At 34.4% G+C, this 144179-nt stretch overlaps 1 protein-coding gene and 1 long non-coding RNA gene across 3 annotated transcripts; one reads left to right on the top strand and one right to left on the bottom strand.

Moving 5' to 3' along the window:
- Nucleotides 1-39426: 39426 nt before the first annotated feature.
- LOC136029404 (uncharacterized) lies at nt 39427-131030 on the bottom strand. Of its 2 annotated transcripts, none has more exons than XM_065707768.1 (20): nt 130668-131030; nt 119146-119340; nt 114207-114488; nt 110535-110612; nt 97317-97586; nt 89491-89721; nt 85294-85430; nt 76738-76840; nt 70602-71303; nt 68258-68581; nt 66932-67317; nt 64990-65170; nt 63680-63866; nt 58961-59166; nt 56595-56818; nt 54756-54924; nt 53204-53423; nt 50286-50398; nt 46812-47017; nt 39427-39614 (listed from the first exon to the last, which is right to left on the bottom strand). In XM_065707768.1, exons 1-20 carry the CDS (start codon nt 130975-130977, stop codon nt 39555-39557), a joined length of 4584 nt encoding a protein of 1527 aa, XP_065563840.1. In that variant the 5' UTR covers nt 130978-131030; the 3' UTR covers nt 39427-39554. The 2 variants fall into 2 exon arrangements, with proteins under 2 accessions (XP_065563840.1, XP_065563841.1); XM_065707769.1 differs by having other exon boundaries at nt 70602-71267.
- Nucleotides 46917-56406, top strand: LOC136029407 (uncharacterized). The gene is made up of 2 exons (XR_010618025.1): nt 46917-47054; nt 55025-56406. It is a non-coding gene; the product is annotated as an uncharacterized LOC136029407 (long non-coding RNA).
- Nucleotides 131031-144179: the final 13149 nt, after the last annotated feature.

Genomic DNA, 144179 nt, shown 5'->3' with positions numbered 1-144179 from the left:
AATGGAATTATCACGGCTGATGAAGAACAAAAACAGTTCTTGCTGCGCTGTGTGCAGAAACATAGAAAACTCTATACAAACTGTAAAAAAAAACTACTCCAAAAAGAAGTTACCTTGACTGATTCTTATTTATTTATGTTTTTAATTAAAAATTTATGTTTATCTAATTGATTTTTTACTTTTATTCACTTATTTTATAGCATTTACAGTAATTTTAATGCAGACTGAAATATCAGGACAAAATAACGTTTCTTACTAAACTTTGAAGCTCGGTCAGCACTGGTTGCAATAATGCTAGGAAGACGAAATTTTTCAATGAATATCTTTTAGCATTAGTAGAAAATAAAGAGGGCATGCATTTTTAAATTGCAATAAAAAAATGCCATAAGGGATACCCGAATATATAAATATATATATATTTATATGTATGTATATATATATATATATATATATATATATATATATATATATATATATATATATATATATATATATATATATATATATATATACATATGTATATATATATATATATATATATATATATATATATATATATATATATATATATATATATATATATATATATATATATATATATATATATATATATATATATATATATATATATATATGTATATATATATATATATATATATATCTATATATATATATATATATATATATGTATATATGTATATATATATATATATATATATATATATACATACATATATATATATATATATATATATATATATATATATATATATATATATATATATATATATGTATGTATATATATATATACATATATATATATATATATATACATATATATATATATATATATATATATATATATATATATATATATATATATATATATATATTTAACAGTCATCTTGAGTGTAGCCGCATCCCAGTCCCCTTCTCCTAATTGCCTTTTCCGAACCGATTTTTAACGGAGTTTTTTAACGTTTTTAACGTTTAAGTTTTTTAACGGAGAGTAAGGAGCGACATTAAAACTTAAAACGAACAGAAATTACTTCGTATATGAAAGGGGCTTCTTCCTCCTCAACGCCCCGCTCTTTACGCTAGAGTTTGACTCTTTCTCTTCACTCTTCTCTTTAAAACAGTAAAAAAATTTAGTGTAAAGTGCGGGGCGTTGAGGAGGAAGCAGCCCCTTTCATATACGAAGTAATTTCTGTTCGTTTTAAATTTTAATGTCGCTCCTTACTTTCCGTTAAAAAATATTGTATGTTTTTGAATCAATGCATGTTTTGAATTTGGCTCTCCGCAGACGAATAATTGAAACGAAATTTGTATATTTATATTTTTTGGCTAAATGGCTTTCTTACAGTTTTGATTGAATGATTTTGATAAAAAAGGAGCGGAGGAGGAGGCCTAGTTGCCTTCCGATTTTTTTTTACTTAGACAAGCAACTAGAACTTTTAATTTTTTACGAATGTTTTTACTAGTAAAAGATATACGTAAATTACAAATTAGCTTACATAACGAACTTCTGTACTCTTATGTTTTTATTACGTATATGAAGGGGTTCACCCCCTCGTCAGTACCTCGCTCTTTACACTAAAGCTTAAATTTTGTCCCAATTTCTTAAGAATGACCCCTGCATCACAAAAGCCGTAGAATAAATAGTTGAAAACACTAAAAATACTTTAGCGTAAAGAGCGAGGTATTACAAGGAGATGAGCCCATCATATGCGTAATAAATTTTGTTCGTTTTAAGTTTTAATGCTACTGCTTACTTTCAGTTGAAAAAGCTTTTTCGTATTTATTTTTTCATTGTTTTTATTTTAAATTAACTAGAAAATCCTGCGCTCCCTTCATGGAAATTTTTTTCCCCATGACAAATTCCTCCAAGGAAGGTTCCCCCAACATATCCCCCTCTTCTAAATTCCTCCCCCCATCCAAAATATCCCCCTAAAAACGTATGTACACTTCCAAATAACCATTACTACAAGTAAGCGCTGGTCAAAGTTTGTAACTTGTAGCCCCTCCCACGGGGACTGTGGGGGAGTAATTCATCCCCAAAGACATAGTTATAAGGTTTTTGTACTACGCTGAATAAAATGGTCATCTCAGAATTTTGATCCGGTGACTTTGGAAAAATAATTAGCGTGGGAGGGGGCCTAGGTGCCCTCCAATTTTTGGTCACTTAAAAAGGGCACTATAACTTTTCATTTCCGTTAAAATGAGCCCTGTCTCAAGATTATAGGATCACTGGGTCGATCTTAGTTTCTTATTAGGTATATGGGGGGGGGGTGTTCACCCCCTCGTCAGTACCTCGCTCTTTACACTAAAGTTTAAAATTTGTCCCAATTTCTTAAGAATGGCCCCTGAATCACAAAAGCCGTAGAATAAATAGTTGAAATTACTAAAAATACTTTAGCGTATAGAGCGGGGTATTAGGAGGAGGTGAACCCATCATATGCGTAATAATTTCTATTCGTTTTAATGCCTTAGTGTTTTAATGCTTCTCCTTACTTTCACTTGAAAAAATTTTTCATATTTATTTTTTCATTGTTTTTTTAATAATGCTAGAAAATCCTGCACTTCCTTCATGAAAATTTTCTTCCCCCACGACAAATTCCTCCAAGGAAAGTTCCCCCAACATATATCCCTCTTTTCAACCCTCCCCCCCCCAACCTAAAAATCCCCTGAAATCGTCTGTACACTTCCAAATAACCATTACTATATGTAAGTACTGGTCAAAGTTTGTAACTTGTAGCCCCTCCCACGGGGACTGTGGAGGAGTAAGTCGTCCCCAAAGACATAGTTATAAGGTTTTTCGACTACGGTGAATAAAATGGTTATCTCAGAATTTTGAAATGGTGACTTTGAGAAAATAATTGGCGTGGGAGGGGGCCTAGGTGCCCTCCAATGTTTTTGGTCACTTAAAAAGGGCATTAGAGCTTTTCATTTCCGTTGGGGTGTTTCCCCCTATTTTCAAAAATGAGGCAAATTTTCTCAGGCTCGTAACTTTTGATGGGTAAAACTAATCTTGATGAAACTTATATATTTAAAATCAGCATTAGAATGCAATTCATTTGATGTAACTATTGGTATCAAAATTCTATTTTTTAGAGTTTCGGTTACTATTGAGCCGGGTCGCTACTTACTACAGTTTGTTACCACGAACTGTTTGATAGCCTAAGACAATATACATACCTTTTTTAGGGGGGGGGGTCACAGTCAAACTGGAAGTGACCTAAAATCTAATAAATGAAAATTTGGTGAATATAAGGATTTTGTTACTGTAATGGGTTCAAAAGAGGTGAGAAACTGCAGTGTTACCGAATAAAATATTCAAATTAACTAGGTCATGCATTGAATTCTATATCAGTTACTTATATGGTAATTGACACGGGATAAGTTTTCTCTATGAATGTCTTCAAAAATTAGTTTCGGGGCAAGTGCGTTTGAAAAAATTGTATGAGCTTTAAAAAAAAATGTAGGAAATTACTTGTAAGGGTTTTGCAAGGGGGCCAGAACCCCTGGATATGGAGCTGCATGCTTGCTTGAGAAAGTAGTCCTGCGCTAGCTCGGAAATACTTTTATAGTACTTGATTATGTATAATTTTACTGGACGAAAAAATGAAAATATTGATGAATACATAAATATCAAAATCCGGAGGCTCCTTAGTCTCGAATTGAGGAAAAAAAATTCGTTCTTAAAAAATTGGATCAAACAGTCAGACTCTACCGTAAAGAGCAAGGTATTGCGGAGGAGGACAGCCCCTTCATATACGCAATTCTTTTTGTTCGTTTTGAGTTTTAATATTACTCCTTACTTTCATTTGAAACTTTTCTTTAATTTCCAGTCGTTTTTCAAATAATACCGAAAAGTCTGGCTCACTCTCCATGAAAACACTCCCTCCCTTCCTGGGAAACTCCTCCATGGAAAGTTCATCCTACATAAAATGCGCCTGCCTCCATTAAATTTTTGACGGATAATTCCATTCTCGCTGAAAATCCCCCCCCCCCCACTGTGAATTTCAAGCGGACTGTTTTGCCTGAAAAATTCCCCTTTCAAATTGATTTGAAAAAGACTTTAAATTCTAATCGTTTTTCCGATCACTCCAGAAACCCCACCTTCCAATGAAATTTTTCCTGGAAATCCTAACCCGCTGAAAATTTTGTCAAATCTCTCAAACATGAAATTTCCTCTGGAAATTTCACTGCCGGAAATTTTCCCCTGCTCGAAAAATTCTTCCTGTGGAAATTGATCCTAAGCATAAAATCTCTCCCCCCCCCACCGAAAAATATCTGTATACTTCCCAATAATAAATACTATACGCAAACAATGGGCAAATTTCCTAACTTGCAGCTCTTTCCCCACGGGCTATGAAAGGTCATGTTACCCCTAAAGACATAGTTACTCAAAATTTTGATCGGACAACTTTGAGAAAGAAGGGGCAAGGAAGGGGGGCTAGCTTTCCTCCAACCTTTTTGATCACTTAAAAAGAGAACTAGAACTAAAAACGCATTCGGGTTCTTTCCTCTGGCAAAAAATGCGAAATTCCATATTTTTGTATATAGGATCTTAAAACTTCTACAGTAGGATTCTCTGATACGCTGAATCCGAAGGTAGGATTTTCATTAAGATTCCTTGACTCTTAGGGGGTGTTTTCCCTTTTTTCTCATATATTATTATGTATATGAGGAGGACTGCCCCTTCCTCAGCCCACTCTCTTTACGCTGAAGTTTTACTTTTGTCACAGTTCTTTAAGAAAGACTCTTCAAGTAAAAGGACCGTCAAATTTGAGTGAGAGGGTTTTTAAAGAAGTTTAAGACTTTACTGTAAAGAATGAGAGTCGAGGAGGGGGTAATCTCCCTCATATATGGAATAATTTCTGTTCTTTTTAAGATTTGATGTTGCTCCTTATTTTCAGTCGAAAATCTAGTTTTTTTATTTACCTCACAAATACATGGGGTAATCACGGTATTAGTTGCTTTCAGTGTTTAAATTATTAATTGGAAATGGTAAATTCTGATCACTAGCATCAGGTAATACCGGGTTTTGGGACAAACTCCATTTCGTTAAATCTCGTTGTAAATGTGCCTTAATGGTGAATTATGATGAATTATTGTGAACTATTTAAGAATGACTTAATGATACACAAGGGCCATTTAATTAGAATAATAAGCTTTTTACAAATTCAAAAAAACGCTTTAGCGTCAAGAGCGAGGTACTAGGGAGGGGGCAATCCCCTTCTTATACATGATAATTTCTGTTCGTTTTAAGTTTCAATTTTGCTCCTTACTTTCAGTTGAAAAAACTTGTTTTTAAATAATTTCTAATAGTTTTTATTGATTAATGCTGGGAAACCCAGCTCCGCTCCCATGGAAAATTCCCATCCTCCACGTAAACTCATCCATTGGAACCCTGCCCCCCCGAAAACATCTTTATAATTTCCGATACCCAATAATATATGTAAGCAATGGACAAAGCTCATAATTTGCAGCCATTTCCCGAGGCTGTTGGGGGTCAAGTTATCGTTAAAGACATACTTATATTTTTTAACCATGCTGAAGAAAATGGCTATCTCAAAATTTTGATCAGACAATTTTGGGTAAATAAGGGGTTGGGAGCTTCCCTCTAACATTTTTGGTCACTTCAAAAGAGAATAAGAACTTTTGATTTTCGACCATATGAGCCCTCTCCCGATCTTCTAAGATCACTGGTTCGATACTATAACCCATGGGAAAAAAAACACGAACCGTGATCTTGCTTCTGGCAAAAAATTCAAATTTCCACATTTTTGTATATAGGAGCTTGTAACCTTTAAAATAGGCTTCTATGATATTCCGAATCCCACGATGTGATTTTCATAAGATCACTTGATTTCTCAGGGATGTTCCCCCCCCCCCTTTTTTTCAAAAATTAGGCAAATTTCCTCTGGCTCGTAACTTTTACTGGATCGCATTAAATTTCATAAATTTTATACATTTTGAATGAACATCAAAATTAGATTCTTTTGGATATTAAATAAAAAAAACTAATTTTTTTAGCTGAAAGTAAGGAGCGACATTAAAACTTAAAACGAACAGAAATTACTCCGTATATGAAATGGGTTGTCCCCTCCGTAATCCCTCGCTCTTTACGCTAAAGCTTTTAATTGTTTTAAAAAGTAGAATTGTGGCAAAGAGTCAAACTTTAGCGTAAAGAGCGAGGGATTACGGAGGGGACAACCAATTTCATATACGGAGTAATTTCTGTCCGTTTTAAGTTTTAATGTCACTCCTTACTTTCAGCTAAAAAAATTAGTTTTTTTATTTAATTTCTGAACGTTTTTGAATTAACGCATGTTTGGTTTTTGGACTCTCCGCACATAAATTATTAAAATGAAATTTGTATATTAATTCTTTTTTTGGCTAAATGGCTTTCTCTTAGTTTTGATCAGACGATTTTGAGAAATAAGGGGTGGAGAAGGAGGCCTAGTTGCCCTCCAGTTTTTCGGTTACTTAAAAAGGCAACTAGAACTTTTAATTTTTAACGAACGTTTTTATTAGTAAGAAATATACGTAACTTAAGAATAAACTTACGTAACAAACTTTCATAACCTTATATTTTTATTATGTATACGAGGGGTTTTGTACCCTCGTTAATACCTCGCTCTTTACACTAAATCGTAAGTTTTATCCCAATTCTTTAAGAATGACCCCTGAATCAGAAAGGCCGTAGAATAAATAGTTGAAATTACTAAAAATATTTTAGCATAAAGAGCAAGGTATTTATCTCCTCCTAAATACCTCGCTCTTTATGCTAAAGTATTTTTAGAACCCCTCATACGCGTAATAATCTCTGTTCGTTTTAAGTTTCAATGCTACTTCTTCCTTTCATTTGAAAAAACGTTTTCATGTTTATTTTTCATTGTTTTCTTATAGTAATGCTAGAGAATCCTGCGCAATTTTCATTGAATTTTTCTTCCCCCATGACAGATTCATCCAAGGAAAGATCCTCCAACATAGCCCCCTTTCCTCAGCCCCACCCCCAAACAAAATAAAATCCCCCTGAAAACGTCTGTACACTTCCCAATAACGATTACTATATGTAAACACTGGTCAAAGTTTGTAACTTGCAGCCCCTCCCCCAGGGATTGTGGGGGAGTAAGTCACCCCCAAAGACATACTACTACTACTACTACTAATAATAACTCACTGCAGCACCAAGCCGCCTGAGGCCAACACAGCTACGCACGCTCCTCCTCCAACCTAATCTATTTAAAGCCTCCCTCTTTACACCCTCCCAGGAAGTTCCCATTTCCTTTAAATCCTTATTTATGACATCCTCCCAACCCAGACAAGGACGACCTGCTTTCCGTGTAGCCCCAGACGGTTGGCCAAAAAGGACAATCTTCGGTAATCTGTCATCCTTCATCCGTAGAACGTGGCCTAGCCATCTCAACCTTTCTTTCATTATAGCCCCAGAAAGCGGGATTGAACCACACTTTTCGTACAACCTACTGTTTGAAATACGGTCAGTCAGCCGGGTACCCAGAACAATCCGTAGGCAATTTCTCTGGAAAACATCTAGTAAATTTTCATCTGCTTTTCGGAGTGTCCATGCTTCAGAGCCATATTTGACCACTGTCATCACTGTAGCTTCCAATATTCTAATCTTGGTTTGTAGGCTTATCTTTCTATTCTTCCAAACTTTTTTTAACTGTGAAAAAACACCCTGAGCTTTAGCTATTCTACTTTTAACATCTTCACTGCTCCCACCATCTTTACTAATAATACTACCAAGGTAACTGAAGCTCCCAACCTGATCAATCTTTTCGTTACCTAAGGTCACCTGTTCATCTTCACTTATTCCTAACCTTAGTGACTTAGTCTTCTTAACATTAATTTTCAAGCCTATTTTAGCACCCTGAACTCGTAAAACCTCTAAAAATTCATTCATTTTGCTCACACTTTCATCTAATATGCTTAAATCATCAGCATAATCTAAGTCCAGGAGCGTTCTTCCTCCCCATTTGATTCCATGGTCTCCAATTGCCTTTCCTGTGCTCCTTAAGACGAAGTCCATCAAAATGATCCATATAAAGGGGGATAGAACACAACCCTGCTTAACTCCTGATTTAATACAAAACCAGTTGCTAACCTCATTTCCTACCTTAACCGCAGCAGTATTATTCTCGTACATAGCGCAAATCACTTTAATGTATTTTTCTGGTATACCATATAACGATAAGACCTTTGTTAACGCTGTTCTATCAACAGAATCGAAAGCTTGCTCATAATCGATAAAACTAAGGACCAAAGGTGTTTGACAACGAAGGGACTTCTCAATTATTAACCTAAGAGTGAAAACATGGTCGACACATCCTCTACCTTTCCTAAAACCGCATTGTTCTTCCCTTAAAACTTTGTCTACAGCATGTCTCAGTCTAAAAAGTATCATATTACTCAGTAATTTGCTACCTACAGAGACCAGACTAATGCCTCGATAATTCCGACATTCACTCTTGTCACCTTTCTTATACAGTGGTTTAATTAAGGTTTTCCTAAAATCATTGGGTACTTCCCCTTTTTCAAAAATCATGTTCATAATCTTCAGTAGCTTATTCCTAACCTCAGAGCCACCATATTTAAGGAACTCATTAATCATACTATCAGCACCTGGGGCCTTATTATTTTTTAATCCTTCTAGTACTGTCGCTAATTCTTCCTCACTAAACAAATCTTCCTTCACATCCAAGGTATCACAAACTTTTTCATTTTCATCTATATCTTTTCCTGCAACTGTATCTCGGTTTAGCACATTCTCAAAATGTTCCACCCATCTTTCTTTAACTTTTTCCTTATCACTAATTGTGACCCCATTTCTATCTTTAACTGGGACTAGTCCGGATCGGCTACTCCCTTTCAATTTATTAACATGCCAGTATAATATTTTACTATTATGCCGTCTAGCCGCATCTTCCAGATCCTCAGCAATTCTATCCATCGCCTCCATTTCACATCTCCTTAGTTCATATTTTAATGCTTTCTCCACTTTCTTTACATTCCTTTTGTTTTCATACGACCTATCGCTCAGATAATTCTTATACAAACCCCTTCTACTCTCTATTAAACCTAAAGCTTTTTCACTAATATTCCTAGTTGCTGTCTTAGCACTCTTCCCTAGGACACCATCAGCAACTTCACAAATTGTTTTTCCGAAATTATTCCATCCATCTTCCACATTGTCAAATTTTAAACCCTCAAGTTTAGTACTCAACTGTTCCTGGAATTTTTTTCTCAAATTTTCATCCTGAAGTCTACCAACATCATAACTTCCCGGGAGGGAGTTACTCTTCCGAAATTTCAGCTTTAAATTAACCTTAGACACTACTAGATGGTGATCTTTACTTTTAACATCAATAACGGCACTCCTATACACCCTAGTATCTTGTATTGATCCTGCTAGTCTTCTGTTTACAATAACATAATCAATAAGGTTTGCTGTCTTACCATCACGTGAATACCATGTCAACTTATGGGCCATTTTGTGACCAAACACCGTATTGGTTATAACTAGGTTGTTATACCTACAAAATTGCAAAAGCCTATAGCCATTACTGTTTTCTTTTCCTACACCAAAATTACCTAGGCTAGGATACCATCTATCCCTATTTCTACCAACCTGGGCATTAAAATCTCCTAGCAAAAACACCATATTTCTACCTGGTACCCTGTCTATTTGCTCCTGTAACTGTAAGTAAAATTCATCTGAGTCACTAGTATCTCCATCAGTTGGTTCAATGGGGGCATATACTACTATAGCTGATACCCTAAACTTTTTAGTCATAAAATGATCAATTAGTATTCTATTATTAATACCTTCCCAGCCTAAACAAGACTTAGCAGCTTCCTTATTCATCATGAGCCCTACTCCCTGTCTATGTACCCCATTCTTCCTTCCTGAGTAAACAAATTCTATGTCACCTAATTTCATGCTTCCTACCCCTGGGATATGAGTTTCTGAAACTCCTAATAAATCCAGTTCAAACCGTCTGAATTCGTCAGTCAAAATGTCGATGCGATAGTCATTTTTTAACGTCGTAACATTCCAAGTTCCAATTTTCATGTTCTTTAAATCTTTGAAATTATTTTGGCCTCAAGAAAAGCAGTGATCCCGGATACCAGTGCAGGATGGGGACCAACATATTTTCTCAAGTCTACACCGAAGCGCTTAAGCCGGCTTAGAACCGGACAGCAAGAAGTCCCTGGGACCTCCAGTAAGTTGGAGGCTTTGTGCAATCCTGGGCCCATCTTAGTCACAACATGGTTTTCAGCACTTGGCGATGCTCTTCTATCAACAAGAGTCGAAATCCTGCACAGACAGTCCCAAGCCTATTACCTCCGACCTCCCACGATGACCCCTGGGAAAAAAAACAAAAAAACAAACAAATAAACACGCACCCGTGATTTGTCTTCTGGCAAAAAATACAAAATTCCACATTTTTGTAGGTAGGAGCTTGAAACTTCTACAGTAAGGTTCTCTAATACTCTGAATCTGATGGTGTCATTTTCGTTAAGATCCTACGACTTTTAGGGGGTGTTTCCTTCTATTTTCCTAAATAAGGCAAATTTTCTCAGGCTCGTAACTTTTGATGGGTAAGAATAAACTTAGTGAAACTTATATATTTAAAATCAGCATTAAAATGCGATTCTTTTGATGTAGCTATTGATATCAAAATTCAATTTTTTAGAGTTTTGGTTACTATTGAGTCGGGTCGCTCCTTGCTACAGTTCGTTACCACGAACTGTTTGATATCTATTATCATCAATACTCTGTTTCTTCAGTTTTGATTACTATCTAGCTGCATCGCTCCTTATTTAGAATTAACAAAAAAAAACAATTTTTTTAAATGAAAGTAAGGAGCGACATTAAAACTTAAAACGAACAAAAATTACTCCGTATATGTTTGATTTGTTACCATGAACCGTTTGACTAGATATTTTGCAGGAGTACACGGGAAGAAAGGAATTTAAAGAAAACCAAATTGAGTTTGTAGCAATTATTTTGTAAGTCCTCAAGTCTTACAAGAGCAATTTGTTTATTTATGGTTCATATGGTTTTAAACGATAAGCTCCAACGAGAAGTAAAAAATACAACAGAAAAAGGACAGAAAAGTAGTAATATAATTATGGATATTTTATGAAGTAGAATTGAGAAATTTAAACTGAATAAACATGTATTTAAAACAAAAGTCGTGCATTGAATTCATTGTTAGCGTGAGGTGTGGAGTTACCAGAAAGAGTAGGATATTGAAAAAATAGTTACTATATGAATTTTAAGTAGTTATTTGTATCTGATACCCAGAGGGATACCCATAACATAGTTCCTATAGCTTAGAATGCAAGCCAGCTGAATATGGTCAAGCTTATGGAAACAGTTACTTATGGAAGGGATAGTCTGGTGCACAAAACGTGTTGGTATTCATCGGAATCATTTGGTACTAGTAGGGCTAGTGAAGTAAACTAATATTAAAAAATGTAGGTTGTTTAAATGATTTGAGTAGAAATTAAGGGCATAAACATGGGAATTCTAAATTTAATAACTAAAGAAAGACTCTTCAATTTTGTTTTAAAGTGGGACTGCTCCACCACAATGACCGTCGTATTTTTTTTGTTTTTTTTTTTCTACGAGTGTCTTAAAATACTAAGTCTTCTGTTTTTTTTTGTTTTTTTTGTTTTTTTTTTTTTTTTTTTTTTTTTCTTGTGTTTGGTTTTGCTAATATCATCAGCGAATTCGCTATATTAAAGGTAAAACTCTGGTGAAATATGTACTTTTTTCGGACTTATTGGGTGAGAGGATGGTTAAAATCTACCATCTCCTCCTCCACCGGGTAAAACTAGCTTTCATGACAACCACCCAGATATTTCTTTTTCTACTCCTGTCCGTAAGCCGCATTAATATGCCTTGTATTCTAAATGATTATTATACTTAAGAACATAAGAGTGAGGGAATGGTCCCCCTTTAGATTTTAGTCCATTTGCTTGAATTATGTTGCTTTACAATTATAGTTTGTTTTTTTCTCAACTCCCTTTCATATATTATTATTCTATGCCATCTGGTTATACCGAAGATATTTCCAAGCATAACTGTCGTCTTTTTTTATATAAAAGCTTCCCTTTGTTCTTTTTTTCTCTTTCTTTCAAAGAATGCAGTCACATGGGATAAAATGTGTTTGCCTTGAAATGATTAAGTGGTAAGTATGCAACAGCTAAAGAAAGCCATTGCATGGACATCAGCGAAGCCAAGCACGTATGCAATACTTTTTTTGAAGACGGAATAGGTTACAAGAAGGGGTGGAGATGAAGTTTTAAAATGCAAGAACACCTGACTTTTTGGCAAATTGTAGCCAGTCATTACAGGGAAAGCATCACTTGCGTAAATTCGTGGAAGCTAGATGGGAAATTTTTCAATATCTAGACGGGTCAGTTTTTTTTAGTTTACTGAGTGAAAGTGCTCAAAGAAGTCATTTTTCAATGAAAACACTGCAAAAGGCATTTTTTCAGAATCTAGGCGGGAATCTTAGAAGGAAGCCACTGTCTTCCTTCTGCCAACTTCCTAATTTATGTTACTGGAGGGTGGTAATTCTTTACAGGGGATCCGGCACCCGCCCATGGAAAATTCACCCTGCGGTAAATACCCCAAAAAAGTTTCTACCGGATCATTCCTCAATAGGCAAAATTAAGCAGCTAAGGAGAAAGTACCAAATAGGTACTTCAACATGTCGATTGAACATTATTAATGTTCAACATTAAAACTTAAAACATTAAAACTTAAAACGAACAGAAATTAATACGTGTATGAAGGGGATTGCCCCCTTCTCAACAACTCGCTCTTTGCGCTAAAGTTTTAATTGTTTTGAAAAGTAGAGTTGTGATAGATAAAGACTCAAACTTTAGCGTAAAGAGCGAGGTGTTCAGGAGGGGGCAATCTCCTCCTCTCCAATTTGATTGGACGATTTTGGGAAAACAGGGGAGAAGGAGGGAGCCACGTTGCCCTCAAGTCATTTTGGTCACTTTAAAAGGGCACTAGGACTTTGAATTTCCGTCTGAATGACCCATCTCAGGATATTCTAGGACCACTGAGTTGATATGATTACTGCTGAAAAAAGAAACCAACAAAAAACACCGATAAACACGCATCCGTGATCTTTCTTCTGGAAAAAAACAACAACAAAATTCTAAATTTAGATCGACTTTTAAAACTCAGAAAAAATGGCTTTCAAAATTCATTTAGATTGATTCAAAATTGACATTTCCCTTTTTCCGGAAATCAGGCAAATTTTCTAAGGTTCGTAGTGTTTAATGGATAAGACTAAACTTAATTACACTTATATATTTGAAATTAGCAGAATAAGCCACTTCCATTGATATATCTATTAGTATAAAAAATTCCAGTTTTTAGAGTTTCGGTTAGTAGTAAGCCGGGTTGCTCCTTACTTACAGTACGTTACCAGGAACTGTTTGATCAGATGTCCCAAGGGGTAATAAAAGGACCAAATATAAAAATCAGTTTTAGGACAAGGAATGGATGGTCTTCAATCATTTTTGGCTTAGAAAAAAGGACTGCAATATTGGCAACCACACATGATTGAAGTTAAAAAAAAACATGTATTTTGGGTATAGTATAAAATAAGGATTATATTGGTACTACTGTTTTTTTTTTTTTTTTTTTTTTTTTTTACATGCTTCCTTCAGAAGAGGCCAACTACTAAATATTTACCTAATTTTCTACCGACCATGATTAGCAGTGTATCATGTAATTGATTAAGATATGATTTTTTAAAACAATATATTACCTATCGTCACCTCTGCAGCTCTCCAAAATTAGTATTCTTCAGTTATTAGTATGCAATCTTTTTTCTTTCTCTTTTTAAAATTTGTATCCAGTATTCATGAATCCAGCATCCTTTACTTCGGTTGCCCGAACTCTACTGAACTGGTTCCAGCGGATAACTGAAAAATATTCCTTGATGAACTTTGACATTACTTCCTGTAGGAGGATGAGAGCCATAGAGTACGGGAAACTCATAAGAAAGAAAATTTTCTGCTTTAGCATGGGTTTATTAGGAATTACAATTTAATTGTACCACCGGCAGTGTAGTGTTTTCCACCACAATAAAAAAAAATATGCTTAATTTTAATTTATTGTTAAAGTCGGGACAAATAAACATCTTAAAGAATTTGGTTCAAGCTGAAGATTTTTTCAGTTTTCGTACTAGTTTTATTCAGATTAATATCATGAATAGTTCAGGCTAGGTTAGTGTGCAGAGCATAGGCTAATTAAAAAGCCTATACTAATTAAAAAATATATACAAAAGTGGATTTTATTTTCCATAATGTAAATTCAAAAAAAGAGAGAAAAGAATATCACTGTCGAATGTCAGTTTCCAATCGGCGATTTTATATTGATCAAAAAGTTTGCGGTAACGAACTGTAAGTAAGGCGCGACGCGGATCAATTGTAACCAAAACTCTAGAAAACGGAGTTTTGATAACAATAGACATATCAAAAGAATTCGCTTATTATGTTGATTCCAAATATATAAGCTTCATTAAGTTTAGTAGTACCTATCAAAAGCTACGAGCCTTAGACTCACCACAAACCCCTGGGGAAAGGTCTATAAGTTATAAAATTTGCCCATTGTTTGCGTATAGTATTTTTTATTAGGAAGTATGCATACAGTTTTCGGGTGGAAGCGGGGGTGAATTTTCTGCGGGAGAGATTTTTGATGAGGAAAAAGTTTCCAGGGAGAAATTTTAGGGGAAATTTTACACCGGAGGAATTTGCCAGAATTCCCATATAATTTTTTTTCAAGTGTCGAGAATTCTTTTTAATTCTTTTATATTATCTTCTTCTTTGCCGAATCAATTTCAAGTGCGGAGATAATAATGATAATTGTCCAGGGTAAATTTTAACCGGGATTGAATTATCTAGAGGAAATTTTCGCGGGGAGGGGGATTTATTTGTGAATGTGGAGCCAGATTTCCTGGCATTATTTAAAAACAACCAGATATTAAATAAAAAACCAATTTTTCAATTGAATGTAAGGAGCAACATTAAAATTTATGATATACCCACTACCTAATATTCTTCTAATATGTTTCTCTAGCGCTCAATCCTAATGAAAAGCACCAAAATAAGATACAAATATAATACTTTAGAAACAAATTTCGGCTATATATTTGCAAATTAGTGGTAGGATGGGGGTAAAATATAGCGGGTCTGCATGCCTGATTTGCTAGACACAATTATTCTGCATATCAAACAGTTCGTGGAAACGAACTGCAGTAAGGAGCGAGCCGGCTCAATAGTAACAAAAACTCTAAAAACGGAAATTTTGATACCAATATATACATAAAATGAATCAAATTTTTACGCTGATTTAAATATATAGGTTTCAGCAAATTTAGTATTACCCATCAAAAGTTATGAGCCTGAGAAAATTTGCCTTATTTTCGAAAAAAGGGGGAACATCCCCTAAAAGTCATAGAGTCTTAATAAAAATCACATCATCAGATTCAGCGTATCAGAGAACTTAACTGTAGAAGTTTCAAGCTCCTATCTGCAATTAAATTTTAAAAAAAAGTTTTTCAACTGCAAGTAAGGAGCGACATTAAAACTTAAAACGGACAGAAATTATTCCGTATATGAAAGTGTTTGTCCCATTCTCAATCCCATCCTCACTTTTTACGCTAAAGTTTGACTGTTTTTAAAAACTCTATTTAAAAAAAAAACTTTAGCGTAAAGAGCGAGGCGTTGAGGAGGGGACAACCCCTTTCGTATACGGAATAATTTCTGTTCGTTTTAAGTTTTAATGTCACTTCTTACTTGCAGTTGAAAAACTTGTTTTTTTAATTTAATATCTGAACGATTTTTAATTAATGCATGTTTCAATTTTGACTCACCGCACATGAATAATAAAATTAAATTTGCATATTAATTTTTTTTGGCTAAGTGGCTTTCTCATAGTTTTTTTATTAGTAATAAATATACGTAACTTACAAATTAACTTACGTAACGAAATTTTATTACGTACAAGAGGGGGTTCTCCCTCTCGTCAATACCTCATCAGACAACTCCCTTATATACGCAATAATTTTTGTTCATTTTAGGTTCTAATGCTGCTCTTCCACCTAAAAAAAAAACTTTTTTATTTATTTTCTCATTGTTTTTTTTTTAATAATGAAATTCATGGAAATTGTATTCCTTTATGATAAATTCCTCCATGGAAAGATCCTCCCATGTAACCCCTTCCCCCTACCCCCATTTAACGTGAAAAAGTCCTCCTGAAATCGTCTGTACACGTCCCAATGACCATTACTACATGTAAACAATGGTCAAAATTTGTAACTTGCAGCCCCTCCCCCGAGGATTGTGGGGGATTAAATCGTCTCGAAGAATATAATTATTAGGTTTTTCAACTATGCTGAACAAAATAGCTATCTCAAAATTTTGATCCAGTGACTTTGGGAAAAAATGAATGTGGGAGGGGGCCTAGGAGCCCTCCAATTCTTTGGTCACTTAAAAAGGGCACTAGAACTTTAAATTTCCGTTAGAATGAGAACTCTCGCAATATTTTAGGACCACTGAGTCGATACAATCACCCCTGGAGAAAAGAAGAAAAAAAATAATAATAAAATAAACACGCATCCGTGATCTGTCTTCTGGCAAAAAATATAAAATTCCACATTTTTGTAGATAGGAGCTTGAAGCTTCTATAGTAGTTATACTGTAGGGTTCTCTGATGAGCTGAATCTGATGACGCCCCCATCTTTGCGCTAAAGTTTCATTCTTTGTCACAAATCTACTTTTTAAAACAATAAAACTTTAACATAAAGAGGGTGGTGTTGAAAAGGGGAGCCCCTTACATATACAGAATAATATCTGTTCGTTTTGAGTTTAATTGCACTCCTTACTTTCAGTAATCTTTTTTTTATTTAACATGTTTAAAACTCATATAAAACCACTTCAAAGACAGCATAATAAAGCACTGCGTATCCTAAAAACTTTCATCCCCTCCCCAAAAGCTCTACCATCAAAATCATCAATTAAAAGTATATATTCTTTCCTTAATATATTACTATTATATATTTATCACGGTCTCTCTGTTGGTACACTACGGGGGAAATAAAAACGTTTTTACTAACCCTTTGCTTTTTTATTTACTTTAATAGCAACGAAGATCACACTGCCTTTCCATAACAAACAAATACAAAGTAGAAACAATAAGGAAAATCTTTTCAAGACAGTGGAAATCAGTTTTGTGAATATTTCGGCCCTATGTCCAAGGGCCGTCTTCAGTACAAAACGAGAACAAGACAGAAAATATGTATATATAATAAACTTACATTAAATTGTGAGAATTAACTAAATAATGTTTTCTAAAAACTTTTTTAAAAACATCCCTAGCATCCAAATCATCAATTAAAAGTATATATTCTTTCCTTAATATATTACTTGAGGAATTATTATTATCAAACAGTTCATGGTACCCAACTGTGAGTAAGGAGCGACCCGGCTCAATAGCAACCGAAACTCTAGAAAACGGAATTTTGATACCAATAGATACGACAAAGGAATCGGATTTTTTTTTTTTTCCTGGTTTTAAATATATAAGTTTAATCAAGCTTAGTCCTACTCATCAAAAGTTACAAGCCTGAGGGAATTTGCCTTATTTTTGAAAAAAGGGAGAAACACCCCTAAAAGTCATAGAATCTTAATGAGAATCAGACCATCAGACTAAGGAAATTTGCGTTATTTGCAAAAAATTAAGAAGAGATAACTCCTCAGATTCATAGAATCGTAATGAAAATCAGGATATCGGATTCAGCGTATCAGTGAACCCCACTGGAGATGTTTCTAGCTCCTACCTGTAAAAATGTGGAATTTTGTATTTTTTGCCAGGGGTGATCGTACCAACCAAGTGGTCCTAGAATCGTGCAAGAGGGCTCATTTGAATGGAAATTTAACGTCTGTTGGCTTTTTGAAGTGATCAAAAAATTGGAGGGCAACTAGGCCCTTCCAAAGGTCATTTTTTCCCAAAGTCAACAGATCAAAATTTTGAGACAGCCATTTTGCTCAGCATAGTCGAAAAATCTAATAATTATGTCTTTAATGACGGCTTAATCACCCCAAGTCCCCTGGGGGAAGGGCTGCAAGTTATAAATTTTGATCACTGTTTTCATATAATATTAGTTATTGGGAAGTATACAGACATTTTCAGGGGGATTTTTTCTGGTGAGGGGTAGGGGCCAGGGGGATATTTTTGTGTGGGAGGATCTTTCGATGGAGGAATTTTTCATATGGAAAGAGAATTTTCCATGAAGGGGGCGCTTCAAGTTGAAGTTTTTTCAACTGAAAGTAAGGACCAGCATTAAAACTTAAACTGAACAGGAATTATTACGTATATGAGGGGGTCTGCTCCCTCGTCAATACCTCCCTCTTTGCACTAAAGTTTTTTTTTAGTACTTTCAAAAGAGCTATTTATTCTAATTAAACAGCCTTTGTGATTCAGGGGTTCATTCTTAAAGAATTGAAACAAAATTCGAACTTTAGCGTAAGAAGCGAGGTACTGATGAGGGGGCGAACCCCTTCATATATGTAATAATTTCTGTTCGGTTTAAGTTTTAATGTTGCTCCTTACTCTCAGTTACAGAAACTTGTCTTTTTATTATGTTATATTTCCATTGAATGATGTTTTGTGTTAAAATTCCACCGAACAGTTTTGGAACTATTTAACCACTGTGAGTATGATTATGGAACGAGGGGATCTTCTAAGTTTGTTGAATCCCGAAAGTGGACTGGAAGATCGAGGTTTTCACTCAAGCACAGCATAACCATACTTTGGAATGTGCATGGTTTGGGTCTTAATCTCGGTCTCTCTGTTGGTACACTACGGGGGAATTTAAAAACTTTTTTACTAACCCTTTGCTTTTTTATTTATTTTAATAGCGACGAAGACCACACTGCCTTTCCATAACAAACAAATACACAGTAAAAACAATAAGGAAAATCTTTTCAAGACAGTGGAAATTAGTTCTGTGAATATTTCGGCCCTATGTCCAAGGGCCGTCTAAAGCACAATACGAGAACAAGAGAGAAAATATGTATACATAAATAAACTTACATTAAATTGTGAGAATTATAACTAAATAATGTTTTCTAAAAACTTTTTAAAAACATCCCTAGCATCCTTACTTCAATGAAGTTCAACCAGGACTGAGAAAAGGAATGAAGTGAGAATATTATTCATTCAAACTAAAGATATCAGAGTGATTAAGTGCAATTTCTCAGAGCCAACCATGCTTTTTAGCAGCCTGTATCAAAGGCCTTTTCGTAGCTGGTTCAATACTATTATAAATAAGTTTAGTAAAATATTTCGTTAGATCATTTTTAATTAAATTTGAGTATAAAGAATTTAGTGAGTATTCCCCTAAGTCCCTGTTCAAAGAAATATTATTATTTATTTTGAGATAAATTTCGATTGATTCTCGAACCACCTGTTTTATCCCCAAATCATTACTGATGAGTGAAGATTTTTCAAAAAGTATCATGTGGGACGGATTATTAAATATATGCCAACCTAAAGCAGAATGAAAGGAGCTGTTGGAACTATTTGAAATTAATGCCTTGTCTATGTGTTTTTTATGCTATTGTAACCGTTTTTCTAGATCCTGATGGGTCCTGCCGACATAGTAATTTTGACAAACACAGGGTATTTGATAGACCCCTCTTTGGCGAGTAACTGGGGTCTTATCTTTACCAGAATTTAAGAGATGAATGATTTTAAAATTATAAGTAAAAACTACGTACAGATTATTTTCTGTGCAAATATGGTTTAATTTTGTTGTGATTTTAGGGATAGACGGAAGATAGACAATATTTAAGGGCTTATCAGTAGCCTCACATTGTGAAGTATCATCTTCGATTTCACAAGAATGTCTTTTTATTCTACGGTTAATTATTTTATTGACAAAAGGAATGGGGCATCCATTACCAAAAAGAATATCTCTGATAAAGTTCATTTCTGCATTTATATACGAATCGGAGCAACACTTATGACCGAAATTTGCAGTTCACCCTAGAAGTTGAAATTGAAAATAAACTACCGTTTTTAGATGTGCTAATTATTCGTAATGCTGATCAACTGGATTTTACTATCCATCGAAAGCCAACACAAAACAATAGATATCTTCACTTTAATTCAAATCACCCCCCACAAAAGAGCAGTTGTAACTTCCCTCATTGATCGTGCCCTGAATATTTGCTCCGATTCGTATATAAATGCAAAAATAAACTTTATCAGAGATATTCTTTTTGGTAATGGATAGCTTTTTGGTAATTTCTGATGAATTAATAAAAAACAGAATAGAAGAAAATTACCACTTAATAATCGAGGTTTCAGCGATTGGAATTGATTGTGAAGTTTTAATGACTCTTGTTAAAATTTGTAATAATTTGTCTATGTATTTTCAATGTCGCGATTCTTTTTATCAGCAAAAAATGGGTTACCTATGGGGGCACCTTTATCCGGGCTACTGGCAAATATTTTTGTCGAAAACCTTGAAAATTGGGCAAGAAATTCCTATTTTCTAAAACACGTCTATTGGAGAAATTGAAATTGAAAATAAACTACCGTTTTTAGATATGTTAATTATTCGTAATTCTGATAGACTGAATTTTACTATCTATTGAAAACCAACACAAAACAATAGATATCTTCACTTTAATTCAAATCACCCCCCACAAGTTAAAAGAGCAGTTGTAACTTCTCTCATTGATCGTGCCCTGAACATTTTCTCCGATTCGTATATAAATACAGAAATAAACTTTACCAGAGATATTCTTTATGGTCAAATATTCTGAGGGTACTGATAAGCCCTCAAATATTGTCTATCTTCCGTGTATCCCAGAAATCACAACAAAAATAAAAAAGATATTTGCACAACAATAATCTGTACATAGTTTTTACTAATAATTTCAAAATCGTTAATTTCTTAAATTCCGGTAAAAATAAGACCCCAGTTACTCGCCAAAGAGGGGTCTATCAAATACATTGTGACTGTGTAAATTACTATGTTGGCAGGACCCATCAGAATCTAGAAAAACGGTCACAACAGCATAAAAAAAGACATAGACAGGGCATTAATTTCGAATAGTTCTAACAAATCCTTTGATTCTGCTTTAGGTTGGCATATATTTAATAATCCGTCCCACACGATACTTTTGAAAAATCTTCACTCATCAGTAATGATTTGGGGATAAAACAGGTGGTTCGAGAATCAATCGAAATTTATCTCAAAATAAATAATAATATTTCTTTGAACAGGGACTTAGGGGAATACTCAATAAATTCTTTATACTTAAATTTGATTAAAAATGATCTAACAAAATATTTTACTAAACCGATTTATAATAGTATTGAACCAGCTACGAAAAGGCCTTTGAGACTGGCTGCTAAAAAAGCAAGGTTGGCTCTGAGAAATTGCACTTAATCACTTTGTTATCTTTAGTTTGAATGAATTTATATTCTCACTTCATTCCTTTTGTCAGTCCTGGTTGAACTTCGTTGAAGTAAGGATGCTTGGGCAGTTTTTAGAAAATATTATTTAGTTTTAATTCACACAATTTAATGTAAGTTTATTTATATATACATTTTTTCTCTCTTGTTCTCGTATTGTGCTGAAGACGGCCCTTGGACATAGGGCCGAAAAATTCACACAACTGATTTCCAGTGTCTTGAAAAGATTTTCCCTATTGTTTCTACTTTGTATTTGTTTGTTTATTTACTTTATAATATAATTTACTATGTAAATTATTATTTTCTTAGTTATGGGTGTCTCGCTTACTCATTCTCTTGGTCGAGTTTCTCCGCGGCTTCACTTCACTATTTTTATTTATTTATTAGTTATTTTTTGGATTATTTGTTATGGTAAGTTCTCTATTTGGCTGCTGGCTTGAGGTGATGCTTGGTAAGCCATGCATTTTTTCTTTTTATTTACTTACTAGCTGTTGGGGTGGCGCTTCGCGCCACCCCAACACCTAGTTGGTGGGGGCACTTCGCGCCCCCCCCCCAAGCCCCCCCGCGCGCGTAAGTCGTTACGCGCCATATTAGTTACGCGCCATTGTAGTTGTGTCCCTATGTCCCACCTGTGAATATAGATAGATATATATATATATATATATATATATATATATATATATATATATATATATATATATATATATATATATATATATATATATATATATATATGTTTTTAACTACGTAAAACTTGCGAATATACAACATTCTTTGCTGTCCCATTGTCTGTGCATATAAATAGATTGTCAGGTTTACCGACTCTTGAACATGCAACATATAATGGTCCATGGGAAAACAATCCGTATTCAGATCTATACCTCATGATTCTAATGATTGCCCTTGAGCTTTGTTGATGGTGATTGCTAATCGACCATTCCCTGAGTCGCCATCGTCATTTATATATCCCCCTGTGCACCCCGGCGTCCCCTTTGTAGTTATGTCCCTGTGTCCCGGTCGTCATTTATATTCCTTGTGTCCCGGTGTCCCGGTCGTCATTTATATCCCCCTGTGCCCCCCGGCGTCCCCATTGTAGTTGTGTCCCTGTGTCCCGGTCGTCATTTATATTCCCTGTGTCCCGGTCGTCATTTGTATCCCGGTGTCCCGGTCTGTATATACATTCGTTTTTTAGTTTTGTTTTTCTCCTTTATTTTTTTCCTTTTTTCTTTTTTTTCTTTTTTAGTTTATTTAGATTTTTAGATTTTTTAGTTTTTTTTATTAGTTTTTAGTTTTTTTGTAGTTTTTACCATTTTTTTAGTTTTTTTAGTTTTTTTTTTACTTATGTCCTGGTCGTCATTTATACTCCCTGTGTCCCGGTCGTCATTTGTGTCTCGGTGCTTTGTTGATTGCTAATTTATATTATATTTATATTTATATTTTTTATATTTATTAATATTTTTTTAGTTTTCTTTTTCTCTTATTTTTCAGTTTTTTCCTTTTTTTTAGTTTTTTCTTTTTTAGTTTTTAGTTTTTTTTTTGTTTTTTACCTTTTTTTAGTTTTTTTAGTTTTTTTAGTTTTTTAGCTTTTTTAGTTTTTTTATTAGTTTTTAGTTTTTTTTTTAGTTTTTGCCTTTTTTAGTTTTTTCAGTTTTTTTTAGTTTTTAGTTTTTCACCTTTTTTTAGTTTTTTTTAGTTTTTTAGCTTTTTTAGTTTTTTTTTCTTTTTAGTTTTTTTTGCAGTTTTTACCTTTTTTAGTTTTTTTTCTTCTTTTGTATTAGTGTGAAATAATTCAGACGTCATATGCGGACAAACACGACGTCACTCGGCAGACAGACAGACAGACATAACCCACAAACAACTTATTTTTATATATATTTATTCATATTTTTTTAGTTTTCTTTTTCTCTTTTATTTTTCAGTTTTTTCCTTTTTTTTAGTTTTTTTCTTTTTTAGTTTTTAGTTTTTTTTAGTTTTTTACCTTTTTTTAGTTTTTTTTAGTTTTTTTAGTTTTTTAGCTTTTTTAGTTTTTTTATTAGTTTTTATTTTTTTTGTAGTTTTTGCCTTTTTTTATTTTTTTCAGTTTTTTTTTAGTTATTAGATTTTTACCTTTTTTTAGTTTTTTTTAGTTTTTTAGCTTTTTTAGTTTTTTTTCTTTTTAGTTTTTTTTGTAGTTTTTACCTTTTTTAGTTTTTTTGTTCTTTTGTATTAGTGTGAAATAATTCAGACGTCATATGCGAACAAACATGACGTCACCTGATCCATCCACAGATCCACACACAGACAACTTATTTTTATATATATAGATAAAAGAGTGTGATTGTGTGCAATTACAGTAATATATTTTACTCGGCTAACTTTCTGAGTGACTTTTTACTATTAAGGCTCTAAAAAAATATAATTACTATTCCAGAATCAGCTGCAAATGGCATTTTTTTTTTTTCTCACGGGACATTTTTCTCACGAGTATTTTTTTTTTAGAAATATGTTTTTGCACATTTGGTTACTATGAACTGTTTTACCTCCTCCCTTCCTTGAATTTCTTTTGGACTCGTAAATACATAAAATAGTTTATTTAAATTATCTTTATTTTTTATTTTTGTAAACACCCCTCCTCCTAAAAAAAGAAATCATGAATACAGTATTGGTTTATAGGGCCGCATTTTTATGATATTAAACTTAAAATTGTTTTGGTTCCAGTCTAGTGGCTGGCCCCTTCAGAATGAAACAATTCTGAAACCTAAAAAAATCTAAAAAAGCTTACTCAGGCTATATCATTCATAAAACAGTTCAATCTACTTCTAATCCCACCAACTCATCTCCCCAACCATTACATATTTATATGGGCAAATTTTTATACTCTTCATGAATTTTCTGAAACACGCTACCCAAATAAAGGTAACATCATTAGAATCCTTAATTTAAGCTATTTCTAAATTTTATAGTTGCTGTTCTTACGGTGTAGCCCCCACCTAATGATTTATTTCGACTTTAGCTGATTTTGTGATACCTCATCAATTCTTTGATGAAATAGTTTTCGCGGTCTAAACTGCAGACAGTATAGCTTTGCCAAAGTATGAACAGAGCAATTGAATTGAAGATATAGATATTATTTAGATGGTACTAAAAGTAATTGTCCTTCAATCACTTTCGATTATTAAAGGGGAGCACAAGCCCTTCCAATTTCCAATCAGATGAGCCCTTTTCGAAATTTCTACGACAGCTCCTTTGATACGAAGTGCCCTGGTCTAAAAAACAAAAACAAAAAATAAATAATACATTGTGCCCACCTCGCTCTTTACTTAGTCATCGCTATTGCGCAGCCTATGAAAAACCGAAAAGACGTAAAACATTTTTTTCATGAAAAAGAGTATGTCAGTAAAACAAGAGAAATTAATTTAATTTTCTTTTGCATAAAACAAATTTTTCAAAGAAAAGTAAAGAGCTAAATTAAGCCAAAAATGAGCAGAAATCAATTCAAATAATCTCCCAAGCGCAAAACTACCCCAACTTACAATCAGTAATTAAATGAAACGCAAAACAAACAGAAATTACAACAAATAGACAAGTCAAACTAAAAAAAAGCAAAATGTAACACGAGTAGGGCTGAGAACCCCCATGTGTTCTCAAGACCAGAACACAATTTGCATTTTACTGAAAACAAAATACATTCTAAATGTTTTCACTTGAAAATTTAAACAAATAAAAATTATTAATATTCTAAGGAATAAATATCAGTATATGTAAATTAAACTGACAATCCATGTTTTTTTTTTTAGTATAGTACAAATTATGTTCTGGCTTTGATAAGCATGGGGTTATCAGCCCTACTCATGTGAATTTTTCTCATTTTTGATTTGAATTTCTATTTATTGTAATTTTCGTTCGTTTTGAGTTTCATTTATTTATTGATAGTGATTTGTGATAGTCTTTTACGTGGAAGATTATTTGACTATATTTCTGTTTATTTTTGGTTTACTGGAGCTCTTTACTTTTCATTGAAAACTTCTTTTGTGGAAAACACTTTTAAAATTAATCAAAAGAACAGCTGGTGGTATGAGCTGTCACGTTTTTCGAGAAGGGTTTAAGGGGCACCTACAAATAAATCAAAAGATGCTATGTGCATCCAGTTTTACAAGGATTTATATCGGCAATATGTTTAGAACAGTAGAGGGTATTAAGTTTAAATTTAAAGGTTATTAAGTTTAAAGAGGGTATTAAGTTTAAAGGGTATTAAGTTACTTAAAGGCCAGAGTACAACTAGTCTCCCTCCCAATTGTCTTCTTAGCTGCAATATCATCAAGGAAATCTGACTAAAATTAATTATCTAAATTTGGAAATTTCAAAAATTTTCAGCAGAGATATTTATTGCTCAACATTCAGGAAAGGTCTGATTCACCTGAAAAAAGGAGAAATAAATCTGCTTTAAGGGCTTGTGACATCGGATTTTTGTTTCTTTTTTTCTTTTTTTTTTTTTTAACAATAGAACGGAGTTTTTTTTTTGTAAAGATTCTAACTTATGGTTTGCCCCATTATATTGCCTCATATTTGTAGAATACTGAAAAACTAATTCTGGGGATTCAGTTAGATGATGGTTCAGTTGCAGAGGGGTTCAGTTGAATGGATTAAGTTTCATGAGGGCTCAGTTACATGAGGTTTCAGCTATATGGGGGTTCAGTTACACGTACACCCATTTGTTTGTATTAGAGCTGGTGACTTTGTTTGGCTATAAAAATGACCAATGAAGTTCATCTGATTTTTGAAAAGAAGAGACACACCCCTTAAAAGTAATAAAACCTGAAATAAAATCACACCATCAGATTTAGCATATCAGAGAACCTTTAGAGGTTTCAAGCTCCTAACTTGTAAAATGTGAAATTTGTATATTTTATCAGAAGAAAGATCATGAATGCACGTCTCTCTGAGAAAAAGGGGAGAAACACTCTTCAAAAGTCATAAAATTTTAATAGAAATCACACCATCAGATTCAGCATATCTGAGAGCCATGCTGTAGAGGTTTCAAGCTCCTGTCTGTAAAAATGTTGAATTTTCAGAAAGAAAGATCACAGCAACATGTTTCACAGATCACAGAAATTTCTGTATATTTATCTGAAAATAGAAATAAATTACCGCCTTTCCAGGTGAACATCAACCGTTACATCTCATATGCCTTCACGAAGCGTTTTGGATATATCATCGTGATTCTATGAGAAGATTATGAATAATAATGTTAATTTTATTTAAATAGAGAGCAATCTTTTCATGTTTTGTTAAGGAATTATTCTTTTCCTGTCCAACCAAGTTAAAGGATGGTACGAAATTGATACTGTAACAAGTTCTTATCATTCCCGAACTTGGTAGGATAGGGAAAAGAATTATTCCTTATTAAAACAAGGAAAAATTGTCAATTCCTTTTTATGTAACTAAAATTAATACTATTCCCTCATAAAACATAGAAAGTAAAGAACAAACAGGAATGAGGCTTTCTTAATTAAAACAGGACTACACTAAATTGCATCATAGGGCAGAATAGGCTAATTCTGAAAGACCCAAAAAAAAGGCTTAATAACTAGAATATACCCTTTAGGTCTTTCAAATTAATCAAAGGTATTCTATGATAGCTTAAACTAACTAGAATAAATCACATAAGGTGTAAGACATATCCTTTGGTATTGTCGACTAGCAGATGGGTATCAAGAAGTGTTTAGGAGCACAATGGCGTCTCGAAAGGAAGTAAGTAATCTTGTGGCAGGTCCTAGCAATAATTCAGTCTTTGGAGGAAGTCTAGAGACTCATAATGGAATCAATGCTACCGTATAATGCGACAAATTTTTTAAAATGCTCCCTCGCTTCCTTGTAGAATCATTAATTTCAAATATAGTATTCCGCCATGCTTTCATGTCAAGAGGGGCATGAGGAATAAGGAAATATTTTTCAAAGATAGCACGCTAATGAGAGTAAACCTTAAAATTTGTGAGTAATTTTCGCTGATTAATAGATAATTGAATAAGCGTAACATGTTTTTGGATGGTCCATGCTACCCTCTCGTCTTCTGACTGACTCCCTGCTCCCCTCTGTTCTTCTGTATTATTTTTGTCATAATATCCTGCAGACAATTTATCATCTTAATCGGTTTCACCAGTAGACTTATCTTTACTTCTGAGGTTTCCAGATCCAGAATCAGAAAGACCGTCTGAATTATTTTCATCAGTCGGCTTGACATCTTCAGCTTCATCAGATGACTCCAAACAATCTTCGTAATCATTATCATTGACTAAGTTTGAAGTGGACAAAAGACAAAGACAGTTTGCGAAATAAAATGCCTAGTTCAAAACAGCAGTGGACTCACACTCATTTCTGATTTCCAAAAAGATGGCGTGTAGAACATGAACTTCGGGCATTGCTCCTAGCTACAAGCTTTGATGAACTTAAGGCTAATGGTCTTTTTTGTTCCCGCCCAATTTCTGAAACAGATTCTAAGAATCTTAATAACGCCACTGCTAGTATCTATTCGATAGCAAACTCGTTTATGAGACTTGACAAAAACATAAACAAGTGGGAGAAAAAAACAAAAGATGTTTGTTTAGCAAAAGCACGTTAGATTCTACGGAGATTAATTTAAATGAACAGGTTATGTAAAAGAAAATATACCCACTGCTGAGCTAAAAATAGTGTTTTCTTTTGCACATCAATTTAAAGGGTAATCCTATATTTTTTCGCTCAGAGATTTTGATTCGATGTGCATTGAATGCAAATGGTAGAACTTGTACGAAAAGTAGACAAATCTTTTATTTTCGAGATGGGTGTCTGTTTTGAAATGTAAAGCGTGAACTCTCCCAAACCTCAACCGAGACCGAGTCCGTTTGGAAATGAAAATTGTTTGGCTATTGGGAGAACCCTTGGGTATTGAGAATTGCAAGCAGTTAGCCAGGTGGGTGAAACACCCACCTGGCTATTTTCTTTTAATCTTCAGTTCTCGAAGTCCACCAGTCCCCAAACTTAAACCTCGTCATGTTACTTCTGAATTCCTTTTTACAAATTGTGATGAAAGACTCATCTGATTAATTTATCACTTGAAGAGGGAACTTTTCCAGAAAGACTTAAATTAGCCTGAGTGCTACCCCTTCACAAAGGGAAGTCAAAAAATGAACCGAGTAATTACCGATCCATTTCTATTTTACCTTTTTTTCGAAGATTTATGAGAAAGTAGTCCATGAAAGAATGTATGATTACCTCCAGGAGTAGAATCTTCTGTGCGATACCCAACTTGGCTTTCGCAAAGGACTTTCTACGGATATGCACCAGCTATCTGGAATTCAATCCCCTTGGAAATCCGGAACTCAAATAACCTTACTACCTTCAAGCGAGCAGTGAAGGGTCGTTCCAGAAATACTGTTTAGATTTGAATATCATGCGGTCCTCCTCTTTTCGATCTTTTCTTTTATTTTCTTTTTTTTCTTTTCTTTCTCTTCGTCACTCCCCTTTTTTCTCTTTTTTTCTTTTTTGATAAATCCAGTTGATCAGTTGTTTCTGTTTGTTGACTGTTTAATTATTCTTTAGTTAAGTTTCTGCCCTAGTCAAGCACTTTTGTGCTTTCCTGGCCGATTATGTACATGGAATTATGGGTTTTTATTTAAATATATATGATTGAATTGAATTGAAGAATTCCTGCGAACAAAACTCTAGCACAGCTTGCATCAAACAATAAGTGCGTAATTGGTAATTTGATGTGTGTGTGTAGACTTGTTCCTGTGTTTGCGTACGTTTGTGTTTTTGTGCTCCTCAATCTCATCCTGCTAAATAACTAAGAAGACTAATCCGCCATTCCATCATAAATTTACTACGAAAAAGTAGCACATAAACAGAATTGATGGAAATAAAACTAATTTATTGGGAAGATAACAAGAGGAAAAGTTTGTGTAAAACGAAAAACTCAATGCATACCCGTACTAATGAACTTATTTTGGAAGAAATATAGCCTCTCAGGCGCATACGGGTTAAAGCACATAAAAAAGAATTTTTATTGAAATAGAAGAAAAGCGATAACAGTAAAAAGTTTGGGATTTCCCAAAAGGAATTTAAAAACCCTTGTCCATCGTATCTGCCCCCATTAAAATACAACAACGAAAACAAACAGTCCGCACATGCAAAAGTAAACTACCCAAAGAACAAGAGCTAAGAGCTCATATGGCACTTGTGACGAGGTCGGAAGAGCCGAGAGCTCATATGGTACGAGGTCGGAAGAGCCAAGAGCTCATTTGGACGAGGTCGGATGAGCCGAGAGCTCATATGGTACGAGGTTGGAAGAGCCAAGAGCCAAGAGCTCATTTGGCACTTGTGAGAAGGTCAGAACCTAAAGTTAAACTTTATAGCACAAGATCCTTCTAAATATCAAATTTCATTAAGATCTGGTCACCCTTTCGTAAGTTACAAATACCTCAATTTTCAAAATTACCTCCCCCCTCCCAATTCCACCAAAGAGAGCAGATCCGGTCCAGTTATGTCAGTCACGTATCTTAGACAGGTTTCTATTCTTCCCATCCAGTTTCATCCTGATCTCACCGCTTTAAGTATTTTCTAAGATTTCCGGTCCCCCCAACTGCCCCCCCCCCAATTACGTTTGATCCGGTTGAGATTTAAAATAAGATATCAGAGTTACGAGGTCCTTCTAAATATGAAGTTTCATGAAGATCCGATCACTCCTTCGTAAGTTAAAAATACGTTATTTTTCTTATTTTTCAGAATTACCCCCCCCCCCCCGCAATTGAGCGGATCCGTTCCAATTATGTAAATTACGTATGCAAGACTTTTGCTTATTTTTCCAACCAAGTTTCATCCCAATCCCTCCAATCTAAGCGTTTCCCATCATTTTAGGTCTCCCCACCCCAAACTTCCCCCAATGTCACCAGATCCGGTCAGGATTTAAAATAAGAGCTTTGAGCCACGATATCCTTCTAAAAATCAAATTTCATGGAGATCCAATCACCCGTTCGTAAGTTAAAAATACCTCATTTTTTCTAATTTTTCAGAATTAACCCCCCCCCCCCCCCAACTACCCAAAAGAGAGCGGATCCGTTCCGTTTATGTCAATCATCTATCTAGGACTTGTGTTTATTTTTCCCACCATGTTTCATCCCGATCCCTCCACTCTAAGTGTTTTCCAAGTTTTAGGTTCCCCCTCCCAACTCCCCACCCCCATCACAAGATCTGGTCGGGATTTAAAATAAGAGCTCTAAGACACGATATCCTTCTAAACATCAAATTTCATTGAGATCCGATCACCCGTTCGCAAGTTGAAAATACCTCATTTTTCTAATTTTTAAGACTTACTCCCCCCCAACTACCCCAAAGAGAACAAATAAGTTCCGATTATGTCAATCATGTATCTAGGACTTGCGCTTATTTTTCCCATCAAGTTTCATCCCGATCCCTCTACTCTAAGTGTTTTCCAAGATTTTAGGTTTCCCCCCTCCAACTCCCCCCAATGTCATCAGACCCAGTCGGGATTTAAAATAAGAGCTCTGGGACACAATATCATTCCAAACATCAAATTTCATTAAGATCCAATCACCCGCTCATAAGTTAAAAATACTTCATTTTTTCTATTTTTCCGAATTAACCGGCCCCTACTCCCCCCCCCAGATGGTCAAATCGGGGTAAACGACTATTTCTAATTTAATCTGGTCCGGTCCCTGATACGCTTGCCAAATTTCATCGTCCTAGCTTACCTGGAAGTGCCTAAAGTAGCAAAACCGGGACTTTAGGTTTTCCCCCTCCGACTCCCCCCAATGTCATCAGACCCAGTCGGGATTTAAAATAAGAGCTCTGGGACACAATATCATTCCAAACATCAAATTTCATTAAGATCCAATCACCCGCTCATAAGTTAAAAATACTTCATTTTTTCTATTTTTCCGAATTAACCGGCCCCTACTCCCCCCCCAGATGGTCAAATCGGGTAAACGACTATTTCTAATTTAATCTGGTCCGGTCCCTGATACGCTTGCCAAATTTCATCGTCCTAGCTTACCTGGAAGTGCCTAAAGTAGCAAAACCGGGACTTTAGGTTTTCCCCCTCCGACTCCCCCCAATGTCATCAGATCCGGTCGGGATTTAAAATAAGAGCTCTAAGACACAATATCATTCCAAACATGAAATTTCATTAAGATCCAAATACCCGCTGATAAGTTAAAAATACTTCATTTTTTCTATTTTTTGCGAATTAACCGGGCCCCCACTCCCCCCCAGATGGTCAAATCGGGAAAACGACTATTTCTAATTTAATCTGGTGCGGTCCCTGATACGCTTGCCAAATTTCATCGTCCTAGCTTACCTGGAAGTGCCTAAAGTAGCAAAACCGGGACAGACCGACAGACAGACAGACCGACAGAATTGGCGACTGCTATATGTCACTTGGTTAATACCAAGTGCCATAAAAAGGATGAATGTTTGAGAGGTTTTTCACTCTCAGAAATCATATACCTCAGGTGGCTAGTACCAAGCATGGCAGAAGTGTGCCAAGCATAGCGGAACTGTGAGAACAGTACTAAGAGTGAATGATCTGTGCCAAGCATGACATAAGTATCCCAAGCATGGCAGATGTCTGCTAAGTCTGATACAAGATCGTGATTTCATAGCAATCTGGGAATGTACATTATACAATTAGGCTAGTGAGTTAAGTAATTGAAAATTAAAGAGCCATTTGAAACAGACGGACAGAAAATAAAATCCTTCAATGATCTAAATGTGAAACGGTCAAACATTACTGTCTATGCATAATTGACTGAAAATGAAGAGAAATAAAAATAAATAATTATACCAAACATAAAAAAAATGGGTACTGCTATATACAAATAATTAAATCCTAAACGATTAAAAATTAAAATGAGTGCTAAAGTTAAACCAAAAAGGACACAAATTACTGCCCATAGGAGTTCGACTAGAGTTCCGTTCTAACCGTAAACCAAAATAAAAAATTGTCGCTAAATAGAATCTGTAAACCTTAATTGTTGATGTTTCCTGTAATTAGTATATTAAACACTAAATAATTATACATTACACATTCAGTTCATTTTCAATATCTTTCCAGTCACCTTGATTTTTATAGTGTTTTTTTTTGTCAGTATTTTGGAATTAATAAGATGAAAGCTATTTTCCTTGTAATAAGATTAGGGCATTAACGTTATTTTGTGTTAGGGCGAGATGCACAAGATTTCGGAAAGAAACTTAAAGACGCTTTAATTAAATACCAAAAATGAACGAATTGTACAGAAAACGTAATAATTGTAGGAAAAACTATAAAAATCACAAATACTAAGCCCAAGTAACATACAAGAAATTTATAAGAAAAAAACTAAAATTGTTTGTATTAAATGTATTTAATATACTTCAGACCAGATAAGAAACTTCATTATTTTTGGACATTGACGAAGAATGAGACAGAAATTTATGGAGGAAAAAATAATTTTCCTTGCCAATATTTTTTAACACATTTTTTTTATCAAACACGAAGATTTATCTATTCCAAATCAGACCAAATTATTTCTTCAAAATCACTGTTTTCATGCATTGAGTTCCTGGTAAATTCACTGTTCTCCCCCGATCCCTTCTGTGCGTTTTTTTTCTTGCTGTTCACTTCAACTCGACTCAACCTTCTTTTTTTTCCTCTTTTTATTTCTTGAGACAAGCTTGAGTCCTTCGGTTGGTGGGCTGTTGTACATTTTACAGACACAGGTTCTCTGATTTCCATATTCCTTGCAACCCTTGAGTCTAAAATTTCAGGAAGTAAGGATTCATTCCAGAAGGCTTCAAGCTTCGGAAATATTTTTTCCCAGTAGTCTTTCGATCGGTGAACTGTAATTATTTCCCAATCCTCAATAGAGTTATAAACTATTAAGTGGCATACCATTTTATCCAGTATCTCGAGTTGGCCTTGTATCTGGGCGAAATACCTGTGATTTTTTTTTTAGCTGAAGACCTTCACTGGATAATTCAAGAAAAAATGCTTTAACTAAATTTTTTGACTAGGCCACATCATAAATGGTTTTGAACTCTGGTATATTATGCACCGTTTTTATCTCTATAGGTGTGCCATTAGGGAGCAGCCCATCTACAGATGCAGCAAGATACTGATACTGTGGATGCAAACTGAGTCCTATTTGATCTCCCTTTACGACTTTTAAGTTGAATTTGTTTTCATATGCTTCTAGTGCCACTACTTCTAAATCTAAGCCCTTTTTCATTAGGGCAGAGCAGAATCTAGGTCCCAAGTTTCGAATTTGCTTAACAATTGGGGCAACTCTGGTGCTGTTTTTTCTGGTTGCAATTCTGTGGAAGTAACTACTAGTTATTCTCTTAGATCTTTCTTCAACCCAAGTGTCATTTTTGGATTGACCCTTGGTACTGTTGAACAAACAGCTTATACTGGCAAAATCCAATTTTAAATTCTCGTCAGTATATTTTTGTATGGCCAAATTCATTTCATCAGAAGTCATGTCTGGCTTATTGCAATTTGGTCCATAGTCACGATTACCAAAGTTATAGTTTCTATTTTTTAACTTAGCAACGTGTTTTCCTCCAAGAGCACTATAATAACTGGTCAAATTACGTTTAGATATTACACGGAGTTTAGCCGTTTTATTACAATATTTTTTTGTTACGCTAGAAGGACTAAGCCCAAAAATATTTTTCCAAGCTAATTGATGCCATTTTGGACCTGAATTATAAGCAAGACTTGCTCCATGAACTCTTGCATGATATGAACCTCGTTTAGACCGGCTTATTTGCTTTCCTCCGATGAATTTAGCAACAACTGACATGTAGCTTTCAGCTAAGTTTGTAGTTGCGTCATTTCGAAGCTGCTCTGCTTTTCGACACACAATATCGACCTCTGTCATAACATCTTCAAACACGTGCAGGGGAAAATTATTCCACCGATCTTCTATTTTACTATTCACGGTCAATTCAGCAATCTTAGGACATCCAGAATCACATTTTGTGTGGTTTCCGAAAACATGGTACGGACCTCTTTTTAACAAGATTTTCAATTCTTCTGCTGTTCCATTATTTTCAGAATTTATTTTTATCGCACCCCTTAAATTTTTTGTCAGTTGCTGGATAATTCCTCGGGGAAGACATTTTGTGTACAAACCTTTTTTATTTTTGCACAAATTATATAGATGGGCTGTATAGTTTTTTGTGACGTGATTTGCACATTCATGTTTCCGTATGTTGGAACCGTAGGAAACACTTTGTTTTAGCTTATAAAAAACACTGGAATCACCGTCACCGATAAACTCTAAAAACTGTAATCCGTGCATCTCCTCACTGGAACGAAAGCCTTCAACTAGAATATCTGTTTCCATGCTCCTTGAATTTCCGTTATAATTCAGAAAGCAGAAATGATCTTTGGGAATTACTTTGGCGTTTGCAGAAGAAAAACATATATAACAGTATTTATTTTTTATGCCAACATATAACAGTTTTTTCGTAAATGCATCTATGATAACTGCAACACATCCTTTGGCCGAATAATCGTGTCCTTTGCTACGCTTATTCCAGCCTCCATCACATATCACTTTTGTCCAGTATGAGTCCTCCTTATACCTATCATCATGAATGGCTGATTTTAAGGCCTCTCGTCCATTTTCTAGCAAAATTTCCGATAAACTATTCATCCAAGCATTACCAAGCTGCCTTTCAATACGGGAATAAACTATTCGTGACATTGGTTTCACTCCAAGCACCCCGAAGAATTCACACAGTGTAGAATACCCTCCTCCACTACCCATGGCTCCCAAACAGCCTTCGAATTCAAGCAGCCTTTAAGACTTGATTTTTTTTCGGAAAAAGCAACCTGTGTCTGGTCCGTAAAACTTGAAAGATATTCTTTTACGCTTGTTGCTGGACATTCTGGTTCACCTTTAATCCTCTTTTCCCAGTTACACTTATTACACTTAACTTTCAGTTCAGTTTTCAGGCCTTTCTTTTCTAATTGCTTTATAATCAATTTTCCGTGATCGCAACTGATTTTGTGTCTGAATGCTGAAATTACTTCAGCAAGGAAATACCTTAGATTCACAATGCAGTTTCCATCTGGAATTCCAGATAAGTCTATCTCAGTATTCGTATCGGGGCAATCAACACCGTAAGAACCACTACCGTTTCCCAATTTATTTGAATCGTCTATGAGAGGATTTGCTGAAAATTCTTCTGAAATTTTCGATCCATTTGACAAATTATCTTTATCTTGTTCTCCAAGCAGCACCTTTCTAAAAAAAAATGAAAAGAACCATAGAAAAACAAAACAGCGACCCGGCTCAATAGTAAACGAAAGTCTAAAAAACGAAATTTTGATACTAATAAATACGTCAAAAGAATCGGATTTTAATTAAATTTAGTCCTACCCATCAAAAGATAAGAGCCTGAGAAAATTTGTCTTATTTTGGAAAAAAGGGGGAAACACGCCCTAAAAGTCATAGAATTGTTTTGCCAGAAGACTGATCAAGGGTGCGTGTTTATTTGTTTTTTGTTTTCTTTTTCCCAGGGGTGATTGTATCGACCCATTGGTCCTAGGGTGTCGCAAGAGGGCTCATTTTAATGAAAATGAAAAGTTCCAGTGCCCTTTTTAAGCGACCAAAAATTGGAGGGCACCTAGGCCCCCTCCCACTTTCATTTTTTTCTCAAAGTCAACAGATCAAAATTTTGAGATAGCCATTTTCTTAAGCATAGTCAAAAAACATAATAAGATGTCTTTGGGGACGACTTACTCCCCCATAGTTCCCGGGGGAATACGTTGAAGGATCTTTACTTAGAGGAATTTGTCACGGGGGAAAAGAAATTCAATGAAGGGGCATAGGATTTTCTAGCATTATTAAAAAAAACACTGAAAAAATAATAATGAAGAAGTTTTTCAACTGAAAGTAAGGAGCAGCATTAAAACATAAAACGAACAGAAATTATTACGCATATGAGGGGTTCATCTCCTCCTAAATACCTCGCTCTTTCCGTTAAAGTAATTTCAACTATATATTCTACGGACTTGGTGATTCTAGGGTCATTCTTAAAGAACCGGGAGAAAATTTAAGCTTTAGTGTAAAGAGCGAGGTATTGACGAAAGGGCAAACCCCCTCATATATGTAATACAAATATACAAAGTTCTAGGTGCTTTTATAAGTTACCGAAAATTGGAGGGCAACTAGACCTCCTCCCCCACCCCATTTTCTTCAAAATCGTCAGAACGAAAATATGAGAAAGCCATTTAGACAAAAAAAGATATGCAAATTTCGTTGTGCGGTTAGCCAAATCAAAACATGCATTAATTTAAAAACGTTCAGAAATTACATAAAAAAAACAGTTTTTTTTAACTTCAAGTAAGGAGCGTCATTAAAACTTAAAACGAACAGAAATTATTCCGTATATGAAAGGGGTAGTCCCCTCCTCAACGCCTCGCTCTTTACGCTAAAGTTTCTTATTGTTTTAAAAAGTATAGTTGTGAGAAAGAGTCAAACTTTAGCGTAGAGAGCGGGACATTGAGGGACTACCCCCTTTCATAAACGGAATAATTTTTGTTCGTTTTAATGTCGCTCCTTACATGCAGTTAAAAAAAACTTGTTTTTTTTTATTTAATGGACAAGAGGGAATGAAACTTGTATATGTAATTTTTACTTACCGGTATTTTAAATTCAGCCACATTTTGTTGATAATTTTCTTCCTCATATCTCAAATGTCTTATTGACTTCAGTTGACAAGTCAACTAATCAGAGACACAATGCCTTGGAGGTGTAATGCCTAAAATTGGATAAGAATCCCGCCTTTTTTTCTATTGGCTGATGAACAACGCTATTAAGCCGGAAACAGGGGTAAAATAAGTAAAAAGTAAGCACATTTTGAAATTGTATTTTTCTGATTTTGCTTTCACACTATTTATGATAGACATCAGAAATTTTCTGTAATGGTTGTAGATTATAAAATCTACACATGATCCAAAATTCTACCCTCTGGAGCCAACTTCATACCTTCTAGCAAGAAAAATGTTGAAAATTAAAAATAATTTTTTGCACCGTTAAAAATAAAAATATAACAATTCTGCAACCAACATTTTTTTTTAAATACTGGCAGGATGAACTAAAAAAAAAAATCTACTGTCATTTCCCATCCACTAAATTTTTATTCACCAAACTAAAATAACTTGATTTCTTTTTTTTGCACAATAGGTAAAGCATATACAGAAAAAGTGAAACCAACATTTTTTTCCTTTTTAACTCGAGAGTCATCAAAAAAAAAATCAGTTCAAAATCACCAAAATCGCAGAAGTTATTCATGATTTTCTATCATAGGAGAAATAGCATTGGACACAAATTAAGACCATTAGCCTTAATCCCTGAATCATTCACACCGAGAAATCTTGTCTGTCAGTGATAGTTTCATTAGTGTAACTTGGATTGACGAAAGACTATTAATAGCAGTATGAGAACGTTTAAGTCTCTTGGAATGGGAAATAAGCAGTACGACTGGTACTAAAAATTAAGTCTTGTTGGTATAATTCATTGGCAAATTTTTCTTCGACCTGAAAATCTAATATTATACTTCCAACAATCGGTAGCTTGGAGCATGCTTGGTTAAAAATGTCACCGTTAAATTGAAACTTTTTCTTCTGTGCCTTCAAACAAGCAATGACTCCGCAAATGCAAACTTTTTTATGAACCCGATGGGTCATTCCATACAACATCAAACAGGCCGAAAACCCCATTGTCATTCGTTGTTTTTCGGAACACATTTTTGGCTTCATAGAAGAAAAAAAAGCTAAAGTTGTTTTTTTTTTAAAATAATTTTATATTTTTTTATTTACAGATTAATTTCAAACTACTATCTGAGGAATAAAAAATAGTCACTAGATAGTTCCAGAGAGCTACACAAAATTATGATAATTACGTCTTAAGTTACACTAAAATGTATTTTTTCCCAAAAATAGTTTTATGCTAATGGCATTTTTGCCAAACATAACATACAAAATATTGTTGAATTTACATGTTTCAAAAATAGTTTCATTGGGTAAGCGATAAGCATAAACTGATGCACAATTTAACACTGAATAGGTAGATAAACATGTTTTTTTTTTATATTGAAAGTGAAGAACAGCATTAAAAATTTTTAAATAAAGCTTATTCCTTAAACCGTGGGATCTCCCCCTCAACATCCTTTGCACTAATGCTTTTAATAGCTTTACTGACAGCAATAAACGTGCAATCAACTTCTTTTTAAAGCATTCGAAATGAAAGTGGTGTTGTAGAAGGCAAACGCAAATCAATAAGATCTTCCGTTCTTGAGATATTGCGAAAGCTACTTTCTATCCCAATCCATGATCCTTGTTCTAGAACATTCGTTCTTTAAACAATGGGAACAAAAGGTCAAAAATCAGCGTAAAAAGCTGAGGCTTCAGGAGGAGACAGCCACCTTCACATACGGAATGATTTTTGCTCACTTTAATGTTAAGCTTCATATTATTTGAAAAAATATCCATTTTTTTCTGAAAATCAAGTTTTAAGAGAATGTAACATCTGTGACTTTGCAGCTGTTTCTATAAAAAAAAATCTATTTTTGTATTTTTTTATTTTTTTGTATTTTTTTTAAGTATTTTGCTGTTTTGCGAAAGCAAAAAGTGCTTCATCATTTTTTTTCATTCTTATTTCTAGGAATCTCCTTTTCAAGGAAAAAGTTCAATAAACTCCTTTGAAGTTTCCTAAACACAAATTTTAATGTGGTTTTGGCCGACTTTACTTCTGAAAATATCAAAATGATATTCTGATCAAAATGATTTTTAATGATCAAAATGATTTTTTTCTGAAAATATCAAAAAAGCTCAAATATCAAAGTGATTGTCATAAAATTATATTTCTGTCTAATTTATTTACACAACATAACTAACAGAACATATAAGCTAAAAAATTATATAATTGAGCGTCAATAAGGCACTAATGTAAAAATATTACAAATAAATAAATTATAACACATCGTTCAGGTTTTTGTTCCTATGGCCATTTGCTTCTCCACTTTCATAGTTCTGAAATTAAAGCAAAGTTAATATAACAAGAAAAATAGCACATTCCTGGGTAATTCTGAGAAATATAGTAAAAAGTTATTTCGAAATCCAGCCAGTGTAAAATAGTAATGAAAAAATCTCGTAATTTAGATGAAAATATTTAAAATCTAGAATATTCTCGTAAATATGACGAAATCTTTTTTTTTTAATTTGAGTAAAAGTAATTTGAGTTTAAAGAGCCCAAAACAAAGATTATAGAAGCTGATAAGAGATGAGACTTACATTTATCTCCAAGAAAAATAAAGTAACCCGATTAAGGGCTACCTAACAAAATAGGAAATTCACCCCCAGGAAAATTTATCCCATGAAAACTTGTTCAAAGGAATGCCTGAACGAGAAAATCTACTATTTAGAAAAATCTATCCCTGAAAAAAATCCTAAGGAAAACCTGGCCACTGAAAACTTTTTTCTAAATTGAACTGGGCTATAAAAACGTGAAGGCCATTTACTTTTATATAGCCATTTTACTTATTTTCGCAATATGAGTCTGTCAAGTAGGTTTTTACAGTAAAGTACATGTTAAATGATGTGGGTTTTTCCATAGACTTTACTTAAAAGATTCAATTAGAAACTTAAATTTCGCAGAAAAAATCTCGAAACCATCAGAAACAAAAAAAGCTGCAAAAACCTTAAACAATTATCAGCGGAAACGGAAAACTAAAGCTTTAAGCTATTTCTCTGTTTCAATTTTAAGCCTTGATTATTTTTTTTAGGAGGGAGGCTGTTAAATAAAAAAAAATCTGGTAGTAAATACGTCTCTACTTTACTGTTGAACAATGTCAAGCATTAACCTATCATTGAAGGCAGATGGCTACTTTTATTGACGAATAGACGCTTCTGTTATTCTAGTGCTAAAATAAAAAATAAAAAACAAACAAAACTGGAAATTTTTTACCCTATTAGTTAATATTAGTCAAACATTCATTTTCTAAAATTTCCCAATTATCTACAAGTCGAAGCATAGGTCAACACAAAATCTAAATATTTCTCAAGAAAATACCATTTTTCTGGGAAAAGTTCATAGTTAACATGCAAATTTTTATCTTGTCTAGCAAAAGATCGCTCCTTAGTGAAGTCAATATTTTTTTTTTACAAGATCTCAATTCTAACAGAAGGAAAATTTGAGCAACATGTAGTGTTTCTTTATAAACGCGCTATTTCCTGAGCCCTTTCTTTTTAAATGAACGTTTTAGAAGCCTTATTTCCTGCAGTAAAATTGAAGAAACGACTCGTCAGCAAACCAAAAGGGCCTTCTGCAGGTAAAAAACTGAATCTTTAGGTAGTAGTGAAAGAAATTATATACTTTTCATGTTTGTTTAAAATCAACCTGAAAATAACCACATTCCCTCCAATTGCCACGGCATGACGGTACTAAAATCAAGTACTAAAAAGTACTTGATTTTTTTCTGATTAAATAGAAAAATAATCTTTTTCAACTGAAAGTAAGGAGCAATATTAAAACTTGAAACGGACAGAAATTATTATGTATATGAGGAGGTTTACTCCCCCCACAACACCTTGCTCTTTACGCTAAAGTTTTCTAGCACTTTAAAAAGACTTCTTATTGTTCTAATTAAATGAAAATAGTGTTTCAGGAGTAGTACTTAAAGGATTGGGACAGAATTAAAGAGCTTAAAGAGCGAGGTGTTGCGGAGGATTGACCCTCCTCATATACGTAATAATTTCAGTTCGTTTTAAGTTTTAATGTCACTCCTTGCTTTCGGTTGAAAAAAAACTTGTATTTTTTATTTTATTTCTAATCGTTGTTTTAAATAGTGCCAGGAAATCGAGCTACTCCTCTACGGAAAAATCCCTCCTTCTCAAGGATTTATTCTCTAGACAGTTCAATCCTGGTGAAAATTTACCCCGGACAACCCTTAACAAATCACATGTAAAAGTAAGTCGGCAAAGAGAAAGCAAGACATAAGAAGAATCTCCTATAGGAATTCTGAAAAATTCCCTTAGTGTAAAATTTCCCCTGAAAACTTCCCTCCCCAAGGAAAATTATCCCCATGGAAAATCCCACCGGCAAAAAATCACTCCTCCCAAAAACGTTTGCATACTTCCCAATAACTAATACTACACGTAAACAAAAGGCAAATTTTATAAATTAAAGACCTTTCCCCATGGGCTGGGGGAGGGTCTTGACGTCTCGAAAGGCATAGTTATTCGGCCTTTCAGCTATTCTGAACAAAATGGCTATCTCAAAATTTGATCAGATGATTTTGAAGAAGGGATGTTGAGGGGGGGGGGGGGCTAGTTGCACTCCAGTGTTTTTGGTCACTTCAAAAGGGCATTAAAATTTTTAATTTTCGTTCGAATTAGCCCTCTCACGATGTTCTAAGACCACTGAGTCGATATGATCACCCCTGGGAAAATAACAAACAATCAAATAAACAGGTATCCGTGATCTTTCTTCTGGCAGAAAATACGAAATTTCACAATATTTTTTTTTAACCGCTTGAAACTTCTACAGTAGAGTTATCTGATACGCTGACTGATTATGTAATTTTCATTAAGATTTTGACTTCTAGGGGGTGTTTCCCCCTTTTTTCAAAAATCAGGCAAATTTTTATCAGATTCGTAACCTTTCATGGGTAAGATTTAACTTGTATATTTGAAATCAGTATAAAACTTCGATTCTATTGAGCCGGGTTGCTCCTTACTTACAGTACGTTACCACTAACAGTTTAATGACGGTGGGTCCTTATCTTTTACGAAGTACATAATCATCCATTGACGCGCCCACTAGAGGACTCTTTAAAGTGCAGCAGATATTTAAAAGAAGCTCTAGATCCGTCTTTTGGTTTTAACACCGACGATACTCCAGAATGTAATTCAGCCCGTAGGGATAATGTAATAATAAAAATAGAGAATTTTTTAAACTCTTAAGGTGGCTCCTCTGCTATTGTGTTCCAGAGCAACACTACTGCTTTTGCAGTTGTTTTTTTTTTCTCGTGATCAGTGACCTGTAACTCCAAAGGGCTGAAAGATACAAACTTAAAGTTTTTAATAGTTTTTCAGAAAAAACTTATTTTCCTCATTATATAAATGGTGTCAAAACATAACTATTCTAGCTAGGGAAGTAAACTTTCAAAAATATTCTATGCCGTAATCCTGCAGAACATTAAATTATCTCTCTGAGAGATAGGAAACAAAATTGCCTATCTCTTCTAGATTTCTCGGAAATAATCCTGAAAAAGTCGATATTGAATGCTTTATTCCGATTTTTTGGGTTATTTTCTTAAATTTTGATTTGATGCCTCTTGTATCAAGTTGTATTATGAATGAAAAGTACGCAAGATGACATGAACTACTCTATATTTTATTTGTTATATACAAAATAGCTAAGTTTGCTTAGAAACAATTTCCAAAGTTGTCATGAGGCGAAAAATTTTTATACCTTAGAGATACCTTTTTCTAGACAGGGTAGAACATTTTTCTATCAAGGATAGAAAGATTTTGAGCTTCTATGACCTGGATCTGACATTGGTTTCCAAGAATAAAATTCCTGCTGTGAAAAATATAAAATTCTATTTTGAAGTCTCGATTTTGCAAATTCTCAACATCTTGTCTAAGTAAAATGCCCTAGCTTCAAAAGTAAACTTTTTGGAAACCAAATAAATTCGAAAACTGATAGAGCTTCACATTATGTCTTCTAAAACCTAAGCTAAATTTCCGTATCTCACATAAGTTTCTAGGAAATATTACTGTAAATCCTGATTTTGAAACAAAAAGTTCCCATTTTTTTTTATTTTTTATTTTGATGTTTGTTGTATTTTAGATGCTTAATGCCGGGATAAGCAGGCAAGAAGATACGTACTCTTCTGTATCCAAAAATTAACTGTACACTGAGAAACGTTGTTGTTTTTTTTTCTACACAAGGTAGAATTTTTTCCCCAGCGCGGATAGACAGATCTTGATCTTCTAAGAACTGAGACATACATGGGTTTTCCCCCAATAAAATCCCTTCTGTGATTTTTCCTAATTTGAAGCTTTGATTCTTCTAGATCCCCTACATATTCAACTACTACAACTAACAACTCACTGCAGCTCCAAGCCGCCTGAGACCAACACAACTATGCACGCTCCTCCTCCGTCTCAATCTATTCAATGCTCTTCATACCCTCCCACGAAGTTCCGATTTCTCTTAAATCTTCCCTTACGATCTACCCCAGCCCTATTTGAAACGAACTGCTTTTCTTTTTGCCCTACATGGCTGGCTGACAACGACGATCTTTGGCAATCTGTCATACTTCATCTACAGAACGTTTCCCAGCCATCTTAACCTTTCTCTCATTATAGTCCTAGAAAGTATGATTGAACCATATTTTAGGACAAATTACTGTTTGAAATGCAGTTAGTCAGCTGAGTATCCAAAACAATCTGCAGGCAATTTCTCTGGAAAACATCTGACAAACCCACCTCCGTCTTTCGGAGTGCCCGCGCTTCAGAACCATACTTGATCACTGTCAACACTGTAGCTTCCAATATTTTAGTCCTGGTTCGCATTTTTTCAACAATGAAAAAACAATCTGGGCCTTATCTATCTTGCTTTTAACATCTTTAATGCACCCATAGTTAGTACTAATAATACTACCTAGATAAGTGAGCCTGTCCATTTGATCAATCTTCTCGTTACCCAAAATTACCTTTTCACCTTCACTGATTCCCGGTCTCTGCAAATTAGTCTTCTTAACATTAATTTTCAAACCTATGCTTGCACGCTGAACTCCAAAATCTCCATAAATTAATTCATTTGCTAACATTTTCACCTGTGATGCTCAAACCATCAGCATAACCTAACTCTAGGAGAGTTTTGCTTCCCTTTTTGATTCCGTATTCTCCCATTGCCTTTGCTGTGCTCCTTAAGACGAAGTCCATCAAAATGATCCTTGTAAATGGGGGTAGAACACAACCCAGTTTGACTCATGATTTGATACGATACCAGCTACTAACCTTATTGCCTACCTTAACTACAGCAATGTTATTCTCGTAAATAGCACTAACCCTTTAATAAATCAATCTGGTATACCATACTAGGATAGAACCTTCGATAGAGCTTCTCTACCGGCTGAATCAAACACTGGCTCATAATCGATAAAGCTAAGGACTGAAGAGGTCTGATGAGTCATTCGCTTCCCAATTATTATTTTAAGGGTGAAAATTTGGTCGACGCATCCTCTCCCCTTCCTAAAACCACACTACTCCTCTCTTAAAATTTAATCCATAGCACCTCTTAGCCTAAAAAGTTATATCATACTAAATAATTTGCTTCCGACAGTAACCCAGTTAATACCTCTATAATTACCTTACTCACTCTCATCACCTTTCTTGTAGAGGGGTTTAATTAAAGTTTTTTTACGATCGCTAGGTACTTCCCCTTTTCCAAAGCCACATTCATAATCATCAATAATTTATCTCTAACTGCGCAGCCACCATGTTTAAAAAACTTGCTTACTACACAATAAGTACCTGGAATCATATTATTTTTGAATCCTTTTGGTATTGCCGCTAATTCATCTTCATAAAATAAATCTTCCTTCAATTCCAAAGTGTCACAAATTTTTCATTCTTTTCTATATCTTTTCCTGTAACATTATCACGATTTTGCACATTTTCAAAATTTTCTCCTCATTTCTCTTTAATTCTTTCCTTATCACCCATTGTGGTCGCGTTCTTATCTTTGATTGGGACAAGTCCAGACTGACTGTTCCCCTTTCAATTTTTTAACATGCAAGTACAATATTGTACTATTAGGTTTTCTGGCCGCATCTTACAAGATCTTCAGTATTTTTATCCATGGCCTCCACTTCGTATCGCCTTAGTCCATATTTTAATGCTTTCTCCACTTTTCTTACATTCCTCTTATTTTCGTATGATATGTTACTCAAAAATTTCTAGTACAAGCCCCTCCTCCTCTCTATTAAACTTAAAGCATTTCATTAATATTCGTAGCTGTGTTTCTAACTTTCCTCCCTAAGATACCATCTACAACTTTAAAAAAAACTTTTTTCTAAAATTACCCCATCTATCTTCTTTATTATCATATTTTAAATTCTACATGTTAGTATTCAACTATTCCTATGAAGTTTTTCTCATATTCTCATCGCGTGACTTTTTGTAGTAAATTGCGCAACTAGTATATTGTTATTGATACCTTCCCAACCTAAACAAGATTTACCAGCCTCTTTATTCGTCATGAGCCGTACTCCCTGCTTCTGAAACTCCTAATAAGTCCAGTTCAAAGTTTCTAGATTCGTCTGTCAAAATGTCGATACGATAGTTATTTTTAACGTTTTAACTTTCCAAGTTACAATTTTCGAATTATTTAAACTATTGAAATAACTACGACCTCAGCAAAAGTAGCAGTCATAATTAGCAGACAGGGACCATCACATATTCTCAAGTCTATATCAAACACTTAACCTGGCTTAGAACCAGTACTGGAAGTTTGTTTTTTGGCATTTCTATAGACTCTAGAAAAGTAGTGTAATGATAAAAAATATATAAACAAAAAAAATATAAAAAAGGCACTATAATGTTTTACATCAACTGAAGATATAATGTCTGGTATTTTTGCACACTTGGTGCTACTTGAACTAACATATAGAAAGTACTGGATTAAGATCCAGCTATATAGATGGATAGGTTGTATATGCATTTTTAGAAATAGCGAAAACCTTGTTTTTTGTGTAATTCAGATCCTACCAGAAAGGCCGCAATAAATGTTCAAATTAAGACTTATATAGGAATTTCGATGCACAGGATGTTCTAGTAGCCAATGCAAATTGGCAAAAGAATCCATTACAACATATTTGGCAAGCAAAATAAGTCCACAATATACGGACAAACATCTAGTATTAGAAAGTGTCAGATGCGTATTTTAGTTTCGGACCAGACGATGCTTGAATGCATTAACTCACTTAACTATTAACGGCGTTTATCCCGTCAAAACAATCTATTCTTTCCCGCTGAAAAATACCTTTACTTATTTGAACATATAAAAACACAAGGATGCACTCATGCGGAGTTCTTTATTGAGTAGTCCCATGTTACGCTTGAATAATTTTCCTTTTTTCAATGCTTAGTCCTGCAAATTTAAGCGAGACAGTGTTGAATTCAGTTCAAAAATATCAACATTTGAAATAATCTTACTTTGTATGATGGATTGTCGTAAGCAGACTGAGATTTTCTTGCAGTTATTGTGGCAGTTGCCTTTGTACCTCGGCGCAACAAGATTATAGATAAGGTAATAACCAACAAAATGGCACAGCCAGCGACGACAGCCATTATTGTCATGGCTATGAAGTACTTCTGATCTGATCTATCACCACCTCTATCTTGAGACGACTGTATCAAACCTAAAACAGGATCCGAAGTTTAAGCCATGATTAAAAGGTGAGAAAAAAAAATATCATCGCCCGAAGGCTTCATCTCGCGCTGAAAACTAGGAATAAGGTCATGAAACTTTAATTTATGCATTTATTTGTTTTAAGTTGACAACTCAGAAAAACCAAAAACAGTGTGGTGACAATTCTACCCCTCCAGGTCTTGAGATTAGCAAAATTGGGTAAGGTTCTTCCAATTTTCTAAACAAATAAACAGATTTTTTCTTTTTCCCGTTTCTTTAGCAGAAAGATATTGCTTTTTCAAAAAGAAAAGCAGTTGAGAAGCTTTCCGAAAGTAATAATTAAATAAAGCAAATACAATCTTGTACACTACCTGATTTTTAACTTCAACAAAGGTCTTTAAACTATAAAAAGCTTTTATATTTTTCTAATTGTCATGTAAGGTTTAATTATTTATTTTATTTGGTAATTATACAGTGACTTCTCCTAATTACTACCCACGAGGTTTCACGGTGAATACACACCACTCTTGCAAACCACAAACGATAAATTTTATTTTTTATTTTATAATCATTAAATTCTAAGGACTTAACCAGTTTTAATTGTGGATAAAAAGAGACAATTTCTTTATTAAAGAGCCTATAGTTTGGGAAAAGCCTTCAACTTTCTAGATTTTTGCTAATATAGCCTATAATAATGAGGCTAGAGCTCACTTATGGACAGCATCAACATTCTCGTATCTAAACAACGCAAAAATACAGTACATCTCGTACCACCAAATGGCTAAAGCAATAAAATCAAAACTGGCAATGAATATTTTTTTTAAAACTATATATTCAAGTTCAAGCTTCCATTTATTAAAAGTAAGAAATGTTTCTTTCCGCAAGAAAAATCGGAAATTTTTTAAGATTAGAAACAAAAGTTTTAAAAGACCGTGACATAAAATTTGCACTTGAATAACTACGAAACGTGATGAAGGATGTTTCGTCACAAAGACAAAGGATTAAAAACTTCAATAATTTGCTCATTTTAATCGTGGATAAAGAGTAGATTATCTATTAGTCTTGTGGATTATGATTTGTTGACAAATCGGCATCAAATGAAATATTCTATTATTTGAACTGTTAATCTATAGGAATCAAATAGCCAAATAGAAGGGCGAGTGCCAAACTCTAGCTCTAACAGAACGTGACGCTCTCATTTTTCCGCCTGTAGAAAATATAATAGTCCTGCTAGCAAGAAAAAGGAAACCAATTTCAGCGCATATGGAGATAAGGATTTTCTTCTTGTTTATATTTTTACTAACATTACTATGCTCTTTGTTTTATAGATTTTATCAAACCGCCCTATGAGCATTTTGAATTATCCATTTCGTTTGGAAATTCTTTAAAATTACCCGCAAATAAGGTAAGTTTTAATAAAGGGAGTAGATAGGGTCATTAAAAGGAGAACCATGCTTTTTTTCCGGACAACTCTCATATGATATCAAACGCAGTTCTGAAGGAAAAAATCATCCATAAGATATCTGACCCCAAAAAATCCAGCCAAGGTCTTCATAAACTTATTGCAAGAGTTAATCTACAAATAAGTAAGAAGGCATTCTGAAAAACATTATATGAAAATTAAACATATTAATATAAAATATATTACAGACACTATTTTTTTCTTTTTTTGCGAACTAGTTGTACTTTTTTAACACCACCCGCAAAGTTTCCTAAGGTGTTTGTAGTAGGCAAAACCGGTTTTTTTTTCAAATTTGCTTGTTTAAATTCTTAGATTTATTTAGGTTAACACCTTTCTTGCTGGGTGTGTAGCGGCTATTTACCTGCTCGTATATTGCAATATATGGTGGCTTGAGAAACACAGATATGTGTACTTTATTTCACCGGTAGAGGCACAATTTTTGCTATATTTTCCTTACAATCTAGTAAATTAGAAATAAAATTAAATGTTTTTCCTTTTACCCTAATGATGTTGCCGCTAACCCCAGAAAATTTATTACCATTTTCAATTATTATTTAAAAAGATCTGATGTGACTATTTTCAATTTCTAATATCTAAGCTATGCTGCTTTCTTGGCAATGTTTTATGCAGTGCCTTCATACCTACCCATCGGTCATAAAATCTCAAAAGTATTTTGAAATTCCCACGATTTAGGATTAGATTTCAGGATCTACCGATAAATATTGATAAGGCCCATTATTGTTTATTCAAAATAGACTTCAGTTACTGAAATCAAGGAGACTTTACCCGGTTTTGATTTTGTGTTTGCAAAACATAGCTGTGGCCCGTATAGCTCAAATTGCAGAGATGGAATTACGTTATATCAGAAGTTTTTCAAATAGAAGTCAAGAGCAACATTATAAATCAAAACGGAGACAACTTATCCTGTATATGATGGGAGCCACCACCCCCCTAGCCCCTCCCTAACTCTGTAAGCTAATATTTTCATATTGTTTAACCGAAAGATTTTCTGAGCACAATAAATATAGCTTTTTGGCTATTGAATATAACTGAATGCAACATGATTTAAACCTAATGCAGGTTCAATAAGATTTTATATAAATAAAACAACAGATGTTAGTCGCTGCGATGGCATTGCTCGTGATGACCAAATATACAGAGACTAGGAAGCGTGCTCGCTTAGGTTTAGCATTTTATGGGCCGAAAGACCCCAAACCAGACCCTTCTGAGTCTTCTCCATTTCTCATCTTATGAACCAATGCCAAAAAATTATTGTCTATATTTTAAGAAAACCAAAGATTTAGCTGGGTAATCATTCAATTGCCAAGATTAGCAGCACATCATCAATTCCTTGATGGTGCCGTGATTCTTAATGACAAGAAGATTTATGTAACTAAAAAAAAAAACAGTGGCGGGTTTTCATTTTGTCATACGTAGATTATACCGTATTCCAAAAATGAACCTTTGTTTGAGAAAAATTTGCCAAACATAGATAAAAATATTGTTCTCTTGTGGGTTTTATCTCAGCTTGGTGATACGGGATCCAGAGTTCGAATCAGAGGTAGCAATGCAAGCCAACTGCAGGCTAGTGCAGGCAAACTGCAGGGTCAACGCAAGGACCTTAGAAGTCAAAAAGCGTTGTCTATCTAATGCATAAATATATAGATAAAAATGGTTTTGCAGCTATAGTAAGGATAATAAACTGTAATGTTGCCATATTATTGATTACTATATTTGATATTTGTGGCATTTTTATGCATAACACCATTATTAAACAACTGAATGTTATAAATTGAAAAAAAGGTGAAAAGGTTACCTGATCCTGCAAGTGAAATCTTTGGAATTTGTCCAGGTTTGGTTATGACATCTATCACGTTGGAATTCTTTACTTTTCCGTTCGTTAAATATGCCTCAATCCAAAATCGGTATCTGAAAATAAGAAATACATAATTTTAAAACTTGACTCCTGTCCACAACAAGAATGGACTTTCTCCAATATACTAATACTAATTAGCACATTTAAAAAGGAATTGGAAGATTTTCCAAACTCGCAACGAAATCATTCCATATTGGAATAGAGGTGCCGAAAAAAATCAGGGTACCGTTAAAAGTTATAATTATTATTTCATGTTCTTTCGAACAACTGCAGAACTACATGTTTAAAAATGTGTTTGTATAGGCATTAGTATTTAATTTTGGCTTCTGAATTTCATAATAAGAAAAATATTTTTGCATAAGACAATTTCAATCCTAACTGTTATTAAATAAAAAAAACTAATTTTTTTAGCTGAAAGTAAGGAGCGACATTAAAACTTAAAACGAACAGAAATTACTCCGTGTATGAAATGAGTTGTCCCCTCCGCAATCCCTCGCTCTTTACGCTAAAGTTTGACTCTTTGCCACAATTCTACTTTTTAAAAAAATTAAAAGCTTTAGCGTAAAGAGCGAGGGATTGTGGAGGGGACAACTCATTTCATACACGGAGTAATTTCTGTTCGTTTTAAGTTTTAATGTCGCTCCTTACTTTCAGCTAAAAAAATTAGTTTTTTTTTATTTAATTTCTGAACGTTTTTGAATTAATGCATGTTTGGTTTTAGCTCTCCGCACATAAATTATTAAAATGAAATTTTTATATTAATTCTTTTTTTGGCTAAATGGCTTTCTCTTAGTTTTGATCAGACGATTTTGAGAAATAAGGGGTGGAGAAGGAGGCCTAGTTGCCCTCCAATTTTTTGGTTACTTAAAAAGGCAACTAGAACTTTTAATTTTTAACGAACGTTTTTATTATTAAAAAATATACGTAACTTAAGAATTAACTTACGTAACAAACTTTTATAACATTATATTTTTATTATGTATACGAGGGGGTTTGTACCCTCGTTAATACCTCGCTCTTTACACTAAATCGTAAGTTTTGTCCCAATTCTTTAAGAATGACCCCTGAATCAGAAAGGCCGTAGAATAAATAGTTGGAATTACTAAAAATACTTTAGCATAAAGAGGAAGGTATTTATCTCCTCCTAAATACCTCGCTCTTTATGCTAAAGTATTTTTAGAACCCCTCATATGCGTAATAATCTCTGTTCGTTTTAAGTTTCAATGCTACTTCTTCCTTTCATTTGAAAAAACGTTTTCATGTTTATTTTTCATTGTTTTCTTATAGTAATGCTAGAGAATCCTGCGCCCTTGTCATTGAATTTTTCTTCCCCCACGACAGATTCCTCCAAGGAAAGATCCTCCAACATAGCCCCCTCTCCTCAGCCCCACCCCCAAACAAAATAAAATCCCCCTGAAAACGTCTGTACACTTCCCAATAACCATTACTATATGTAAATACTGGTCAAAGTTTGTAACTTGCAGCCCCTCCCCCAGGGATTGTGGGGGAGTAAATCATCCCCAAAGACATAGTTATTATGGTTTTTGCCTATGCTGAACAAAATGGCCATCTCAAAATTTTGATCCGTTGACTTTGGGAAAAAAATGAGCGTGGGAGGGGGCCTAGATGCCCTCCAATTTTTTTGGTCACTTAAAAAGGGCACTAGAACTTTTCATTTCCGTTAGAATGAGCCCTCTTGCGACATTCCAGGACCACTTGGTCGATACGATGACCCCTGGGAAAAAAAAAACAAAAACAAAAAAAACAAACAAATAAAAACGCACCCGTGATTTGTCTTCTGGCAAAAAATACAAAATTCCACGTTTTTGCAGATAGGAGCTTGAAACTTTTACAGTAGGGTTCTCTAATAGGCTGAATCTGATGGTTTCATTTTAGTCAAGATCCTACGACTTTTAGGGGGTGTTTTCCCCTATTTTCTTAAATAAGGGAAATTTTCTCAGGCTCGTAACTTTTGATGGGTAAGACTAAACTTGATGAAACTTATATATTTAAACTCAGCATTAAAATGAGATTCTTTTGATGTAGCTATTGATATCGAAATTCAATTTTTTACAGTTTTGGTTACTATTGAGCCGGGTCGCTCCTTACTACAGTTCGTTACCATGAACTGTTTGACAGTCAGTTTTAAGAATAATAAGAATACACTACAAATAGGAATCATGACTCTGGAAAAATAAACTAAAAATAGAGGAAAAGGATCAATATTATATTACTACAGCGATTTTTCGCAAGATTATTGCTTAGTAATATCTTAATGTATCTCTTTAAAACCTAATTCTTAATTAAATAAGACAAAGAAAATAAACGAAACATTGCGGAAGGTAAGGAACACATAAAGTAAAATATATTCCTCCAGAGGTAAGAAAAAAGTAAATCAAAACGCTATTTTATCTTCATAGTATTTGATTTTTTGTTTTTTCATTCGTTAACTTAAAATTGTACGGTTTAATGTGATTCAAAATGCGAATTAGCTTTATGAACGAATGCCAAATTCGTTCTTTTCGACCATCCATATGAGAGTATTCAAGCAGGATGTGTTCAAATTTGATCGGAAAAAATTATAAGAAAACATTAAAGGAAATGAGAATTTCAAGAAAAGGAATAAAGACAGATTCAAATGGAAAAAATGAAGAGCTTGTGCAGCTGGTCATAAGTTGCATAGGTTATAAGGCCATAAGCTGTAAAAGAATACAGAATAGTACATAATTGTAATTAAAAAATTTAAGCTTTAAAACAAAAGTATATAAAAGATTTAAAATAGCTTAGAAAACTAAAAAGTAATTTCTTTCTATTGACGAAAATTATGACCTTATGCCTTATTTTTCTCTTATACTTACTTATGACCTGGCTTCAATTCTTTCACGGTCATAAAAGACGGGGCATCATGCTTTGCTAATTTGAAAGCAGCTGCTGTATCAGGGTCTCCGTCTCCTTGGAACAACACTCGGTATATGGTCACGTACTTATCTTCAGGATAAGGAACTCCGGTCCAATTCAAATCAGCTGACATTTCAGCAATTCGTGTCGCAGACAAGCTGATATTAAAATTATACGGATCTAAAATATCAAGAAAAATGTATATTAATAAAAAGTCGACAAAATTGGCATGCTGATCGGGTAGCTAATACTCTTGATAGATACTATTCTAGTAGCTGCTGGAAAGTAAATTCCGTGTGTACTGAAATATCAGCTTTGGATTTACTTTAAACTAAGTTCTCAAGCCCGGGGTTTCTCTTTTTCTCAAATTCTTTTCTTTTATAATAGCAAAACAACTTGGGACGAGCCAACTAGACATTTAAAAGTAATTGACAAAAAACATGCAACTGAAAATTAAAATCGATCCCTTACCCACCCACCACCTAGGAGGTTCTACTTGTTCAGGGTACAGAAATACTCTTTCTGTATCTCTGAGTACAGAAATAGGCTGAAATATGGAAGTAAAAGCACACACAATTGTTTGTTCGAACGATAAATGCAGTAGAGTCAGAAGTAAATATTTTGTCTAAAAATATTCACAACTTAGGGCTTGTTATTTCCCCCTTTCACTCATTTTTCTTTCAGTCTCCAAAAGTACACAAAAAAACTTTCTTAGATAAATTAAGACGTTTAAGCAACAGAGAAATTGAAAAATAAAAAACATTAATATTGCAATTTTAGCGTACTTATCGTCTCTTGGGAGAACTTTCAAGATTTACTGATGTTCAGTTATGCGATTATTATCGAGAATCTGTTTCAGTTCATTGCAGTATGGAAATGGCTAAATATTCTTCTAAAACAGTGTTTAATACTATGTAGCAAAAACACTTTTCTTTAGATTCATCCTCCTGTTGAATTTTTTTTTCATCCTACAAAATAAGTTTTTGTATTTCTGTGGCATGCCTGTATCCAGGGTTGGGATGTAGGCAAAATCTTAGAAAACTAATTATTTTTCATAAATTCCAAGAATTTTCACGGAAATCATGCATATTGTTTATTTTTACTAGTTGTTCCAATGATTAGCCATATCAAGAGCTTGGCTTCAGTTTGATAAAACAACTATAACAATTATAATGACCTGAAAGTGTGTAGAATTGGTAATTTTCAGATGTTACTTAAAGTATTTTCGCGCAACTTGTACATGTTTTGATACTTTAACGGGTTTGAGGCTCGTCCTTGAATTACGGAGCCATTGTTTATTTCAAGCTTAAAATAAGAGAGGACCCGTGTTCAACAAAAAAAACTAATAAAATGACTTTTTAGTCTGCTAATTGGGTTTTTAATCAACGGAATTCTATGAATAGCTCCTCTGAGCTGTTGTTATACCGTGAAAAGCTTGGCTTGGTCGTCATGGAATGGAATTTATTTTTTGTACATTTTATTTAGCTGGGAAATATAAAAAAACAAACTAACCTTCAATATTTAGAGTCTTAAACCTTATTGGTCTATCAGAAATAAGCTCAATGACTTGGTTTTCAAACGGCATAAAAATTATGTTTACTTCGTACATAGTACTTGGCATAAGCTCTTCAAGTTTGTTAGAAGTCACGTCGCGGTGAAGTAAAGTTGTCATTGTAAATACCTATAAGAAAAATATGTAAATAAGATGAAAAACAGAGATAGAGAGAGAAGATTATCTTAAGCTTATTTAGTGTTACTAATACTAACCAGTTGGTTTACAGCTCAAATCATAAAACAAACGTCAGAAAAAAAAGAAGGTACATTGCTGGTTATGATTTTATTACGCCAGGTATGTGGTGAAAACGTGCTGATGATATATTCACTTTTGCGTAAACTCTAGAATAAAGTGGAATATGGGGTAGCGGTGAGAGTGCCTCTCTTGCAGAGAGTAGTAGGCAAATATCCTGCCTAGTGTTTGACCGCAAGGCAGAATATTTTGTGAAAAAGTGCCAAAGTTTGATGGATTAAAGGCAGTAATGGCTGCCAAAAAGTGATCAAGAATTCATTCCCCTGGGAACATTGAGTGTTGACCTTGGTGCGAGAAGAGATCCTTTCAAGGATCAAACCAAGATAGGAGATACGTCTTCTTGCTAGTGCCGGTTCTGAGGGTCAAGACTAGCTGACGAGTGGTTGGTGACTCTCACGTCTCTGTTCAGGAACGAGTGTTGCTTGCCGAAGCCTGTCTAAAGCGGGTGGGTGGTGTCCTCGCATGGGGGAAAATAGTGCACACTTCGGTAATACTACAGATGGTTCCTCTACAAAGTGTAAAAAAGAGAAAGACAGCCCTATATCAAAATACTATATCCGATGTGGGCAGAAATAGCCAAGCAGCTAGTGTTACTATATTAGTTGTTTTATTTTTTTTGTGGGGAAGGGGAGTAATGGGTCTTTGTGGCTTGAGTCTCAACTCAGTTTCTTAGTCCACGCACAATGATTATAATGATAAAGCTAGATATATTTTAGCACATTTAAGTAGGACTTTGTTCAGCTATTTTCAGCATAGTATCAATTTCAAATGCAGCATGGTTAATCCTAGCCATGATCAATTTGTCTCTCATGCATTATTTTATTTCCGCCACGGGCCATCAACAGATTGGACAGTCGTAGACATTAGACAGTCATAGAAAGAAACGGCTCATTCGACCGTAGATATGTAAGAAAGCCCCAAAATTTGGAGGGTGGGTAATGGCAAGAGCTCCCAAAAAAATGACACAAATTCCTAAGCAGAATTTCAAGCTAAAAAAATTCAATCATAAGTTTTCACAAGCTGAATGACACGTAGCAAGTTCTTACAGAAAACGGCACAAGACCTACCAGTTTACTTTGGATCTAGCCATAAAAGTCGCTCAAAGTTTTTTGATATTACTCGGCATTTATAGATACAGTATGTGCAATGTCACACTCGAAAAAAAATGGCTCTTTTAGTTTCTAGATTTCTTTCTATCTTTTGTCTTGGTCCAAATTAGCTTTCTAGTTTACATTTTTTTCTTTTAACCCAATTGTGTCGGTTCAGCAAAGGTGCAATTTCTTACTCTTTTTTAAAAGCTCTTTTTCTATTATAGGGTGTTTAAGCTAAATGTCAATAAATTGAATATTCAGTGCCTCTGAGATTTTGGAATTTTTTAGCCAAGATTTTAAATGTTCACTGACTTTCACTTTTTTTTAACACTACTCCTACTCCTTTTACTACTCCTCATATATAAAGATCAATAAGAGCTATGAACAAAATGTCAAACTAGCATCAAGAACTGCTAAATTCGAATTAACAGTTCAACTGAAAATGACTATTACCTGTGCATTGACATCTAAATTCTTATAACGCAATTGAATGCCATCTATTAGCTGTCGCTCATTTTGTTCAAAATTTCTCCATTGAATCGTAGCTTCGTTGGCAGTTAAATCGACAGCTTTTAGTTCAGCATTTACCACCATTTTTGACGGGTGATCAGATGAAGTGGGTGAAAGAGTTGGAGCAGGCAAAGGCTCACTTGGGAAAAACGACTCGTCAAAATCAACTGTAAGAAAGAAAATTTCATTTTATTATCAAAATTTTTCAACAAAAACCATAGAGATTTTTCCCCCTTACGAGTGTAAAGTCTGCTTTCGCATATAGTAATAAACGGATGATGGCAAAATTCAAAAAGCTAAGTAACAAAACATTAAGGATAGATGGGGATAGTAGACGGAGGTATTTCAAAGACCACACTGCCTTTTCATGACATACAAATAACACTTCAATAGGGACAAATCCTTTTATTTGAAGTGAAACATCAACTTCTGAAGACGGCCAAACGTTTATCTGCTGAAGACGACTACTGTATATGTGACCGAAATATCCAGAAATTAGTTTGTTGTTTCACTGTCAAATAAAAGGATTTGTTTCTGTTATTTGTAACATGAAGACGGATATCTACTTTGTTTTTGATTTGTGTATTTGGCATAAAAGACTTGTAATAAAAAAGAATCACTGAAGAAACAGTTAAATCTCGAACTGAATCAATTCATAAGAGTTTAAGCAGCCTCGTTCTCGACTAGTTACTGAAGTTTCCCAAAAAATATATCAGGTTTTCTCCCTCTTATTCACAGGTCACGGAATTTTTGTTATCTTTTTTTTTTGGTGCCAAGATTTTTTAAGCTGATTCATGTTAGTTTTTGAACACTAAATCCAAATATTAAATCAGTTGTGCACCAGATGCACTTTTGAAATATAGAACTATCATCCACAATTAAACTAATTAAACTAAGCTAAAATTTTGCAAAAACTAATTACTGTATTTTATCTATTTGGAATGCCGCAGTAATGAAACCACTGTGGCCCAGTATATTATTATTGGAATTATGGTTTAATATTTATATATGTATTTTATTGGCTGGCTCCTCGGGCATAAGCTGTTTTTGGTTTTGATGATGTTCCTTATGTTGCATATGGAGACGACCTGCTTCGATTGTCCTTTCCCAGAATTCTCTCTTCCTAGTGGCTTCTTGATATTCTACTGCTTTTTCTAATGTTGGCCTTTTTCTCAATGTAGATAAGTCAGAGTTTCTCGCCCATAGTTGTGCTACTATTATTTCTCTTTATTGTAATAACTTCGCGATACCACTTGTAGATTGTTTCCAATGGATTGAAACCTCTTTTTTCAACGGTTTTCTGAGTCTGCATCAGTGAGCTGTTGCCGAAATTATTTAAAAAAAAAAAAAAAAAAAAAAAAAAAAAAAAAAAAAAAAAAAAAAAAAAAAAATCTAGATTGTTCATGCATTGGTTGATTATCGCCAAACAAGGAAAGTATAATAAACAAGCAAAACTTCAATCCTCGCTACGTGTTCATTCTGTGTTTTTCCGTGACCTGTTTGCTTCAGATCTTTTCACTATTCTTAAGAAAAGTAATATGCATTTAATAGGCAAAGTTATTTTAAATTTTATAAATTTGTTCTTTATCTTCCACCTTGGACAAACAAAAAATATTTTATAAGTAATTTAGGCATTTTTAATATAGTTTCAAGGCAAACGATACGGCGTAGGAAACCATCGTCTTGTCCAATTTTTTCGTTGATAATGTATTTTCCACTTGTATTTTTTTTACATAATTATTCTATCTTTTCACTTTTTCTTATATTTTTACGCTCTTTCTTGGAATCTTAAAAACTTATTTTTGTGGTTCCAAATAATGCGGAGCTGTATAAGAGTTAGGATTTGATAATTAGCTTTACTTTTGAGATTTTTACAATTGACAGTTTCTGAAAACAAAATCATTTCTGATGTTCATTTACTTTAGACCGTGGTTCTGTTCCGTCATCAATGACATAACCCTTTAAAGCTCTGTTGTGAGAGATATGATATAAATAGTATTGTAAATTACCCTCGCATACTGTAATTCAAAAAATTGGCTGGTTAAGCTATAAATGAGACAATGTTAACCTTTTTATATGAAATACCTAAACATTTGAAAAAAGGAACTGATTAATAGCAGACTAAACCTGTACCGAGACCGTCCTAAGGCCTTCTGCCTCATCCCGATCCACCAAATTTTAGTGAAATTTTCAGCTATTACCTTTTTTTGTGTTACTCGTCTGATTTGTTTTATTCTTTTACTTTAATCCCTCCTTTCCTTACCAAAACAAATTTGTTTATACTGTGAGTTATATATCCTTGAACTTACATTCACTTGGGTCAAAGGGTGTTTCGACTCGAATGACATCAGATTCAAGCGGCTCAGAAGATCCTCCTAGCTCGAGATGAACTTTGACCTTGATTTCATAGTAGGCATCTGATCGTAAATCTGTCAGAAGGTGTTTCTGATTAACACTACTGAATGTGTCGTCTGGCTCTCGGAATTCTAATGAATCAAAGGCACCTTCAAAACCACTAGAAGAGTAATATTTTATTATAGAACAAAAATATGGTTTACGCTATCAAAAGAATAATTAAGCTAAATTGTAGCTGAAATTCTATGGGACAATAATAGCGGCTTCTTTACAGTATCAGCAGTAGTGAAAATAAATGTGACTTTTTTAATTTTTCACGGGAAAATTTATACAGTCATATTCATCTTAAAGATTGTAAATGTTTTTTTCACGGACAAAAATGACTACCAAATTTAATTAATTGATATTGATTATTTACTTACACGGTTCAGTGTTGCACCATTGACGAAAATATTATAATCCCCGAAACACTTTATTATTCTGAAGCGTTAAAACGAGGGCGAAAAATAAGTAAGAATAATCTAAAAACATGGTACCAAACAGCTTGAGAAAATGTAAATATGTGTGTGTGAAAAAAGAAGTGAGAAAGGGAGTTTGAGTCTCTGATTGGGGGGAGTGTATGTATGAGTGAAAACAGCGTTGCCAATTATGTAAATGGAAATTAGATTAAATATATTTTACTTTTTTAAATAATAGCAGCCGGAAATCCAGAAAGGGAAGGAAAAGAAAAGAAATTAAACTTAAAAATGGAGCAGTGCCGTCAATTAAGCTTATTTGATTCGTATATAATAGTGTGTTTGTTTTATTTGATGTAAAAATAAATTGAAATGATACTTCAATTGGGTGTTGGTGAGGGGGTGGGGATTTTTTTATTATTATTATTTTTAGTGACGTCTTTGTAGAATAGAAATTAAAGAAAATTTGTTAATTTTTGTTGAAATGTGGCCACCATAAGCGGGGAGTTCTTGTAACGGGAGGATGTCCTCTCTGCGGAAGAGCATTTTTTTTGCATTGTGGTAAAAAAAAAAATTAAGAAGGTGTAGTTGTCTTTGGGAATGAAGAGCTTGTTAATGTTTGAGTTTTTAGGGCCGAAAAGCCCGACAAAAATTAACTAATTATTTTTGATTATTTACTTTCACGGTTCAGTGTTGTAACATTGACGAAAATGTGGTATACTCCTAAGTAATTCACAATTTTGAAGCGTAAGAAAAAATACATTAGTGAAAAATCAGCAAAAAAATCCGCAACAAAAATATGGTACAAAACAGCTTAAGAAGGTTTAATTGTCATAGGGACAACTGAAATGGAAAGTTAAATTAGAAATTGAACTAAGTAATTTTGTTTATTTACTTTTACAGGTCAGTGTGGCAAAATTGAAAATGTGGTACGCTCCTAAGCAATTCATAATTTTGAAGCGTAAGAAAAAAAAATAAGTGAAAAATACGCAGAAACGTAGCTAAAAAAATATTGTACAAAACAGCTTAAGAAGGTGTAGTTGTCTTAGTTGTCTTTTCAACTACAATGGAAAGTTAAACTAGAAATTTAATTAATTAATTTCGATTATTTACTTTCACGGTCATAGTGCTGCGCCATTGACAAAAATATGGTACACTCCTAAGCAATTCATAATTTTGAAGCGTAAGAAATAAACATAATTGAAAAATCAGCAAAAATAAGCTAAAAATATTGTACAAAACAGCTAAAGAAGGTGTAGTTGTCTTAGTTGTCTTTTCAACTACAATGGAAAGTTAAACTAGAAATTTAATTAATTAATTTCGATTATTTACTTTCACGGTCATAGTGCTGCAACATTGACGAAAATATGGTACACTCCTAAGCAATTCATAATTTTGAAGCGTAAGAAATAAACATAATTGAAAAATCAGCAAAAATAAGCTAAAAATATTGTACAAAACAGCTAAAGAAGGTGTAGTTGTCTTAGTTGTCTTTTCAACTACAATGGAAAGTTAAACTAGAAATTTAATTAATTAACTTCGATTATTTACTTTCACGGTCATAGTGCTGCGCCATTGACAAAAATATGGTACACTCCTAAGCAATTCATAATTTTGAAGCGTAAGAAATAAACATAATTGAAAAATCAGCAAAAATAAGCTAAAAATATTGTACAAAACAGCTAAAGAAGGTGTAGTTGTCTTAGTTGTCTTTTCAACTACAATGGAAAGTTAAACTAGAAATTTAATTAATTAATTTCGATTATTTACTTTCACGGTCATAGTGCTGCGCCATTGACAAAAATATGGTACACTCCTAAGCAATTCATAATTTTGAAGCGTAAGAAACAAACATAATTGAAAAACCAGCAAAAATAAGCTAAAAATATTGTACAAAACAGCTTAAGAAGGTGTAGTTGTCTTAGTTGTCTTTTCAACTACAATGGAAAGTTAAACTAGAAATTTAATTAATTAATTTCGATTATTTACTTTCACGGTCATAGTGCTGCAACATTGACGAAAATATGGTACACTCCTAAGCAATTCATAATTTTGAAGCGTAAGAAATAAACATAATTGAAAAATCAACAAAAATAAGCTAAAAATATTGTACAAAACAGCTTAAGAAGGTGTAGTTGTCTTAGTTGTCTTTTCAACTACAATGGAAAGTCAAACTAGAAATTTAATTAATTAATTTCGATTATTTACTTTCACGGTCATAGTGCTGCAACATTGACGAAAATATGGTACACTTCTAAGCAATTCATAATTTTGAAGCGTAAGAAATAAACATAATTGAAAAACCAGCAAAAATAAGCTAAAAATATTGTACAAAACAGCTTAAGAAGGTGTAGTTGTCTTAGTTGTCTTTTCAACTACAATGGAAAGTTAAACTAGAAATTTAATTAATTAATTTCGATTATTTACTTTCACGGTCATAGTGCTGCAACATTGACGAAAATATGGTACACTCCTAAGCAATTCATAATTTTGAAGCGTAAGAAATAAACATAATTGAAAAACCAGCAAAAATAAGCTAAAAATATTGTACAAAACAGCTTAAGAAGGTGTAGTTTTCTTAGTTGTCTTTTCAACTACAATGGAAAGTTAAACTAGAAATTTAATTAATTAATTTCGATTATTTACTTTCACGGTCATAGTGCTGCAACATTGACGAAAATATGGTACACTCCTAAGCAATTCATAATTTTGAAGCGTAAGAAATAAACATAATTGAAAAACCAGCAAAAATAAGCTAAAAATATTGTACAAAACAGCTTAAGAAGGTGTAGTTGTCTTAGTTGTCTTTTCAACTACAATGGAAAGTTAAACTAGAAATTTAATTAATTAATTTCGATTATTTACTTTCACGGTCATAGTGCTGCAACATTGACGAAAATATGGTACACTCCTAAGCAATTCATAATTTTGAAGCGTAAGAAATAAACATAATTGAAAAATCAGCAAAAATAAGCTAAAAAAAATTGGTACAAAACAGCTTAAGATGTTTGTAGTTGTCTTAGGGAGAACTACAATGGGAAGTTAAATTAGAAATTTAACAGATTAATTTTGATTATTTACTTTCACAGGTCAGTGTGACAACATTGACAGAAATGTAGTATACTCCTAAGCAATTCATAATTTTGAAGCGTAAGAAATAAACATAATTGAAAAATCAGCAAAAATAAGCTAAAAAAATTGGTACAAAACAGCTTAAGATGTTTGTAGTTGTCTTAGGGAGAACTACAATGGGAAGTTAAATTAGAAATTTAACAGATTAATTTTGATTATTTACTTTCACAGGTCATTGTGACAACATTGACAGAAATGTAGTATACTCCTATGTAATTCATAATTTTGAAGCGTAAGAAAAAACGTAAGTGAAATATCAGCAAAAATATAAGCTAAAAAAATATTCGACAAAACAGCTTGAGAAGGTGTAGTTGTTTTAGGGAGAACTAAAATGGAAGTTAAGTTAGAAATTCAACTAATTGATTTCGATTATTTACTTTCACGGTCATAGTTTTGCAACATAACGAAAATGTGGTACACTCCTAAGCAATTCATAACTTTAAAGCTCAATAAATATACGTAATTGAAAAATCAGCAAAAAATAAGCTAAAAAATGTGGTACGAAACAGCTTAAGAAGGTGTATTTGTCTTATTTAGAACTACAATGGGAATTTAAATTAGAAATTTAACTAAATAATTTTGATTATTTACTTTCATAGGTCAATGTGGCAACATTGACGAAAATGTGGTACACTCCTAAGCAATTCATAATTTTGAAGCGTAAGAAATAAACATAATTGAAGAATCAGCAAAAATAAGCTAAAAAAATTGGTACAAAACAGCTTAAGATGTTTGTAGTTGTCTTAGGGAGAACTACAATGGGAAGTTAAATTAGAAATTTAACAGATTAATTTTGATTATTTACTTTCACAGGTCAGTGTGACAACATTGACAGAAATGTAGTATACTCCTAAGTAATTCATAGTTTTGAAGCGTAAGAAAAAACGTAAGTGAAATATCAGCAAAAATATAAGCTAAAAAAATATTCGACAAAACAGCTTGAGAAGGTGTAGTTGTCTTAGGGAGAACTAAAATGGAAGTTAAGTTAGAAATTTAACAAATTAATTTTGAATATTTACTATCACAGGTCAGTGTGGCAACATTGACAAAAATGATTATTCTCATAGAAACTTAATGATTACTTACAGGAGTCTGTAAAGTATTTCCGAATAGCCATTGAGACCTAGATAAAGGGTGGGTATGTTATACTCAATTTCAATGCTTGTAGTATTCAAGGCAACGCCCTTGAGGTTCGTCACTGCTTTTGCTGTTGGTACACCTGTTTGAATTCCAAAGGGTGTCTCTATCTCTGTAACTTCTGGACTGCTTAAACCTTGAAAAGAAAAGAAGTTGAGGTTGATTTTGTGCCTGGGAATCTGCAGTTCAAATTTCACTTCAATGATGTCCTATTCCCCAAAGTATTAATTTAGCTAGTTATTTTGAAAAGAGGGGAATAACATTTGAGCAAAAAAGCAAATATATCAACTAAATTTGACAGAATCTAAGCAGTACTTTTCTTCTTGGTAGTATTATTGCTGTCATTAAAGGAGTTATGTTAACCATAAAGGTTTCAGATATAATGCTGGATTTTTCCATTATAGATTTTAAAGAAAAAAATATCCTTTCTCATTTAATCTTGAAGATTCCTTTCAATTTTTCTTTTTTTCTTTTATGGAATTGACGCAGAGCAAGTAGAACATCTTGTTTGTAAATAGCTCCAGTTTATACTTTTTTTGTGTGTACGTGTTTAAATTAAAAAAAAAACCTTTCCGCTCCACTTCACCGTTCTTTTTTTTAATATAATTGGGAATATTTCAGGTCTTAAAGTTAATATAATTTTTTTTTTCTTTACTGAAGGAATCTAATACGAGAGTAAAGCAAGTCTATTGTCACAGGTTAGGTTGAGATATGACCCAAAAAATGATTTCAAAAATTTGTGTTACCTCTAAGTATGTGTTACAATGTTGTACAATGTTATACGTCAGTATATGATGTACACTTGTTACAGTGAAAAATGTGCATTCATACTTTGCCTGCTTAAGATGGCTTCACTAAGTGACAAGTTAATAGCAATAGTAGTTATTGTAGCAACGACTTTTGGTTTTCGTTATCGTTTTCAAAGGTGAACTTGCACGTGCACCAATGTTACAAAACAAACCTGTTATTCTTCAGGTTAATCACGAATTAGGTGGTGATCTGTGCATCAGCTGAGATATTGCATTAGATTCTACTACCACGGTAGCGCAATCCGATTTGACTCTGTTTAAAAGTTTAAACAAAGTCAAAATTAGTATCATTTGACCAAGTATTGCACAGCGGCATTTAGCATTAAATATAGAACGAAGCTTCACACCTTTGGAAATAAATTGTAGGTTTGGAATGAAGTTTCAGACATAATTGCTCATGTTATTCAAGTTAACTGTTACAGCAATATAAATTAAGAGCAATAATTATACCTTCACCCGGTGCTCCACATTGCCATGATATGCAGCACTCGTCATTCAATTCCGGACCAAGCTTTGTATCTCTGGGGTCACATGGTAAATTCCTAGGCGGTACTGCCGTCACAGGGGGGCATCGGGCATTGCATGTAACGTTGCCGAATTCACAAAAGCAGCGCTTGTCACAGCCAGATAGCTAAAACAAAAAGACGAATAATTAAGGCTAGATTAACTTCCTTAGAAAGCCTACTCTTACTTTGAAAAACTGAATTATGAGCTAGTGTTATTAGTTCAATTATTATCGATTTCTATAAACAACAGTTTGCCTATGGCTCTTGCGTCGTTTTAGTCCTTTAAGGAAGATGCTGGAACCTACAGGATTAAAACACAATAAGTCCATTATATCTAGATATAACGACTACAGCTTTGCATCCTTAGAATTTCAGATACCAGGTGAGGCAAAAAACTGTCCTTCTGCAGGACCAAGAAGAAGAAGAAGATCCTTAGACCTCAGTTTATAGCCAATGGTAACGATCTTAAAGTAATATGATTCTAAGGGTGATAAGAATTTTTTGCTAGAAAAATGAGCAAGCATCCTTAATTTTTCTTGAAAGAATTGTTTCTACCGTTAGAATTAAAATATTTTACTGATGTAGCGTATAGAAAATTATTGTAATTAAAGTTGCACAAATTAAGCAAGTTAAGCACATATGAAGCAAAATAATTTGCTTCCAGAGAATGAATTAGCTGAAGGTGCAGAACCTCCAAGGAATTTGCTTATTCTGGAGGTTTTAGAACGGATATGCTGCAGCAATAAAATAGAATTTATGGATTATACTCTGTGAAAATCATATGTAAGCATTTTCGTTAGTAACTATGTGGGGCAAGAAGGATCGCAAAATAGGATTATGAAGTATCTGATATACTGGTTCCTGAATGATTTAATTGACATGTGATATCAAATATGGTATCAAACATGCAAAGACACTGAGAGCATGGTGAGATAGAAAGAGATGTTCTTCGAGATTGGTCCGAAAGGCCCCCACCCCACAAATTGAAAAATGGTGAGCTAAGAATATAACTTGTTCATATTTTTGACCCCCAGCCCTCTCAGGGAGAACCCTATAATTCTTCCCCTCTCTCATTGTCAAACATATGAACATAAATTGTGTATGATTCTTCTTACAGCTGTAATTTATCTTATGACGTTAGCCATAAGCCCCCTCCCCCCTCCAAATAATTTTAAACTACACCTCTAATAAGGTCTTAAAGTATCCAGCACATTTTTCAGTTACTTCTGGAGATAAATAAAAATTGCCCAGTGTTTTGAATAATCCTTGGGAAAAAAGGAACAAACTATAGATTTATAGTTGTTTTACCTTTATTTGGCTATTTTATACTAAAATTATACATATTTCAGACTGATGAGAATTTGAGTAGATTTATTTTGAAAGGTATGAACAATTATTAAATCATAGACCAGTACCGAAAATAGGTACAGAATTTTTATTTAATTAAATGACACGTATAGCATACGAGAAACAACTAACGAAACGACTATTCTAAGAAATACCTTTTTCAAGATGTAGACTGCCAAAGACAGCCCTCCAGGCCCAAGTTTTCAAGCGTAATTTTTGCTATCCCTTAAATGGTGAATCAGTATATTCACCAATAGTCAGTATATACAGACTTAAAGTCAGTATATAACGCGTTATAGTATAGGGAAGCTAAGAAAGTATTTTACATAGCCTGTCAAGCTTTTCGTAATCTTACCCAGGCCTACTTTGTGCAAACTAGATTTTAGCTGTAAATATAATGTAATTCGTGTCTTCCCATGTTAAGTTACCAAAAACCTAATGTCTCATATGTTTCCATTCTCTAAAACGTGACCAAAATCACCTTTAATTTTTGGATTGGACCAAAACAACAATAGATATACAGATTGAAAGATACTCACAGATGAAGGGATTTCATCGAAATTTCTGAACGTTTCTCCCTTATATTCACAGCTCCCGTCATTCAAGCATTTTGGCTCTTCACAGCAGTTCGGAGGCTCTCTGGACTTACTCTGTGTCTCCCAATCCAGACAATTTGGATTAATTAGATCTAGACCAAAATCAGATGGACATTCAATTTGCGCACAATCTACTGAACCGTCTTCGTTACATGTACAAAATTTTTCACAACGGTCATAAAACTCCGCACCTACTTTATGCAGCTGACCTTTATAGGAGCAAAAACCAGGGGGAGCGTCTTCCGGCTTTAATTGCTCATCAACAGCTGGCTCCAAAATGTCTGCAAGGGCGTCTACACTAAGCTCCTCAAGTGGCTCAGATGTTGATGCTGAAATAAATATTTGCCGATTAGCATACTTACATCACTGATAAATTAAGAAAGACCAAAAAAAGCGTACAAAAATCATCAATTTAAACAGTAGTATATCTACAGAAAAATGTTTAATCCTGGACACTGCTTTAAGGCTACACAAGAGTATTTTCTGAGGAAAAGTTGATTCGAAAACACGAAAAAGTAAAATTTCAGTATGTAGTTTTTTAAATCCTACTGGGAGAGCAAACTATTAGACGTGCACATGCACGATTTGGAGTTAGATTTGATAAACTTTGAATCGATAATTATGAAACGGAAGGATACAGTTTAATTCAGAATTTTATAATTTTTATCTTATTACAAAATATATTCCAAGGATTTTCCTATATATATATATATATATATATATATATATATATATTCAAAATGAAGAATTTTAGCTGAGTTTCATTCAAAAATGTTCGTGACCTCCATCTAAAGTTTTAGCTGTGTAAAGTCTTAGCTTTAACTAACATGTTTATTTTTGAAAATAAAAATAAACTAGTAAAGATAAAACATTAAGATAGTAGTATAATGATTCTTGCAGTGCCCTTTATTGAAAAATTCTAGTGGCAACCCAACTAATAAATTTTTATGAGCAACATATATATAGGCAGGCATTTGGGCCTGCGTGAGAATTTAATTCAGGCGGGAGAAGTAAATTTATCAAAACAGCAAATACAATAGGAGCATTGTAAATTACACATACGAAATTCTCTAAATTATAGCATTTTGGCGGTGCGAGATTCAATGATCCTCTCTCTTCTGTGCTCTTGCCTGTTTATGGCAGTAGAATATGTTTTTCAAATATCGTGGACAGCTACTCAGGGCCTTAAGAGCTTGATGGCTGATGGACAGTTATCTTACTGTTTCTAAAATTAAAATTAATTTGCTTCTAAAAATTAAATCAACATACCTGAAGAATTTTCAAGCTCCTTCAACAACTTGTCAATCAAAGGGAATCGTCCACCTTCAAACTGACTTCCTTCCTTATCTGCAAATTTAGTATTACCAGGAGTATCCTCAACCCTTGCAAGAGATTTGCGCGTTCGCTTCCCTTCATAGTCATTGCAACGCTGTACATTGTCACAATCTGATTTCTGATCAGCTTCACAAGAATAATCACACACCGCTCTACCGTTCTCAGTGCAGCTGCATCGCAGACCACAATTGTCAGTATGAGTAACGCCAATTGGAATAACTTCATTGAATATGCACCCTGTACCTTCTCTTGGTATGCCTGTGTGAAGGATTAAATGGTGTTAAAAAAGTTTAACTGACCCTCTCTTAAACCAAACTGTCAAATGAATTCCATTCAGCCAAATTCGACATATTTAGACTTATATTCAGTACACTTACGAAATGCTTGAACAAAAAATGTTGGTCGAAATGAAAATTACTGCCTGAATAAAAAATGAGCAATTTCGAAAATTTAAGCATGAAAAAAGTGGTAAAGAAAAACGACTCAAAAGAAAATTATAAAGGATAAACTTAATTATAAGCAAAACTACCTGATTCAAGAATAAAATTAATAAATGAAAAAAATCAGCGAATAGGAAAAGAAAACAAACATGGGGAAAAAACTAATTCCCAAGTGCCTCAATATAAAGGCTGTCCTGAAGTAGTCGGCAAGTACTTCACAGGAATAGAATACAGGGTCATACAGTCTTAAAGCCATAAAGGGGATAAAGATCTCAGAGTAGAACAGGTTGTCACGGAAAAAAGTTACGGAAGTATTTTCCGAGTGTTACCTCCCCCAAAAAAATTCTAAGTGCCCTAACAATTAAATCGTCTGAATTTTAAAACTTTCTTTTGAATTTCTGTACCAAAAATTCCATAACATAAGACCTTTTCTTTTTCCGATTTCTTTACTTCAATACTTTAATTTATTCTTCGATTTATACTTAAGTGTCTTCTCCACTTTCCTTTTTTTCCTCTTAGTCTCTTGGGATGTTCACTCGGAAATCTCTTATGCTAAATCCTTCTCCCTTTACCTTACTTAAAATTTGATTTTCCTAGCTCTTTTTCCTAGGTCCTAGCGTTTTTTTTTACTTTCGTCGCCTAGACATCTTCTGCTACTTCGCAAACTAATTTCCTTAAATGAGTCCACATGTTTTTTTTTTGTTTTTTTTTTGCGTTTTCATTATAAAATTATACTAGAAATGAACTCTCCAATTTCATGTTCAATAGTTCTTGGATGCTGTAACTACCTGATCAGCTTTTGGTATTCCAGATTAGAATAAATCTTAAAAAGTGATAACAAATTATTATTTTATGCACAACAAAACAAAGTTAATACATAAAAATAAAAAAATACATAAAAAGCCACGTATGACGATCATCCAAACCATAAGTAGAATTTTAATTCTCTACAAAACTATCTCACTGACTCCTTTAAAGTTCACTGCTCATTACAAGAATATAAGCATTTTAATATAGTGATCTAATTCAAATAATATTGAATTACCAATATTGGATATATTAATTTGGGACAATCTATTCGACTACAAACCATTATCTGAATCACACAAAAGCGAATTTATCCATATTGAATGAAAAGTGATAGTTATATCTCTGATTCTCTTAGTAGTTTTTTTTTCTTAGTAGTAGCTATAAATGGCATTATATTCAGGCATTCAATTTTAAATATAGCAGATTTATGAAGGAAAAGACCATTTCCGTTTCCATTATCATTGGATGGTGAAAAAATTCAGTCCATTTTATTTACTAAAATCCGTCACAATTGATAACTTCAAACAGGTCCTAAGGCATGAGAGCCATCATAGCGAAAACAGAAATGAATGGCAGGCTAAACTAAATGGGATGGCCGAAAATACAGCAGAACACAATGTATGGTATTATTTTACTGCCTTACAAGGAAATTCCGGACACAAAAAAATAAATTAAGTTTTCACAGCTTCATCTTATTTGGATCCTTTATTTATTTTAAATTTTATTTTTACAAAGGAAACAAACAATTAACTAACTTTAATTAAACAATTCTCTAATAAATATTTTGAAAATAAAGGCATATTTTGCTATTAGGGCTGAATGTATAATAGGAATCGTGAGCCTCACGTTGCTTATCAGCTGAAACCTAAAGCAGGAGACAGAAAACAGCCTAGATTGCACAAGGTGCACTAGGACTAGTCTAATTTTTATTATTGGATTAATTCAATAAGTTTTAACCAGGCGCAAGCAATGAAACAGAATAATGTATGCTTTAACTGCACTTAGATGCATCAAAATTTAAGGTTTACCTGTTGCTTTAGTTTCTACAGCAATTGTATTGCTACTGGAGACTCCAAGTTCTACTCGAAGGTAAAGTTCTTTCTCTTCTCTTGAAACGGGAATTTCCAGGGCCACTTGTCCAGGATTATTAGGATCTTGAATCAAATCAGTTGGATCCAAATTTTCAGTTTCCCAATTTTCAAGATCTATACTTCTTGCAACTCGAAGAAAACCGGGTTGTGACTTGATTTCATCAAGCATCTCAGAACTTAAGGGAAATTTCATGCTGATCCTTTTATTATCAACCAATTCTACTTTAGAGATTTTTAGAGGTTTGATTTTGGCTTCTATCAACATTGGCATGGACGTAATACTTGTCAACTGAGTGTTTGCTTCTCCAACTGCCACTTTATTTACTTCCATGGACATTTTTGGTCCCACTGTAGTTGCGGCTAAAGTTGTGAACGGTAATTCCGAGGCAGCTATGGTATTATTATGAGAGCAGGAAAGAATTGAACAGCAAGGATCATTTGGATCTTGTTGAACCCTACAGTCTTCAGCGTTGATTTGACCAAGAGGAGAACAACGGGGAGTGCATTCGACATCACCAAAACCCACACACTGACAACGCTGCTCGCAGCCGTCAAAGAAGCTTTCGCCTTTTCTGTATGTCACACCTTTAAAAGTGCAGCCATCTGAAACGATTGGAGATCTTGTACTTGTTGTGGTACCTAAAAAATACATGAAAATTACTGTGTTTTTTAAAGCGAAAATTCTTCACTGGAGGTATCCATTTCTCTTTGTTGGTATGGGAATAGAATACAAAGTGTATGGTCCCCGATCTCTGATATGCATGTCATACTACCAACTAATAACAGGATTATTTTATAAATGTATGGACTTTGGAACGAGTACATATCACCAACATAAGAGATTCCCACCCCCAGCTAATTTATCGTATTATAAGAAGTGTAAATTGGCCTAAATTACTCAAGTGTATGATTTATTAATAAATATTTAAGATATTTTGTTCGATATTCGAAACAGTGGCAGAGAGTGAATCCTTATGAGACTGTGTAATATGTTTAGTAAATAGAGTAAAATGAAAGCATTTTATATGCTGGATTTCCAAACCATTTTCAGCCAATTTTATGCCTATCCTCCAATTACACTTATGTATTATAAAAAAAATGAGAATTGTTAACGATGACAAACAAGATAATTTATTTTGGAACGACTTTTTGGAAGTGAATATTCCTCAATTCCCCTTATTCAAGTTCAACCCCACCATCTGATTTAATTCCCATTAGCTCCCTTTCCGGCACAACTGCTTCTTATTGTAAAATAAATCTTATTTATTATGAAATTATTTAATTTTATTCCTAGGGACAACAACAACAAAATTCTAGCAAATATCATACATATGCTCACGATGGTAAAACTGAAAATAAAAATAAAAACAATGCTTTCATATCGAAATGACATATAAAGTAAAAAAATTAGTGTCCTGTGACCATGGCACATAAAATCGTCATTGAATGTCTATAAAATGGTACCCAGACATCAATCATTAGTTTAATTTGTTTTTTCATTATGCTTTACTCTAACAAATCCTATATGTTCAGCTTCATGCTGAACCCATGGCTACTTCTCTTTCAATAACCAATAGCCATATTATTATTTATATATAATGAAGATCTTGCCTAGAAACTAAGAGCCATTTTTCATGGTGGGGGGCTCAAAAGCTCCTGTATACGGTTTTAGATAATCACAAAGCATATGCCTTTGCTAGAATTTATATTCACCCCTGTATGTTCATTGTCTTGAACAAGATTGATGGCTTATGCCACAAAGTGACTAAAATACCACTTTTATGTGGCAAAAAGGCTGGCGACTTATAAGTAACCTTGGTGATCAAGAAATCACAGCATCGTCAGCTGACGATTTACGAATAAACACGAAACTCACTATGGCATTCACGCCATACTTTAGAGCCATTTTTCAAGATGGGGAGGGGTCTCAAAACATCCTGTTCAGGGTTTTAGACCATGGAAATTTTTTTGACTTGATGAAAAAAAGGAAAATAGGAGACACATCAGTGCCTCCCATGCAAAAAGAAAATGAAAAATTCTTCTGTATAGGGTTCTGATCATGGCAATTTACGAATAAACACGAAACTCACTATGGCATTCACGCCATACTTTAGAGCCATTTTTCAAGATGGGGGGGGGGTCTCAAAACATCCTGTTTAGGGTTTCAGGCCATAGAAAAAATTTTGACTTGATGAAAAAAAAGGAAAATAGGAGACACATCAATGCCTCCCATGCAAAAAGAAAATGAAAAATTCTTCTGTATAGGGTTCTGATCATGGCAATTTACGAATAAACACGAAACTCACTATGGCATTCACGCCATACTTTAGAGCCATTTTTCAAGATGGGGGGGGGGGTCTCAAAACATCCTGTTTAGGGTTTCAGGCCATAGAAAAATTTTGACTTGATGAAAAAAAAGGAAAATAGGAGACACATCAGTGCCTCCCATGCAAAAAGAAAATGAAAAATTCTTCCGTATAGGGTTTTGACCATGGCTATTTTAACTGTACGCTTTGTCAAATCTGGTGCCCGTTTCGAGGAGTTTCAGACTATTTTGCAAAACTTGCATAAACTTGTTTTCGCAATAAACTTTTACAATTAAATCTAATCGAAATAACAGTTGCCATTCAATTACTGGACCTCAAATGGCAATTTTTCCCACCAGACAACTTTGTTTTCAATACAAGTTTTTATACTTTCCGTTACTATGAGCAGTGGTTTGCTCTTTGCTAAGTTTGGACACAAAAAAAGCTCCCAAAATACTAAACCGGTTACTTTTTGCTTTCTTGAAAATTTCTCCAAACATAGAAGGAAATTACAGGGATTGCATATATAATTGCATGAGGATATTGCGCATATAACAAATTACTTTTATACGTGCTATTTTTATTAATAATTTCTGTAGTTCATTATCACGTTGCCGATTTTCAGGCCTGAATTGATAATTTTCTTTTCTTTTCAAGTCCAGAATGCCACTGCCGGTTTTAAATTAGTGCCAGGAGCTGTTGTTATGATTCTATTTCGAAGGGGCATGACACAAATATAAAAAGAAGCAAAAAAGAAGAAAATTAAATGATAGATTTAGGAGGTGCGAGGAATAATCCTGGCTGTTTCAAAATTTGGTGGAGAAAGATACCCCCTTTGGTGGATTGTAATTAAACGGGCAACAAGGTAAGTTTACCTGAGCTCTTAGTCCTATGTTTGGTTGGATTGATATTTCGCAACCGAGATAATTTTGACTAGTAAGATAATTGAAATCAGCACTTTTATCATATCAAAAGTACCACACCCTCTGTTATATTCCTCATCTGTCTTCTCTCATAATTTATTTAATTATTGATAATTACAGGGCAACACTGAGTTCATTGGCTTAGACCTGGAATCCCCTCCGATCACTTAGATGGCCTAAAAGTACATTTTTAAGGGCTTTAAGTATCCCCTATTCCGGAAAAGACCAACTAAAATCCATTTTAATACCTGTGGCGCAACACTACAGCACTTTGCAGCCTAATCTTTTATTTACTGGATAAACGGCCATAATAACAGTTCATTTTGGTGGACTGAATGTATGTTTAGGAAATGCGACCCCACGCGCCAGTATAGGTTCTGGACATAGGAGACAGTAAAAACTGCTTGGGATAGTGGCTGTCATATATGACGAGGTAACACCTCGCTCTACCCTACTCCCTTCGCCAAGTTTTACCAGTGCTGTAATACTGGAAGTTTTTTGCGGTCAACAAAAGCAGCCAGCTGGTTATTGGAAGCCTTTTACTTACATATTGCCTTTCCAAACATTTTACATAGAAATTTGATTGTTTAAAGCGAACGCACATCAATAACCCCCTTCCATTTTACAAGCATTGTAAAAAAAAACACGCACACAAAAAACAAATAATTTTTCTCTTTATGTGTTTTTGTGTGTGTGTGTGTGTGTGTTTTTTTTACAATGCTTGTAAAATGGAAGGGGGCTATTGGTGTATGTTTCCTTTAAACAATCAAATTTCTATGTGAAATGTTTGGGACTTTTAGGGGGTGTTTCCCCCTATTTTCTAAAATAAGGCAAATTTTCTCGGGCTCGTAACTTTTGATGGGTAAGACTAAACTTGATGAAACCCACATATTTAAAATCAGCACTAAAATGCGATTTTTTTATATAGCTATTGGTATCAAAATTACGTTTTTAGAGTTTTGGTTACTATTAAGCCGAATGTCTCCTTACTACAGTTCGTTACCACGAACTGTTTGATACATATATATATATATATATATATATATATATATATATATATATATATATATATATATATATATATATATATATATATATATATATATATATATATATATATATATATATATATATATATAGATGAATGCATGAAGGTTAAAGTGTGAAAGCTCCCTGATTATTGTGGGAACGATAGTTTTTAACGGAAACCTTGTTTTTTATGCCAAAATATTATGATAGGAATTTGAACATAATTACAAATGAATGGGTGTTTGCTTCCCTCTGATTTAGGAGATTTGGTTTTATTCTTGATATCAAATACATCTAAATGAGCCCTTTGTCAAAACCTTGTTATGCAAAAGTTTAATCTTAGTGAAAAGAGTGGGGTCCGAATAGGGAAATAATACCCTTCACACATAGGATGATAAAAAAAAAATGATATTGAAACAAATATAGGCTACATTAAAAAAAAGGATAAATTTTTCTCGATAGATAAAGAGATAAATAATCGTCTATTTATTTATTTATGTATGTAATCTTTCTCGAAAACGGCTCCATATTTTTTTGGGAAAATTGGCATCCTGGTATATTTTGGTCTAAAAAAAGAATTTAAATAGGTTAGAAGTTTGAGAAAATTCTCTAAAAGCCTTAACTTTGGAAAAAAATATTTATGTGAGTGACTTCATTTTCATATAAATCAGTATTACAATGACGTTGTCACACTTGTCACACTTATGTGGAAAAATTGAAGATTTTCATATGTGGAGAAGTACATTAAATTTCTTAAAGAGCAAAAAATTGGTCATTGCAAAAATATTCTGAATGCCATTTTTATATACATCAGCATTTCAATGACGTTTTTACACTTGTCAAACTTATGTGGAAAAACTGAAGATTTTCATGTATGGAGAAGTCTATATTAAGTTGCTTAAAGAGCAAAAAACTGGCAATTGCTAAAATATTTAAACGACTCATGAGTACACATTTCGATACATCTGAGCATTAAACAAATTTCAGAAAACATTTGGCCGATTTCAGTGCGCAACGGTAAAATTCTTTCTTTTCCAGACGGTGGCAATTCAATAGTTTTTTTTTTACCAAGTATTTTGGAAAAATGGTACAGCAAAAGTTATTATGTGGGATTAGTTCTGATTTGAAAAGAGAGACAGCCCTGTGCTTTACATTAGATTTTCATTTCGTTGTTTTTATGTGTAAATAGTGTTAGAAATTGTGAATTGACATTTAAATTTTTTTTTTCTGAATTTCACCCGCAAGACGATCCTTGCATAAGTATAATAAAAATCTGTAAATCTTGAAATTGGGGTCGCATGTCACCCTAGCTAATTTGATATTAGTTAAATCCCTAAGACTTGCATCTTTTCTTCGAATTTGTTCCCTAAGATGAATATTTCAGGGTGATTTAGGTATTCACTTATTTTCTGCTGCGTTCAAGCCGGTAAGTTGATGTATGTAGTTAGTCAGTGCAAGTCCTTGGTGATAAATATGTTTAAACGCCTATAATAGAGGAGTAGGCAGGCGTATATTTTTAAGATTGACTTCGGATGTTTTTAGATTTTTGGCATATTCGATGTATTTTTGAACACCCCTCCTCGTGGATATTCATACTATGATTGTAGAGGGCACCTGTGTGTGTATGTATAATATTTTTGCTTACGAAGGCTAATATTGGTTTTGACACTCAAACAAATTATTTATGTTTCGCACTCCGGTATAGTTACATCAGAGACTCTCTGCATATCTGCTATTTTTAGGGTGAGAGCTAACAATGTTAATTATATATTTAAGGATATTTTTGTTTTAATCTTAACAAGAAATAAGTCTTACCTTGATCTTTATTACAAGAAACCATAGAACAGCAGTCATCAAAAGGATCAGGAGCAATAGTACATCCCATTTCAATAGTGTCAGGCAACGGTGCACATCTTGGCTGAAAAGACGAAAAACGAATCACATATATTTCGTACGGTAAAAATTAATTTAAAATCTAATTAATCAATAATGCCATTTGAGAAACAACCTATTTATTCTGTTAGTATTATAATTTTAGCAAGACATCTACGATTACTTGATCAATTGTAATTTGCCGAGGAGACAAGGTGTCTTCATACTGTTTCCAGCTCCGCAAAAGGAAACTGCGATCTTCATTTTACGTCTTTTGAGGTAATCCCAAAGATTTGAACTTAAATAAATCAAAAGCAATTTAAATATTATTAAATAGTAATATACATGAGAGACAATTCTCCCATTACTAAGTAAACACTAGTTTGGTAAGTCTGATCCTGTAACATTAAAATACCATAAAGAACTATAACCATGGTCAACGACGCCAACAATGTGAAACTTGTAATTGTTTCTTCCTCTTCTCTGTTTCGCTTTATTAATACTAATCCAATTCAATAGCATCGTCTCATTTATTTCTACGACTTGATGACTTTTTTTCGCCAAAAAAGTTGATGAAATTGCAGTGTTAGCAGGCTAGCTTTAAATATACTAAATGCATCATAAACACAAAAAGAAATTGATAGTGTTCAAATTGGTTGAAATTGTTGAGCTACTGTTATTTAAAATTATGTATAATACTTCTGGTGAGCCCCAAACAAGAGTAATCACCAAAAGATGACTTTTGTTTTGCTACAGTTTTTTAGATAAACTTATAATTTTGTCTGGCTGAAGTTTGCTTTAAAAAGAGCTTTCAGTTGTCAGGTTTGGGGGGTTTCAATTCAAAAAGTGCAATAAACTGTGTACTTCGTCCCTAGGTGATTTTTGAAGCATTTCAAAAGCTCCCACCCGAGATTCTTACAAAACATTGAACCCTAATCTACCACCAAGGCTTTAGAAAAGCTCATACCTCCAGGAACAACTATATAGTCACGAATTCACACTCCTACGGACGCAAGTTGAGCTTCTCGTAAGGGATTTGGGTGATTAGTATACATCTGGGTTACATCTATTTCTCTTAGATAAAGCAGATATAAATAATTCCCACTTCTTTCCGTTATCTCATGTATTAAAAATTTATTATTTTAGACTTCTTGAACACTTCTTAAAAGTATATTTCTGATGTCATGCTTGAACACAGAAAGGGCTTGAATTACTTTCCCCCAAATTCGACCAAAGAATCACCCCTCTCTCTCGTGACAATTGAAAAATTGTGCCCCAGTAAATGTTTATTACTATTTTTTGACCCACTACATTCCAGGAAAGATTACTCATATCCCCAAAAGTCCCTCGCATCATGCGTGCCCTCGTTTTTGGACCAGTCCCATATTTCGGCAAATTTGGGGCTAATTGCAGATGTTTGGCCCAGAACCCATACGTTAGTCGAATCTTTCCCTGCATATAGGAGTAGGGCGTGCAGATCAGTTGTGTTGGCCTAAACAACGCTTTCCGTCGTGATGAGTTGTTAACTATAGTACTAATTGGCGGTGTTAAATACTGCTACATTAGCCTATTCTCACGTTCAAATAAAGCTAGGTTGAAATACAACGCGTAGTTTTTTTGGAGCTCAGGGGGTTTTCTGCTAAAACGAGTCGTTAGTAACAGCAGTATTTACTCGCAGTATTTATTTATATTCCAATCATATTAGTTATTCTAACTTATTTTGCTCCTTATTGGACTTCCAATCAAAATAAGTAAAATCAAAGTAATAGAAACTAATAGCTGGATTCACACTAACGAGAGTAACAAAGGCAATTTCTTGAAAAACACTTTTTTTTCAATATGTAATAATTTAATCAATAGCAAGTCTGCTTAACTCACAATTAACTAGAGCAAAGTTCGTACTAGTGAAAAGAAATTTTAAAAAAATTGGTAACTATTTTATTCCCGCATTCATTTCCTAAAAACAAAGCTGAGGAATAAGAGCACGATTAATTTTGATGTCTATAAATATTTACAGTAATCATTTATTTTATGCAGACTAATAGTACCTTTCGAAACACGCATTATCATGCAGCATTACTACGTCTGAAACTGGAAAGCTCAACATATAATTTTTAGACAATTTTAAAGTCAATTGTCTATCTTAGAATTTTCACTCGTAAGCTTTTGGCTCTACTTGGGCCAACACTTTTGCTTTGCTTTGAAAAGATACCTCTTTTCTGTTGGACTATCTTTTCACTACTTAAATAGGACACCAGAACTTCTAGTATCTGTTCGAATGAGTCCTCTACCGCTATTCTAGGACTGTTGGTTCGATACAATTACCCCTGGGGAAAAGACAGTAAATAAACACCCATTCGCAATAATCCTTCTAGGAAAAAATACAAATTTCTAAAAAAAAAATGCAGTAGGGTTCTCTGATATAATGAATTTGCTCATGTAATTTTTGTCAAGATCACTTGTCCTTATGGGTTTTATTTACCTTTTTTTCGAAAATCAAGCATATTTTTTAGGCTCACAACTTTTGGGGGTAGCTTTAAACTTTATGAATTTTACATAAATAGAATAACCGTAATAGGTAGATTCTTTTTATTTATATATTATTGCCAAAACTCACTTTTTAGAGTTTCAGGTACTACAGGCACGAGTCCCTCCCTACCTAGAGTTCATTGTCACGAGCTGTTTGGCTATAGACAGCATAGTGTTTTCGTAAGCTCTTTGACTTTATATCTTTCTTAAGGTTTCTTTTTAGGTGTTTGGAGCAGTTGACACAGGAACAAACAGGTTTTTTCTGAATATATCTGGGTATATCTAAACTGGTTAATTCTACCCTCGACTCCATTATTCCTTACAGATGTTTGGCGGCTGAATGCCTGCTTGTTTATTTAAATGCGTCTTCTGTATTATCTGTTACCTATTTAGGTAGTTCATCCACGGCACTTTTATGCCTCTTCAGGACCAGAGTAGATAAATACTGTCACAGCCACAAGCTTTAGAGCCTCTTCTTTGACACCCTGGGTGGCTTTGGAGGAACAGAAGGATCTAAGGCAAAGTTTAAGGTGGAAATATACGGTCATAGTATGAGCGATAATGATAAAAATACTGTTTGTCATCCAGACTTGATTTCCATGCTTATAGAGTTGATACACGTACTGCTACCTTTTTCGTTCATTTTTTTAAAATTCTTTTGCTTCTTAGAAGCTATTTGTGTCTATTTATTTATCTATTTTTCTTGTATATGTTTATTTCATTGGAGTCTATTTAATCTACTAAATTAATTAGTCTATTCAGTCTATTTAGTTTTGTGTTATATAGTTTTGTTTTATTTGTATTTTTTCTTCTCCTTTTTGCTCTTTATTCTGAGAGTAAGTGATTATTTTTTTCCTCTGAGTAAGTAGGTCGTTTGTCTTCCCCCTACTTTACAGGCCAATGAGCTTTTGGGGGAATAGTAAAATGTAATATTGTATGTGTATTTCATGATGAATAAATTTTATCTCATCTTGCTTTTCTTCTATTTTTACACTCTAGTGCTTTTTGCTGCTATCAAGTTTATACCAATCACTTTTTTCATTTCATATTGCCTTACACAACTACCACTCCATTTATATTTTTTGGTTTGTTCTCAGACTAGACCCGCTAGATGTGAAAATAAATAAACAAAAAGATTGAAAAAAATTTTCTACAGTGAATAGAATAGGAAAAATACAGACAGTTAAGCAAAGAGCTTTACAAAGCCATCTTTAGTGCAAAAGAAAAACAATTGAAAATAATGTATCTGAACCAGATTTCTATCTTTTCCGAAAAAAAATAATGCAACAGTGGGACAATATTACACATAGTATTTTCAATTCTTCTTTTTTCTATCTGCATTTTCCAGGTTGCTTATTAGGACGGCAACCTAAGTTGTCACTATACACCATAGATTGCAGTTTTTTATGGGTAAATGGATTTATCTTTATAGGCTCAAGAGAGCAAAGCTACCCTTTTTTGCTACTTACTACTGGCAAAATGTTTTCATAGGTTTTGGGTTTCCATGGGAAATGACTCCCGCCGTTTACCAGTGCCATTTAACCAAACACTTGGAAAACTACAGGCTTTATGACTATCTTAGCTCTATGACTATCTTAGTTCTACTGCCCTAGGAATGACGCATGGACATGGACGGATAATAGATGGACACATCCATTAACAAATCAACTAACATCATTTTCATACAATTCTAATAAGGGGGGATTAATGCCATAATTGTCTCTGACTCAATTGGACTATCTGTCTTGGCTTTTTCTACAATTAGCCATGACTTGATACCCGTAACTATTCCATTTTAATTCAATATTTTGTTTTGAACAAGGATAAAGCAAAAAGGTTTTTTTTCATAGCTTCACGGATTCTGTCAATCGCTTCAACAGGGCCTATAAGCTACGTTTTGAACCGTGAAAAACTCCGACAGTGCCTCATGAAGTGAGATACCTTCATGTTTTTTTTTCCTTTTTTTACACCCTTTAACATCAGTAGCTTTGCACTCCCATGGATAAATGGATTAATGATTACATTCAGGTTGTAATTATTTTTTAAAAGGGAATAGAATAAAAGTGATCTATTCCATGGTTGGTTAGTATTAAATTAGCAAAGGGTTGGCATGTCCACTGAGCGAGGTAGCAGGATGGTAAATTTATGAAATAATTATCATCATTATACCTAGATAAAAGCTTTGAACACTTTGCGACTTAGGAAATGAATGACAGGTGTTTCAAAGACATTTAAATTTTGTTTCCATCTGGTACCCTATTTCCTCCAAGAAAATTGTCCACACGAGAATTGTTCAAATGAAGAGTAGACAATTAGCAGTGGCGTCAATTGGAGGAGGGGTCTCCCTAGATTTTATGAAATACCTTTTCTTTTTCTTTTTTTTAACGACGAAATAGGCTAAAGGTATTTTTCTACCGTTAAGAAAAATTTGAAACAATAGAAAGATAAGTCTTGGAACTTAAATTGGGATACTAGCAGCCATCGTAGTAAAAAGTCGTCAACTATTGCTCTGAGACGTGGGCACTTTGACAGATAAAGGAAGATACGCTAGATGCGTTCCAGAGTTGTTGTATTAAGGTTAGTTTTAGGTACCCGTCCGGATTACCTTTTATATAATAAACAACAAAGAGAGATAAAACTCCGCAAAAAAAAACCTCAAACGAGACTGCGGCCAGTAGAGAGGGAAGACTAAAATAATGCGGATATTTCGCCTGTATCCAAACTAAGCGTCCTCAGCACAAGACAAAAAGAAAAAACACTAAACTAAAATCAAACAAAACCACCACCAATAATAATAAATACAATTATCGCTACTGATCACGTAGAGAAAAGAAGCTATTAGAGTTACTTCAATGAGAACATCAAAGCAACTGAGGAAAAATTATGAAAATTGAAACTTAGTTAACTATTCTGTTGCAAAATAATCCTCTTGTAAGCTAATATTGAAGCAACTCTTTTTGGTCTAGTAGGTAATCTTGTCCCCTGGTAATTGTGTAAAATTTTAATTCCCTTGTTGACTATTGGTTCATTTTTTCAAAAGACAATCATAAATTGGGTCAATATTTAAATTCCCTGTGTCTCTATTTATTGAAAGATTAGCAAGTATATGTTTTTTTTTTAATTTCTATAGCCTCCCTCGCCCACTGAGAAAACTTCTATCATTAGAGCAGTAGTCTCATCTAATTGTATAAAATGCTCGGGATGAAAAGAAAGTTTCAGGAGGCTTTCTTAATTGTAGGGTTTTTTCTATTGAGTTGCGATGCTCAATAAATCTTTCAGTAGATTGTTGGTGTGTTCTACCAATATAAAACTTTCCACAAGAACAAGGAATTTTATACACCCCACTAACTAAATCTCCCCGGGTTAAATGCTTCCCAGAATTAAGAAAACTACCAAATGGTCTTACTGATTGTTACTGCTATTTCTAATGATAGAGGTTTTTCTCAGTGGGCGAGGGAGGCTATAGAAATTAAAAACATATATTGGCTAATCTTTCAATAAATAGAGACATAGGGAATTTAAATATTGACCCAATTTATGATTGTCTTTTGAAAAATGAACTAATAGTCAATAAGGGAATTAAAATTTTACACAATTACCAGGGGACAAGATTGCCTACTAGACCAAAAAGAGTTGCTTCAATATTAGCTTACAAGAGGATTATTTTGCAACAGAATAGTTAACAAAGTTTCAATTTTCATAATTTTTCCTCAGTTGCTTTGATGTTCTCATTGAAGTAACTCTAATAGCTTCTTTTCTCTACGTGGATCAGTAGCGACAATTGTATTTATTATTATTGGTGGTGGTTTTATTTGATTTTAGTTTAGTGTTTTTTTCTTTTTATCTTGTACTGGGGACGCCTAGTTTGGATACAGGCGAAATATCCGCATTATTTTAGTCTTTCCTCTCTACTGGCCGCAGTCTCGTTTGAGGTTCTTTTTTGTGGATTTTTATCTCTCTTTGTTGTTTATTGTCATTTTTGGCCAGTTCGGCTCAAGAACTTTCAACCTTTTATAAGAAAAAAGTTGTACAAAAAATGCGGCCCAGTCTCAATTTTTAGGGCAGTAGTGAGAAAGGGTACCCATATTTTAAGGATAATGGAATATAGGTGGCCAAAAAATATACTTTTGGGCAAGACATCCCCGAATACGATGTGAAGAAGTCAAAGTAAAGAGCTAAGGGACGTAAAAGCTTGATGTGAGGGATTGAAGATGGAAGATTTCAACAGAGTTGAAATAAAGATGAGGGTGCAATGAGACGTGTTGAATTCAGATAGCTCTTTGCAGCAATGAGTTGTTGGTAGTAGCAGTAACTGTTGAAATCGAAGCACAATGTTTATTTTTCAAAAGGAAGGGCTTCAATAAAAATTTTACTTGCCCGAACTCCTGCAACAAAATGAAAATATAGCTCCTTCAAATAAGGATACTTAATGGTAAAATAAAAACTGGGCTACCAGAAATGTAGTGTTTGGCAAGAAGTAGCCAAATCAACAAAATTTTCTTTTTCTCGAACCAATTTAGAGTAAAAAAAGAGGAAGAATTAGAAAATGGTTTCAGTATTAAATGAAGAATATTAATCTACCATTATACCTAGTCTTAGATCCACGAGCCAAGCCCAATTATCATATATTGATAAAGTTTATTTTTTGCATTATCAAACTTTAAAATTTTACTTCTCTTAACTTCGGCATGTATTCTTAATTTTTTTTTTTCTGTCTCATGTTTAAAATTTGAGACAAATTCCCCGGTTTTCTTAACCCTCTGGCCAAAAGAGAATGAAGTCTGAATACGGTAAAAACCTAGGAACTAAACGGATAGTTATGCAGATTTAATAGATTCAAAAATATGTTGTTTTTTTTTTCAAGGGTAAGAAGATCCGAAAACCTTCATTAGCTAAAATTGGCCTACAGTTGTAGTCAGGGGGCTTCTGGGTAATTTCTCGTCTTTTTGTTGGTCAGCCTCCAAATACATCTATCTTAGCGTTTTTTTTAAGGACTGAGTTTGGACTAAAAATTCAGAAGTTATTCAATAAAACTACTGAGAAACTGATTACTTTTTATATATATTTTATATATTTATATATTTTTTATATATTTATATATATTTATATATTTATATATTTTATATATTTATATATATATATATATATATATATATATATATATATATATATATATATATATATATATATATATATATATATATATATATATATATATATATATATATATATATATATATATATATATATATATATATATATATATATATATATATATATATATATATATATATATATATATATATATATATATATAATATATAATATAATATTTTATAATATGTATTATATTATATAATAATATAATATATATATCTATATATATATATAATATCTATACATATATATAATATATATATATATATATATATATATATATATATATATATATATATATATATATATATATATATATATATATATATAATATGTATAGACTAACCATATAGGCCATATAGACAAATATAATATATAGATTAACAAAAACATACAGATTAAGTCAATACAGACTCAAGTAATCTCTCAGTAATTTCTCTCCAAACAATTTTGGCTCCTTTATCGAATTCTACTACGTCAAGCCTCAGCCAGGCGCTCACGATTAGGTGACTCAGAAAGTAATGCTTAAATTTAATACAGATACAATATTTTGCACCACCTACATTTTGTAGTTAAAAAAGTCCTATGAAACGAAATTCATTTTACATTAATTTTAGCAGCAAACCTTCATTTAAAAGAGGTTTATTATGAAGAGTCATTGTGTGGGACTTGGAGCTTTGGAGTTTCTGGGATGCCGGGTAAAGTGTTTCCATCTGTTCCCACAAGTTAGTTACAAGTCCCATCTACTTATAAGTAAGTAGAAATCCGGTTAGAAAATGTTAAAATTTTGTCCCAATGCGTGTTTTTGCTTACCTTACAAAGAATTTCAGAGTTTTGATCACACTCACAAGTATATTCACATCCATCAAAGAAATTTTCACCGCGGGCATAAGTCTCGTTCTTGAATGTGCAGGCACCTTCTCCTTCAGCATTGTCAATTTTCATTACAACTGAAATAAGAATTCAAAAATGCTTATTTAACTAGAGATTTTCTTTCGTAACATTCTTATGTACAAATTTCATGTTTTGTTCATTCTTCCAAACTAAATCAACTAAGAGAATTTTATGTTTAGAAAGTTTAGTGAAATTCAACTTGATTCAGCTGCATTTGTTGGGGAAATATTTCTGCAAAAATTGGTTTTCAACAAAATAAAATTATTCTTTATTAGAACTGAACACACTTTATTAAACCTTATTAGGGCTATGTCTTGAGGTAAAAGACAGACTAAAGCAAAAGAAAAATTGCCAAATTTAAGAAAAATACCGGCAAACACTAAAAACAGGACGAATGGTTTAGTTCAATATCCATTTATTCGTATTGAATACAAAAAGAAGAAACAACACCAAAAGTCCAAGCAAAATTGACTGAATTGATTCGTGTCACAAAAAAAAAAAAAAAAAAAAAAAAAAAAAAAAAAAAAAAAAAAAAAAAAATGTTTCAATCGTAAAAGAACATAGAAGTAGAGAGAACTTTGACGAGGCATTAACTTGGGATGAAAACATGGTTTCACAGCCTCCATGGTTAAATCTATTGTACAGTGTTCCACTTCAGGAGCTCTAGCTCCCCCTTCCAATTAAAATATGGATTTTTCAATATTCTTTCGTGTGAATTTTTATTTTAGGGATTTTGGGCTATAGTATTTTAATTATCGGTTGCTGATGCAAATTTTCTGAGGTTTTGAAAATCCTCTATAAGAGAAAACAGTTCCAGTCGAAAATCTTTATAGCGTATTAGTCTATGTTCAATAACAGTGATGCTCATAGCCAAGGTCGTTTTCACAACTATTTTGTTAGTGTTTTTTTTTTATTCTTTGGGGGTAGGCAAGCTAACAGAGGCTTGGGGTGCTGACAGCCCTCTAATTCCTTTTGACTCATAAAAAGGGCACTAAAACCTTTGATTTCCAATTGAACTAGCCCCCTTCGAGGGTCTACGACAACTTTTTCCATGCGAAGTGGCCTGAGAAAAATAAACAAAAAAAATTAATACCTTGAAGCCTTGTCATATGCAGCCCTATTGCGCTGCCTATGATTTCTGTTCGTTTTGGGTCTTATTTGTTCGTTGATAGTGATTTTTGTTCGTTTTAAGTTTAAATTGTAATATGACTTTATTACTCCTTGTCTTTGATTTAATATAGCTCTTCAATTTTCTTTGAAAAAGGTTGTTTTGATTCGTTCTAGTAAAGTAAACCAGATTTACACAGCGTTTTTAGCTTTCCCTTTCAATCACGCAAGGGTCGTAGATGGTTACCCTTACTTTAACATTCTACAAATCAATCAAGAATACAGTTCATAGTAATCAGAGAGGAGGTGGGATTCTTTGAACAGGAATTTGAAGCCAGATGTGTTCTTTGGTCAGTTTCTTAAAAGGAAAAAGTCAACTAGCAATTGAGTCAAATTATGGTTTCATCCTAAACATCTGTGACGATCATCATGTAATATATTAATTAATTTTACTTATTTTAGTGAATAATTGTCAAGTAATGGTAGGTTAGCTAGGAGGATGGTTATACGATATCATATTCTGCAAAAAAAAAAAAAAAATCAATGTTATGATTCCATTGTCTTTCTTTTATTTATTATTTCTCATATGGGACAAAGATAGAGACAATTTTCCCAAAATCAAATTAAAATGACAGTGAAAACTGAAAAAATGAGTCATGCATTACCATAAAGGCAAAGATATACTAAAGAAAACTAACCTGTTTCTCTGAATACTTGAATTATGAAGTTTCATCTTAATTTTGAAAAGATTTTTGAGGAAACTAAATTTCAGCTGTAGGGGCAAACTGAGCCCTGGAGGGGGGAATTTGGGTCTGAGGGGGAAAGTTACCCCCCTCCACCTTTGCCTGATATCAAATCATAATCCTGCTACCCCTAGATTTTTACCCTCCCCCTATATTTTAAAAATATCTTTTTTGAGTGTTTTCATTGAGGAACTGCTTTTTTGGCATTTTCAATAAAAAACAAAACAAAAATCCCCACCCCATAAAGGAAATTACATTTTGTCCCTCGGTATGATTTCGTGGATCGGTGTCCATCCATGATAATTTATGGTTCAACATCGTTTTAAGATGACTGCACGTGGAACACACAATCAAAATTTAGCGTGCCTTCAACGACTCAAATCTCTTTGCGACTTCCAACTAGTTTGTCTGCTTTTCCATTTTGTAGAAACAAAACTGGTTTTCAATTGATTACACCATATCTCAGAGCGACGTTTAAGGGGTTCCACACTGTCTTTCACTAGATAAATTGACTTTGTGCTTCTGTTTCTGTCACTATTCTTCGAAATTTTATCGAGTTTGCTTATCAAACTTTTAATATATGCAGCTCTAGTCCTCCCTCCATGTCTTACTTGTGAACAGACTAGGTCCTAATCCCTTGGCTATAATTTTAATTTTGGTAAGATTTCGAAAACTACCCTTAAGGAATTTTCAAATGATTGGATGGAGTTCAGGAATGACTTGCAGAATAAAAGCAAAATTTCGAGTTACCCCAAGTCCTAAGGCAAAGCAATGCTTATAAGCAATCAATTTCAGAAATCGATCAAAACCTGTAAAATTAACATTTCAGATCAAGCCATTAACATGCATGAAATATATAAAGAATCATAGAAGCAAAATAACTAGCTTTTCTGAAAATAATGCCGTAATGCCAGCTCTTCATATTAGGACAGGAATAGACTCTAGATACTGTTCCCGTAGTTACGCCATTTAGTTAAACAGTTTTGTAAAATATAATAGATGTTTTTCAAGTAAAAAAGCTTATTTCTTATGGTCCCTAAATAACCCAAGGCTATTCTGGGAACATGAAGACAAGGTCAAGAAAAAGTAGAAATAACCAACAGCCAAATATAGACTACACATATAAAATCAGATGAAATTAAATTTTTGGCCACTATATTTTCATTTTCCCTGGACAACCTTTAAACTAATATTAAGGTGATATAGTTCCCATGACAACAGGTATACTCATTTTTCGAGGTTTGAGACAGACAAAAAAAGTTAAAGGGCAAACAAAGGACGGTTTACAAATTATTGTTCAAGTTCACAAAAATACGGTAGTGACAATGCTACGACGATAACAAATCTACGAGAATTTTTTTTTGAAATAAGATTTATATTTGATTTTTGAATTAAAATGGAATAGTTGTGTTGAGGTTCTTTCAGGTTCAGCATGCTCGGTTCTTCCATTATAACGGAAAACTTAAGGAAATACAAGACATCACGTTCATTCATTATAACGACGATTACACCACATCGTCACAGCATCGACAACCTGGAATAGGGCTCCTTATCCTCTTATAAATCATACTGAATGTATAAACAACCAGATCAAATAAAAAACATGTTCCTAAGCAAAAGCCATTCCCTTTTTCCTTGTGTATTTTAATAATTGCTGTATTTCTTTGGTGCTTTTATGTCGTTCACACATAGAGGAGACATATGCTTTATAATTTAAAAAACATTTAAACATTTAAAAAACTAATAAAAACTTTATAAAACATTTTCTATATTTAAAATCTTTTGCAAATTTTTCAGTGACAGCAATCATTCATGCATATGAAGTAGAGGAATTAAGGAGAAATTCCCAGGATGGCTCGAAAAAAATGCGTCGATCTTTGGGATTCTCCTCGTGTACCAAAATCTTATTTTTTCATATAATTCAAAAAAATTGTACATCTTGGTGACTTTCTCGTTCCTAAAATCAGTTTCTTCGTATGTGCCTGGTCCAAAGGAGTCCCCCCTCTAGGAATATATATAAAAATGTGGTTTCAAATCTGCATAATTTCACTTTTTTCATCCTCCCTCACGCAGGAAAAATCGTCCCTCCCCACTTGCCTCTCCTAAAAGTAAGTTCAGTGAGTATCTATGACGATAATGAATATCGAGAGCAAAGCTTGAAAATAAAAGATAAAATACCCGCATAAACAGTACTTGATCCAGTGGGTGAAAAAAATTACAAGACAAAACTATGTGTAGGTTACTGATTATCACGTTAGTAACATACCTTCATCTTCAGCTGAATCGTCGGAGCAGAATACCTGAACACAGCAAGTATCCTCTGCAGGTATTTCTTCACAAAACTCGTCATCTTTAAACGTTCCAGTTCGATAAAATGGTAGTGCACATCGTGGAAAGCAGGAGAGACGACCTGCTTCATCGCAAGTGCAATTAGACTCACAACCTTTTGAGAATCGTGTGTTCGTTGGATGTGAGATACCACTATCGTAGCAGCCCGCTAAAACGTGAATATTTCATTAAATGCGAAAGTACAGATATATGCGTATTTTAAATAGACTAACATCAGACAAACACCGAATAACGCTAGAGTTTTCATAGACGGAATATACGATCAATTGAGATGGCGGTGTCTGTGATAAGAGCTTGTGCCAGGAAAATATACATTGCTGAAAAATACTATGCCATTTTTTCAACAAAGAGCAAATGACACTTTACCGCTATACAAGGGGTGGAATGGGAATTGGCCCCTTTTTTTAAAGGTCTGCTTTGAAATATAAAAACCTTTGTAAGATAAGTTTCTAAGGGCCTGCTGGTACATGAGGGCGCATTTTGTCCTTAAAACGCATTATCTAGTCCGTATATACTGAACGGTTTTTAGCGGACGAGAACATTTATTAAAATAACAGAATTTGCACGGATTGGGGAAAAGGGAGAAAACATTTTAAAAGACAGGCGCAATTTTAATGAAAATTGCAGTGTTATATTTAACAAGTATGAGAATCCTTAGGCTTATTTTTCTAGGCCTTATCTGCGAAAATACAGATTATTTTCTCTTAGAAGAATGGCCATGGATACATGCTTTGGGTAGCCCGCTCAAGAAATTGGAGATTAATTTAATAAAAATTGACCTTTATCATATATTGGATCCACTCCCCCAGGGTCGTATCCAGACTTTTTTCGGGGTGGGGGACAAAAAACTTTTAAAAACATCAAAAATTTGTTTACATTATATTTTTGTTACATTTTTGTGAGTCAGACAAACATTTTAGAGAGGAGGAATGCAAATCTCCCTCCTGGATACAGCCTTGCCCCTAGCGTATAACCTTAGAGATTTGCTTTTTTAGGGGTGATCAGAATGGCCAAATGGTCATACAAATTAAGATAATACTAATCGAAGTACGATTTTTCAACTCTAGTTCCCTTTTTAAGCATCCAAAATGATCGCGGCTCAACAAACCACGCGAAAGTTCTTTATGCCGCAGAGCAGCAATTTTGGAAAAATGCAGAAAAAAAAATAATTTGACCAAATTATTGCGGTGGCTCTTCCGTTTAGAGTGTCGAGTTGACCAATAGACACGGACAGAAATCAACTAAAGACAACTACTTCAAGCAAACGAAAATTATCCTCAATTTGGATGGGTCTGTTTCTTCGTGGTTGAGTTCGATTTTCAACAAAACTTGTTAAAAGCAACAAACAGGACATCGTTCTATCAGCTGACTCTTTCCAAAATGAGATTGAAATACATATTCTCTCAAGAATCTATGAAGATAAGTGTAAACGAGGGGCACGAAACAGATTCAGCTTTTCATAAGATAGATACCCAACTGGTCCAAGTTATAAGTGCATAAATGAAAAAAGTCGGCGATTTGAGCAAAAAGAGTTAAATGGTCAAGTTATATAAAGCCCAATCCATTTTATGCCCCTTTTTTTTACTATTATTCAGATTTCCAAGAAAGATATTATTTTCAACGTTTTAGTTCATTTTGGAAGCGTTTCTTTTTAATTTTATGTTTAGTATTTTCAGCTTTTTGCTCTTGTATTATTGCACTGTCCCCGGAAGTTCATACAATTTGCAAGTAATTAGACATTCGGAAATGGTAAAAAAAAAAGGCACACAAATTTGACAAATTTAGGACCCAAAAATACAGAATCGGTGAGTTGAGGAAAACGAGTTAAAAAACAAAAACAGATTTATAAAATCAAATAGTTGAATCTATGTAAAAAGTAATGATTTTATATGTCAATTGCAGCAAATTGAGTACTAGCAATTTCAATATTCATTAATATCATTGATTCCTTTCAAACTTTTTTATGTGGGCCCAGTTGTTCTTCTTGTATTAATGCAAAAACGACCCTAGCACTACACTACCTTTCCTCTAAGACGTTATCTGAGAAAAACGATTGTCATTTCATACGATATTCTTTCGTTGATGTATGTGACCCTGTGCCTCCCCCTTCGAGCTCCGACTAACCCATTTCTTTACATAAACTATCTGGAAGGAAATGAATACGAATTTGTCATTTCCTTTTTTGGATGGTACTTCAAATCACTGCTGAGATAATTGAAACTAAAAAATGTCCTTGTCACTTAAGCCAGATTAATGCAATCGTATCCTTTATTTGGGTTTTTCAATATTCATATCTTTTAAATGTCGACCCGGAAGACGCTACCCGGATTTACTTTTGGCGGAAAATTTACGGAAATACAAGACATCACGTTTATTCCTTATGGCTTTTTACGACGCAAATAAGATCTATTAAGTATTCACTTATGAGTCATAAAAGAAGGGCTTCACATTTCTATGACAGGTAAACATAGCCTTATCGCTCTAGTCCTCACTCTTTCAGCAACGTTTTGTTTTCAATCCCCAATCCCTGGTAAAAACGACAAATGTCTTCTTTCTTATTGCGATAAGCATGGCCGTACCCAGGATTCTCGTTCGGGAAAGGGGGTTACAAAAGAATTCTTCTCGCGGACTTAGTCTAACGTTCAACAGTGGAGACCTTCAGTCCGTCCCTTGCGAACAAGGACACGTCCAAAAGGGATACTTTCTTTTTTTCCTTTTTTTTTACAATATCACATTAGTAAACCAAGCATTTAAGTATTTATGTACATAATATATCTACACAGCCGACCAAGAGTTTTTGTCAAGTAAACTAAGTACCTACCAAACGAAATCCAGACGTCGATTTTTTTTTCCAAGCAAAAACGTCTATGACTTTCGTGGAAGACATCAATGTCTCTATGGATGGCGAGAAGGGATAAACCACTCGGCTTTTCTATTCCTGCTGAATTTCTTAGCCAAGTTTTAAACCTTCTAAGTGCAGAGAGGCTTCTTTCCGGAATTGCAGTACTGACAGGCAACGTTACAAGGACAGTTAATAGAACAAAAATATTTGGAAAAAATGTGGAGTCACATTCCTGAACAGAAGATACTGCACACGAAAGCCTTTCCGTAATAACAACTTTTCACATTTGCTGCACCAAAGCTCAACCTCTTGCTTCAAGCAGTCTCGCTCGAGAAGAATATCGGCATATGACTCAAGCAAAGACTCCAACTTCACGGTTTTGGGTCAACCGATACAATCCTCGAAGGGACAAGGATGCTGAGATGAAACAACAAATTCAGGTGGAGTTCAAAGAGTCGTTTCAGCTCCGATATGAAGTGGTCTAGAAAAGAAGTAAACAATGGGATTCTATAGTGAGTGGGAAGACCAGGATCGTCAAAATGAGATTTCCTTACTTTTCTTTTTCTTGGGTGAGTCATCTCAAGCCCTAAGGTTGTCGCAAAGATTGAGCTTCGTCGAAAAGAGCAGCGGAGGTAGCGACAGAATCTTGGTACATTTCATTGTTCTAGAAAGAACAGTTTTTACGTGTCTACAAGCGGCAGGCAAGTCGCAATAGTCTTGCACAAGGGCAGCGTAAGGCAGAAAAGTTCCTTTACGACATGGAGCCACATAAGGAACTGTGACTGGTCCATGACGTCTAGCATCTGCGACGCTTTCGCAGACTTTCTACGTTGATGTTCTCCTCAAGAGCTTCAAGATCACACAGAATTGACTGGTAGAGCTCAAGAAAACGCATAACTGAATCATGGCGCTCGACCCGGTAGGTTCTGTTTTCACGAATCCGGCAAGAGCTCTTTGACCTTTTCTTTCGGATTTTGAGTGGTATCGCAAATTTGCGATAGGGCTACAAAGAAATGCTTAAAAGCTGGAAGAGAGCAGACAAATCAAATGCCAAAGTAGAAACTATGTGCGCTACATTGGACGTAAAGCCCCTTTGGATGCTGTTTGCGTATGTAACGTATGACCCTGACTGCAATAGATTAGTGTTTATCAAGGTTACTATTTGCAAAAATTTGTTTATATATATTTCGTTACTTTTGTACGATTCGGACGAAAATTTCAGGGGGGGGGGCAAACTAGGTAACCCCTTCCCCCTGGGTACGGCCTTAACGAGAAGAGTCTTGATCAGGGGTTTTGCCATATTGGAAGAAAAACTTCAAAATATTGCAAAATCCGGACTACAATATTTCAGAGCTCAAAATATTAAACTGTCAGAAAATAAAACAATAAATAATATATACAACATAAACTAATGAGCTAAAATTATTGAACACTAGATTTCGCTTGTCTCAGGGACTTTCCGCTTTAAATTTCAATCTGCTTTAAGTTCTTAGGCGTTTTTTCGGGGAGAAACAATATCTGTTTCAATTTCTCTTGGGAGTTGGAGTCAACTCGGTCCTTGGATTTAACAACAAATTAATTTGTTTCTTATATTAGGCTCCTCTTTGGTCAAGGACTTATGGCTGCAAGATACAAAAAAGGTCTCTTGGCCATTAGTGAGCCCTCAACACCCTCCCTCTCCAAACAAAATATGTGGTCCCATGGTCTGGGCAGTGATCCTTGTAAGTTCCCAGCTAATCGAAAAAATAACATTTTCTGGTGCTAGTTTTTCAGGTTCCGTGCCTCCAACCTAGATCTCACTTTTTCCGGGGCTCCAAGCCCCTCTTACGGCTATAAGGTTCAGACTGATCAGGGCCAACAAAACTTATGCCCATTTCCCGACCACCGTGCTCCCTTAGTAAAAAAAAAAAGAAAAAAAAAATCCAACGAATATTCAAAATCAAACAGTTCGTGGTAACGAAGTGTAGGTAAGGAGCAACCCGGCTTAATAGTAACCAAAACTCTAAAAACGGAATTTTGATACCAATAGATACATCAAAAGAATCGAATTTGTATGCTGATTTTAAATATATAAGTTTCATCAAGCTTAGTCCTACCCACCAACAGTTACGAGCCCAACAATGTTTGCCTTATTTTCGAAAAAAGAGGGAAAAAAGATCATTGGCTCACCGTATTACAACTAAAAGTATTACCGATCATTTTTCTGATCCTATTTTCTGGGGAACAGAATTTACGCTTCAATTCGTCTAGTACATTGGGATCCTCGTGGTCCAGGGATCTAAGGACAAAGTTTCAAGCCTATCGAAAAAAATTAGTTCTTCTTGAGGCTCCCTTTTTGGGAAAGGTCTATGCTCCCTAACTAAAATCATTTTTGTACATTGTGGTTCCCTTGGTCCAGAGACATACAGTTTCAAGTTTCAACCCACTCATGAACAGTCTAGTTACCCTTTTCAGCTCTTTGTATTTTATAATCTGTGTTCGGGTCCCCTTTGTTCAAAAAAAAACTTTTGTTTTGCCTTTTTCAAGATTTGATTTGGGGGCCCATACCCACTAAAGTTTTTCCCACAATAGGCTCTTCATGCCTGAAGGATTTGCTGCTATAAGTTTCAAACTGATCAGGGTCACAGAGTATTTCCACAAACTTCCTGTCCTACTACCACCCTCCCGTCTCAATAAAATATGCATTCCTCTTGGCCCCGGAAAATATCCTTGAAAGTTTCAAGCGATTAAAACATCCCAAATCAAACGTGAGCCCCTTTTTCCACTAGAAAGTCTATTTAAAAACAATTGGCAATTTGTCCTTTCCCTAAGGTTTAAGGGGGAAGTCGTGTTACCTCTAAAGGCATTGTATCTTTCGTCAACTTTATATAAAATGGCTATCTCAAAATTTTAATCCGATGTCATGGGGTGTTGTAGGAGAGGACGGTTAGCAGGGCGATGGAGAGGGATAGTTGCCACCCAACTATTTTCAACCCTTAAAAAGGCAAAAAGACTTTCAAGGAACTTGTGTCTTCAAGCCACCACACTCAGGTTCTGTCGTGAAGCAAAGTTTGGTTAAGAATCAGTTTTTCAGACGGTGGGGCGAAATTCACTCATTTTGTGATCTGTGTTGATAGGAAATAGTGTCTTACCATGGATGTTAAAATGAAAACTTGGAATTTGTCAAGAACTGAAGAAACGTAATTAGAATTTTCCAGGATAAGGGTGTCTTGCCCAAGACAAAACAGTGTGTTAATGGACACAGCATGACTTTTACAGGACCGAGGTACATCCCGCCATCATTTAAAATCATACCTAGCAGAGTACATGCGACGGGTCGCAACAACTGCAGAAGGCAGAGCTCATTTCAACGAAATTCTAAGTGACATTTCTGCGTTCTGGGCGCGTATTTCTAAGTTGTAGTTTTCACAATATTGTTGATAAGGTATTATATTTTCATCATATTTGTTTTATTTCATTAGCATTAACCAAACTTCACTTTTCGACATAACTTTAGTGTGGTAGCTATAGGACACAAGTACTACTTTCAATTTCTTGTCAAATGAGCCCTTCCCAAGCTTTTAGCACTATCCCTTCGATATAAAGTGGCCGGGGGAAAATGCAGGAGAGGAACATGGCTCTTTTACTTAGGCAGCGCTCGAGCGCTACCTTTGGTTTGTATTTTTATGCGTTTCTTCAAATAGGCCCCGCTCCCCTTTCCCCAAACAAAGGAGTTCTAGCATACATACTTGACTCCCAAAACAACTACAATGAGACACTCGGCTTAAAGTTAATGATTATTATTATATAGCTGCAAGTGATGGAATAACATTCAAAATTGTAGACGAAAATGGGTGTTAATAAAAGTTTTTGAAAATTAAAGTACTTCTACTAAGAACAGTTAAGTTATTTTTTAAAGGCTCAAATTCAGGAACTTTGTTTAATATTGTCAACGATCAATTGGAGCATGTCTAAAATTGAACTACTAACTGCAATCTGATTTAACACGATTCGCAACTTGAAAATACGTAACTAACCAATTATGTGTTGAATTCAACCAGTCTGATGATACTGACACACAGATTAAATGAAACAAACCTGAATTGTTAAATACAATTTGAATCGTTTTCAACATAAACTGTATAGTTTATTTTCATTTAATGGAAGATGTGATGCAGCAGCACATGTCTTCAAAGATACTCTTACAGATATTTTTTTTTCGGAGAGGGGGAGAGGGGTAAAATAATTATAACAGCAAAAACAAAAAGCAGGCGAGCTATATGAAGATTGTAGAGTTCATTCAACCGTCGGTAAATTCTTGAGTCTCCAAACTTTGTTGGCTAAAAGGCCTAACAAACAGATTATCGGCAAGGATCATGGGCAGGAATCTTGAGTTGAGATACTTAATGACAAATTTATTTTCATTGTTTTGGCAGGCCAAATTCAGACTTTTGTAGCCAGAACTACACAAAAGAGATCATAATTTAAAGGTTATTTTGCAGAGAGGATTTGCATCAATTGTGTGAGGAGAACGTTTGGGCCAAATTATTGCCCCGAAAGGTAAACTTTTTTTTTACAAACATTCTGTTGTCGTATTAATCAAGTTTTGGAAATCAAACTGGTCGTTTTTATGAATATGTAAAAAAAGAATTAATTAAAAGCTATTCTAGGGCTTTTAATGACTATAACATCTTCTTAATAAGAATAATAATAATAAATGTAAAAAAAAAACAGTACTGTAATCTGAATCTGATGTATCAACATCATAATCATCTCAACTTGAAAAACTATTTTTCACGCAGATAAAAAAAAAAGAAGAAAGAGAACAACTGGAATATTTCGAAATAAATCAGAAAGTAATTCGGAAAAAATAATTGTTTGTGACTCATTCTGATGCCAAAAACAATAAATTAAACTCTTACCTTCTGTCCTTATAGTTATTTCTTCTGACAAAGTTACGAATTTTTTTGTCAATGTGTCCATAAAACCTAGCCTTAAATCATAGTCTGTCGATGGTTTAAGATTGTCAAGAATAATTGTATTTCCATTCAAAACATCTGACATCATCCATGTTTTGTTTTCTCGTTCTTTAAACTCAAGTATATAGCTTCGGCCATCAGGTACTTGGTGATCCCACACTAAAGTCACTGAGCTCATTGAACGGTCAGTGGCCATGAGGTGGATAGGCATATCTGATTTTGAAAAGATAATATTTACCATTTTGGCTATTAACTTTAACTAACTATAGATAAAATATAACATCAGCAAAGATTGTGAACTAAATGTTGGAAAGAAACAGTAAAGCAGAATGATTTTATTTCTTTTTTTAAGTGAATGAAACACATAATAATATACAAGAACACCAAATTCGAAAAAACAAAATTGATTGATAGCAATATAATGGTTTATAGAACCAAAAATAGTGTAGAAATATACTCAATTAAGCTAGGAAAGTAAAACAGAAGGTGAAGTAAAGGAATGGAGGGATATAATGAATAGAAAATATACGCATACACAAACCAAATTTTTAGCCAGTCATTTACATTCTTTGATCCTACACAGGAAACAAAAAACTCATTTCCAAATGGCGCCCAATCAAAAGTGATATATGGGGCGATGCATGCTTGAATATGATCTCATAATTTTACCACGAAGAGGAGCATAATAGAAAACTTTTCCATGGGATTGCATAGTTCTAATGACATCACGCTATTCGAACCTAAGACAATTTTAGAAAACTTCCAACGGACCCCCACGTCTCTGTTGCACAATAGAAAAAAGGCTACCCAAAATGTATGAAAATAAAAAAAAAAATTATATATTGAATAACAGGTTTAAAGGAAAACTACGACTGATAATAATGATAAACTATCAATGATAAACTATGAGTGATAGTCATATAAAATAGCTCAAGTGAAGTTCGCAAGATTTGCATTTAAACTGTGCTCAATATTCAGCGAAAACTAAGCATAATTAAACAATAGTACGCAAGCAAACTATCTGTAGGCTAGAAACATGATCACAAAGAGAATGGAATTAGCACAAGCAAAATTCGCATGATTTTGGCGTAAATAATCATCAAATTCAGTGAGATACCACTTTTTTATCAACAGTTTCTGCTACAAACTGTGGATAATCTAGTAAAGCAGCCCCAATAAATATGAAAATTGCACGCGCGAAAATCACGTGATTCGCATATAACATCTTATTGGATTTGAGGAAAGCCAAGCACAAAACTAGATATTCATGTTCAACAGAATTAAGCGTGGCAGACTTGAATGAAGTCTATCTTCAGGTAACCAGCTGTTTTCTTATTCTGAGTATAGCTAGTTGGTCTGGCTAGTTACGGTGGACATAAACCGTCGAGCCAATAAACGATGCTCTGAAAGTCCTGTTTTGAGGCTTTTGGCCTAACTCCACAAGTAAAGACAGCTCATTACTATGCTTTAGAATGTCTTACATTTTGATTTTATGAAGATTTATCGCGTCAAGAGCTGCAACTAATTTAAAATAATATTGTGGTGGTATGTGATGTCGATTGCTCTCTGCCTTCCAACATTTGATATAAATAAATTAAATATCGGTATCTAAATCGGTTGAATTTGTAGTATATATAAATACTATTTATACTATAGTATACATATCCTATATATATATATATATATATATATATATATATATATATATATATATATATATATATATATATATATATATCTATCTATATATATAAAAATAAGTTGTCTGTCTGTGGATGTGTGGATGTGTCAGGTGACGTCACCTGAAAAAACTGGATCAGGTGACGTCAAAACTGAAAAAACTAAAAAAGGCAAAAACTACAAAAAAAACTAAAAACTAATAAAAAAAATAAAAAAGCTAAAAAACTAAAAAAACTATAAAGGTAAAAACCAATAAAAAACTAAAAAGGCAAAAACTACAAAAAAAAACTAAAAACTAATAAAAAAAGTAAAAAAGCTAAAAAACTAAAAAAACTAAAAAAACTAAAAAAAGGTAAAAAACTAAAAAAAATAAAAAATAAAAAAAAACTAAAAAAAAGGAAAAAACTGAAAAATAAGCTAAAATAAAGGTAAAAACCAATAAAAAACTAAAAAAAAAAGGAAAAAACTAATAAATGACGACACTCAAAGAGAAAAAAAAGGCAAAAACTACAAAAAAAACTAAAAACTAATAAAAAAAATAAAAAAGCTAAAAAACTAAAAAAACTAAAAAAAGGCAAAAACTACAAAAAAAACTGAAAACTAATAAAAAAGCTAAAAAACTAAAAAAACTAAAAAAAAGGCAAAAACTACAAAAAAACTAAAAACTAATAAAAAAAATAAAAAAGCTAAAAAACTAAAAAAACTAAAAAAACTAAAAAAAGGTAAAAAACTAAAAAAACTAAAAACTAAAAAAAAAACTAAAAAAGGTAAAAACTAAAAGAACTAAAAAAGAAAAAAATAAATGACGACACTCAAAGAGAAAGCGACCAGGACAAAAGGAATGTTCGATTAGCAATCAACAAAGCACCGGGACACAGGGAGTATAAATGACGATACAGACCGGGACACCGGGATACAAATGACGACCGGGACCCGGGACACAGGGAATATAAATGACGACCGGGACACAGGGACACAACTACAACGGGGACACCGGGGGAAACAGGGGGATATAAATGACGACCGGGACACCGGGACAGGGAATGGTCGATTAGCAATCACCATCAACAAAGCTCAAGGGCAATCATTAGAATCATGAGGTATAGATCTGAATACAGATTGTTTTCCCATGGACCATTATATGTTGCATGTTCAAGAGTCGGTAAACCTGACAATCTATTTATATGCAAAGACAATGGGACAGCAAAGAATGTTGTATATTCGCAAGTTTTACGTAGTTAAAACCATATATATATATCTATCTATATTCACAGGTGGGACATAGGGACACAACTACAATGGCGCGTAACTATTATGGCGCGTAACGACTTACGCGCGCGGGGGGGCTTGGGGGGGCGCGAAGCGCCCCCACCAACTAGGTGTTGGGGTGGCGCGAAGCGCCACCCCAACAGCTAGTATATATATATATATATATATATATATATATATATATATATATATATATATATATATATATATATATGGAAATATTCTATATACATATATAGAACTGACAAGTATATTCGGAGTTACTAACATCTGAAAATGTCTTTATTGTGGAATTTTTCATAGGAACATCTAGATATACATTTTTTTTTTATATGTTAACTATGTGTTCTGGAAACAAAACTGCTTTGAAATTAAAACAGCACCTCTATACAATACGATATTCATTGTAAAGAAAAGCCACGGGCAACAGGTACCACAAGCCCGTTGGAAGTCTTGCCTGTTTTGTTGGTTATCTGTGGCAACAAACAAAGCAATAATGACTATTAATAAATGAGCATTTCACAAGCAACAGTAAATTGTAAAGAAAAATTTTTATCATTTATCCACATGAGCGAAACTGCTTTACCAAGCTTTCATCCAATCATATTAAAAAAAAAATGTGCTTTGAATAATAATTTAATCACAATTATGCCCTTAAATTCACAATTATGCTGGCATAAATTATGCCAGCATTCAATTATGTCCCCAATTGAATGCTGGTAAATTCATAAACATAAGTTTTCAGTTTCAGACTTTCTTTAATATATACAATTAATGGAAACGCCGTTTTTCTTACACTGTGTTGAAAATAACTTTTCTCATAGTTTGATTGGTTTGTTTGCTTTCAGATTTGTCAAGAAAAGGCCAAAACAAAAACACAGCTTAAAAATACGTAAAAATGGTGTTAATAATGCGCTATCCTTAGAATAGACGGTAATGTGAAATTCCTGCATCGCTCTTTGGTTTTGAGTCATCAGGAGTCGTCAAGAAGTTGACAGGTTTTTGTTTTAAGGAGGCCTTAGACGGTCAATCATTTTGATCAAAAGTTTCCGTCGATCAATTGATTCAAACATGGTTGACCGCCTAGGAGCCCGTTTGACGCTTAAGTCAAGCGTTGACGGTTAATGATAGAAAGTTTGAATGACTCAATCGATTTGACCACAAGCAGTGTGTTAGGTCAGCTTTGGTCAAAATTGGAGGGTTTATTGTGGGTCGATTGAATCAAACGTCAATCGATTGACAGAAACTTTTGATCAAAAGGATTGACCGTCAAGGGTCTCCTTAAAGGAGGCCCTAGACGGTTACATCTACAACGAACTGCCCGTCAGCATTATGCTTGTGGAGAGCAAACTGTCATTCTGACCACAAACTGATTTCTAACATAAAAAAGTGACTTTTATTAACATAACCGATACTATTAAAACTAAAACAAACCTTATCCTGTGAAATAGTTAATCTAGAACAAAAAAGGAAAAAGAAAAGATGTCAAGTTGCGTGCTGAGGGAATGAAAGATTTAAAAGTATATATTTAAAAAGTTTTTATTCTCAAGATGTACTTGGCAACCCTTATATTTGTAATTTAGCTCATCGGGAAGGAACATTAATTGAGGAATTAACGGATTTCCTTATAAAGACGCATTGAAGCAAAGAAATCTTCACACACTTACCACACTGAAATCACTTATCAGCCTCCAAAAGCAAAAACTGGTTCTTTTTTTTTATCCCAATTAGTGACAATAGAGTTCAACGATAGTTGTTCTAATAAATAATTATTTACAAACTGACTTCGTCACATTTCTTGTACTTAATTAAATAAAAAAAAAAAAGTTTTTTTTTTAACTGAAAGTAAGGAGCGACATTAAAACTTAAAACGAACAGAAGTTACTCCGTATATGAAAGGGGTTGTTCCCTCCTCAACGCATCACTCTTTGCGCTAAAATTTTACCCTTTCTCTCAACTCTACTTTTTAAAATAGTACAAAACTTTAAAGTAAAAAAATTGGCATAAGAAAAAACACTTAGCTTAGAAAAATTTATGGTGAGAAATTTATGGTGTATGGTGAGAAAAATTGTGAGTATGGTGAAATATGGTGAGTCAGCATCAAACCACAAAAGGAGTATTTCGAACGAATTTACTAGATTTAACCGAATTTCAGATTACTCCTAAAGAAACAAGAACATCCGAAAGAGGCAAACAATTGTTGTCATTAAAGGCATGGAAAGGCTGAGAATTACAAAATCTACTGTAATTTACAGGTTTCTATATTTTTACCAAATTTAGTTTATGTAATGAAAAGGCCATTTACATAAACTACAAATAGAACAGGCACTAATGGGTGAAGAGGTATCTAGGTTCTCGATTATCACTACCTTCCGGAAAGAGAATTAATCAGTAGGCTATCTATTCATCCATATAACCATTATGCGGCCAACAGGCTCAATCATCCTATGGAAATTTTAGCTCAACCATCATATGCAATAAATGCTTTCAGTTGATCCAAATAGAGTTGACAGGTTTTTCTGTTAGATCCACACCAAACTGTGCACGAGAATTATGCATGCGCAAAGCAACCCGCGTTTCTGACCACAAACCGATTTTCAACATTGAAAACAACGATTTTTATTAATGTAATCGATATTTTCAAAACCCCAGAAAAAGATTATTTGATTAACACATCGGTTTCAGTAAAGACAAAATGACGCAATAGCCCCTGTGTGACTTTAGGGAACGGTGACCAAACTATTTTTTGTATAAATTGTGTTTTTTTATTTTGAGTTACTTATTCATTTTAATTCCTGAATTTCTTTTTTGTTCATTATATTATCTATTATTTAAAAGATGACTTTGTTAATAATTTAATTTCCGTTCATTTTCAGTTTTATTTGTTCATTCCTGGTAACTTCTGTTAATTTTTCTAAGTTTTACACATTACAAGAGTAGTATCCCCATGATGGCCTTTGTGACAGCCATAGCCACTACTCCTTTTTTTCCTTTAGTGATCTAAGATGATGAAGAAGTTAATCGGTGACCACGTCTGGGCAAGGGGCAGGTGCATGTTACGTAATAGGGAATAGTTTCTTCGAGATACAGGTGTTAAATACGTAATAGTGACTATTTCCTAAACGATGCATGTGTTAATTACTTAGAAACCTGTGAGGGCCAAGGGTTGTTAACTTCAGAATTTCTATGATTGTTACGTAATAGGGTTTGTTTAGCTACGTAATAGAGTGTGCGTTTTTTTATTGCTTAAAAAGCCTGAGAGGGCCAGAAAAAAAAATCAGGGACCCCATCAAATCAGATTTTCTTTACTTGTTTAACAAGAGCTCATATGGCACTTGTGACGAGGGCGGACAAGCCAAGAGCCAAGACCTCATATGGTATGAGCTCTAGCAAAATTCTAAGAATCAATAGATTGATTTAAAAGAAAAATCAGAGGCTTAATGCCGGTCGGAATTTAAAATAAGATCTCTGAGTCACGAGGTCCTTCTAAATATCAATTCAGATTCGATCACCCACTCGTAAGTTATAAATACCTCATTTTTTTTCTAATTTTTCCTCTCCTTTCAGCCCTCCAGGTGGTCTAATCGGGAAAACGACTTTATCAACCTCCCTGATACACCTACCAATTTTCATCGTCCTAGCAAGTTCCGAAGCACCAAACTCGCCAAAGCACTGAACCCCATCCCCTAGCTCCCCCGGAGAGAGCGGATACAGTACGGTTACGTCAATCACGTATCTACCACATTTGCTTATTCTACCCACAAAGTTTCATCCCGATTTCTCCACTCTAAGCGTTCAGCAGTCTCCAAGATAAAGGAAGCGAAATATTTTGCGTGCCATTGATTCTGGCAACTTCTTACATCCAATAAGGGGAATCCACCTCTTGATATATCACTAGGGGAAAATGTATTTCTTGAAGACAAGTAGTGTTAATTTAAACTCCCCCCTCCCAACTCACGCCACTGTTGACTCTAAAAACGATTTTTTCTGAAACGAGATAAAATGTATAAGATATAATATTTGTCCTGGGTAAAATAGTTTGCTTTTTGATTTGCAGGATTTTTACTCTTTTTGAACAAAACCATAATGGAAGGTAAATGGTTGATCAATCTCCTTTTTCTTCAGCGATTGCAGACAGCGTGGTTCGGCTAAACTCTGGGCTCGTGATTCATATTGGAAAATTACCAGATGACCCAGAAGCAAGAACCGGCTTACATAGTGCATTAAACAGTGATCTCATCATCTCGTTGGCACTCATCTCGCGAGAGTCCACGACAATAGCTATGTTTTTCCTACTTTGTCACTCTATGATTTTGAAATTCTTGGGTCCTAACCCCCCATTACAGGATAGATCTGCCAAAATGTAACTATGGCCCAATTCAATTGATTACAAAACGAACAACTGAAATTCTTAATGAGGAGAACCATCTCTTGTCTCCTTATATGACAAGAAACTTTAAATAAGAAATTGATATAGTTTTGAAATCAAATCCTGATAGTACTAGAAACTCAGATCAGTACTAAGCTACACGAGACACAGCTGTGCAGGTTCCTCCTTCATCCCATTCTGATTCATTATTTACTGCCTTTCATGGCAATCTCACTTCCTTCAAATTCTTACTTGTGACTTTTCCCCAATCCATTCAAGGGGTCCTCCTCTCCATTTGTCCACAGCTGGTTTCCCAAAAAAGCTCTTGTCTAGAGTTGGGGAAGGGGTGGGGTGGTTCTGGCCTGGCCCCTCCAAGGTTCAAGACATTTTGGATTTCTTTCAAATTTGATGCACCCCCTCCAATTTAACCATCTATTTATAACAAAACCTTGTGCATGAGCTCGCTTCGCAGCGTAATTATAATTTTTTGACTTAACTTGCTCACAATTATAATTCAGAAGACAAGATGGGTCTTTTTGTGTAAAGAGGTGTTTTTGGTTAAGGTAAAATTTATGGTGGTGTATGTATGTGTCATATGTATGCAATTTTTTTTCTTAACGGCTCCATTTTAAATAATCGCACCTGTGATTTTCTGGCCTGAAAAAGAATCTAGATAGGTCACGAGGTTGAGAAAATTCGTTTAGAGCTTTAATTATGTAAACAAATTATGTGAATGACGTCCCATTTATAAACATTTCAAGACTGAGAATTATATCATTTTTCCTCAGGAATGGTCTGGAAGATGCAGCTAGACGGCATAATAGTAAAATATTATACTGGCATGTTAATACATTGAGAGGGAGTAGTCAATCCGGACTAGTCCCAGTTAAAGATAGGAATGGGGCCACAACTACTGATAAGGAAATAGTTAAAGTGAGATGGGCGGAACATTTTGAAAATGTGCTAAACCGAGATACAGCTGCAGGAAAAGATATAGATGAAAATGAAAAAGTTTGTGATACCTTGGATGTGAAGGAAGATTTGTTTTGTGAGGAAGAATTAGCGACAGTACTAAAAGGATTAAAAAATAATTAAGATCCAGATACTGATACTGTGATAAATGACTTTCTTAAATATGGTGGCTCTGAGGCTAGAAATAAGCTACTGAAGATTATGAATATGATTTTTGAAAAACGGGAAGTACCTAATGATTTAGGAAAACTTTAATTAAACCACCGTATAAGAAAGGTGACAAGAGTGAGTGTCGTAATTATCGAGGCATTAGTCTGGTTTCTGTAGGTAGCAAATTACTTAGTAATATGATACTTTTTAGACGGAGAGATGCTGTAGACAAAGTTTTAAGAGAAGAAGAGTGCGGTTTTAGAAAAGGTAAAGGATGTGTCGACCAAGTTTTCACTCTTAGGTTAATAATTGAAAAGTGCCTTCGTTGTCAAACACCTTTGGTCCTCAGTTTTATAGATTACGAGCAAGCGTTCGATTCTGTTGATAGAAGAGTTTTTGGTAGAAAATGAGGTTAGCAGCTGATTTTGTATTAAATCAGGATTTAAGTAGGGCTGTGTTCAATCCCCCTTTGTATGGATCATTTGGATGGACTTTATCTTAAGGAGCACAGGAAAGGCAATTGGAGATCACGGAATCAAATAGGGAGGAAAAACTCTCCTGGACTTAGATTATGCTGACGATTCAAGCCTATTAGATGAAAGAGTGAGCAAAATGAATGACTTTTTAGAGGTTTTACGAGTTCAGGGTGTAAGAATAGGTTGCAAAATTTATGTTAAGAAGACTGAGTCGAAAGAGAAGACTGAAGATTGACTATCAATAAGTGAAGTTGAAGAGGTGACCTTGGGTAACGACAATATTGATCAAGTGGGCAGCTTCACTTACCTTGGTAGTATTATTAGTAAAGCCGGTGGGAGCAGTGTAGATGTTAAAAGTAGAATAGCCAAGGCTCAGGGTGCTTTTTCAAAGTAAAAAAAAAAGTTTGGCAGAATAGGAAGATAGGTCTGTAAACCAAAACTAAAATATTGGAAGGTACAGTGATGACAGTGGTCAAATATGGCTCTAAAGCATGGGTGCTCCGGAAAGCGGATTAACATTTACTAGATGTTTTCCAGAGAAATTGCCTACGGATTGTTCTGGGTACCCGGCTAACTGACCGTATTTCAAACAGTAGGTTGTAGGAAAAATGTGGTTCAATCCCGCTTTCTAGGGCTATAACGAAAGAAAGGTTGAGATGGTTAGGCCGCGTTTTGCGGATGAAGGATGACAGATTGCCAAAGATTATCCTTTTTGGCCAACCGTCTGGGGCTAAACGGAAAAAAGGTCGTCCTCATCTGGGGAGGGAAGATGTCATTAATAAAGATTTTAAGGAAATGGCAACTTTCTGGGAGGGTGTAAAGAGAGGCCTTGAATAGATTGGGTCGGAGGAGGAGCGTGCGTAGCTGTGTTGGCCTCAGGCGGTTTAGTGCTGCGGTGAGTTATTAATAGAAGTAGTAGTAGTGGTTGTTTCGTTTTCAGTATCTACAGCGGTATCACTTTCGACTTTTGCCGGCGTTTGCGATGGCAATACATAAATCACATGGGCAAACTTTCAAATTTATTGATGTCGACCTTTGCACACCTGGACATCTTCCTATATGAAAGGGTTGCCCCATTCACAATGCTTTGCTCTTCACGCAAAAATTTTTAGCACGTTTAGAAAAGCTTCCTATAATAATCAAACGCCCTTGTGTTTCGGGAATCACCATTGAAAAAATGGAACTAATACTCACACTTATAGCGTACAGAGCAGGGCAGTGAGCAGGGGTGCAACTTTTTCATATACGGAATAATTTATGTTCTTTTTTAGTCTTAATGCTGCTCATTGCTTTCTGCTGAAAAAAATTATTTTTTTGTATTCAATTTCTGATCGTTTTTCCAAATAATGCCGGTAAATCTAGCTCACTTAAAATCCCCCTCTCCGTAAAATTTCTTGTAGAAGATTCATCCTTAGCAAATTTTTATTTGAAAAACATTTTAAGTTCTATTCGTTTTCCAATCACTTCAGAAATCCACCCTTCCATGGAAATTATTTCCCAGAAATCCAAACACGCTGAAAATTCCCTCTGGACCATTCTCCCTGGAACAACTCCACATTCAAAACTGAGTAGGCAAAGAGAAATTAAGACAAATGAAAGGAATTTTGCATAGGAATTCTAACAAAACCCCCCAGTTTAAAAATTTCCCACGGATGGTTCATCCCCACAAACTTCCCTCCAAATGGAAAATCATACCCATGGAAACCCACCCAAAACAAAATCCCCACCCCACAAAAATGTCCGTATGCTTTCCAAGAACTACCTACTGTACGCAAACAATGGGCAAATTTTATGCCTTAGCAACCTATCCCCAAGATCTAGGGGGGTCAAGTTATCTCCAAAGGTATAGTTTTGGGACTTTTCAATTATGTTAAACAAAAACGCTATCTCAGAATTTTGACCGAACGATTTTTTTTTTGGGGGGGGGGGGGAAGATGCGAGGGTGGGATGGAGCTAGTTGCCCTCTAATATTTTTTGTCGCTTAAAAGTACTCTAAAAATTTTAATTTCCATTCAAATGAGCTCTCTCCCGATGTTCTAGGACCATGGACTCGATACGATCACCCTTGGAAAAAAAACACGTCCGTGAAATTTCTTCTGTTAAAACATACAAAATGCCATATTTTAGCAGATAGGAGCTTGAAACTTGTAAAGTAGGGTTTTCTGATATGCTAAATCCGATGGTGTGATTTTAATTGAGATTCTTTGATTTTTAGAGAGTTTTACTGCCTTTTTTCGAAAATCAGGCAAAGTTTTGCGGGCTCGTAGCCTTTAATGGGTAACACTAAGCATAATTAATCTTATATGTTTGGAATCAGCGCAAGAAATCCATTCTTTTTATATATTAAATATAAAAAAAAACAAGTTCTTTCAACTGAAAGTAAGGATCAACATTGAAACTTAAACCGAATAGAAGTTATTGCGAATATGAAGAGGATTGCCCCCTCCCCAAGACCTCATTCTTTACGCTAAAGTTTTTTAGTACTCCTAAAAAAAAAAAACTTCTTATTGTTCTAATCAAACGACCCTTGTGTTTCAGGAGTCCTTCTTAAAGAATTCGGACAAATTTCAAACTTTAGCGTAAAGAGCGAGTGTTGAGGAGGGGAAAATCCCCTTCATATATGTAATAATATTTTTTCGTTTTTAGTTTTAATGTTGCTCCTTACTTTAAGTTGAAAAAACTTATTTTTTATATTTAATTTCTTATCTTTTTCCAAGTAACGCCAGGAAATATGGCTCGACCTCCACGGAGAAATCCTCCACTCCAATGGCAAATTCTCTAGACAATTCAATCACGGAGAAAATTTACTTTTAGGATAATTACCCTTAATAACTCCGCGCGTAAAATTGAGACGGAAAAGAGAAATCAAGACACATAAAAATAATTTTTATAGAAATTCTGACAAATTCCCCAAGTGCATAATTTTCCCTGACAAGTTCACCCCCTGGAAATTTCGCTCCCCATGAAACCCCATGGAAAAACCCCAAGCAGAAAATTCGTCCCCCCATCCGAAAATGTATATATACTTCCCAATAATAAATACTATGCGTAAACAATGGGAAAAATTTTATAATTTAAAGACCCTTCCCCTAGAGCTCAGGAGGGGGATCATGTTATATCCAAAGGCAGAGTAATTGGGCCTTTCAACTATGATGAACAAAATGGCTATCTCAAAATTTGGTCGGACGATTTTGGGAAAAAATGTGTGGGGGACAGGGCCTAGTTGCCCTCCAATATTTTTGGTTACTTAAAACACTAGAACTTTTAATTTCCACTCAAATGAGACCTCTCACAACGTTCTAGGACCACTGGGTCGATACATCACCCCTGGGAAAAAAAACAAACAACGAAATAAACAGGCATCCATGATCTTTCCTCAGGCAGAAAATACAAAATTCCACATTTTCGCAGATAGGAGCTTGAATTTTCTACAGTATGGTTCTCGGGTACGCTGAATTTGATGTTGTGGTTTTCATCAAGATTCCTTGAATTTGCGGGGCTGTTTCCCTTTTTTTCGAAAATCAGGCGAAATTTTTAAGGCTCGTAGATTTGAATGGGTAAGACTAAACTTAATGAAACTTATATATTTGATATCAGCAGAAAAAGCCAAATCTTTGTTATATCTATTGATATATCTATCAAAATCCCATTTGTTAGTTTCGGTTGCTACTGAGCCGGGTCGCTTCTTACTTACAGTTCGTTACTACAAAATGTTTGATCTGTTGATATTAAAGTTCTGTTTTTTAGAGTTTTGGTTACTACTGAGCCGTGTACCTTCTTGCTTACAGACAGGGGATAATCTATAGAACCTTTATTAGGGAGGCAAGAAGGAGGAGAGCCTCCCTCACCCAAATGACGCCCCTGCTTACAGTTACTTACCAAGAACGGTTTGATAGGGCCACGACGATATTCATCATCTAGTATACGAGAGGAAAGTTTTTTTTGCCAAAAGTTTATTTTACTTTAAATATTATGTTTTGCTAGCGAGTAGATGTAGCAGTTTTCTTCTAAATAATCCCTTAAACAGCTCTCTATGATGTCCAGTTTCACTAGCAGAGGAAGGGAAAGATGGAGCCTTTTGCTCCATCTTTCTTTGAATTGTTAACACTTTCCTTAGAATTTTACTTCATCTCCATATGGTTCAGTTAATTTTTTTTTAATCTTATGCCCTCTATCCCGTATTGCTCTTCAAATACAGCCACTAACCTGGAAAAATTCTTATTTTGAGGGGAGGTAGGGACTTACCTTGATCAGCTGGAAACTTGATTGCGTCAGTAGATTCATCAAATATAGCACCATTAGCATCTGAAGGCAAAAAATCCCCTGGAATGAAACGTAATTAGAATCACTTAAAGAAAGTAGAATCATTGGTCATTTATAAACGATGCACATCGATAATTTTTATCGATGTGATAACTTCGATTTTAACTCCCAAACATAAACGAAGTTTATGTTTGGGGGTTTGTAGAATTACAGGGAATGTCTTGGAAATCTTAGGGATTTAGTGAAGATCCAGGTCTAAAGGCCCCATCCCTAAACAAGGGGTAAGAATCGAAATCAGTGTACGTTAAATTTTTGCTGGGTTGAATATCCATGGTTGTATTTTCTACAAGCTACGTTTTGCGGTGGTTAAATGTGGGATTACATTGTGCTTGGATTGTAATTCTGCCTGGTTTGTTTTGCTTAGTTGAATGTTGGGGGAGGGGTTAATGAGTGAATATGAGAGGATCTTCTGATATTTTAATGTTAAACATGTTATTCTATACCAATGGAAAAGATGGTTCTTCGAACTTTTATTTTCTTATCCCGGTTTTATTTTCTCGTCACGAAAAACGTAAGGATAAAATATGACATTTTTTTACCTTGTGGTTATCATAAATAATTACTAACTTATTTGCCGAAATCAGTGTTAAACTTGTTAGCCTGAATATCAAGTAAACTAGAAATTAGCTTTGAAGTTAGCTCCGAAGTGCGGTGTAAACACAACAGTACCTTATAATAGTACACGTACTAAAGCAAGTGTGAGGAAAATGCATGTCATATATAATTTCAATTTACGCTATGCTGGGATTAGAAAATTACAACGAAAGAATTAAAAGGTGTTTCTACTACAAATGTTAGGGGCAATCTTTAGTATTTATCATTTGGTTCGTCATTGTTTATGAGTAAGATAGAAGAAGTCCAAAAACATTTTTTCTAGCCGTTCCTTCATATATACAATTTATCACAAAATCAAAAAGAATATTTATTTGATTCATTTGAACTCTTAAGTCAGTTGTCATTGATTTAAAAAAAATACATTTATCGTAAGAAAAATTTGTGTGTTGATCCAACGATCCAAGGATACTTTAAGAATAATCACGTTTTACTGTCCTAAGACTCATAAAATTTCCAAATTTAGGCCATAAATCGGATACTCTGTAGGTTGCTATTATTTTATTTGTTTTTTGCTCTAAAAAAATTTCTCCGAAAATATCTTGGTTGAATCGTCAGATATAACCAATAAAGAACAAACTCTAATCCCTTAGCAACTGAAAATTTAAAACACATTTTGAAAAAAAACTCTCGAATGAAGAAAAATCACTATTTAAGGTTGATTTAGGAATGATAACTGTCATTTCGGCTAATCTTAATAGGAACAGTTAATTGCGAAAAAAATTTCATAGGAATTTTGAAAAAAACATGAAATCCCTTAAAAATGGTGTCGGATTGACATGAAAACTGCACTATTGGAATCAGCATAGCTGAAAACTCAATGTAGAAAAATTACAGTCCCCTATGTGGAGATATAAGGAAAATCCCTTTTTTGCGATCTATGGAAATAGCGATCTGTCTCCTTCAGGTTTGATCGCACCAAACTAATGGGCATAAAATGGGAATTTAAAACACGTTTAGGAATTTTGAAAAAAAAACATGAAATCCCTTAAAAATAGTGTCGGATTAGAAAAATTACAGTCCCCTATATGGAGGTATAAGGAAAGTCCCTTTTTTGCAGGGGAAATAACAATGTGTTTCCTTCAGGTTTGATCGCACCAAACTAATGGGCATAAAATGGGAATTTAAAACACGTTTTGAACAAAAAAACTCTCAAATGAAGAAAAATCACGATTTAAGGTTGATTTAGGAATAGCAACTGTCATTTCGGCTAATCTTAATAGGAACAGTTTATTACCAAAACAATTCATAGGAATTTTGAAAAAAAAACATGAAATCCCTTAAAAATAGTGTCGGATTAGAAAAATTACAGTCCCCTATATGGAGGTATAAGGAAAGTCCCTTTTTTGTTGGGGAAATAGCAATGTGTCTCCTTCAGGTTTGATCGCACCAAACTAATGGGCATAAAATGGGAATTTAAAACACGTTTTGAACAAAAAAACTCTCAAATGAAGAAAGATCACGATTTAAGGTTGATTTAGGAATAGCAACTGTTATTTCGGCTAATCTTAATAGGAACCGTTTATTACCAAAACAATTCATAGGAATTTTGAAAAAAACATGAAATCCCTTAAAAATAGTGTCGGATTTAAAAAATTAGTCCCCTATATGGAGGTATAAGGAAAGTCCCTTTTTGCAGGGGAAATAGCAATGTGTCTCCTTCAGGTCGCACCAAACTAATGGGCATATATAATTTGGAAGTATAAAATTTGGAAATCACCATAGATGACTTCCTAAATCTTTAATTCAAGTCCTTTGTTTTCCAAATATGGGGCCCACCAAATTTTGGAATCCTTCCTGAAATAGGCAGCCTCCAAGCTATATGTAAGTGCATTTGTATGCATTTGAGACTACTGAAGTTCACGAATTTAAACCTGGAAAGAAGCAAGCGCGCCGTAAAAAAGTGTTGGTGATAATAACATTTCCCTGTGAAAAACTAAACTTGGATTCAATGATACGGCTTACGCATAAAAGGATGTGTCCTTGAATTAAATGAACTTTTTTTCTTTGATTCTATTTTTAACGTTCTGGGATTTTAAGCCTCACTTTTATACCACAAGTTATTTTCATTTTTATCCTTTACGCTAAAACTATTTGTTCTATTTTTACATCGAATTTGTTTTACAGTTTGACTCTAATGACAATGAACTGGGGAGGTCCTTTTCAGCTAGTTTGTATTTCCTTCTTTCATTTACGGATTCCAAAATTTTCTCATTTCTTTCATTTAACTTGATCCTTAAGCAACTCCCTTAAGTTCTTTTTGCTTCAGCTTGCTTCCGCAAAGAGGCCATCCATTCTACCACCTTGTATAAAGGTAGTGCTACTTGTTCCACCACACGTGGCAGAGTTCCGCCATGGTACGTCTCTTAGTGTCACGTTTGAGAAATTTTGCATTATCCTTGGGAAACGCCACCTGATGTAGGCTATTTTTATACTGGGCTACCCTTCGACTGTGGCAGCTACTTCTTTCTAGTGGTGAATGACCACTTATTATATAGATTATTTAGAAGACGACAATTTAAGCTGCGGCAACAGTTCTTTCAGGGGCTTGCGTACTACTACTACTAACGACTCACTGTTGCACCAAGCCGCATGTGGCAAACACATCTACGCGCGCTCCTACCCATCCCAATCTGTTAAAAGCTTCCCTCTTCACACCTTCCCAAGAAGTTCCAATTTCCTTTAAATTCTTGCTTACGAACTTTTACATACGACCTTACATAGTGTTCAATTTGTACGTGTTAACGCTTTTATTCTTTCTTATGAATTATATGAAATGTACTGAATAATTAACAGGGAAGCGTTAAATGCAAATCCAAATTTCATAATTTTACTTCATTTGAAACCATTTAGAAACTTAGTCAAAATCCCACGAATGCTTTCTCTTTGTTGACTTGCAGTTAGTCATCAACCATAAAATTACCTCAAAGAGTTGATCATTGTTTAACTATGAAATATCTTACTGAAGCGGAACAAACATACCATTTGGTTCTTCGTCATAATAGACAATTTCTTCCTCGAGGGGAGATGATTCGCAAACAATCCTCACACAACAATCCGGAGCGCTGGATTCCACTTTTTCGAAACAAAGGTTATCCTGGTTGAGTCCAGCCCTAAAAAATCCCGAGGGGCAGTTAAACGGCTTACAGATAAAGGAGCCATTAGGTTGGCATTGGCAATCTTGGGTACAATTTCCGGTTAAAAATGATTTTCCGACGTCGTACAATTTGCCATCATGCATGCATGGGATCTCCTCAGGAGCCGCTACAAATAAAGCACGTTAAAGGGAGAAGGGTAAAGGCACTTATGAATTATACGACCAACACGAAGTGAAATTAGGTTAATCCTAATGAAACATACCAAACATGATGAAAATACAGTTCGTTGGAAACAAATTCGGGCTATATATTTGCACATTACGTGGAGGAGAAGGTAACCCAGCCCCCATAATGTGCAAATATATAGCACACATTATATAATTCCAATGTATTCTGTCACCCGCCACTTGTTTTCCACTGAGCGTAAGCTAATTATTTCTTAATACAGACAGATAAAACCGGGTTGTTCTCGAGTTTTACACAGTGTTAACTGAACTGTTGATGGTATAATACACAAGTACCAGGGTAAAAACACAATAAAAAAATATAAATGAAGTCAAAAGCGTTACAAAAAAAAGTAAATAGGTTCAAAATTCCTATGGTAACTAGGAATATAAGTAATATACATTTGAAAAAATAAAGTATAATCAAAGGTTCTTAAAAATTAAATTTATTTGTTATAACAAAAGCAAGTAACTAATAAGTGTTCTACGAGCTATACCAAACTATTCCCTCATTTGCCTAATAAAAATCTTATTTCAGCTATCAGGACTGTACTTAACAATTGCCCAGGTTCGCCCACTGACCTAGGCCCAACTGGTATGTAGATACCTACTGAATTTAATCTGCGGGCCCTGTACATTAACTCGTGGAGCATATATATACTCAAATAAAGCACACTAAAGGCTTCAAAATAATCGTAATTACTAAGCCATTTGTTTTTTCTTCTTTGCTTTTATTAATACTTATCATTTAAATAATCATATTTTTCAAAGAACTCGTTTAGTTTTTTTTTTTTTTACAAACGGGAGCTTTAAGAGTAGGCGTAACCGTAGTAGACAGCAAGAAGGGTAACATCTCCTTCTCAAAAAATCTGCTTTTCGCAGAAGATATATTGACCATCTTGAAAAACCATTAAATGTGAATATAAGAATGTTTTACGACGTGAGTCACCCCCCCCCCCAAGAAGAATGTGTAATTATGTCCACGAGATCACGTTGAACCTATTAAGAGTTAGTTTAGAATACTGCTTCTGTTGGCTTTTTGCTGAGCCGTGAAAAAACAACACTTCTACTTTATAACCAGAGAAAAACATTTTTATGGGTTTTCTTGATAGTTTTGTAGTTTTGGCTGGTTGAATATTGCTTGGAACAGAACTAATATTCAACAGTTTTATCAAGCATAAAAAGACAACGTTATAGCCGCTCTGTGCATTATCCTCGAAACATCTTTGAAGCACTACACAAGCTCCCACTACCGTTTGTAAAAAAAAAAAATAACAAGATTTTATGCCCTGCGATTGGCCGTCACGACTTCAATAAAGCCATCAGAAGTGCCTTAGCATTAGCAAGAACAAACTACATAATCCCAAGTACCCACGAAGAAGGGTGCCTGCTGGACAATATGTAAAAAACAAAGGGCAATAAGTTGGCCGTTTAGCCACCTCGTTTCATCAAGATGAAATGAATCATCTACACACTGTATTCAATTGGTACATGGTCTTAACTCCAACCAGATTAAATCCATAATCTTCAATTATCTAAATGGTCATATGACATTAGACACCGGATATTTGAAGCCTGAAGCCAGGAGATTAGCCTATATGTCAATATGCATTCAGTCAGCGAGTTTGATTAAAAGGGTGTAAAATTTTCAGAAGTTGTCTTGATGACCCTGTTTAGTCTTACAGCAGTGGGATGCGGCTGTAATTTTTCGATAGTTTTTTTTTGGGTGCAGAGGGGGTGGGATAATCTGACTTGTAGTTTTATTTTTGGGAATACTTGCAAAATTTTTTTGTTTGATCTCACAGAAAACCATATACATCGTTGCTTTTTCTTTTTAATTAAGCCTGTAGTATTATTAATTACTTTGCCTATCTTCTAGTATTGCAAAACCGGTCAACATTGGAACCATGTAGGAGTACCTTGTAGTCCCACATTTTGTTGAAGTACGTTGTTGGTAATTTCAACTTGAAATATAAACGATTCGATTATTAATAATTTTCAAATAGTCTATTTTAATTATCGGTCTTTTTAAAATGATAATTCCGTAAATAAATCCAGAAAACGCTTCAAAAGATTATGGTTAAAGAGCCACCAAATTTCTTTCCAAGAAGACATAGGCGTGTATTTATTTCTTACACGCAATTAAGAAAAAAAAAACAAGTTTTATTAACTGGAAGTAAGGAGCGACATTAAAACGTAAAACGAACAGAAATTATTCCGTATATGAAAGGGGCTATCCCCTCCTTAATGCCCCGCTCTTTACGCTAAAGTTTTTTATTATTTTAAAAAGTACGGTTGTGAGAAAGAGTCAAACTTTAGCGTAAAGAGCGGGACGTTGAGGAGGGGATAGCCTTGTTTATACACGGAATAATTTATGTTTGTTTTAAGTTTTAATGTCGCTCCTTACTTTCAGTCCTGGCCGAGTGGGTTGGTGCGCTGGATTCGGGATCCCTTGTCTGAGAGGACGCGGGTTCGAGTCCCAGTGCACCCAATTCTTCAGTTAGGGACGGGGGTCAGTGGCGAGACTCTGTAAGCTTAGCCAGAGTTGACCCAGCTCCAAATGGGTACCTGGAGAAATCCGGGGAAGGTAAACAGGAAGGGTGTGCGAAAGCACAGGTTGGCTGGCCTTCAACCCCCCATTGCACTTCCTGGCTGAAGGGCTAAGAAACGGAGATCAGCACCGCCGGTAAGGACTGTAAAGTCTAATGCCGTATCCTTTACCTTTACCTTACTTTCAGTTAAAAAAACTTGTTGTTTATCTAATTCCTGGACGTTTTTGAATTAATGCAGGTTTTGATTTTGGCTCACCGGATATGAATAATTAAAAAAAAAAATTGCATATTAATTTTGCCTTTTTTGGCTAAATGGCCTTCAAAAGTCCCAAAATGGGACGATTTTGAGAAAAAAGGGACGGGAAAGAGGGCCTAGTTGACCTCCGATTTTTTGTTACTTAAAAAGGCCACTAGAACTTTTAGTTTTATTTACGAACGTTTTTATTAGTAATAAACATACATAACTTACAAATTAACTTACTTAACGAACTTCTATATTCTTATATTTTTATTATGTATATGAGGGGGTTCGCTCCCTCGTCAATACCTCGCTTTTTATACTAAAGTTCGAATTTTGTTTCAGTTCTTTAAGAATGACCCCTGAATCACAAAGGTCATTTAATTAGAATAAATAGCTTTTTTGAAATTACTATAATTACTTTAGCGTAAAGAGCGAGGTATTGAGGAGGGGACGAACCCCCTCATATACGTAATAATTTCTGTTCGTTTTAAGTTTTAGTGTTGCTACTTACTTTCAGTTGATAAAACTTGTTTTTTTTTATTTAATTTCTTAACGTTTTTGAATTAATCCAGGTTTTGATTTTGGCTTTTGATCTTTGTCATCAATTAAACTTGATAAAACTTATATATTTAAAATCAGCTTAAAAATCTAATTCTTTTGATGTATATATTGGTATCAAAATTCCGTTTTTAGGAGTTTTGGTTACTCTTGAGCCAGATTGATCCTTACTACAGTTCGTTACCACGAACTGTTTGATAGCAAGGAGAGAAAAAAATATTACTGCAGTATGATTCCGTGTTAAAAACTGTGCTTTAATTCTACGGGTTTATTTTTGCCACGTGCTTCGGAAGCTATTTACATTATATTGAAGCATTTATCAGAAGCATAACCAAATAACTTTGGCATTTCACCTGTTATTGCATTTACCTGTTGTTGCAATGTGAGAAATTAAAAACGTTGGCCCTAAAAATAATTTTGATAGTTTCAACATCCTCCCTAGCAATTGGCACTATTTCACGGTGAAAAGAGATGAGGCGAGAGTATTCTTAAAATTCTGGGGAGGCGATTTTGTTGTTTTTCCAGTTTTTTCAGTGAAAATTCAAACCGAAGGTCTCAATGAATATAACCAAACAAAGTGTATTTTTCACAATCTAGAGAAAGTGCAAAATCTAGTGAGTCCAATGCCCCCACCCCGTTGAAACCCCGATCCCTACCAAAAAATCCTTTTACCCCCATTTTCTCCTCCCTCAACGTTGATAAATCCACCAGTACAAGTGATTATTTTCCTTTAGGAAATAAAATAGCTGAGGTTGATCAGATCTCTCAGAGATTTTAAGCAACCGGCTTGCATATTTGATTTCTTTCTTAAAATCATTTTTTGCCTCTCTTATCTTCCAGAATTAAGTCTAACTTGAAATGCATCGAAGAGAGAACTGTGACAACCCCTTCCCTAAAAAGTTCAGCAGAACAATGCTCACATTATATTGTTTGCTGCTAACTAACAATTCTTTAATGCAGTATTCTAATACACTGTTTTTAATACACAATTAATGGCAAAATGTGTTTTAATCGATGAAAAATCTAGGTGAAAGAGCACTAGCTGTAGCATGGAACTTTAGTAAATCAGTATAATACAGCTACTAAGAATATATCTCTACGATTTGAAGAAAAGCCAAGATGAATATTTGATCTTTCAATATATACCCAAAACCAATCCAAATTTCCTTCTTCTAGAACGATTTAGGGTGACTTGGTGAATTAGTTCAAATTTTTATTAGATGATACCAATAAAAAGAATAGACTTACTACTTATGCAAACTCCTCCTCGGTTTTCAAAGCCCTTTGCACAAGAACACACCGGTCTATGGTCTCTGGTTGTACATATGCCAGAGGGCAGAGATCGAGCACATGGGTTAAATAGCTTGCAAGGATTTGCACATGCGCCTCCGAAACACAGCTTGTCACTAGAACAATCACGGTCGCTTCGACACGACTCTTGAGCTAAAAAGTAAAAAACAATTGATCTAAAGAAACTAAAGAAATATCATTTTTCTAGGGATTTTTTTTGCAAGAAAAAATGGTTTGGAATATAGTCTGCGCACTCTTGCTCTATTTTAAAAGTTGTTGTGACAAAACCATATGCTACTCTAAATTTGCGAGAAGGAGTAAGGCAGGATGGGATCTTATCTCCCACCTTTTTAATAACCTAATTTCTAGTATTTTGGCTAAGCTGTAGTTTTTTTGTACTGATGTTACCTTGGTGTTTCTTACGACCCTTTTCTGACCAGCCATTCCATAAATGTGTTCCGCCAAATGGTTTCTACTTTTTCTGGTGCTTTTAAACCAAGTCGTGAGAAATAATATAGAAAATACTGGTATAGTTTTGTTTAATTTGCAAGTGGAAGAAGATTCATTTAGCAAGAAGGAGGTAGAGACGATATTAAAAAGATCGAAAAATAAGTCTTTAAAACATGGTTGATTCAATGTTGAAGGTAAAATGCTGAAAATAATTAGTATAATTTTCGATAAAGGCGAAGTGACCTACTGCTAAGCCCTCTTTAAGAAAGCTTAATTTTGAGATCTGGACTCTGTTTGTGTGCCTGCCCCTTGGTCCTTAGATCTATTTAATACAAGTGACCAGATTATAAACAGAGTGAAAGTTTAATTTTATAGGCATTAACTTGATTTCAAAAGGAAACAAATTTCTCAGCCTGCTGATACTTATTTGATCAAGAGATGATGAGGTATGGAATGGTTTAGTTTTGCATTGGCTAACCTTTCACAATCTGATTAGCAATCGTGGAGAGCTTGATTTACCAAACTCCTCAGAAAAGCTTCAGTGAAGAACATATCGTTATATACTACTCCAGATGAGTACGTTAAAGTGATCGATGATTTGTACGAGAATAAAATATTACTGCTTTAAAGATAGGAAGCTTTATTAGTTGGATCGGTATGGAATTGAATCGATGTTATGAACACGAAGTCATTAAAATAAGCAATAATGAAAAATGGGAGATTTTAGGTACCGAGAAAACTGACAGAATAGATAGTTTTATTTACCTAGGTAGCATTGTTAGTAAGGATGATTGTGGCAGTGAAGATGTAAAGAGTAGAATAGACAGTACACGGGTATTTTTCCTCAACTAAGAAAAATTGGGAAAATATTGAAATAAATTTTATAACTAACATTAGTATTTATAAATGTGCTTAAAAACAAGCGGCCATATACACAACACCAAACACACACACACAAAACATAACACTTGACAAATTTATATCATTGTCTTCTGCGTCCCCACACCTTTCTCTATAAAACTTTTTATTGCGATAATTAGGTCTCTAGAAGAAGTCTCCAAAATACCTCGGAGCCGTGACACAACCCTCGAATAAATTTTTTCCTTGAATTCTATAAGCCTTAGGAATTAATCAAAAATGTTTCAGTCCATTCCCATAATCCCCTCAAAGGAGGTAAGCACAGTTACCTTCCGAGATATCCTCGTCATATTCTCCCAGTGTACCCTACCCAGTACCATGCAATATGCCAATACTCACAACCAACGCTTAAGGGCTCTCTGTGGTAGATGAAGTTTCAAATAAAAGTTCAGCATTCTAGAAACCAATATCAAGTGTGGCTCTTAAATAGGGTTGCTTTGGAAAGTTGAGGAAGGCATGTTAGACGTTTTATGGAGGATTGATCTAACGATTGTTTTAGGTGTTCGTTTTAGTATGTCAAGCAAAAAGCTGTGCAAAAAATGTGGTTCGATCTATGGCGCCAATTCAAGAAAATATAGGAGGGCATGGACGAAATATTTTTTGAAAATCTTCAGGGAGGGGGGCAATTTCGTTGTTTTCCAAATTTATTTTTGCAGAAAAAAAAATTAAAGACCGGCTCGGATCGTCCTCGAATGTCATGGGCGAGAGCACAAGAAAAGACTTAAAGGAAGTAGAAGCTTCATGGGGGGCAGTAAAGAACACACTTCCAGTGCTTATTTTTATTTCACTCGAATGAATTGCCTCTTTTCAGCTCACTTTATGCATCAGTCCTGGCTGAACTTCCCTGAAGTAAGGATGCTATGACTGTTTTCACATTATATATATAATAGTGTCTATACGCTGGACTATTTAAATTTTTTTAAGTTTTAATGGTCTTATTCTAATGTAAGTTTCTTTTATATTTTCATTTGTTGTTTTGCTAAGGATGGCCCTTGTTTATAGGGTCGAAATATTTATTGAAGATTAAAGTTCCACTGTCTTATGAAAAAATTCCTTATTGTTCTACTTCTTATTTGTGTTTATGATGGAAAGGCAGTGTGCTCTTCGTCGCTATTTACGGTTTTACCTTCAGCATTCCAAAGGCACTTTTAGCTAAAGACCCTTGGCCAAATGATACCTTTCTCTTTCTCTTTGTATTGTACTTAGGGGTAGAGTGCTCGTTTGCACACAGTGCACAGGCGTACTAAGAGACAGGGAAAAAAAATATCTAAATGCAAATTTTGTTTATGGAAAATTTCTTATGGAGAAATCAGCGAACTGTAAGTAGAGAATAGGTTTTTTTGCCCGATTAATGCTATATGAATTTGTTCTAATCATCTTCATTTTCAAACCAATGCAACATTTTTAGAAATTCTACAAGTTACAAGTTTTATGGTAAAACACATTTAGTAAAGATTTATGGTTTCCTTCTTTTATTTCAACTAAAGAGAGGTATGCTTTCTGTTTTCACTGGGTTGCATTTTCCTTAAGTTTCATAGCCAGTGTTAAAGAAAATGTCGGGAAAACATGTTTTTCATAGTTTAAGGGGGGGGGGGTGTAATTTGGTTTTTCTTAACTTTTTCAATAAAAGTACCAACAACTGAATCTTTAATAAAAAAAATACCAAAAAACTGTTTGGAAATACTGTAGGTGGGGGCAAAATATACAGAGGATAAGTGCTACCTCAGAATGTCTACCACTGTTTTTAGTATTTAGAAAGTGTATGTCAATCAGGCATTTTTTTTTTGGGGGGGGGGGGGTAAAGCAGACTCCTCTCAAAGCTCTGGGTTTTGACAAGATATTTGTATTTTCGTTTTTCTAAAAAATTAACGCTCCCCGATGAACATCATTTCTGAAAAACATCGGAGACAGGGCCCAGGGAGTAAAATCGACTCATATTCAAAAACTTTGCCCCAAATAAAAGTGCGCCTCATGAAATAGATTATATTATTCATTAGTAGCCTCATTTTCTCAGCATTTTTTAAGCAACATGACAAAACTTTAAGACATGCCTAAATTACGCAACGAGTAATTTGGAAGCATAAATCTCAAACTAATTTTTCACACTTCTTGAGGCTTTTGTGGCAATATCCTCTTGACTAGATAAGGGCTTTCTTCATAAATTAGAGACATTAGGAACCATTGTTTTTGCCCGTATAAAAGAAAAGTGGTGTCAATGTTCTCCTAGTTTAATGCTTAAATTACTATACTTAACGCAGCTACTGAAAAGTTTGCAGATATTGAACATCCTGAAGCACTTCCGTGTTTTCCAAGATTCAAAGGTCGAAAGCCAATTGCACTTCTCTAATTCATATCGTACTGTTCCAAGTTTATGAGAAACTATCAAGAGCCCCTAGAAAGAGCTATGGCATGGATTTTCAATAATGTTCATAAACTAAGTAAAATGAGGGCCTTCCTACAGTCGTAACACCTCCTCTGCGAAACAAGACAAGTTAAAGATTACCACTGCGGGAAAGAGCTGTGGCATAGATTTCCATAACGTTCATAAAGTAAGTAAAAATGAGAGCCTATCTACAGCCGTAACCCCTCCTCTGCCAAGACGTGTTGCTCCTTACTTTCAGTTGAAAAAAACTTGTTTTTTGTTTAATTTCTGATCGTTACTAAAACAAATACCAGTAAATTTGGCGCATCCTCTAGTTCCTCCCACCCAAAAAAACCTCCCTCGGAAGGTACTCGTAGCTAAATGCCAATAACCCACGGGTTCTAAAAGTTTCCTATGTATAGCCTACTGTCAGGGATATATTTTTCTTTTCTACGTAAAAAAAAGTCAAAACCTAAAAAATCTAATTTTTAGTGAAGTTGACGGATAAATCTTTAAGAAGAAACCAATGATGTTACGTAGCTGCATCAAATATTTGCAGAGAAAGGTCAAAAGTTTTTATTAGAGAGGAAATGGTGTTTAGCCGAATATATACAGGACGTTCAATTTTTTACTTAGTATTATTGCCTTCGTCTTCAAAGAACCTTCTTAGACCGATATTTTGCAGAGTACACATGTGTTGTACGTACTAGTAACCCTAACTGTTGGGTAAACGACTCTAAAATTCAAGTAAATAAAAGTCCATTCTAAAAAGAAACGTTCAAACGTTAATGGACGCACAAGAGATACGTTCTCGTTTTAAAACCGGGATAAAAGATCAACATTAAAAAACAAGACAAAAGCAGGGGAAGATGAAACCAAAAATTCAGTCAGCTGTGAGTTCTGTACAAACACGTACGCAGGGCTCGAAAAATTATGGGAATGGCCCTGAGTGCCAGTTTTTTTTATTTTATTTTTTTTTAACTTAGTTTTCTATTGCCGTTTTATTTAAATCGTTTAATAAGATAAAGTTGCCTAAGAATATTGATTTGCAAAACAAAGAAAAAGAATCGGACTTTTAGAGGGACTAAAAACACAACATTTTTTTTTTAAATTGAAAGTAAGGAGCAATATTAAAGCTCAAAACGAACGGAAGTTATATCGTATATGAAGGGGTTTGCGTAATTAAACGGCCCTTGTGTTTCGGGAGTCGTCCTTAGAAATTGGGACAAACCGTCAAACTTTAGCGTAAAGAGCAAGGTATTGAGGAGTGGGGCAGCTCCTTCATACAGGGAATAATCTCTGTTTTTTTTTTAGTTTCAATGTTGCTCCTTAATTTCAATTGAAGAAAACTTTTTTTTTCGTCTAATTTCTGATGGTTATTCAAATAATGCCAGTAAATATGACTCATCATCTAGTTCATCCCATCTATACCCCCTTTACCCTTACTGAAAATTCTCCCCCTCCGTAAAATTTCCTGTCAAAGATTCAGCCTGAAATTCTCCTTAGTATACTTTCATTTGAAAAAGATTTTAAGTTCTAATCGTTTTTCCAATCACTCAGGAAATCCCTCCTTTGGTGGAAATTATTTCCCGGAAATCCAAACACTGAAAATTTCCTTTCGACAATTCCCCAGGAATATCTCCAAATAAAAAATTGAGTAGGCAACAAGAAAGTAACACAAATAAAAAGAACTTGGTATAAGAATTCTCAAAATCCCACCTGTGTAAAATTTCCCTGGAAACTTCACTCCCGGAAATATTCCTTCACATGGAAAATTGACCCCATGGAAGCCCATCTCAAGCACAAACCACCATCCCGAAAATTGTTTGTAAACTTTCCAATAGGAAATAATACACGTAAACATCCGGCAATTTTATAAATTAAAGGTCTATCCCAAAGGGCTGGGGGAGGGGGTGATATTATCTCCAGAGGCACAGTTTTGGGACTTTTCAACTATGCTGAACAAATTAACATCTCAAAATTTTGTTCGGATGATTTTTGGGAAATAAAAGGGGCGTGGAAGAGGGCTAGGTGCCCTCCAATCTTTTTGGTAACTTAAGAGGGGCACTAGAACTATTATTTTCCTTTATAATGAGCCCTCTCCCGACGTTTACAACTGACTCGATACGATCACCCCTCAATAAAAAAAAACATATATTCATGATTTTCTTCTGACAAAAATTCTATATTTGTGCAAATAGGAGCATGAAACCTCTACAGTAGAGATTTCTGATATTCTAAATCTGACGGTAGGATTTTCATTAAGATTCTATGACTTTTAGTGAGGTGTTTCTCCCTTTTTCAAAAACCAGGCTAATTATCTAAGGCTTTTATCCTTTTTTGGGTAGCACTAAGCTCAATAAATCCTGTATATTTGGAATCAGCATAATAAGCCAATTCTTTTTTATGTATTTATTGATATCAAAATTCGATTCTTCAGAATTTCGGTTTCTATTGAGCCGTGTCGCTCAATACTTATAGCTCTTTACAACGAACTGTTGTTATTGTTTTCTATTTAAATAAGACAGATTTTCATATAAAATCTAGGCAAAAGGGGACAAGTGCCCCTCTTCTTCTTATGTACGCCCATGATATTTTTATTCTGAACATTTGTTCTTCTGCTTTGAATCCGTTGTACACTTTTGAGATAATATGAAAAATTTAATTGCTCTATCGAAGATTAACTATACTGCTCTGAACTATTTAAGTTCTACCAGTGCTATCAAACTGAATGGAAAGGAAAGGCGAAAAAAGGACCTTCCGACAGAGCAGCAAATTTGAACCCCCTGCCAGCTTCGGCCACAAAAATTTCAGTATTTATTGTGAATACCGCTAACATTCAACATTGAAAATGGACAAGTTAATTATAATAGTGAAAGTGGTTTCAAAATCAGAACTATTTGCGGTGATCCATAAATAATGTAGAAGACAATGTTTTGTGAACAGCGTACTTCTTCTCAAATGACCGCGAAAAGCCATCAGCGTTTTTCTCTTGAGAGCAAAATTGTCCTCCTGCAAATAGAGGATTTCGAAAAAATTGACTTCAGAATTTGAGCTTTACAGTTCATGGGTGTAGCGGCAGCTGCAAACTAGTAAAGAACGAATCACGGCCATATAGCGCCAAAATATTGAAAAACGTACTAAGAAAAATGGCAAGTGAGAAAAAAATTACCATTTCGTATTGATTTATGAATGATAACTACAATAGCGAAACTCTTAGTATCAAAATTTGTTTTGAAAACCAATTTATGAAAAATTTTGAAAAATAACCTGAAACCCCTAAAATAGGGTATTCACAATCCTGTGGTGGCGCAGTGGGTTTGACCTTAGCTTGGTAATACGGGACCCAGAGATCGAATCATGCTGCAGTAATGCACCGCAGGGCCGACGCAGGGACCTTAGTAGTCAAGAAGCGTCGTTAATCTGATACAATACAAAAATAGGGTATACCATTGGAAATAAACCATACAGAACACCATACGCAGGAAACTTACAGCGCCCAAGCCTGAACAACAAAAAATCACTTTTTTGCATCGGTACTGATGTGTCCTCCTCTTTCCATCCCTTTTCCTTTATTGCTAGCGGGGCACTAGAACATCATAGAGAGGTATTTAAGGGCTCATTTTGAATGAAATTGTATATCTAGTGCCTCTTGTGAGTACCAAAACAATTTACTTAAAAATAAATTCATTTTTTGCAAACAATCTGCATCTTTATATGCGAGAAGAAGAATGACGTCATACTCGAAGGTTCCAACCATTATTGACGTTATAGTAAAGCTTTCAGTACCAATCTAAGATGTTAGAAGGTTAAGTCAAAGATAATAGCTACCGAGAAAGGCCAACAGATCTGCGAGGGTGCATAAAATATAATTTAAAGGGCGTATTGGATAACAGTGATGACACCGTAGTTCGTCTTTACTAGTTCCTGCCACCAATAAGCCGAAGGCTTTTGCCTGTGTGTAATATATTTTTCCAATAAGGCTAGTGTTACTCTAAAGAACTGTTAATGCAGGAGGATTTTTAGGTTCGACGATATCTGCACAATACCCACACAGTCCCAGAGGCAAGTGCCATAAGTTATGAAATTACTCACAGTTCAGTTATTATTTTCAGAAAGTTGTGAAACGATCACCATTCATTAAATATCTGGACAAGCACAGATGGGGCACAATAAGGCGTACGGAGTAGGGCTTTTGTCAAGTTAAAAAAAAACGAACAGTTTTCCTGAATTTTAGAGATAATGACATAAAAAAATAAGGAAAGTAAATAATGGTTTATTTCCTTCTTTAGCAAAATTAAACCTCAAACAGTCGACCATCAATTCCATAAGCTTTCAGTTTGCAAAGAAGTCCCTTGTGCCATACACGATCAAAGACTTTTGCGATGTCAAAGGAGAGAAGGCAAATATCGTGCTCCTGAGAAAGAAGCTCAACCCACTCGTTGTACTGTGTAATCAGAGAGCCTAATTTAGACTGTTTTCTGCGAAAACTGTATTGCGTGTCTGCCAACAACAGACGTAACTCAAGGTATTGGTAAAGTGTGTTGTTAATGACGCTTTCATAAACTTTACCTACACAGGACAGCAGACCTAGTGGACGATACAATCCTACATTTGTAAGGTCGGACTCTGCCTTAGGAACAAGGACCACATGAGCAGTTTTCCAGGCTTTCGGGAATGATCCCGCTGCAAAGCACTTTCTATACAGAGAGGCGAGAGGACCAGCAAATTCAGGGATCATCTTTTAAGGATGAGATTGGGAATCGTATCAGTTCCTGAAGCTTTGGTGACATCCAACTGGAATATGAATGATGAGTTAAGAAGAGATCAAGCAAGGATGATCCACGATGATCTAGGTCATAAGCAAGACTCGGGTCTTGCAGAGCTGCGCCTTCCCCATCTGTTGTACGACTTTTCAGCCAGTGGCAATGATGAATGTTGAAATCTCCCCAGATTATTCCATGCAATTTTCCATATAATCGGTGATTTTCATTATTGGTGGGTTATACACTGTATCAATAGCAAACGATTTGTTTGGTAGGTTTACTTTCACCCAAAGACCTCCTTATGACTAGGAATCGAAAGTGCCGAAAAAGCGATGTTATTTTAATGGTACATAGCAACACTACCTCCACCAAAAGCCGAGTTCCTCGAGTTTTTGCGATCCAGCCTTAGCAGGGTGTAATCAGGAATATTGATCTCACTATGAATGACGCCAGAATGCTCTTTAAACGAGCAACTATGTATTTTTTTAGAACTTTTTCTTTTAAAAAGGCTCCTTTTTTTGAAAATTGGCAACCGTTGAGAAAAGTCGTTTAAAGCCTTTTTATGAAAAACAAAATTCATATGACTGACATCCTGTTTATAAACACATTTTAAGAGCATAAATTACATCATTTTCCCCCAGGAGTGGTCGTGTCATTTTCAGTATCTAAAGCACCGAAAATTAAACAACGATGACAAATGAACAGCTAAAGAAAGGGGCACTGAACAAGAAACAACACAAATTAACTCCAGAATTACTTCAGAATTGCTGATTTATCTCTAGAATGAAGAAGAGTTATTTTAGCGTCTGCCAAGATACACGGGAAGGAGAAAAATAATTCACGCCTGAATTAAATCATTCTACCGGCAAAAATACAATAAGGAACAGTGTGTCACTTTGAGGGGCCCTTCGAAGGCTTAAAATGGAATTTGCAAGGATAGCAATTATCATCTTTGAAAAGAGAGTCAAAAGCGTGTCAGGTGGTATGTTCTTCTTTCAGATGGTGAACTTATCCATAAATTAAAACAAATGACCGCTTTAAAGTCCTACTTCGTCAAATCTATGCAACTATGTTTTTAAGCCCATGTCCTCTATACAATATTCTAAGCCATAGAAATAGGGCAGGAGCAGAGAAAAGAGCTGAAAAACACCCCCCCCCCCGAGCACAGTAAAGGCCCTAAATACGTTCCTGGAAATTTCATTCACAACCAAACTAGTCTACGAAAAATTAAGGGGGGAAAATGGTTTAATATAAATAAAGCAGTGACAAAGAACGGTATGAAAAACAATCAATAAAAAATAGCAGCAGAACTTAAGTTAGTAAAAAAAATCTGAATGTTTTAATTCCACATCCGAGAGCCTTCATCAATGGGAGAAAAAGGAAAAAGAAAAAAAAATGGTACTTATGTGTTATACAATACACACTCGACAAATTGTATCGCGAGCATGAGACATTACAGGATTTTCGCGGTGTTTATACCAGACAATTAGCTTCAGCTAGGGGGAACTACATTATAGCTATACTTTAATTAAATATTTAGTTAGTATTTTGGTTTGGCTAGGTTAATTTAGTTATGTTTTTGATATAACCTGCTCTGGGTGGCCCCCTTCCATAATTCTTTGTTGCAGTTTTCTTAATTCTTTTACTAAAGTATTGTATTTTCATCATATTTTGTTTTATTACAGTGGCATTCACCGAGAGCCTTTATCAATGTGAGAGAAAAAAATATGATACTTATGTGTTATATAATACACACACGGCAACTTATATCACGAACATGAGACAATACAAGGTTTTCACGGTGTTTATACCAGACAATTAGCTTCAGCTCGGGGAAAACTACATTATAGGTATATTTAGAGTAAATGTTTAGTTGGTATTTTGTCTTGGTTAGGTTAATTTAGATTACATATTTAATATAATCTGCTCTGGGTGGCCCCCCTTCCATAATTCTTTGTTATAATTTTCATAATTTGTTACTAAAGTATTATATCGAGCGGTATGTTCACTTTATTGGTAAGTCAGTAATATGAACAGTGATATATTTACCTTTTATTTTGATAGATCCCATTTGCCAATCTGAATTTATAGAGGAGAAATAACGGCTATACTAGAGATTTTCGTTGTCTTATCTGTGATTACGCGTTTGCAGTATTTTGGAAGTTTATTAAAATAAAAGTTTAATTTATTTGTTTTTCTTTTCTCTTTTGTATTATTTTTTGTCTTTTTCTTTAGATTATTTAACTATTCCCCCCCCCTTTTTTCGTTGAGGCTCCCGGACGTGGGGCTGAAAAATTTTGATTTCTCATTAACTAATGTTTTTTGTTGTAGTTTTGGTCAGTGTTCCTACTACCTGAACAATTGTTTTGGATCATGAAACTATTGTTAATAGATACATTTTGACTTTTTGAACATCTTTTCTCTCTTGCAAAATTACCAATAAATCACGGTTATGGAGTTATTATATATTTGCACATTAGGGAGGAGGGTAAAGCATAGCTTATATTAAATACAGCAATGGTTAGTTTACGCGTTTAATACATGCTATGCTTTACCCCCCCCCCCCTCCCACCCCCCCGATGTGCAAATATACAGCCCAAATTTGTTTTTAAACCATTACAGATTCGCTATTTCAAATTTCCGATCATCGAAAACGGAAATGATTGCAATTCTATATGTATAAATACAAGAATATTTGGGCAGGAATAACTCCATAACGGTGAGTTTGCGGTAGTTTTGCAAGAGAGAAAAAGAATGTTCCAAAAGTCAAAATGCATCTATTAACAATAGTTTCATGACCCTAAACGATTGTACAGGTAATAGGAACATTGACCGTAGTTTTTTTCATTTCGTTCTTTGTCTCTGCTTTATTTAAATTAAACCCATTTTTCTCTATGAATTTCTCATAGGCTAAATAGAAGAACATCGTGGTTATAAAATTCTACTGAATCTAGAAATGCCAAATACAAAATGATAGCTCTTACGTTCACACACCCTCCTTGTTCCACAATGCAAACCTCTATCCGAATCACACAAATTATTCACACCATCGCACGGCTCATTTGCTTGGTTTGCACAGCTGAAACAGCAGTCACAATCAGGACGGGCCACAACACGTCCACTCTGACATTCTGCCGCGGTGGCATTGTTCAAACAACAGGGACACTGACTAGAATCTTCTAATGTACCTATCCGTGCAACACTGAATAATTTATCCAAATTGTTCGAAAGATTGGGTCGTTGGGAGCACACACTGCCGAAGATGACCAAAAATGCAATGGTTTTGAGAAACATTTTTTACGAAGTTACATTATTTAACTATCACGGATAAGAAGAGACTGTCAGACGTCATCTTGCAGACAAGAAAATAATGCTATCGCCTGGAGCAATATACCTTTAAGGTATTAATGTGGGTATGGTCGATACCTGGGGTTTTTGCTGCGATCAAACCCGATCTGGTCAGGTGTGCTTCCCTTCAGCATTTTAATATTTACATATATTCGACTTAGATTTTTCTAAATATGCGTAGAAATTATCTGCATGCAACCTATGTAGCTAAAAAGTACAAATCAAGTGTAAAAATAAAACGTTTTCATCAGTAGAAGCTTCAATTTCCATATGAAGAAACGCCCCTTGGCAAATAAATTTCGGAATTGTTGATCTTGGCGAGTGGTGTCAATTGGGGGCAGGAGGAGAACATTTTGGTAAAATTATAGCAAATCGTATAACTGGCTTTCGTATAAAGTGAATATAACACTCGATACCTTTTTTATGCTCTTTACGAATATAATAATCGCTTCTACCTTAAATTTAAATTTAAGCACTTTCTAATCTAGCCTAGCCTAACCTAAACTAACCTTCTTATAAAAAAAATTTACTACTGAGAAAATGTAGTATTATTTTTTCGAAAACGGCGCGGAGAAAACGTAGTATTATTTTGTCGAAAACGACGGATAACTCGTACTTTAATTGAAAATTCGTCATTTTTAAGAGCTTAAAAAGTGCTCAAGTTTGAATTTGTAGTAGAAACGATTATTATATTCATAAGGAACATAAGAAAAGGCGTCAGTGGTATGTTTGCTTTATTGGTAAATCAGTTATACGAACTGTCATAATTGTTTGAAAATTCGTCATTTTTAAAAGCTAAAAAAGTGCTTAAATTTGTAGTAGAAGCGATTATTATATTCGTAAAGAGCATAAAAAAGGCATCGAATAGTATATTCACTTTATACGAAAGCCAGTTATACGATTTGCTATAATTTTACCGACATTTTTTCGTAAATTTTTGTGTCCCTCCCCTAAGTTCGAAAACATCTTTTATTTAGTACTTTCATAGGAAAAACCCTTTTCGGTATCAAAAGTTATGAGCCCGAGAAACATTGCCTTTTTTTGGAAAATAGGGAAAAAACACCCCCTAAAAGTCATAGAATCAGACCATCGAATTCAGCGTATCAGAGAACTCTATGGTAAAAGTTTGAAGCTCCTATCTACGAAAATGTGGAACTTCGTATTTTTTGTCAGAAGACAAATCACGGGTTCGTGATTTTTTTTTCTTTTTTCTTTTTCCCAGGAGTCATCGTATCAACCAAGTGGTCCTAGAATATCGCAAGAGGGCTCATTCTAACGGAAATGAAAAGTTCTAGTGCCCTTTTTAAGTGACCAAAAAAATTGGAGGGCACCTATGCCCCCTCCCACATTAATTTTTTCCCAAAGTTAACGGATCGAAATTTTGAGATAGCCATTTTGTTCAGCATAGTCGAAAACCATGATAACTATGTCTTTGGGGATGACTTACTCCCTCACCGTCTCCGAGGGAGGGGCTGCAAGTTACAAACTTTGACCAGTGTTTACATACAGTAATGGTTAATGTGAAGTGAACAGACGTTTTCAGGGGAACTTTTGGTTAGGGGGAGGTTGAGGGGAGGGGGCTATGTGGGAGGATCGTTCCTTGGATGAATATGTCATGGGGGAAGAGAAATTTAATAAAGTGGGCGCAGGATATTTTAACATTTTTATAAAAAAAAGGAAAAAAAAATATGAAAACGTTTTTCAATTGAAAGTAGGGAGCAACATTGAGATATAAAACGAACGGAGATTATTACGAATATGAGGAGCTATTCTCCTCCTAAATACCTCGCTCTTTACGCCAAAGTATCTTTAGTAGTTTCAACTATTTATTCTACGGCCTTTCTGATTCAGGGATCATTCTTAAAGAATCGGGACAAAATTTAAGCTTTAGTGTAAAGAGCGAGATATTAACAATGGGACAAACCCCCTCATATACATGATAAAAATACAAGAATATAGAAGTTTGTTACATAAGTTAATTCTTAAGTTACGTATATTCTTACTAATAAAAAGGTTCGCTAAAAATTAAAAGTTCTTGTTGCCTTTTTAAATAACCGAAAAATTGGAGGGCAACTAGGCCTCCTCCCCCACCCCCTTCACTCAAAATCGTGTGGTCAATCCAATTCAATTAAATTCAATCATATATATTTAAACAAAAACACATAATCAAACAGTTCATGGTAACGAACTGTAGTAAGGAGCGACCCGGCTCAATAGAAACCAAAACTCTAAAAAATGGAATTTTGATACCAATAGCTACATCAAAAGAATCGCATTTTAATGCTGATTTTAAATATATAGGTTTCATCAAGTTTAGTCTTACGCACCAAAAGTTACGAGCCTGAGAAAATTTGTGTTATTTTAGAAAATAGGGGGAAACACCCCCTAAAAGTCATAGAATCTTAACGAAAATTACTGTAGAAGTTTCAAGCTCCTATCTACAAAAATATGGAATTTTGTATTTCTTGCCAGAAGGCAGATCACGGATGCGTCTTTATTTGTTTGTTTTTTTTTGTTTTTTTTTTTCTTTTTCCCAGGGGTGGTCGTATCGACCCAGTTGTCCTAGAATGTTGTGAGAGGGCTCATTCTAACGGAAATGAAAAGTTCTAGTGCCCTTTTTAAGTGACCAAAAAAATTGGAGGGCACCTAGGCCCCCTCCCACGCTAATTATTTTCCCAAAGTCAACGGATCAAAATTCTGAGATAGCCATTTTATTCAACGTAATCGAATAACCTTATAACTATGTCTTTGGGGACGACTTACTCCTCCACAGTCCCCGTGGGAGGGGCTACAAGTTACAAACTTTGACCAGTGCTTACATATAGTAATGGTTATTGGAAAGTGTACAGGTGTTTTCAGGAGGATTTTTTGGTTGGGGGGAGGGGTTGAACAGAGGGGGATATACTGGGGGAGCTCTCCGTCGAGGAATTTGTCATGGGGGAAGAAAATTTCCATTAAGAGAGCGCAGGATTTACTAGCATTATTTAAAAAAAAAAACAATGAAAAAATAAATATGAAAAAGTTTTTTTCAGCTGGAAGTAAGGAGCAGCATTAAAACTTAAAACAAACAGAAATTATTACCCATATGAGGGGCTCACCTCCTCCCAATACCTCGCTCTTTACGCTAAAGTATTTTTAGTAATGTCAACTATTTATTCTACGGTTTTTGTGATTCAGGGGTCATTCTTAATGAATTGGGCCAAAATTTAGGATTTAGTGCAAAGAGAGAGGTACTGACGAGGGGGCGAACCCTCTCATATGTGTAATAAAAATATGACAATAAAAAATTCTTTACGTAAGCTAGTTTATAAGTTACGTATATCTTTTACTAATAAAAAGATTCGTAAAAAATTAAAAGTTCTAGTTGCCTTTTTTATTAACCAAAAAATTGGAGGGCAACTAGGCTTCCTCCCCCGCTCTTTTTTTCTCAAAATCATTCGATCAAAATTATGAGAAAGCCATTTAGCCCCCCCCCAAAAAAAATGCAAATTTCGTTTTAATTATTTCTCTGCGGAGAGCCAAAATCAAAACATGCATTGATTCAAAAACGTTCAGAAATTAAATAAAAAAACAAGTTTTTTCAACTGAAAGTAAGGAGCGACATTAAAACTTAAAACGAACAGAAATTACTTCGTATATGAAAGGGGCTGCTTCCTCATCAACGCCCCGCTCTTTACGCTAAAGTTTTTTTACTGTTTTAAAAAGAAGAGTTGAGAGAAAGAGTCAAACTTTAGCGTAAAGAGCGGGGCGCTTATGAGGAAGCAGCCCCTTTCATATACGAAGTAATTTCTGTTCGTTTTAAGTTTTAATGTCGCTCCTTACTTTCAGTTGAAAAAACTTGTTTTTTTATTTAATTTTCATGTACATGATCTGCCAGGAAAGCAAAAAATGCTTGACTAGGGCAGACTCTTAACTAAAGAATAATTAAACAATCAACTAACAGAAACAACGAATCAACTGGATTTATCAAAAGAGAAAAAAAAAAGAGAAGGAAAAAGGTGGGTGACGAAGAGAAAGAAAAGAAAATAAAGAAAAAAAAGACCGAAAAGAGGAGGACCGCACGATATTCAAATCTAAACAGTTTTTCTGTAACGACCCTTCACTGCTCGCTTGAAGGTAATAAGGTTATTTGAGTTCCGGATTTCCAAGTGGATTGAATTCCAGATAGCTGGTTCAAAAAATTTAATTAAAAAATTAGCTCTTTTTGTTGACGGTGTCTCGTGGACAATGTTTCATAAGTATGAACTTTTTTCAAGTATGAACGCGTTTCATAAGTATGCAAATCTTTATTTAAAATGAATAAATTTTCAAATGATGATGGAAGCAGGTTGTTAAAATATTTAAAACAAAAAGTTGCAATCTGAAAATCCCTAGTCTTCGACACATCAAATATTTTAGTAAGTTTGAAATGGAGGTTAATGTTATGTGAATGCTGAAGAGGTGATATAATTTCAATGGCCTTATTTTGGATGATTTGGATTCTCTTATAACATGAGATGAAGTTGCTTGCCTATATAGAGCATCCATAAGACAAACGGGGATGAAAAATAGAATGATAAATCATTTTCAGGATTTTTTTAGGGAAATGGAATTTAAGACAGCGGATAACTCCAAGGGACCCTGAAAGTTTGTTACCAATCAATTTAGAATGTTCATTCCAAGAAATATTCTCATCAATAATAAATCCAAGATATCTACAGGTTTTTACTCTATTTATAATATTATTTTTTACAATTAAATTGAGGTCTGTTTGGACTGACCCGATTCTAGAAAATAAGATATAATTTGTTTTACCATAATTTAGTGTCAAATACTGTGAATTAGCCCACGATATAAATTCAGTCAGAGCAATTTCCATTTTTTAAATAAATAAGGTAGATTTTCACATGCAGCAAAAAAATTGTGTCATCTGCAAATATTATTATATTAGCTTCAGATAAATAATATTTTAAATAGTCAATATAAATGAGAAAAAGTAGTGGTCCCATTATTGGACCTTGTGGCACTCCACACAGTAAAAGATGGCGCTCTGATGTTGCATTTGCATTTTGTACAACTTGAGCTCTATCAATAAGATACGAACGAAACCATTTTAAAGCCACATTGCGTACACCAAATGATTCAAGAATTTGGAGTAATTTATCATGATCAACAGTATCAAATGCCTTTTTAATGTCTAAAAGTAAAGCTGCAGGTATTAGGCCTTTATCAAATGCATCATTCACCCAGTCAACCAATTTAAGAATTGCAAGGTCCGTAGAAAGTCCTTTGAGAAAGCCAAATTGAGTATCACATAGAAGATTCTGCTCCTGGAGGTAATCATACATTCTTTTAGGGACTACTTTTTCATAAATCTTGGAAAAAAAAGGTAAAATAGAAATATTTTATTTCTAATAATCTCGGTAATTACTCGGTTCATTTTTTGAATTCCCTTTGTGAAGGGGTAGCACTCGGGCTAATGTAAGTCTTTCTGGAAAAGTTCCCTCTTCAAGTGATAAATTAATCAGATGAGTCAAAATAGGAATAACAATTGTTTTTGTTGCTTGAACAAATTTCTTTTGGATCATTAAACAATATTTTCACTGAAATTCATCATTTTAATCTGGTCCTTTTCCTTTTTATGCCTCAGTGACTCATTGATTTTAATCCAGTTCCGCTTCATGTTTCCATTTATCTGTTCAAACTCTTTTTTGTAATAAGCTCTTTCAGCGAACCGTTTAATTTTATTCAGCCGTTTTCTATACTCTTTGAAAGTCAGGAGTTTCTCATTCGTGGGGTCTTTTAAATAATCTTTATACAGTCTATTCTTCATTTTTACAGAAACAAGGATGCCAGCCGTCATCCATACCTTCCGAAGGTTATTTTTTTTTTTAACTTTCTTTAAGGGGCAACATTTATCGAACTCAGCTAAAAATATATCCATAAACAAATTATAACCCTTTTTTGCACATTTCCATTTGAAAATTTCTGAAAAATCAATACGTTCCAAATTTACAGCCAGATTTTTCAAACTATTTTCTGATAAATCTTTAAACTATTAATTTAACTCATCAACATAAGGTGGTCTGATCCATCAGTAACAAGTACATCGGCCATACAACCATTCAGTAACTGCCCATCAACAAATATATTATCTATTAAAGTTGCCGAAGAATGCGTTGGATCTGTTACTTGCGTTGTTACTGCGTTGGTCTGTTACTGCGTTGGATCTGTTACTCTGTTATCTATTAATCGTTGGATTTGTTACTAAAGGGTACAAATAAGACGACAACATTGTATTAAGGAAATCAACACGATCATCTGGATTTAATAGATCAATATTGAAATCTCCCGTTAACACTACCTTTTTCTTTTCTTTTGCAACTTGTGACAGAAGACTTTCAAATACATCTAAAAGATCTTTCTTCAGAAATGATAGTACTTGATATATTATTCCAAACAGTAGCTTTTCAGACCATGACGACCTTATTTCAATAAACAATGTTTCGAGTTTACCTTCAAGCCAGAGTGAAAAGTCATGTCTTACTTCACAATCTACATCAGTTCTTATTAAAGCGGCTAGTCCTCCTCTCTGCATAAAAGAGCGACCTTTATATTCAACCCTATACCCTGGAACAAAAAAATCCATTACATTCAGGTTCTCATCACTCAAAAACGTTTCACATAGACCTACAAACAATGGTTGCGACTTAAGACACTCCATTGTCCACAACAAAGAACATTTAGCCGATCGGAATCCTTGGCAGTTCCAAAAAAGTAGCGAATATCCATTACACATATGCCGTTTAGTAAGATCTTCCAAGTTCAACGTATGAACTATCATTAAAGTACTTTTTTAATCCAGCTTTAAATCCCGACTGACCAAACGAAACATCTGAAAACACATCATCAATAACTAATCTATTTTCCTCATAATTTTTAATTTGATCACGGGACCCTGACATGACCTAAGTGTAAACAGAGATTGATAAAGAATATAAGCAGTGACGAAAAAAAAGTGAAGAGCATAAATGAGAAAAATAAACTAAAAAGTAGCGTATCGCAAGCGGAAAATGGTTGAAAGAAACAAAGAGTGAGAACATGGCACTGCACAAACTGACATGAGAAAAGCAGTAATTAAGCTGATGATCCTTCACCGATAAGATCCTTTGCCCTTCGTATTTTCCTGATTTTCGGACCCTGTTTGACAAAAATAATTCCATCGATTGACCATGCGTTCTTTGAACCAAGTTTGTTTCGAGCCAAATCAAGCAAGTGTTTGCCCTTTCTCGTTAGGTGCTCCAACACAAATATACCAGTTTTTGCTAGTTTCGATTTTGCCATGAACACCGTTTTTGCAGCATCCAGATTACGAAACACAACACAAACGGGAGACACGTTAGAATTGTTGGAGACTGGATTGGATGGATTCTGGAACCAACGAACGCTCAGGATGTGCGTTCTGCAATTTGAAATATCCGGTAGTCCCATTTTTCCCCAATAACCTGTTTCACTGACATCTCAACACTGGCTCCTTGTGCTTGCATTAAACCACTAAAAATAAGCGTAACCATTATCGTTTTCTGCTCCATATCATCAAGTTTTAGTTCAATCACTTTGATTCTGTCTTCCAGAGATGCAATTTGCCTTTTGAGCCCAGATAACATTTTTTATAAAGCACTGAACTTTGCCGAGTATTCAACCAAAATTGAATCATGGATTTTACAGACGATGTCTTCTGTAACTGATAATGCTAGCCCTCTAGAAGGCACCATGCTCAAGTTGTCATTAACTCTTTGTTCAATTTCATTTCTCAAACCGTTTCGCAGATTTTCAAGTTCTTTTTGAGCATTGTTCACAACGGAGGTAAGAGAAGCCCGATCCAAGTTTAATTTTTCAAAGTAAATATCCGGAAAAGTGGTAACCTCGCTGAATGCATTTGCTACACCTTCGGTTTTTTTTCTTCACAGCTTCATCAAAATTTTCTTGGTATGATTCAAGCTGAGATTCTTGAACCATAATACCTCATGCGTGCCGTACCAAAAAACAGCGTAGTTTGAGCAGTTGTTCTTTTGAACAGTATCCACAATTCGAACCGGCCATTTTGGATATCCTTGAATTTTTGCAAACGCTAGTCCTTTCTTATTCATAGACATGCCAGCCTTCGTCTGTTTCTCATTAAAGTTATCCAGAAAAAGTATCCAAAAAATATTTAATTTCTTCGTCACTGAGTAATTAGATCTGGTACTTTTACAAAACGTATCAGTTTACTCTATTGCGTAACACTGAAACCACTATTCCAAATATAATCCTTTTTCAACACTGGTCTTAACTGTATGAAGTCTGAATGAATACTGATCAAAACTAAGGGAAAGCCATTTAGCCAAAAAAGGAATTAATACACAAATTTCATTTTAATAATTTATGTGCGGAGAGCCAAAAATCAAACATGCATTAATTCAAAAACGTTCAGAAACTAAATAAAAAAAATAGTTTCTTTTTAACTGAAAGTAAGGAGCGACATTACAACTTAAAACGAACAGAAATTACTCCATATATGAAAGGGACTGTTGCCTTCTCAACACCCTGCTCTTTACGCTAAATTTTTTACTGTTTAATAAAGTAGGATTGAGAAAAAGATTCAAACTTTAACGTAAAAAGCGGGGTGTTGAGAAGGGAAAAGCCCCTTTCATATACGGAGTAATTTCTGTTCGTTTTAAGTTTTAATGTCGCTCCTTACTTTCAGTTAAAAAAAAAAAAACTAGTTTTTTTATTTAATTTTTCTAGGAGAATCCATTGTGTGGCTTGCTATTTGTATGTTGGAATTTTTTTTTTTTTTACAAATTTTTAATCCTGACAGAAATAGCATTATTTCAGTTTATTTTATACCTCCTCAAATTGAAATGAAAAATAAAACATAATATGGCTCCCAAAAAATTCTATCTATGCTCTTTGACAACCTGGATACACTTACACTCTTTTGATTTATTCAAATTGTAAGAGCAGTAGCAGTAGCCACAAAAGTTTCAACATAATACCCCCAGTCATTTTCGATATATTGCTGATGTGTCTTATTGGCAACCGTACACCATGTGCCTTTTGGTTTATTTTTGAAGCAACATTTGGTTTTAAAGCATAATCGGCCAATTAGATAATTTTTAGGGGGTTGACATACCCGATATCCGTATAGACATAGTTACTGGACCGTTCTATTAGGCTGAACAAAATGTTTTTTTTCAAAATTTTGACTGGATGTGTTCGGAAAATGAATGGATTTGGGAGGAGGGATGCTTGCCCTCCAATCTCTTCTGACTCTTAAAAAGGGCACTAGAATTTTTTGATTTAGTTCAACATCCACCTAAATATTTCTAGAAAGCTTCACCTTAATGCTCTTAGCTTGTGTAGTAGCAGTAGTTATAGTAGCATTAGTAGCAGTATGCACCTAGTAACCTCGGTTTCTAAAACATTCTCTTCAACACACGCTGAAAGTTTAAACTTAATACCATGAGCCGTTCCTGAAGCATTTCTGATACGTCCTCTTGACAATCTGTGCGGACATAGTGTGTCTCTATTTAGGTCCATACAATTTTAGTATTTTCCAAATTTTGCAACTTGATAACATTAGGTTTTAGTAGCAGAAGCAGTAGAAATAGTAGTAAAACTAATAGTAGCAGCCTTACTTTTAGTGGCAACAGTAGTAGTTGAACTAGTAAAAATAGCAGCTGTAGTTGCATTATGAGCAGAAGGAGTAGAATTAGGAGGCAAACATTTTCTTTGGGTTAGTTCGACATCCCTCGAAACACGCCGTATTAGTTTCAATTTCACATCTTTGAAGTCGGAACTATCTGTTCCTGAAACATTATTGTTATGACCTTTCGACAACCTGGATACAGACGGCGTGTTGTGATTAAGTTCACCTTACCTAACTGAAAATTACTGGAAAATTTCACCACTATAACCTTAGGCATGGTTGTAATAGTAGTCATAGTAGTAATATTGGTAATAGTGGTACAGTTTCTTGAAGTCAGCAGGAGAAACTTTGGTTTGGTTCAGCAGGTTTTTACTGTGTCTATGATTGTACAGTTTCTTGATATCAAGAGGAGAGACTCTGGTTCTACAGTTTCTTGAAGTCAGCAGGAGAAACTTTGGTTTGGTTCAGGAGGTTTTTCATGTTTCTTCATATCTAGATGATAGACGTTTGTTCTAAAGTTTCTTGAAGTCATCAGGAGAAATTTCGGTTTGATTCTTTGATTCAGTAGGTTTCTATTATTTCTATGATTGTACAGTTTCTTGATTTCAAGAGGAGAGACTCTGGTTCTACAGTTTCTTGAAGTCAGTAGGAGAAACTTTGGTTTGGTTCAGGAGGTTTTTCATGTTTCTTCATATCTAGATGATAGACGTTTGTTCTAAAGTTTCTTGAAGTCATCAGGAGAAATTTCGGTTTGATTCTTTGATTCAGTAGGTTTCTATTATTTCTATGATTGTACAGTTTCTTGATTTCAAGAGGAGAGACTCTGGTTCTACAGTTTCTTGAAGTCAGTAGGAGAAACTTTGGTTTCGTTTAGCAGGTTTCTCAAGTTTCTATGATTCTCAAGTTTCTTGATGTCAAGAGGACAGATTTTGGTTCTAAAGTTCATCGAGGTTAGTAGGAGAAAATTTAGTTTGGTCCAGCAGGTTCCTACAATTACTACGATTCTTCAGTTTCTTAATGTCAAAAGAAGAGACTTTGGTTTTGTAGTTTCTTTAATCTATATGGAGGAACTTTTGTTTGTTGCAACAGTTTTCTACAGTTTCTTCGATTTTACAGTTTCTTGATATTGAGAGAAGAAAATTTAGTTCCAGAGTTTCTTAAAATCAGTAGAAGAAACATAGGTTTGGTTCAGTAGGTTTCTAAAATTTCTACGATTCTATAATTGGATCGTATCAAGAGGATAGACTTCGATTCTAAAGTTTCTTGAAGTAATAGGAGAAACTTTAGTTTGGTTCAGTAGGTTTTTTACTGTTTCTATGATTGTACGATTTCTTGATGTCAAGAGGAGAGACTCTGGTTCTACAGTCTCGTGAATTCAGTAGTAGAAGAAACTTTGGCTTGTTTCAGCAGGTTTCTACAGTTTCTACGATTCTCAAGTTTCTTGCTATCAAGAGGGCAGACTTTGGTTCTAAAGTTTCTTGAAGTCTGTAGGATTAACTTAGGTTTGGTTCAGCAGGTTCCTACAATTACTACGGTTCTAAAGTTTCTTAATGTCAAAAGAAGAGACTTTGGTTGTACAATTTCTTTAAATTAGTAGGAGAAACTTTTGTTTGGTGCATAAATTTTCTACAGTTTCTTCGATTTTACAATTTCTTGATTTTAAGAGGAGAAACTTTGCTTCGGTTCAGTAGGCTTGTACAGTTTCTTGATCTCAAGATTTGGTTTGGTATAAACTTGCTGAATCCGAATCAAAGTTTCTTCTACTGAATTCTCCTTTCTGACTCATTTCCTTTTTACTTCAAGAAACTGTAGAACTACAATCTTCCTTCTTGACATCAAGAAACTGCAGAATAGTAGAAATTGTAGAATCGTGGTAACTGTAGAAACCTGATGAACCAAACCAAGGTTTTGTAGAAACTTGTAGAAACTGTTACTTGTAGAAACTGTAGAACCAAAGTCTCTCCTCTTGATATAAAAAACTGTAAAATCAAGGAAACTGTTGAAACCTGCCGAACCAAACCAAAGTTTCCGCTACTGACTTCAATAAACTGTAGAGCCTTAGTTATCCTCTTGAAATTAAGAAACTGCATAATCGTAGAAACTGAACAAAACCTCCTGAAACAAACCAAAATTTCTCCTACTGACTTCATAAAACTGTTGAACCAAAGTGACTCCTTTTGACATCAAGAAACCACAGAATCGTAGAAATCTGATGAACTGAACAATAACCCCTCCTTTTAACTTCAAGAAATTGTACTATCAAGGTCTTTTCTCTTGACGTCAAGAAACTGTAGAATCGTCGAAACTGTATAAGTCTGATGAACCAATGCATTTTTATTTGACTTTATGAAACTGTGATACCAAAGTCTTTCTCTTGACGTTAAGAAAAATGCAGAATCGTAGAAACTGCAGAATCGTAGAAACTGTAGAAACCTGCAGAACTAAATCAAGGTTTCTCCTACTGACTTCAAGAAACTATAAAACCAAAGTCTCACCTCTTGACATGAAGAAACTGTAGAATCATAGAAACTGTAGAAACCGGCTGAATCAAACCAAAGTTTCTCCTACTGACTTCAAGACACTGTTGAACCAATGTCTCTCGTCTTGAGGTAAAGAAACTAAAGAATGGTAGAAACTGTAGAAACTTGCTGAATTAAATCAAAGTTTCTCCTACTGACTTCAAGAAACTGTAAAATCACAGAAACAGTAGAAACCTGCTGAACGAAACGAAAGTTTTTCCTACTGACTTCAAGAAACTGTAGAACACCAATGTCTCTCCTCTTGACATAAAGAAACTGTAGAAACGCAACCAGTATCCCCTTCTGACTTGAAGAAACTTTAGAACTAAAGCCTCTCTTTTTCACATCAATAAACTGTGGAAGTGCAGAAACTGTGGAAAACCACTGAACCAGACCAAAATTTCTCCTAATGACTTTAAGAAACTGTAGAACCAGAGTCTGTCCTCTTCACATGAAGAAACTATAGGCTCGTAAAAACCTGCTGAACCAAACCAAGGTTTCTCCTACTGTTTTCAAGAAACTGAAGAACCAAAGTATCTCCTCTTGATATCAAGAAACTGTAGAATCGTTGAAATCGTAAAAACCTGTTGGACCAAATCGAATTTCGCCTACTGAGCTATAGATATTGTAGAGCCAATGTCTCTACCTTTGACACTTAGAAACTGTAGAATAGTAGTAACTATAGAAACCCACTGAACCAAACCAAAGTTTCTCCTACTGACTTCAAGAAACTGTGGAAACTTGCTTAACCAAACGAAGGCTTCTCCAACTGACTTTCAGAAACTTTAGAGCCTAAGTCTCTTTTTGACATTAAGAAACTGTAGAATTGTGGAAACCGCTGAACCTGCTGAACAAAACCAAGATTTCTCCTATTGACTTCAAGAAACTGTACAACTAAAATCTCTCCTCTTGACATAAAAAAACTGTAGAATTTTACAAAACTCTAGAAACCTGCGGAA

Source organism: Artemia franciscana, chromosome 7 (genome assembly GCF_032884065.1).
Source record: "Artemia franciscana chromosome 7, ASM3288406v1, whole genome shotgun sequence".
Taxonomy (NCBI): Eukaryota; Metazoa; Arthropoda; class Branchiopoda; order Anostraca; family Artemiidae; genus Artemia; species Artemia franciscana.
This window is presented reverse-complemented; position numbering and strand designations above follow the sequence as displayed.

What these genes read in the sequence shown, in the direction of transcription:
- LOC136029404 (XM_065707768.1), bottom strand. Translation starts at nt 130,977, where the DNA reads ATGTTTCTCAAAACCATTGCATTTTTGGTCATCTTCGGCAGTGTGTGC. An exon ending in TTCTTGTAATAAAGATCAAG is followed by an intron (nt 71,304 to 76,737) that starts GTAAGACTTATT and finishes TGTATTTTTTAG; the next exon opens with GTACCACAACAAGTACAAGA. An exon ending in TAAGACTCTAAATATTGAAG is followed by an intron (nt 53,424 to 54,755) that starts GTTAGTTTGTTT and finishes TTGATATTTTAG; the next exon opens with ATCCGTATAATTTTAATATC.